Consider the following 144179-nt stretch of genomic DNA (forward strand, 5'->3'; position numbering starts at 1 on the left):
AACCTCTGCCTACACTGGGCCCGCTCCAACCTCCGCTCGTTAAAACGGAGGTCGATGCGGGTAGATATAGAAATAAGCTCCTCCAGTGTGGCGGGAATCTCCCTGGTGGCCAAGGCGTCCTTCACATGGTCTGCCAGTCCTCTCCAGAACACCGGAATAAGGACTTTATCCGGCCATTCCAGCTCAGAGACCAGAGTCCGGAATTGCACGGCGAACTGGCTGACCATGGACGAACTCTGTGTTGTTGCCAACAATTGGAGCGCGGTATCGTGGGTGACACGAGGTCCCAAAAAGACCTGTTTCAGAGCGTCCAGGAAGAGAGGAACACTCTGCGCCACACGATCATTGCGCTCCCATAGCGGCGTTGCCCACTCCAACGCCTTGCCCGACAAAAGGGATAAAATAAATCCCACTTTCGCCCGTTCCGTAGGAAAACGTGCAGCCAGAAGCTCAAGATGTATGGAGCACTGACTCACGAATCCCCGACATTGCTTACTGTCACCAGCAAACTTGTCTGGAAGCGGGAGACGGGATAAAGTCGGAGCAGGGGTGGCAGAGGACAAACTGGCTGCAGCTACACTTGCAGCCTGAACAGCGACTGCGGTAACATCCACAGCTGAGGTTGTGCGCTCGAGAGCCGTCAACCTACCCTCCAGCTGCTGGATGTACCGCTGTAAACGCTGATCGTCCGCCATTTACCAGCCAGACCCTGGCGCTAGTATACTGTTAGGGCTGGCGGAATGCACCGAGTAAATATAGAGATGTTATTTGGTGCGTTCGCAGCCCGGGGTCCACCGTGCAGGAAAAGAACCTGCTGCTGGCAAACAGCGGCACAATATGGTGGTAGAAGCGAACTCTGTTGCTTCACAGAGTCGCTATAAGGAAAGGACTGTGTCCTGTTAAACTCCACTGGAATACATAGTAACTGCTGAGCAGATAGCAGCTTGTGGTCACGCAGTCCAGGAGGCAAACATACAATCTCCTCACCGGAGGAGCTGGTATTCTGGTGGCTTATTTCAGCCGGGTCCCTGAATACACACAAGCGTGACCACACTGGCGCAAAACTCATGTCGTGCATTGATACTAGCGCATGGCCATGCGGCCATGCGAGCCTTATATAGCTGCAGCAAGTAAAAGACCTTCCTAGAAGGACCAATGAGAGACTGCCATACCTGAGCATGTGACCCTAGATCTCCACTGAGAGATCTTACCCTGGGCATGCTCAGTGTGTGAAAAGCAGGAGTTAGTCCTAGCAGCTATAGGACCTTCCTACCATGTGACCCTCGATCTCCACTGAGAGATCTTACTCAGGGCATGCTCAGAATGAGAAAAGCAGAACTTAGTCGCAGAAGCGTCTGCTCGCCGCTGCCCAGCACTGACTTCAATGGCAGAAGCAGGAAAGGCAGCAGTAACTCTTTGTACAGAGTGGGACTGAGCAAGACGCTTGGACTGACGTCTCCGCTGAGCAGGCTCAACTGCGGCAGGAGAGGAATGGGAGACCGCAGCGGAGATGGCCCGAGATCCCCCTGTGCAGAGGCGGGAACTCGACCCCTAACACCTGTGGCCGTGGGATTTTTTTTTGTCAAAAAGATGGTGGTTTACGTCCATGCCTCGATTTCCGGAAATTTAAATAATATTACGGTGACAAATACCTACCCTCTCCCACTCATTCCTGATCTCTATAACCAATTGTCTGGGGCTAAGTGGTTTTCCAAACTCGATCTTAGAGGAGCATATAACCTTATTCGCATTCAGAAAGGGGATGAGTGGAAAACGGCATTTCTCACCTCCGAGGGCCGGTTTGAAAATTTGGTCATGCCCTTTGGTCTCAAGAACACGCCCACGGTGTTTCAGAACTTCATAAACAATGTTTTTTCTGATTTTATCAGGCGCTTTATGGTTGTATACCTGGATGATATCCTTGTTTACTCGCCTAACAAGGAATCTCACATTAGTCATTTACGTGCTGTTCTTCACAGGTTATGGGGAAATTCTTTGTTCGCTAAATCAGATAAATGTTTGTTTTGTGTCCAGGAGCTTTCTTTTCTGGAAATCATCCTTTCTGCAAATGGGTTTGTGATGGATCCTGGAAAGGTACAGGCCATTGTTGACTGGCTGCAACCCAGAGACCTCAAGGGGTTGCAGCGTTTTTTGGGTTTTGCCAATTAAAATTCATCAAGGGGTTTTCTCAGGTAGTCATAGTAACATAGTAACATAGAAACATAGTTAGTAAGGCCGAAAAAAGACATTTGTCCATCCAGTTCAGCCTATATTCCATCATAATAAATCCCCAGATCTACGTCCTTCTACAGAACCTAATTGTATGATACAATATTGTTCTGCTCCAGGAAGACATCCAGGCCTCTCTTGAACCCCTGAGTTCGCCATCACCACCTCCTCAGGCAAGCAATTCCAGATTCTCACTGCCCTAACAGTAAAGAATCCTCTTCTATGTTGGTGGATAAACCTTCTCTCCTCCAGACGCAAAGAATGCGCCCTTGTGCCCGTCACCTTCCTTGGTATAAACAGATCCTCAGCGAGATATTTGTATTGTCCCCTTATATACTTATACATGGTTATTAGATCGCCCCTCAGTCGTCTTTTTTCTAGACTAAATAATCCTAATTTCGCTAATCTATCTGGGTATTGTAGTTCTCCCATCCCCTTTATTAATTTTGTTGCCCTCCTTTGTACTCTCTCTAGTTCCATTATATCCTTCCTGAGCACCGGTGCCCAAAGCTGGACACAGTACTCCATGTGCGGTCTAACTAGAGATTTGTACAGAGGCAGTATAATGCTCTCATCATGTGTATCCAGACCTCTTTTAATGCACCCCATGATCCTGTTTGCCTTGGCAGCTGCTGCCTGGCACTGGCTGCTCCAGGTAAGTTTATCATTAACTAGGATCCCCAAGTCCTTCTCCCTGTCAGATTTACCCAGTGGTTTCCCATTCAGTGTGTAATGGTGACATTGATTCCTTCTTCCCATGTGTATAACCTTACATTTATCATTGTTAAACCTCATCTGCCACCTTTCAGCCCAAGTTTCCAACTTATCCAGATCCATCTGTAGCAGAATACTATCTTCTCTTGTATTAACTGCTTTACATAGTTTTGTATCATCTGCAAATATCGATATTTTACTGTGTAAACCTTCTACCAGATCATTAATGAATATGTTGAAGAGAACAGGTCCCAATACTGACCCCTGCGGTACCCCACTATTCACAGTGGGTACCCCACTAGTCAAACCACTCACCGATCTCACAGTGGGTACCCCACTAGTCAAACCACTCACCGATCTCACTCGCAAGGGGGCTGATCTCAAAGTCTGGTCATCCTTGGCAGTTGAAGCAATTATTACATTAAAAAAGTTTTTTATGCCTGCTCCTGTATTAGTTCAGCCCGATCCATCTAATCCATTCATTGTGGAGGTGGATGCATCAGAGGTGGGAGAAGGGGCGGTGTTGTCTCAGGGACCCATTACTTTGACCAACTTAAGACCATGTGCCTTTTTCTCCCAGAAGTTTTCTTCTGCTGAGAAGAACTATGATGTTGGGAACCGGGAGTTATTGGCTCTGAAATTGACTTTTGAAGAATGGAGGCATTTTTGGAGGGGGTGGCTCATCGGATCACAGTGATTACTGATCACAAGAACTTGTCTTATATTGAAACTGCCAAACGGTTAACTCCTAGACAGGCTAGGTGGTCGCTTTTTTTCTCTCGTTTTCATTTTTCAATCACTTTTTGGCCTGGTTCCAAGAATGTCAAGGCTGATGCCTTATCTCGCAGTTTTAATCCGATATAACCCCCCCCCCCCCCCCGAACCTCCTTCCTCCATTCTCCACGGGTAGAGCTAGGCCCCTAAATTAAGTGAGAGATAAAAAGATTTTTTATTAGGTATTTTTTTTTTTTAAAAACACAAAAAATTTAAATGTGCTTATATACGTAAAAACTTATGCTAGCAGACTTGTGCTAAACATTTTTCAATTGATTAAAAACTATGAGATCATAAAAAGAACTGTTATTTTGTTAAGTCCATGTGGTTTTAGAGGGTTTAATCTGTAAATCCAATAGATTTCTTTTCTGTCTTGTTTTTGTATCTGGTTCGACGTATTTACCGGGATGTGTTCAATGGGGCTGATTCTCAAGTTATCATACTCTTTATCAAGTATTAAGGTGCAGTGTTTAGAGAGGCCGTGCTGGAGAAAACCCTTACGAATATTATGCCTGTGTGAATTCAGTTTAAAGTGTATTGCTTGGGTCAATCTGCCCACATATTGTTTCTTACATATGCACTTTATAAAGTAAATTATGAATTCAGTGGTTGCAGTTGAAATGTTAAGTAGTAAATTTCTCAAGAGATAATAGAGTGGAGAAAAAGAAAGTTCCTAGTTGTTGCCATTTATGTAGTTAATGAAGGTTTCAATGTTATCTGTGTTGTCCCAGATGAAAAACAAATTATCGAGAAATCTTTTATACAGGATTATATATTTATTCCAGGTGCTGTTGATTATGAATAATTCCTCAAAGATGCCCATAATGAATGAATCTTAAAACTTTCAATAGGAAGGTTTTCTGGTTAGCAGACAGTCTAATGTCAGAGAAGAGGTAACTATTGACACAAAGTAAACCAATTTCATGTGAAATATTACAGTAGAATAAAGTGATGCAACATCCATTGTGAAAAAAATGTAATTATATTCCAAACTAGATGGTAGCCCGATTCTAATGCATCGGGTATTCTAGAATATGTATGTAGTTTATTTATCAAGATTTTAGAATAATATATTGAATACACAGGATTTGGCCGGCCGTGACCAATTAGTGAAGCGTGGTTCAAAACCTGTGCCAATTCGCGGCCGGACTGTGCCTGTTGCTGATAGTTCGCGGCTGGCCACGTAGTATATAGCACAGCCACATAGTATATAATAGCCCACATAGTAAATAGCACAGCTCACAGAGTATATAGCACAGCCCACAGAGTATATAGCACAGCCACGTAGTATATAACACAGCCCACACAGAATATAACACAGCCTCATAGCTTATAACAGCCCACATAGCATATAACACAGCTCACGTAGTATATAACAGCCCACGCACGTAGTATATAACACAGCCCACGTAGTGTATAACACAGCCGACGTAGTGTATAACACAGCCCACATAGTGTATAACACAAGCCACGTAGTATATAACACAGACCACGTAGTATATTGCACAGCCCACATAGTATATAGCACAGCCACGAGGTATATTGCACAGCCCACGTAGTATATTGCAAAGCCCACGTAGTATATTGCACAGCCCATGTAGTATATTGCACAGCCCATGTAGTATATTGCACAGCCCACGTAGTATATTGCACAGCCCACATAGTATATTGCACAGTCCACGTAGTATATAGCAATGTGGGCACCATATTCCTGTTAAAAAAAAGAATTAAAATAAAATATAGTTATATACTCACCTTCCGTTGGCCCCCGAATCCAGGCAAAGCGTTTACCGATGCTCCTCGTGCGCTCCGGTCCCAAAAGTGCATAGAGGTCTCGCGAGACTGCTGCGTCATCATCTCTCGAGATCCCAATGCATGGAGCAGTCACGCAGTAACACTGCCATTAACCCTGTGTGAGTGCTGACTGGAGGGGAGTATGGAGCGGGCACTGACTGTGGGGAGTAAGGAGCTGCCATTTTGCTGCCCATCACTAACTGGTCGTTGCTGTTTTGCTGCGACCAATCAGCGACTTGGGATTTCTGTTACAGCTAGAAAGACAGACAGACAGACAGAAAGACGGAAGTGACCCTTAGACAATTAGTAGATGGACCCACCGCAAAATTTAAATAAGATGCATGGAGTCTTTAACCCCTTTCTGACATTGGTCGTAATAGTAGGCCAATGTCGGACTCTCCCTTTTTGGTGTGGGCTCCGACACTGAGCAATGAGCAATTCTGCTACATACAGGCTATCTGATCATCGCCTGTATATAGCAGAGCCAATTGGATTATGACAGCTTCTAGTCTCCCATGGAGAGTATTGAAGCATGCAAAAAAAAGTTTTATAAAATATTAAAGAATTAAAAAAAATAAAAGATTAAATCACCCCCTATTGCCCCATTCAAAATTAAAAAAAATAAAAATCAAACATACACATATTTGGTATCGCCAACTTCAGAATCACCTGATCTATTAATATAAAAATAGAATTAACAAGATTGTTAAATGGCATAATGAGAAAAAATTAAAACGCCAGAATTAAGGTTTTTGGTCACCACAACATTGCATTAAAATGAAATAACGGGTGATCACATGATCGCATCTGCGCCAAAATGGTATCACTAAAAATGTCATCTTGGTACGTAAAAAATAAGCCCTCACTCAACCCAAGATCACGAAAAATGGAGATGCTGTTGGTATTGGAAAATGGCGCCTTTTTTTTTTTTTTACAAATTTTGGAATTTTTTTTTCACCACCTAAATAAAAAAGATCCTAGACATTTTTGGTGTTTTTGAACTCGTAAAGACTGGGAGAATCATAATGGCAGATCACTTTTACCATTTAGCGAATATGGTAAATAAAAACAAACAAAAACAACTGTGGGATTGCACTTTTTTTTGCAATGTCACCGCACTTGGAATTTTTTTCCCGTTTTCCAGTACACTATATGTTAAAACCAATGGTGTTGTTTAAAAAGTACAACTCAAAGAAAAAATCTGCCCAAGAAATCTCAGGTTGGTGCATGCCTCACCATTTCAAAATGACAGCAATTTCTCTAATGAATGAAATAATAATTTAAATAATTGCATGCACAATTTGTTGATTTGTTTGAACAAAAAATAACACAGCAAAGTGAATTAACAACTGAGAGAATTTTAAAGTCAGCTAATGATCTCCTCAGTTTTTCCAAGTATCCAGAATATAAAAAAATAATTCTAATTTCTTCACATCCCTAATGCAACTCGAAAGCCCGAAAGAGGGGACCCTCTCTATAACATCCACTCAGAGTAGCAAACCATCACTCACTCCCGTTGGGAATGAAAGCACTGTAAATATTATTACATTTCCAACAGTTCCCCCAGAAGAAAAGAAAATGACATCCAACACAGGTCTGACTGCTAGGGTTGAAGGAAATGGATCGGTCAATTTCATAAGTCGCCGACTCATGAAACCCGACCCGATCCCAGTGTGGGATCGGCCATGCGGTACGCGATCTTCATATGACGCGTTCAGCGCCATTTCTCAGCCAATGAAGGTGGACGCAGAGTGTGGGCAGCGTGATGACATAGGTCTCAGTCCCCACCATCTTAGAGAAGGGCATTACAGTGATTGGCTTGCTTTCAGTGGCATCACAGGGGCCATAAAGGGGCGTGCACGCCAACCGCCATCTTACTTCTGCCGATCTGAGCATAGGGAGAGGTTTCTGCAGCTTCGTCAGAAGCAGGGATATTGTTAGGGAGGGAATATTAACCCCCAAACCGCTTGTGCTGTAGCGATTTCCACTGTCCAACACCACCTTTTCTTTGCTGGGACAGTGGAGGCTAGATTTCTGTGCATCAGCTCTGTAGCCTATAAGGCTCCCCTATAGCTGCATTGCTGTTTGTACGCCGCTGTGCAAACCAACTGCCTTTTTCAAAGCAAAAATCCTGTTGCTTCTTTCTGCACAGTTTTCTTGTTTCTTTGTTTGTCCACACTTTTGTGTGCAGCAGTCCTTTTTACTGCTGGCTGCCATACTTGTCCTGAGATCATTGTAGGGAGATTGTTATTGTAGCACAGTCCATTTTTTATATATATATATACATATATATATATATATAATCTGCTAGCCACTGTCTGCCACTGAAGCTGTGTAGTGTAATACAGTGGGCCTGATTTTCCCAGCAGTCTCCCAAACCTAAAAAGGGAAATTTCTATTGCCACTAAGTGCATCTGCGTGAGTCCTGTTTGTGGCATATCTGTCGGCCACTTTCTGACACAGAAACTGTGTAGTGTAATACAGTGGGCCTAATTTTCCCAGCAGTCTCCCACACCTATTAAAGGACATTTCTATTGCCACTAAGTGCATCTGCATCAGTCCTGTTTGTGGCATATCTGTCGGTCACTTTCTGACACAGACTCTGTGTAGTGTAATACACTGGGCATGATTTTCCCAGCAGACTCCCACACCTATTAAGGGATATTTCTATTGCCACTAAGTGCATCTGCGGGAGTCCTGTTTGTGGCATATCTGTCAGCCACTTTCTGACACAGAAACTGTGTAGTGTAATACAGTGGGCCTGATTTTCCCAGTAGTCTCCCACACCTATAAAGAGAAATTTATATTGCCACTAAGTGCATCTGCGTGAGTCCTGTTTGTGGCATATCTGTCTGCCACTTTCTGACACAGAAACTGTGTAGTGTAATACAGTGGGCATGATTTTCCCAGCAGTCTCCCACAGCTATAAAAGGAAATTTCTGTTGCCAATAAGTGCATCTGCGTGAGTCCTGTTTGTGAAATATCTGTCGGCTACTTTCTGACACAGAAACTGTGTAGTGTAATACAGCGGCCCTAATTTTCCCAGCAGTCTCCCACACCTATTAAAGGACATTTCTATTGCCACTAAGTGCATCTGCATCAGTCCTGTTTGTGGCATATCTGTCGGTCACTTTCTGACACAGAATCTGTGTAGTGAAATGATGTTCGTCCTTCGTTTTCGAAGATGACCATGACTTCAGGGTTAGAAGAGAATTAATAGTTATGGGTCCGGAGGTGGCTGATGAGTCCAATCCGGGCCCTGAAGGTTCGCCCACATACTTGACATACGAAAGCAGATGTGGTCAGTACACCAGATTCTGCTTGTGCCTTGCGTACAGCACGCTTTCTTTTTGCGTCACAGATTTTCCTATCTTCAGCTGCACGTGCTCCTGAGGTGATCCTGCCCCGCCAACCTGGACGATCCAGGGCAAGCTCTTCCCATTCATTGGTGTTGACTTCCAGGTTTTTGAGAGACACCTTAAGGCAGTCTTTATAGCGCTTCTTCTGCCCCCCAACTGCTCGCTTTCCTTGGCACAGTTCTCCGTACAGCAGTTGTTTCGGTAGTCGGCTGTCCGGCATTCGGACCACGTGTCCAGCCCACCTGGCTTGGACTCTCAGCAGGAGAGTGTAAATGCTGCAGAGCCCAGTTTGTTCCAGAATTGCCGTGTCTGGGACATTGTCTTGCCACCTGATGTGGAGGAGTCTGCGGAGGCAACTCATGTGGAAATGATTGAGCTGTTTAGCATGCCGGCTGTACACTGTCCAGGTCTCGCTAGCATAGAGAAGTGTGGTGACGACCACCGCGCAGTAGACCTTCAGCTTGGTGGTAAGGCTGAGTCCCCTTCGTTCCCAGACGTTCTTACGCAGTCTCCCAAAGGCGGCACTGGCTTTGGCGATTCTGTTGTTAACCTCAGCATCTATGGTTACTTCACGGTAAAGTGTGCTGCCTAAGTAGGTGAAGTTATCGACTGCTTTGAGGTTTTGCTCCTTCACCATGATACGTGGCTCCTTGTACAGTTTTCCTGGAGCCGGTTGATACATAACTTCGGTTTTTCTAATGTTGATCTCGAGACCAAAACTGTCGCAGGCTTGCGAAAAACTGTCCATTTCATGCTGCATCTGCTGTTCCGTGCTAGCGTTAAGTGCACAGTCATCAGCAAATAGTAATTCACGGATAACAGTCTCATGCACTTTCGTAACCGCCTTCAGGCGTTTTGGGTTGAATAGCTTGCTATCAGTCCTGTACCTAACCTTGATTCCATCTTCACAGTTGTTAAAGGCATCACTTAACATTGCAGAGAACAGCATACTGAACAGGGTTGGAGCAAGCACACAGCCTTGTTTTACGCCGTTTGTTACTGGGAAAGCCTCAGATATGTCTCCATCATTCAGAACGTTCACCATCATGCCATTATGGAACTGCCGGATGACTGAGATGAACTTGCTCGGGCAGCCAAATTTTGCCATGATCTTCCACAGGCCATCTCTACTGACTGTGTCAAAAGCCTTGGTCAAATCAACAAAAGTTACATAAAGGTCACGGTGTTGCTCCTGGCACTTTTCCTGAAGTTGACGTGCTGAAAAGACCATATCTACTGTTCCACGTTTAGCACGGAAACCACACTGGCTTTCGGGTAATAGTCCTTGCTCAATGTGATGTAAAAGGCGGTTGAGCAAGACACGAGCCAATATCTTGCCTGCTGTGGACAGAAGGGAGATGCCTCGATGGTTGTCACAAGATTGGCGATTACCTTTCCTCTTGTATATGTGGATTATGCTGGCATCTTTCATCTGTTGTGGAACCTGTTCCTTTGTGCACATATATTGGAATAGTTTGGTCACCGTTTGCATCAGAACAGGGCCGCCAGATTTATATACCTCAGCAGGTATAGCATCATTTCCGGGTGCTTTTCCACAAGAAAGTTGTTTTACTGCTTTCCTGACTTCATCTCCACTTGGAAGAACATCAAGCTCCTTGTTGATTTCTACCTGGGGCAGGCGAGCAATAGCCTCATCATTGATATTGGCAGGGCGATTAAGAATATTATTAAAGTGCTCAGCCCACCGTTCCAGAATTTGTTTCCTTTCTGTCAGCAGCTTAGTTCCATCTGCGTTAAGCAGAGATGAAGAGCTTGATGACTGGGGTCCATATACAGCTTTGAGGGCATCGTAGAAGCGTTTCTGGTCATGGGTATCGGCATAGCCCTGAATTTCGTCGGCCTCCTTGCTAAACCAGATATCCTGCATCTCGCATAGCTTGATTTGTACCTTTCTTTTTATGTTGGTAAAGGCACCTTTCTTAGCTAACGACGTGGGGTCATTTTGGTACACCTTATACCGCTGATGTTTCTCTTCTAGGAGTGTCTTTATTTCCTCGTCGTTTTCATCGAACCAGTCTTGATTATTTCTGGTTGCTGATCCAAGATGCTCCAGAGCAGTATTATAAACAGCATCTCTCAGAATTGTCCACTGTTCCTCAACGCCAATCTCCTCTGCCTGTAGTATATTTAACAGTCTGCCATCAAGGTCATTGGCAAATTCCCTTGCAATTCTTTTATTTTGCATCTTATAGATATTCAGCCTCTTTGTCGTTTTCTGCCCTTGGGGTCTCCTCGCAGGCAGGATGCGGAGCCTGCACTTAGATACAATGAGGCGATGGTCAGTCCAGCAGTCTGCACCACACATGGCCTTCGTCACTCTAAAGTCCATCTCATCCCTTTTCCTGGCAATGATGTAATCAATGAGATGCCAATGCCTCGAGCGTGGGTGCATCTATGATGTCTTCTTGTGGGTGGGTAAGCGGAATAAAGTGTTGGTGATGACAAGGTCATGTGTGGCACACATCTTGAGGAGCAGCAGGCCATTACTGTTACACTTGCCAGTGCCGTGTCTCCCAATGACCCCTTCCCAGTTTTGATGGTCTGTTCCCACTCTGGCATTAAAGTGTCCAAGTATAATGAGCTTTTCCACATGAGCTTATCTGCCTGTGGGATTGCTGAAATAAGTGTGTCAAGTTCATAATAGAACTTATCTTTAATGTCATCCGGATTAGTCATCGTGGGAGCATAGACACTGATCAGAGTCGCGCGCTTCTTGTTTGTAAGTGGGAGCTGGAATGTCATCAGACGGTCGTTGATGCCCTCCGGAAGCCAGGTAAGTTTACGAGCAAGATGAGTTTTGATAGCAAATCCCACGCCTGCTTCTCGTTTTTCAGTGCTGCCTCGACCACTCCAGAAGAATGTATATCCACCACTATGCTCTGTCAATTGACCCTTGTCTGCCAGGCGTGTTTCGCTGAGAGCTGCTATATCAACCTTGTAACGAGCTAGCTCCCAAGCAACCAATGCCGTTCTTCTCTCTGGTCTGTCTGCCTTGGTATTATCCAGCAGAGTTCTCACATTCCATGTGCCAAGGTTGAGTCTTGAAGAAAAGGATCACAGTTCCAGCTCCTTAAAACGATTAGTTTATTAAGTTCAAAATATAAAATCCAAATATCCAAAGTGAGTAAACTCCCAACGGTTGGTGCTAAGATAGCGAAGACTGACTGGCAACGCGTTTCGATCACATTGATCTTTATCCGAGCCACATGTCAGTATGGTTGCGTCTTTCCTATATAGGGAGACTTGTCCAACCATGACACAGATTTAAGTCATATGACTACCTCGAAGGTCCTGTCTAAAACCAAATACTATTACAATAGAGATGCAATAAAACAGTAAAAATAATCATCTTTAGCAATAGTGTAGCATAATTTCGTTTCTCTTATTTAGTCCCATTGGAGCCCGGGTATTTAATTGTAGAATCCAATACGCTTCCCGTGTGAGAAGTCGGCGTCTGATATCACCGCCGCGGGGGGAGGGATTAACCCTTTCTATTCCCTGGACCTGAAGACAGCTTATGCTGCGTGCATGATGAATGACAAAGTGTTTTGATGCCGCTGACATGTTTCTATTTTGGTTATCCGTATTTTTTATGTCATATAGGTGTTCCCTAATGCGTATTTTTAATTTTCTGGATGTACATCCAACATACATTAGATTGCATTCTGTGCATCTGATGTTGTATACTACGTTGGACGAGTTGCAATTAATATATTGCTTTACATCAAATTCCATAGTTCTATCCGCATTATGGAAAGTTTTAGCAATGGCAGCCACTTTACATGTGCCACAATTTTGTATGCCGCATCTGAAAAATCCTGGATAATTCAACCAGGTTTTTTTATTTCTTTTCGAACTGAACATGCTAGGAGCTATTTTGCTGCCAATCGTTGGAGCCCTCCTGGACACAACATTAATACCCGAATTCAGAATTTCGTATAATTGATCATCCTCATACAATAATGGCAAGTATTTGTAAATGATATTTTTAATTTTAGGGAACTGGGGACTATATTGAAAACATATATATGGTTTCTTATTTATTTGTACATTATCTTTATTTTTTTGGGGTGCAATTAGCTCTTTTCGATTTTTTTCATTAACAATTCCCTTAGCCCGGGGGGCAGAAGAAGCGCTATAAAGACTGCCTTAAGGTGTCTCTCAAAAACCTGGAAGTCAACACCAATGAATGGGAAGAGCTTGCCCTGGATCGTCCAGGTTGGCGGGGCAGGATCACCTCAGGAGCACGTGCAGCTGAAGATAGGAAAATCTGTGACGCAAAAAGAAAGCGTGCTGTACGCAAGGCACAAGCAGAATCTGGTGTACTGACCACATCTGCTTTCGTATGTCAAGTATGTGGGCGAACCTTCAGGGCCCGGATTGGACTCATCAGCCACCTCCGGACCCATAACTATTAATTCTCTTCTAACCCTGAAGTCATGGTCATCTTCGAAAACGAAGGACGAACATCATTACACTACACAGATTCTGTGTCAGAAAGTGACCGACAGATATGCCACAAACAGGACTGATGCAGATGCACTTAGTGGCAATAGAAATGTCCTTTAATAGGTGTGGGAGACTGCTGGGAAAATCATGCCCACTGTATTACACTACACAGTTTCTGTGTCAGAAAGTGGCAGACAGATATGCCACAAACAGGACTCACGCAGATGCACTTTGTGGTAATATAAATTTCTCTTTATAGGTGTGGGAGACTGCTGGGAAAATCAGGCCCACTGTATTACACTACACAGTTTCTGTGTCAGAAAGTGGCTGACAGATATGCCACAAACAGGACTGATGCAGATGCACTTAGTGGCAATAGAAATGTCCTTTAATAGGTGTGGGAGACTGCTGGGAAAATCTACACAGATTTTTAATGAAAAAAAAAAAAAAAAAAGCAAATAGAATACCTTACAGTACGAAATCCGGTTATCCCCATTTATGGGGTACCAAAAATACAGAAAAAAGAAGGTATTCCCCCCATGCATCCCATTGTGTCCGGAATCGGATCATGTAACGAAAAACTTTGCCAGTGGGTCGATTCTCTCCTCCAACCACTGGTCAAACGTACTCCAGGACACATCAGGGATTCCAAAGAGGTCCTATGTATCTTTCAGAATAAAGTCTGGCAGTCTAATTACTCATGGCTTTGTTGCGATGTGATATCCTTATATACGTGCATTCCGCATGATCTGGAAATGAGGGCTATACAATATCATCTTGAGAAACATAGTAATTATTCTGTGGACCTGATTGAATATTTGCTTATGGTTATACATTTTCTGATGACTAATAATTATTTTTCATTTGATGGTCAGTTTTTTGTTCAGCAAGCAGGAGTGGCCATGGGTGCAAAATATTCACCCTCCCTCGCAAATTTAGTCATGGCCTTTTGGGAGATGGAGTGTGTGTTTTCTGTGGCTAATCCTTTTCTGGAACATCTGGTGTGGTATGGTAGATACATAGATGATACCCTCATAATTTGGGAGGGGGATGTATCTACCATACCACACTTTATGGAGTACTTGAATTGTAATATGTATAACATTAGATTTACGCACAAAGTGGATAAAAATAATATTTCTTTTTTAGATCTGGAACTTACAGGACATGTTGATCAGGGAATTGCAACTAAAACACATCATAAACCAGTTAGGGGAAACACAATTTTGCATGCCCATAGTAGCCATAGCAAGCACACAATTAAATCAATACCTGTGGGTGAATTCACCAGGATCAAGCGTAATTGTAGCTCATCAAAAGATCTAAATGGTGAATTCAATCAGATAACGAAAAAACTAAAAAGCCGTAAATATCCTCAATGGACAATTGATCGGGCTAAGGGAATTGTTAATGAAAAAAATCGAAAAGAGCTAATTGCACCCCAAAAAAATACAGATAATGTACAAATAAATAAGAAACCATATATATGTTTTCAATATAGTCCCCAGTTCCCTAAAATTAAAAATATCATTTACAAATACTTGCCATTATTGTATGAGGATGATCAATTATACGAAATTCTGAATTCGGGTATTAATGTTGTGTCCAGGAGGGCTCCAACGATTGGCAGCAAAATAGCTCCTAGCATGTTCAGTTCGAAAAGAAATAAAAAAACCTGGTTGAATTATCCAGGATTTTTCAGATGCGGCATACAAAATTGTGGCACATGTAAAGTGGCTGCCATTGCTAAAACTTTCCATAATGCGGATAGAACTATGGAATTTGATGTAAAGCAATATATTAATTGCAACTCGTCCAACGTAGTATACAACATCAGATGCACAGAATGCAATCTAATGTATGTTGGATGTACATCCAGAAAATTAAAAATACGCATTAGGGAACACCTGTATGACATAAAAAATACGGATAACCAAAATAGAAACATGTCAGCGGCATCAAAACACTTTGTCATTCATCATGCACGCAGCATAAGCTGTCTTCAGGTCCAGGGAATAGAAAGGGTTAATCCCTCCCCCCGTGGCGGTGATATCAGACGCCGACTTCTCACACGGGAAGCGTATTGGATTCTACAATTAAATACCCGGGCTCCAATGGGACTAAATAAGAGAAACGAAATTATGCTGCACTATTGCTAAAGATGATTATTTTTACTGTTTTATTGCATCTCTATTGTAATAGTATTTGGTTTTAGACAGGACCTTCGAGGTAGTCATATGACTTAAATCTGTGTCATGGTTGGACAAGTCTCCCTATATAGGAAAGACGCAACCATACTGACATGTGGCTCGGATAAAGATCAATGTGATCGAAACGCGTTGCCAGTCAGTCTTCGCTATCTTAGCACCAACCGTTGGGAGTTTACTCACTTTGGATATTTGGATTTTATATTTTGAACTTAATAAACTAATCGTTTTAAGGAGCTGGAACTGTGATCCTTTTCTTCAAGTATGAACATTTCGCCTGTCTACAGCGGAGTTCCGTGCACCTGCGGTGATTACTGGTGAGCTGGTTACATACCCCTTCTCTATGTTATATTTACTGCCAAGGTTGAGTACCATCATTTTCTTTTTCTTTATTGTGTGTCGACCGCTGTATGGGAAACCCGCCAGCTGCGGTAGGCTGGACAGGTGAAATGAAGCAGACTGTTTGAGGCACCTTTTCTAGCCCCTTCCTCGATTGAGGTGAGCAGAGTGATCCTGAACAGGACTGCTCAGACACCCAGGAGGCTGCCGAACTCCACTGCTGCTTCGGTCCAGTAGAGAGCGACCATATGGCCTGGTCCGCCTGTGTGCAGGTTCATGACTACAGCTTCCAATGACTCCACACCTGCTGCTTTGCCACTCTCCCATCGCCACAGGACTTTTTGTTACGCAGTGGTTGAAGTCATGACTTGCGCTTGACTTGGATTAAAGTGAGGAGGAGTTGCGCAGTCGTCAACCTCACTCTCTCGCCCGTACCTATCGAGTCCCAGTGGCAAGAGCTAAGCGAGACAACTGGAGATAGGTCAGGGTGCAGTGGATGGCCAGCAGTGTCCTATATGTGCCTTGCTGCGCCCTCTCAGTGCTCCACAACACTGTGCTGGAAATCGCTTGTCTGTCCGTTGAACCTTGGTTTCTTCCGCACAGTCTGCCATATCCAGTCTTCACATGCTGGGGTAGGCAAACCCTTGAAAATCACTGTAGGTCTCAAAGAAACCCAACAGCTACCCTCACCTGGTTTGGCCCGCCTGCCGAGGCGGTGTTCCATGGTGTACCCGCTGCCGCATGCTAGCAGCTACTTGGAGGTACAGGTGAGAGTTGAGCATCAGATGAGGACCAAAGATGGAAGAGCTGTCCAAAGAGGACACGGCAAGCACTCCACCAGAGGTGCTACCTCTATCTAGATACCCCAGTGTAGTGTAATACAGTGGGCATGATTTTCCCAGCAGACTCCCACACCTATTAAGGGACATTTCTATTGCCACTAAGTGCATCTGCGTGAGTCCTGTTTGTGGCATATCTGTCAGGCACTTTCTGACATAGAATCTGTGTAGTGTAATACAGTGGGCATGATTTTCCCAGCAGTCTCCCACACCTATTAAGGGACATTTCTATTGCCACTAAGTGCATCTGCGTCAGTAATGTTTGTGGCATATCTGTCGGCCACTTTCTGACACAGAAACTGTGTAGTGTAATACAGTGGGCCTGATTTTCCCAGCAGTCTCCCACACCTAATAAAGGGAAATTTCTATTGCCACTAAGTGCATCTGCGTGAGTCCTGTTTGTGGCATATCTGTCAGCCACTTTCTGACACAGAAACTGTGTAGTGTAATACAGTGGGCATGATTTTCCCAGCAGTCTCCCAAACCTAAAAAGGGAAATTTCTATTGCCACTAAGTGCATCTGCGTCAGGCCTGTTTGTGGCATATCTGTCGGCCACTTTCTGACACAGAAACTGTGTAGTGTAATACAGTGGGCATGATTTTCCCAGCAGACTCCCACAACTATAAAGGGAAATTTCTATTGCCACTAAGTGCATCTGCGTGAGTCCTGTTTGTGGCATATCTGTCAGCCACTTTCTGACACAGAAACTGTTTAGTGTAATACAGTGGGCCTGATTTTCCCAGCAGTCTCCCACAGCTATAAAGGGACATTTCTATTGCCACTAAGTGCATCTGCGTGAGTCCTGTTTGTGGCATATCTGTCAGCCACTTTCTGACACAGAAACTGTTTAGTGTAATACAGTGGGCCTGATTTTCCCAGCAGTCTCCCACAGCTATAAAGGGAAATTTCTGTAGCCAATAAGTGCATCTGCGTGAGTCCTGTTTGTGGCATATCTGTCGGCCACTTTCTGACACAGAAACTGTGGAGTGTAATACAGTGGGCATGATTTTCCCAGCAGACTCCCACAACTATAAAGGGAAATTTCTATTGCCACTAAGTGCATCTGCGTGAGTCCTGTTTGTGGCATATCTGTAAGCCACTTTCTGACACAGAAACTGTGTAGTGTAATACAGTGGGCCTGATTTTTTTCCCAGCAGTCTCCCACACCTATTAAAGGACATTTCTATTGCCACTAAGTGCATGTGCCTCAGTCCTGTTTGTGGCATATCTGTCGGCCACTTTCTGACACATAAACTGTGTAGTGTAATACAGTAGGCATGATTTTCCCAGCAGACTCCCACACATATTAAGGGACATTTCTATTGCCACTAAGTGCATCTGCGTGAGTCCTGTTTGTGGCATATCTGTCGTCCACTTTTTGGTACATAAACTGTGTAGTGTAATACAGTGGGCCTGATTTTCCCAGCAGTCTCCCACACCTAAAAAGGGAAATTTCTATTGCCACTAAGTGCATCTGCGTCAGTCCTGTTTGTGTGATATCTGTCGGCCACTTTCTGACACAGAAACTGTGTAGTGTACTACAGTGGGCCTGATTTTCCCAGGAGTCTCCCACACCTCTAAAGGAACATTTCTATTGCCACTAAGTGCATCTGCGTGAGTCCTGTTTGACATATCTGTCAGCCACTTTCTGACACAGAATCTGTGTAGTGTAATACAGTGGGCATGATTTTCCCAGCAGACTCCCATACCTATTAAGGGACATTTCTATTGCCACTAAGTGCATCTGCGTCAGTCCTGTTTGTGGCATATCTGTCGTCCAGTTTCTAATAAAGAAACTGTGGAGTGTAATACAGTGGGCCTTATTTTACCAGCAGTCTCCCACACCTATCAAGGGACATTTCTGTTGCCACTAAGTGCATCTGCGTCAGTCCTGTTTGTGGCATATCTGTCAGCCACTTTCTGACACTGAAACTTTGTAGTGTAATACAATGGGCCTGATTTTCCCAGTAGTCTCCCACACCTATAAAGGGAAATTTTTATTGCCACTAAGTGCATCTGCGTGAGTCCTGCTTGTGGCATATCTGTCAGCCACTTTCTGACACAAACTGTGTAGTGTAATACAGCGGGCCTGATTTTCCCAGCAGTCTCCTACACCTATTAAAGGACATTTCTATTGCCACTAAGTGCATCTGCATCAGTCCTGTTTGTGGCATATCTGTCAGCCACTTTCTGACACAGAATCTGTGTAGTGTAATACAGTGGGCATGATTTTCCCAGCAGACTCCCACACCTATTAAGGGACATTTCTATTGCCACTAAGTGCATCTGCGTCAGTCCTGTTTGTGGCATATCTGTCGGCCACTTTCTGGTACAGAAACTGTGTAGTGTAATACAGTGGGCCTGATTTTCCCAGCAGTCTCCCACACCTATTAAGGGACATTTCTATTGCCACTAAGTGCATCTGCGTGAGTCCTGTTTGTGGCATATCTGTCAGCCACTTTCTGACACAGAAACTGTGTAGTGTAATACAGTGGGCCTGATTTTCTCAGCAGTCTCCCACACCTATAAAGGGAAATTTCTATTGCCACTAAGTGCATCTGCATCAGTCCTGTTTGTGGCACATCTGTCGGCCACTTTCCGACACAGAAACTGTGTAGTGGGCCTGATTTTTTTCCAGCAGTCTCCCACACCCTTTAAAGGACATTTCTATTGCTACTAAGTGCATCTGCAAGACTCCTGTTTGTGGCATATCTGTCAGCCACCTTCTGACACAGAAACTGTGTAGTGTAATACAGTGGGCCTGATTTTCCCAGCAGACTCCCACATCAATAAAGGGAAATTTCTATTGCCACTAAGTGCATCTGCATGAGTCCTGTTTGTGGCATATCTGTCAGGCACTTTCTGACACAGAAAATGTGTAGTGTAATACAATGGGTCTGATTTTCCCAGCAGTCTCCCACACCTATAAAGGGAAATTTATATTGCCACTAAGTGCCTCTGCGTGAGTCTTGTTTGTGGCATATCTGTCAGCCACTTTCTTATACAGAAACTGTGGAGTGTAATACAGTGGGCCTGATTTTCCCAGCAGTCTCCCACACCTATTAAAGGACATTTCTATTGCCACAAAGTGCATCTGCCTCAGTCCTGTTTGTGGCATATCTGTCGTCCACTTTCTGATACAGAAACTGTGGAGTGTAATACAGTGGGCCTGATTTTTTTCCCGGCAGTCTCCCACACCTATAAAGGGAAATTTATATTGCCACTAAGTGCATCTGTGTGAGTCCTGTTTGTGGCATATCTGTCAGCCACTTTCTGACACAGAAACTGTGTAGTGTAATACAGTGGGTCTCATTTTCCCAGCAGATTCCCACAACTATTAATGGACATTTATATTGCCACTAAGTGCATCTGCGTCAGTCCTGTGTGTGACATATCTGTCGGCCACTTTCTGACACAGAAACTGTGTAGTGTAATACAGTGGGCCTGATTTTCCCAGCAGACTCCTAAATCAATAAAGGGAAATTTCTATTGCCACTAAGTGCATCTGCGGGAGTCCTGTTTGTGGCATATCTTTGAGCCACTTTCTGACACAGAATCTGTGTAGTGTAATACAGTGGGCATGATTTTCCCAGCAGTCTCCCACACCTATAAAGGGAAATTTCTATTGCCACTAAGTGCATCTGCGTGAGTCCTGTTTGTGGCATATCTGTCAGCCACTTTCTGACACAGAAACTGTGTAGTGTAATACAGTGGGCATGATTTTCTCAGCAGTCTCCCACACCTATAAAGGGACATTTCTATTGCCACTAAGTGCATCTGCATCAGTCCTGTTTGTGGCACATCTGTCGGCCACTTTCTGACACAGAAACTGTGTAGTGTAATACAGTGGGCCTGATTTTTTTCCAGCAGTCTCCCACACCCTTTAAAGGACATTTCTATTGCTACTAAGTGCATCTGCGTGACTCCTGTTTGTGGCATATCTGTCAGCCACCTTCTGACACAGAAAATGTGTAGTGTAATACAATGGGTCTGATTTTCCCAGCAGTCTCCCACACCTATAAAGGGAAATTTCTATTGCCACTAAGTGCATCTGCCTCAGTCCTGTTTGTGGCATATCTGTCGGCCACTTTCTTATACAGAAACTGTGGAGTGTAATACAGTGGGCCTGATTTTTTTCCCGGCAGTCTCCCACACCTATAAAGGGAAATTTATATTGCCACTAAGTGCATCTGTGTGAGTCCTGTTTGTGGCATATCTGTCAGCCACTTTCTGACACAGAAACTGTGTAGTGTAATACAGTGGGTCTCATTTTCCCAGCAGATTCCCACAACTATTAATGGACATTTATATTGCCACTAAGTGCATCTGCGTCAGTCCTGTGTGTGACATATCTGTCGGCCACTTTCTGACACAGAAACTGTGTAGTGTAATACAGTGGGCCTGATTTTCCCAGCAGTCTCCCACACCTATTAAAGGACATTTCTATTGCCACTAAGTGCATCTGTGTGAGTCCTGTTTGTGGCATATCTGTCAGCCACTTTCTGACACAGAAACTGTGTAGTGTAATACAGTGGGCCTGATTTTCCCAGCAGTGTCACACACCTATAAAGGGAAATTTCAATTGCCTCTAAGTGCTTCTGCCTGCGTCCTGTTTGTGGCATTTCTGTCAGCCACTTTCTGACACAGAATCTGTGTAGTGTAATACAGTGGGCCTGATTTTCCCAGCAGTCTCACACACCTATAAAGGGAGATTTAAATTCACAACAAGTTTACGTACACCTTCTAACTGGTTTTACCGTACCATATAACGTTTGTTAGTTTGGTTACATTTTTCCAAGAATGAGGAAGCCTGGTGGAAGAGGCCGTGGGCGGTCATTGCCAGCTGGTAGTGGTGGTGGAGCATCAGGTGGTCGTGGGAAAAGCAATATAGCACCTAAGACTCGAGTTGTTGAGCCAGCGTCATTGTCTGGCTACACAAGGCCTCGAACGCTCCCTTTTCTGGGAGTAGGAAAACCGCTTTTAAAGCCGGAGCAGCAGGAACAAGTTTTGGCTTTCCTTGCTGACTCTGCCTCTAGCTCTTTCGCCTCCTCTTCGGAAAATGCAAAATTTAAAAGCAGCGCATCGTCAGTAGATGCTCCCGGTCAGGAACAAGTCGCTTCCTTGTGTCCTACACCCAGAACAACAGAGAAGGAAGCGTCAGGTGACACAACAGGTTAGTCCATGGAGCTTTTTACACATACCGTGCCTGGGTTAGAAAGGGAAATTGTTAACAGACCATGCCCATTACAAGATGAATTGGACATGGAGTGCACAGATGCACAGCCACAGCTAGATTATTATGCTGTTCCATTGACTCAGATCACAACATTGCCCTCGCAGTGGACTGAACCAAAATCTGACCCTGATGAGACTATGGTGCCCCGTCCCAAATGCTATAGCACCGGCTTACACGGTGACACAGAGTAAGGTGCACAGGACATAGAAGAGGAGGTGATAGATGACCCAGTTGTTGACCCTGATTGGCAGCCATTGGGGGAACAGGGTGCCACTGGCAGTAGATCTGAAGCGGAGGAGGAGGAGCCGCAGCAGGCATCAACATCACAACAGCTTTCATCTGGCAGGCCCGTATCTGGCCAAAAACATGTGTCAAAACCAAAAACAGTTGTAGGACAGCGTGGCCATCCGGTTAAAGTAGCTCAGTGTGCAATGCCTGAAATGGTATTCGATAGTAGGAAGAGTGAAGTTTGGCAATTTTTTAACCAAGATCCGAATGATCGGTGTAAAGTGATCTGTAAGAAATGCTCAAGGACCTTTAGCAGAGGTCAGAATGTCAAAAATTTAAATACAAGTTGCATGCGTAGACATTTAACCACCATGCACTTGCAAGCCTGGACTAACTACCAAACGACCCGTAAAGTTGTTGCACCCGCTCACAATGAAGCTAATCAGCAATGCTACATTCCTTCCCTCACTGTAAGCCCACCGTTTACGACACCACCTGCAGCAAATGTGGAGGTATCGTCGCAAGGCCAAAGCAGTCAGGGAATCACCAGGTTCTTGGTAGGAAACACTGTATGTAGGCCAACAGCAAGAATACCATCACCAACCCTCTCTCAGTCTGCCATGTCCACCACCACCCCCGCTAGTTCCACCATATGCAGCTCTCCAGTCCAGCTCACCCTACAAGAGACACTCCTTAGGAAAAGGATGTACTCATCCTCTCATCCGCGTACACAGGGTTTGAACACCCACATTGCTAGACTAATCTCGTTAGAGATGATGCCCTAACGGTTGGTTGAAAGCAAGCTTTCAAAGCCCTGATGGCCTACACAGTACCACGCTATGACCTACCCAGTCGACACTTCTTTGCGAGAAAAGCCATCCCAGCCCTCCACCAGCATGTCAAAGACCGCATTGTCCATGCACTCAGGCAATCAGTCAGTAGAAAGGTGCACCTCACAACAGATGCATGGACCAGTAGGCATGGCCAGGGACGTTACAGGTCTATCACGGCGCACTGGGTTAATGTGGTGGATGCAGGGTACACAGGGGACAGCCATAGTGGCACAGTTCTGCCTAGCCCACGGTCTAGGAAATAGTTGGCTGTAGGAATTTACCCCTCCTCATCCTTCTCCTCCTCCAGAAGCGAAAGCTCGTCCAGAGCGCAGTTGCACGACCACTCCATCCGCAGCTGCCAGTGTTGCAACTGTGGTGTCCCATTATGGAACAGCTTGAGGGAAGCGTCAGGAGGCTGTGTTGGAATTGAAGTGTTTGGGAGACAACAAACACACCGCGGAAGTTCTGTCCGACTTCTTGCAGCAAGAAACTAAGTCATGGCTGGGCAGTGTACATCTTGAGGCAGGCAAGGTAGTCAGTGATAACGGAAGGAATTTTATGGCTGCCATAGTCCTTTCACAACTGAAACACATTCTTTGCCTGGCTCACACCTTGAAGCTGGTGGTGCAGTGCTTCCTGAAAAGTTATGCGTGGTTATCCGCCCTGCTTCTGCAAGTGGAAGGACTTTGCTCGCACATCCGCCGGTCGCCCGTACACTTCAGCCGTATGCAGAACCATCAGCGATCTTTGAAGCTTCCCCAGCACCGCCTAATAATCGACGTTGCAACAAGGTGGAACTCCACACTGCACATGCTTCAGAGGCTGTGCGAACAGAGGCATGCTGTTATGTATTTGTGGGAGGATACACATACACAGGCAGGCAGTTGGATGGCAGACATGGAGTTGTCATGTGTGCAGTGGTCGAAGCTACAAGATCTGTGTCAAGTCCTTCAGTGTTTTGAGGAATGCACACAGCAGATGACGCCATCATAAGCATTAGCATCTCCCTAATGCGTCTGCTGATGCAACGTTTGACGCACATAAAGGAGCAGGCGTCTGCAGCCGAGGACGAGGGTAGCCTTGATGACAGTCAGCCACTGTCTGCTCAGGGAAGTCTCCTGGATGAGGTGGCGGATGAAGAGGAGGATTACAAGGAGGATGATGGGGATGAATATTTATGGGAGGAGGAAGCTTCTCAGGGGACAATAGAAACTGGTGGCGTTGCAAGGTTAGGTACAGGGTTTTTGAGGGAGACAAGTGATGTTGAGTTGCCAGAAAGTGCTCATCAACCCAGCACAAACAGTGAATTGACACCTGGAACCTTGGCCCACATGGCGGATTATGCCTTGCGTATCCTAAAAAGGGACCCCCGCATTATCAAAATGATGACCTATGACGATTACTGGTTGGCCTGCCTCCTGGATCCACGCTATAAAGGGAAATTGCAAAATATCATGCCACATGAGAACCTTGAGCAAATATTGGCTACCAAACAAGCAACTCTTGTAGACCGTTTGGTTCAGGCATTCCCAGCACACAGCGGCGATGATGGTTTTCACACGAGCTGCAGGGGGCAACATGGCAGAGGTGTTAGAGGTGCACAAATCAGAAGTGGCGTTGGACAGAGGGGTTTTGTGACCAGGTTGTGGAGTGATTTCGCAATGACCGCAGACAGGACAGGTACTGCAGCATCAATTCAAAGTGACAGGAGACAACATTTGTCCAGTATGGTTACCAACTATTTTTCCTCCCTTATCGATGTTCTCCCTCAGAAGTCATTCCCATTTGATTACTGGGCATCCAAAATAGACACCTGGCCTGAATTGGCAGAATATGCATTGCAGGAGCTTGCTTGCCCAGCAGCTAGTGTGCTATCAGAAAGAGTATTCAGTGCTGCTGGTTCAATACTGACCGAAAAAATGAGTCATCTGGCTACCCAAAATGTTGATAATCTAACCTTCATTAAAATGAACCAATCATGGATTTCTCATTATTTTGCCCCACCTTTCCCTGCTGACACCAAGCTTTCCTGTAAAAAGGTTTTGCTTTTGGACTGGTCTTACTGACTGCTCCAATTTCTCCATTTGCAGCTGCTGTATGTCCAGCATATGCCATTTTTACACCTCCTTAATTGGGCTGATTCCCCCCACGGGGCCGTGGTCACCACTTGGCGCAAACACCCGTGCGAGTGCCATTTGGCTGAAGAGGTGGGTGTGCCCACTTTTGGGCGATGGCACTGGCACCGGGTCCCTCATAGTACAATGTAGTGTCTCTGGCGGTGGTGGTGCGCACCCAACGTCAGAGACACCGTCGTAACATGAGTTGCCCTGGGCCAGTACCGCCGCCCACTAGAGAGTGTTCCCCTTTAGCTCAAACAGTGCTCTACCACTTGCAAAATTATCTCTCACTGCTCCACCACTGTTTAGTCTGTGCGGTTAAATCCTTCAATGGCACTGCCAATACCAATTTGTTGACATGCATGATGCTAGTAAAAATATTCAGGAGCCCTGTTCTACATTTACACAAATTAATACTTTGCGCCAAATACCACTGTCTGCAAGTCAGCAGAGGAGCCCACCCCTGTACCTAGGTATGCCACCTATTTATTTGTGAAATTATTTGTAAGTCTGTCTGCGGCCCCTCCTTGTAATCGTCCTCCGCTGACCACACCAATGCTGCCTGTGAACCCCTGTAACCTATTTAAACCTGCATCAAGCCTACTTTTTTATTTTAGGCCTACTAAGTCTGTCTGCGGTCCCTCCTTGCAATCGTCCTCCGCTGACCATGTTGGCATATGCAACAGATTAGGACTTATCATAATTGAAAGGAGGACTTTATACTAACCAGACAGCAGATGGCGATAGTGTGTAAAGTTATATACTTGCTGTAATGTGGGGAGGGAAGCTGTGAATTGTTGTTTGTTTTCTTACTTCCTGTTTTTTTTTCTTCTTCTTGAATGTGTTATGTCTTCAGTGCTCGGACTGTGTGACACTGAATTGTATCTCATGTTTTATGAAGTAAATACTGTTTACTCAAGATATCTTGCTGATTGAAGCTCTGCTAAGCACAGCGGTGACTGCAAGAAGACACACTCTGCAACAGGTTATGGGTCCAGACACTACAGGTCTGCACTACAAGCCCAGGCAGCAGGATCCTGGTTTATAATCCCAGATAACGGAGCACACAGATAAGCTCTGTAAACAGAAGGAAATAAATCCAGATACAGAGTGACAGAGGAATTCATGATCCCAGGAGCTGAATATTATTACAGAGAATTCACAGGACATACAGGAGAATATCTTCAGTACAACTCTCTAAACAAGTAAGACTATATAAAGTTGATAAGTAACACAGAACTGAAATTTACAGTAGCTAAACTGAATAGTGAAAATTATCAGTTACGGAAATTCAAAGTAGAGATGTTGATATCTACTGATGATCTATGGGAAGTAATTGTTACAGCAAGACCAGATTAAGATAATCAGACATGGGATAAGAAGAATAGACAAGCTAAAGTGTTGTGAATTCAGTTGTCGAACTCCCTCCTGTGGTCGTGAATGGTACTTCGGCGAGTTCTGTCTAGGGGCTCCCTCTGGTGGCTTTGAGTGAAGCTGCTGCTTCTCAGGTTCCTTACACAGGTGATGTGGTTTATCCTTTGGTTGGCTGCTCTATTTATCTCCTCTCAGTTCGTTACTCTATGCCAGCTGTCAATGTTTTTGCATTCGTTCAGTTCGCTCCTGGATCTCTCTGGTGACCTGCCTTCTCCTTCAGAAGCTGAGTTCCTTATAGTCTTATTTTGTTCTCTGTTTTCTTGTCCAGCTGGTTTTCATGATTTTGTCTTGCTAGCTGGAAGCTCTGGGATGCAGAGTGGCCCCTCCGCACCATGAGTCAGTGCGGAGGTCGTTTTTGCACACTCTGCGTGGTCTTTTGTAGGTTTTTGTGCTGATCGCAAAGTTACCTTTCCTATCCTCTGTCTATTTAGTAAGTCTGGCCTCCCTTTGCTGAAACCTGTGTCATTTCTGCATTTGTGACTTTCATCTTACTCACAGTCAATATATGTGGGGGGCTTCCTTTACCTTTGGGGAATTTCTCTGAGGCAAGGTAGGCTTTATTTTCTATCTCTAGGGCTAGATAGTTCTTAGGCTGTGACGAGGCGCCTAGGTCTGGTCAGGAGCGCTCCACGGCTATTTCTAGTGTGTGTGATAGGATTAGGGCTTGCGGTCAGCAGAGCTCCCTCATCCCAGAGCTCGTCCTGTATGAGGTTTAATTATCAGGTCATTCCGGGTGCTCCTAACCACCAGGTCATAACACTAAAGCCACCATTAGCTTATTAGTGGATGATGCTCAATTAATACATATAAGAAATGAAGAAACAGCTAAGGGAATGTGGGAAGCATTAAGAAAACTGTATGAAAGACCTAGCTTGAATCACAAGTTATTTTTATTAAGAAAGCTGTACAGTATGAGATTGAGTGCAAATGACGATATGCAGAAGCACATATTCTCAATGATGGAAGTGATATCACAGCTAAGATCTATTGGTGAAGATGTTAAAGAAAGTCATGTAGCAGCTATATTGTTGTGCAGTTTACCAGCCTAGATAAATGCCCTTGAGACAAGACCAGAAACTGACATTACATTAGATTTTGTGAAAACAAGACTAATAGATGAATATCAGAGAAGAAAATAACAAAGAAATGATTCTTCTACTGAAAAGGACAGTGAAAACTTAAAGCTACAGAATTCAAAAACCCCTATAATAAAGAGACAAGAGAATGCTTCAGATGTAAGAAAAAAGGTCATTTAAAGAAAGACTGTACCATATGGAAAACAGAACAACAAAAATTACAACATAAAAAGCATACACAGAAAGTAAAAAACACAATTTACGATTCATGTGAGAATAATTGGAATGGCAGATTTAAAGTAACAGACAAGAAATCATCACTTGGTTGGTTTATTGATTCAGGAGCAACGAGTCAAATGACAAGTGACAAGAATTTCTTTACTGATCTTGATTTAGATAAGAAAGAAGCCATTTATCTTGCAGATGGAAGCAAAATAACCGCAGAAGGTATCAGACAAGGTATGCTAAATTGTTCAAACAAGTTCGGGCAACATTCAAAGATACTTGTACAGGATGTGTTGTATGTTCCAAAATTGGAAGGTGGATTATTATCTGTGAAACGTTTAACAGCAAAAGGACTTACAGTGAAATTCAAAGACAATGAGTGTGCAATTATTGCAGGAAACAAGGTGATAACCAAAGTCAAGGCAGATGAACAATTATATCATTTTGACACACCAAAGGAACAGATGAAGGTATGTACACATGATCACAAAAACTGTATTCACATGTGGCATAGACGTCTAGGACATAGACACCCTGACAGTATAAGGGAACTACAGAGAAAAGAATTGACAAAAGATTTAAAAATATCAGATTGCTCAATTACCATAAGATGTGAATGTTGTATAAAATCCAAAGCCACAAGGATATCTATTCCAAAAGAAAGTGAGATGAAAAGCGAAAGACCACTTGATTTGGTGCATACTACCGTATGTGGACCCATGAAAGTGACTACATCAGGAGGCAATAGATACATGTTGACTTTTATTGACGAATACTCAAGATACACAGTCACATTCTTAATTAAAAACAAAAGTGAAGTTTTTTATAAACTTGTAGACTATGTAACAAGATCAAGTAACAAATTTCAAAGGAAGCCAATTGTCATCAGAAGTGATAATGGAGGTGAATTTACAGGTCACAGAATAGAAGACTACTTAAGACAAAATGGAATAGAACACCAGAAAATGGTTCCATACACACCTGAAAAAAATGCAGTAGCAGAAAGAAAAAACAGAACTCTAACAGAAATGATAAGATGTATGCTGACAGATTCCAAACTACCAGAGAAATATTGGGGTGAGGCAGCAATGACAGCTACATATCTACAGAACCAACTTTTTTTTCCAGAAAGCTGACAAAAACTCCATATGAACTGTGGCAAGGTATGAAACCAAGTGTCAATCATTTAAAAGTTTTTGGATGTAAAGTTTTTATATTCATTCCAACAGAAAAACGTTCCAAACTTCAAAACAGATCCATGGAATGAATATTTGTTGACTATAGTGAAAATTGCAAAGGATACAGAATCCTAGATCCCAAAACAGACAGAGTTACGGTGAGTAACAGTGTGACATTCATTGAAGATTTAAATGAAGACATTATGATTTCAGTTGAAACAAAAAATGAGAAAACCAATAATGACACAACTGAAGAAATATCTGAGAAGAAGTAGAAATTAATGAAGAACAAAATACTGAAAGTGAAGAATCACAACTACAAGCAGACACAGAACCAAGACGTTCAATGAGAGAGAACAAAGGAAAACCACCAAAACGTCTCTCATACAAGACAAGCACAAGAAAAATCTATGAGTCTACCTTTTGTGAAGACATATCTAAACTTCCTGTAGAAGAAGCTAATAAATGGATAGAAGAAACAGAAATTAAATCCATGCAAGATTCAAATACATGGACACTAACAGATTTACCAGAAGGAAGAAAAACCATAGGATGTAAATGGATTTTTAAAGTTAAATACCAAACAGATGGCACAGCTGAAAGATACCGAGCAAGACTTGTAGCTAAAGGGTATTCTCAAAAATATGGAGAAGACTATGATGAGACATTTGCTCCAGTTGTCAAACACACTACAATAAGAACTTTACTTACAGTTGCAGCAATGAAACAGATGCAACTGAGACATCTGGATGTAAAGACAGCTTTTCTGAATGGAGATTTAACAGAAGACATTTATATGGAACAACCTCCAGGATTCAAAGATGAAAGAAATCCAAACAAAGTTTGTAAACTACAGAAAAGCATATATGGTTTAAAGCAGGGGTCCCCAACTCCAGTCCTCAAGGCCCACCAACATGTCATGTTTTCAGGATTTCCTTAATCTTGCCCAGGTAATAATTGCATCACCTGTGCAATGCAAAGGAAATCCTGAAAACATGACCTGTTGGTGGGCCTTGAGGACTGGAGTTGGGGACCCCTGGTTTAAAGCAAGCAGCTAAAGCGTGGAATGACAAAATAACGGAAGTACTTACAAATGAAAAATTTCAAAGAAGCAAAGCTGATCCATGCTTATACACAAAAAGGCTGATTAATAGATGGATTTACATACTCATATATGTAGAAGACATTTTGATTTGTTTTGAACAAGAAAGGGATCACGAAAACATTCTAAAAATCCTGAAGCAACATTTCAAAATCAAAGACTTGGGAAATGTAAAACAATATCTAGGAATACAGGTAGAAAGAGAAGAAGACGGAAGTTTCCTTCTGAATCAAAATCACATGATTCAAGACATAACAGAAACATTTGGATTAAAGGATGCAAAAACAGTAAAGTCTCCAATGGAAACTAATTATCTCAAAGAGATGAACAGTGAAAAAAATATGCTACCAAATAATGAAGAATACAGAACAGCAATAGGAAAACTACTGTATCTAGCGACTGTTACAAGACCAGATATCGCAGCAGCAGTAGGAATCCTGAGTAGAAAGGTATCAAAACCAAATAAAGCTGATTGGAATGCCATGAAGAGAGTAATGCATTATTTGAAAGGAACTAGCAATGTTAAGCTGAAATTACCCACAAGCGATGATTGCATTTTAACAGGATATGTTGATGCAGATTGGGCTGGAGATCCAACTGACAGAAAATCTACCAGTGGACATATTTTTTTCCTCTCAGGTGGACCAATAAGTTGGACAAGTAAGAAACAGTTAATTGTGACACTATCTTCAACAGAAGCAGAATATGTTGCCGCAGCACACGCGAGTCAAGAAGTACTGTGGTTAAGACAATTGTTGACAGAATTAGGACAACCACAGTTGGCACCAACAAAACTAAGAGGACAATCAAGGATGTCTTGTTCTTGCTCAGATGGGAAGAGTCAATCCAAGAACCAAGCATATTGATGTGAAATATTTCTTGAGAGATCATCAGGAACAAGGAATCTTGAAGTTAGAGTACTGTCCTACTGAAGAAAAGACAGCAGACATCTTCACGAAGGTGTTGAATGCTGATAAACATCAGAGACTAATAAAAAAGTTGGGTTTGATTGAATAAGTCCTTACTGTTGAGAAAGGGTGTTGGCATATGCAACAGATTAGGACTTATTATAATTGAACGGATGACTTTATACTAACCAGACAGCAGATGGCGATAGTGTGTAAAGTTAGACACTTGCTGTAATGTGGGGAGGGAAGCTGTCAATTGTTGGTTGTTTTCTTACTTCCTGTTTTTTTTCTTCTTCTTCTTGAATGTGTTATGTCTTCAGTGCACGGAGTGTGTGACACTGAATTGTATCTCATGTTTATCCAGTATGAAGTAAATACTGTTTACTCAAGATATCTTGCTGATTGAAGCTCTGGTAAGTACAGCGGTGACTGCAAGAAGACGCACTCTGCAATAGACAACACCAATGCTGCCTGTGTACCCCTGTAACCTATTTAAACCTGCATCGAGCCTACTTTTTTATTTTAGGCCTACTAAGTCTGTCTGCGGTCCCTCCTTGCAATCGTCCTCCACTGACCACACCAATGCTGCCTGTGTACCCCTGTAACCTATTTAAACCTGCATCGAGCCTACTTTTTTTATTTTAGGCCTATTAAGTCTGTCTGCGGTCCCTCCTTGCAATCGTCCTCCACTGACCACACCAATGCTGCCCGTGTACCTCTGTAACCTTTTTTAAACTGCATTGAGCCAACTTAGTGGTGTAAGGCCTACTACCTGTGTCTGTTTGCGCCACTGAATACAGCTGATATTTTTAATCTGAAACTGCATTTGGGCTACTTGTTTGGTTGGGGCCTACTAACGGTGTATGCCGCTCCTTGGTAATCTCCTGGTTTGTTTTCCTGAGCTTCGATCTTCAGGCTTTCGGTCTATGTTTTTAATAGGAATCTGCATTTGGGCTACTAGTTTGGTTGGGGCCTACTAACGGTTTCTGCCGCTCCTTGGTGTTCTCCTGGATTTTTGCCTTAGCTTCAATCTTCAGGCTTTCGGCCTATATTTTTAATATTAAACTGCATTTTGCCTACTAGTTTGGTTGGGCCCCACTAACGGTGTCTGCCGCTCCTAGATGTTCTCCTGGTTTACTTTCCTGAGCTTCAATGTTCAGGTTTTCGGCCTATATTTTTAATATTAAACTGCATTTGGCCTACTAGTTTGGTTGGGGCCTACTAATGGAGTCTGCCGCTCCTAGATGTTCTCCTGGTTTACTTTCCTGAGCTTCAATGTTCAGGTTTTCGGCCTATATTTTTAATATTAAACTGCATTTGGCCTACCAGTTTGGTTGGGCCCCACTAACAGTGTCTGCCGCTCCTTGGTGTTGTCCTACAAGGAAAAAAGCTGAGCTTCAATCTTCAGGCTTTCGGCCTATATCAGATATTTCACTGCATTTGGCCTACTAGTTTGGTTGGGGCCTACTAACGGTGTCTGCCGCTCCTAGGTGTTCTCCTGGTTTACTTTCCTGAGCTTCAATCTTCAGGCTTTCGGCCTATATTTTTAATATGAAACTGCATTTAGGCTACTAGTTTGGTTGAGCATACTAATGGTGTCTGCCGCTCTTTGCTGTTCTCCTCCACTGAACAAAGCAGTGTCGCCTGTTTACTACTGTTACCAATTTTGAACAGCATTTAGCCTACTTAATTATTTGGGCCTACTCACTGTGTCAGCCTCTCATTACAGTTGTCCTCCACTGAACAAAGCAATGCCGCCTGGTTAGTCCTGTTAACAATTTTGAACTGCATTTAGCCCACTTTATTATTTGGGCCTATATCTGTGTTTTCTCCTCATCCTGCCCATTTCCCAGCCAGTGCTAGATGAGTCTGCTGGTACATTGACCCAGACCACTACATTCCCCTTGAACGCTATACAGCCAGAATGTGACCCTGCTGAAAGTCAGATTCCCCTTCCCGCATACTATACCACCTTACACGGGGACAAAGAGGAACGTGCAGATGAAAGTACAAAGAGGTGCACACTGAGCCAATGTAATCAATATAAACAAATCTTTATTGAGACCAAAACTTCAGTGCTAAACTTTAAAAACATACATTAAAAACAGCATAAAACATATGCCTATACACGTTACTTTCAATGTCCTCTGTATGGGGACATGATAGAAACCAGACCCCCTAGGAAAAATAATCCTGTGGCGTAGCTCCGTGAGTTGCAAAATAGTATAAAGTCAGAGCAATGCAGATAAGTGTCCTGTGGTGCCGTCCTGACGTGGTTTAATAATGTCCAAAATAGATATCCGGCTCTTGTTATATATAATAATACTATGATATCCCAAGGTTTAGATGACTAATTAAGAACATGCAGATATCCATTTAATATGTCCACTAAGTACTAAACAATGAGCCCTTCATATATTGTGGGCATGGAAATGCACATAAACAATATTATGATACATTTAGAAAAAAAAAAAAAAAGACAGAAATGGAACCACAGGCATCACCCACTACATGTGAAGATAAATAAGTAATATACTCACTAGGAGACAGGGTCTGGAAGCTCCCTACGCGTATCGCCACTCCTGGTGGCTTCGTCAGGGGTAATGATGATATACAAGTCGTGTCCAGCATATATAGCGTAAGTGCACTTACTTATTGGTCAGCTAATGCCGACACCTGTGTTCGGCAGTCTCTGACCAATAGGAACCAGTCAGTAAGTCTTGAGTGGGGATAAGTAAAACCTGTCCTTATTTGTAGACGGTCTAATAATGTCGACTTTCTTTTTCTGCCTATGGTGTTTTCCCATTTGTTTGGGGTTCTGAGTGGTGGCACGCCCATATATGTGTATATATATAGAGAGCATTAAATAATAATTATCTTCACGTTTATTCATTAGCAGTCTACAATATGGCTTATGATCTCAACACCCGGGAGGCCTTATGGAACAGTCAGAGTGGGGATATTTTTCTTGATACACCAGTAAATGAAGGTTCGGATTTTAATAAACTTACCCGAGAACTCATGGACACACATAAAACCATCACAAAAATCTGGTGGAATGTTCGAACTTTAGAACAGTATCTAAAATTATCCATTTTTCCTCGAGGATTGAGGGTGCAAATTTTTCCGGCCTGGGAAGTCACTCCGGTTTTTAAAAGCATCTGGGAGGCAGGCCTGGCACAGTGCTCAAGAATCATGCTTAATCTGTTATTACAACATGATAATGAGACGTTATCAACACTTAAACAAAAAATAAAGAATCTGGAGGCACAACTGTCGACCTATGACCCTATAACACAAGTACAGCCTTTTCAAAAAAATCTAAAGGACACGATTACGAAATTTGAGCAGGAGATCATGACAGGAAAGAAAACTAAATTACAACGGGATAAACAGGATTATGAAAAGGGTACAGCCTACAGGTGGAAACATTCGGGTAATAAAAGACCATTTTTTGCAACAAATCAACAGGACATGGGGGCCACAGCTGAGAGCAGTCTGAGCGATTTTTTTTTTTTTTTAGCCTCAGACACAAGCGACACGGACGGAGGACAAGGCGGGGAAAGAGAAATAAGAAAAAACAGGCGACCACGCTATCAGCCCATGCTAGGGCAGAAGAAGAGCAGCAGGCGCCAGAAATAACTAATAACCAGCTCCAAATCATTAACCTATCCACATATACTTTGTCTGAGGCAGAGAGGTCAGTCCTTCAGAGGGGTCTCACTTTTTCTCCCATGCTAACTACGGATAAGTTTACCGTTATTAAAGATCTATATCTATTTTGCAGAAAAATTGTCTTGAAAGCATTACATCATAAACCAGAACTTTTTCCGGACTCCACAGCGACAGTAGATAGACGGGTTTTTCACGATCTCCTGGAACTCCTGAATGAAAACGATGACACTGCAGGTAGGAAAAGCTTTCCTCATAGACTACCCTCTACTACTACTCCTCCCTTGTCTCTCGTACCTTCGGTTAAAACCTTCTTTGAAGTGGTCAAGGCAGATATACATAATCTACCAATAATCAAAAATAAAGAACAAAATTTGTCAGTGACTGACAGGAAGGCCTTGGCTGGCTTAAAAACCAACAAGACATTCCTTATAAAGGAGGCAGACAAAGGGGGGAATGTAGTTCTGTGGCCAATAGAGATGTATTTGGAAGAGGTGTCTAAACAACTGACCAACATTAAAAACTATGTGAAATTGCCGTCGGATCCTACACTAGTATTTAATGGGAAGCTGGAAAGGCTACTGGATGCAGCACTGATGGAGGGAGTGATTAGAAAAAGAGAAAGAGACTATATATTTGTAAAAAAAACAGTGATTCCCACATTCTACTTGGTACCTAAAGTCCATAAAAATCTCACGTGCCCTCCTGGAAGACCTATCGTCTCGGGTATTGGAGGTATGGGGGAAAGAGCCTGTGAATACATAGACTTTTTTCTTCAGCCGTTGGTACAGGATTTGCCGTCCTATATCAGAGATTCAACACATCTCATAGAGAAATTGAAAGATGTGAGACTGCCAGAGCAGGCCTGGCTGGTGACAGCCGATGTTTCTGCTCTTTACACCAGCATTGCACATGATGACGGATTAAGGGCAGTAGATCATTTTCTAAGAAGAGTGCATCCTGGGGAGCTCCCACATAATTCCTTCCTTTTGAGCCTGCTCAGGTTTGTGTTAACACACAATTATTTTATATTTGATTTTTCTTTTTTCAAACAGTTATCGGGTACCGCGATGGGTGCCCGCTGTGCTCCTTCCTTTGCCAACCTTTTCATGGGTTGGTGGGAGGAGACCAGCGTGTACCCGTCGCGGGCCTTTAGAGAAAATGTTTTATATTGGTTTCGGTTTATCGATGACATTTTTTTTTATCTGGGCAGGCTCAAGGGAGGGATGTGAGGACTTCCTCCGGATGCTGAATGATAATGTATATAACATTCATTTAACCTTTGAAATATCCTTGTCTACAGTGGGATTTCTAGATCTAAGACTCATCCGTCAAAATGACATCATATATACAGACCTGTTCCGGAAAAACACGGCAGCTAATGGATTATTGGATTTTAAAAGTTTCCATCCTCATCATCTGAAGAAAAATTTACCTACTGGTCAATTTCACAGAATCCGGAGGAACTGTACCCTACAGAGTGATTTTTGCTCTCAAGCTAAGGCCCTCTCAACGCGTCTGCAGGCAAGAGGTTATCCGAGATCGATTATAAAAAATGCCCTACAGCAAACTAAATCTATCCCAAGGACACAACTGTTAAAACCGAGAAACAGGAAAGTGGATAACGAACTCAGGTATATAACTACATTCCACAATCATTGGAAGGAAGTCTCCGAATTATTCAGGAGACACTGGAACATCTTGAAAACAGACCCTAAGGTGACAGACCTTGTACCAGAGCGCCCTCTAATTACAGCTAGGAGGGCACCAAATTTACGAGACTCCCTCTCAAGGAGCCACTTTATTAAACCAACTTTGAAACTGGGCAGGGGATGTACCCTCAGAGGTATGTATCCATGCGGGGAATGCAATATTTGCTCGTTGGTAAGCAGGGGCTCCTGCTTTGCCAATCCCCTAGATGGGACTGAGTATAATCTAAAGGACTATATGAACTGTAAAACATCTAATGTGATCTATGCTTTGACATGCTCTTGCCCCAAGACCTATGTAGGACAGACTTCCCAGGAGCTTCGCAAAAGAGTACAACAGCATATCTCTAATATTAATTGCGCCAAACAAGATATATCCAAAGGCAAAATGGTTTCCACAGTAGCCATGCATTTTTTGCAGGTTCATTCTAGCAATACTCGGGATCTGCGGGTTACCGGCCTGCAGAAAATTCCACCAAATATCCGCAGAAGGGACAGACAGGGGGAATTGCTCAGACTAGAGGCCCGCTGGATATACCAGTTGGGATCAATATCACCAGGGGGCCTCAATGAGGATCTCCTCTATACAGGATTCCTTCTGCCCTAGATGGGTTCATCATCATTTTTTTTTTTTTTTTTTTTTCTCTTGGGATAACATGGTAAAATATTACTCACACTAGTGGACCAGAGTCCGTATTTTTGGACACTTGGTTAACAGCGTTCTGTATTGCATAGATGCACAAACAGTTTATCATCTAGTGGAAAACTGATGCCCGTAAGGCAATAGATAGGACTTTTCTGGATCTTAATAAACACTGTGTAGGAATAACAAGAGATTTACTATTACCTCATCAAAAATGGAGTTTTAAGAACGAATTATTATAGGAATGACTTCCCTGTAGATATTGCGTAGGCATACTTAGTAATGGTGGTTATAGGGCTGGCGATGGGCTCTAGCAACAGCGCGTCGTGCAGGCGCAATAAGCGAACCATATCGGTAGATCAGCGTCTGGTTTCTAGGACGCCTAGAAACTATGAAGTGATGTATTTTGGTCGCACTGCGCAGGCGCGACTAGCGGACGCTTACTATCGGAATATGGTGCAGGTGTAAAGTACATCTACATTAGTGGACCAGCGTCTGTATCTCCAGACGCCAGGCAATTAGGGGATTATATTGCATAGATGCACAATTAGTATATCTTGCAGCTGGTAACTCATGCCCGTATGGCTTTACAATAGACATGATTTTCCCAGATTTTGATAGCACTGCGCAGGTGCACAAAGGAGAAACTTTTTTTTTTTTTTTCCTAATTAACCTTGGAGTTTTCCATAAGAGAAAAATGTATTTTGTAGGTATGATTTGTCCGCAAGTACTGCGCAAACGCATTCAGTAAATAGTCATTATAGGGCTGGCGCCGGACTTTAGTAATAGCGTATCATGCAGGTGCAAAAGCGGCCTGCATTGAAAGACAAATGTCTGGTTCCAGGACGCTGTATAATTAAGATGCATTTTGTTCGCATTGCGCAGACGCGGAAAATGGAGGACACCTATTGGACTGACGTCAGGCCTCTAAAACGTTCGGTAACCAAGGGAACTTCTCACAAGTTTCACTTCACCAATCGGAGTCTACATTGCACAGCAGAGAAGGGAGGGGAACTGTGACATTATTAGACCGTCTACAAATAAGGACAGGTTTTACTTATCCCCACTCAAGACTTACTGACTGGTTCCTATTGGTCAGAGATTGCCGAACACAGGTGTCGGCATTAGCTGACCAATAAGTAAGTGCACTTACGCTATATATGCTGGACACGACTTGTATATCATCATTTCCCCTGACGAAGCCACCAGGAGTGGCGATACGCGTAGGGAGCTTCCAGACCCTGTCTCCTAGTGAGTATATTACTTATTTATCTTCACATGTAGTGGGTGATGCCTGTGGTTCCATTTCTGTCTTTTTTTTTTTCTAAATGTATCATAATATTGTTTATGTGCATTTCCATGCCCACAATATATGAAGGGCTCATTATTTAGTACTTAGTGGACATATTAAATGGATATCTGCATGTTCTTAATTAGTCATCTAAACCTTGGGATATCATAGTATTATTATATATAACAAGAGCCGGATATCTATTTTGGACATTATTAAACCACGTCAGGACGGCACCACAGGACACTTATCTGCATTGCTCTGACTTTATACTATTTTGCAACTCACGGAGCTACGCCACAGGATTATTTTTCCTAGGGGGTCTGGTTTCTATCATGTCCCCATACAGAGGACATTGAAAGTAACGTGTATAGGCATATGTTTTATGCTGTTTTTAATGTATGTTTTTAAAGTTTAGCACTGAAGTTTTGGTCTCAATAAAGATTTGTTTATATTGATTACATTGGCTCAGTGTGCACCTCTTTGCGCTTCTCTTTTCTTCTTTCTTTATAGTACTGTATTTATAAGCGCATTGGTAGCACCGGGCATATATGGTGAGAAATATTTAGGTGGTGCCCGCTCGACTTTCTTTTTCTGCAGATGAAAGTACGGTTCCTTCATCAGGTGGGGGGGCATACTCGTTGGCAACGTCACTGGCACAGGGCCCCTCATAGTACGCAAAAGTGTCGCTGCCGGTGGGAGGCGCCCCCGCCGTGCAAACACACCGCCGTACTTTGAGGGGCCCTGTGCCAGTGCCAATGCGAACGAGTGGGCCCCCCCTGCTTGCTCAGGATCACAGCACTTGCAAAGTTGAAATACTTACCTCTCCCTGCTCCACCGCCATGATGTAGTCCACGTTTCCTGGGCCCACTAAAAACTTGAACCAGCCCTACCCCCCACAACTTTAGCCAAATGACCCCCAATTTCCAATGCCTAACTATTATTATAAGGTAAATTAATATTGACAAGCTTCAGTAACAAGAATGGATGTTTTTGCCATTAAAATGGGCATTGTAGGTGTTTTCCTGGCCTCCACTCACTGCCGACTATGCTTCCCCATTGACTTGCATTGGGTTTTGTGTTTCGGTCGATCCCCGACTTTTCGCGATAATCGGCCGATTTAATTCGACTTGACTTTTGAGAAAGTCCGGTTTCGCGAAACCCGACTCGATCCTAAAAAAGTATAAGTCGCTCAACCCTACTGACTGCACTTACTTTCACATTATATCTTCATGCTAAAAAACATCTTGAAAATATTAGAGTTTAAATGAATTGAATTAATGAGGAAAGGGAGGAGGTATCTCTGTATAACAAATTGGTTAGGTCGAGTGCCAAGAAGATTGACACCACTTCTATACCTTCTGATGCCATTGAATCACCCTCCTTAATGGAGTTTCCTGACACCATCCCTACTACATTTTTGGATTTATCCATGTAAGACACCACCCCGAGTATGATCCTTCATATCTAAGAGATATAAACTGTTACAGTGGATAATACCAACATTGGCAATAAAGCTACGGTTCCATTTTTACCCCAGCTCTGTCCCCTAAAAAAATCACAAATAAACGAAATTTTCTCACCCAGACCTGGAGAACGAAAAAAATCAGCCAGAGAAAAAAAGGTACTTCATTTAACAACCCCAACCAACATATTTAATCTATCATATCATGTGTTAAGAGAGGATGAGAAATCGTTATTATCTAAAGGACCATCATTCTGTCCCACTAGCAAAACCAAAGCCTTCAAAATCTTCCTTTATTAACAAGTGTTCACCAGAAAAATGACACTGAAAAGACATTTTCTTTCGAAATGGAACAATATAGAATTTGATCACATTACCACATCATCAGATGAATGTGCATTAATAACTTCAACACCTGATGAATCATTTCATTTGGACGTATACACTAAATCAAACTTTTATCAGTTAGAGAGTAAGGGGCACCACAGTAATGTTTTTCTTGATGTGGTACTGGAACCACTAAAGGAACACACCACTACACCAATGACTGGTTCGAAATTCAACCCCTGGCAAAAATTATGGAATCACTGGCCTTGGAGGAGGTTCATTCAGTTATTTAATTTTATAGAAAAAAAGCAGATCACAGACATGGCACAAAACTAAAGTAATTTCAAATGGCAACTGTGTGGCTTTTAAAAACACTGAAAGAAATCAAGAAAAAAAATTTTGATAGTCAGTTATGGTTACTTTTTTTAACCAAGGGTAGGGAAAAATTATGGAATCACTCAATTCTGGAGAAAAAATTATGAAATCATGAAAAACAAACAAACAAAAAACACTCCAACACCTCACTACATCACTAGTATTTTGTTGCACCACATCTGCCTTTTATAACAGCTTGCAGTCTCTGAGGCATGGATTTAATGAGTGTCAAGCAGTACTCTTCATCAATCTGGCTCCAACTTTCTCTGACTGCTGTTGCCAGATCAGCTTTGCAGGTTGGAGCCTTGTCATGGACCATTTTCTTCAACTTCCACCAAAGATTTTCAATTGGATTATCATCCGGACTGTAAGCAGGCCATGACATTGACCTTATGTGTCTTTTTTCAAGGGATGTTTTCACAGTTTTTGCTCTATGGCAGGATGCATTATCATCTTGAAAAATGATTTCATCATCCCCAAACATCCTTTCAATTGATGGGATAAGAAAAGTGTCCAAAATATCAACATAAATTTGTGCATTTATTGAAGATGTAATGACAGCCATCTCCCCAGTGCCATTACCTGACATGCAGCCCCATATCATCAATGACTGAGGAAATTTGCATGTTCTCTTCAGGCAGTCATCTTTTTAATCTCATTGGAACATCACCAAACAAACGTTCCAGCATCATCGCCTTGCCCAATGCTGATTTGGGATTCATCACTGAATATGGCTTTCATCCAGTCATCCACAGTCCATGATTGCTTTTCGTTAGCCCATTGTAACCTTGTCTTTCTCTGTTTACGTGTTAATGATGTCTTTCGTTTATCTTTTCTGTATGTAAATCCCTTTTCCTTTAAGTGGTTTCTTACAGTTCGGTCACAGACGTTTACTCCAGTTTCCACCTATTTGCTCCTCATTTGTTTTGTTGTGCATTTCCTGTTTTGGAGACATATTGCTTTAAGTTTCCAGTCTTGACGCTTTGATGTCTTCCTTGGTCTACCAGGATGTTTGCCTTTAACAACCTTCCCATGTTGTTTGTAATTGGTACAGATTTTAGACACAGCTGACTGTGAACAACCAACATCTTTTGCAACATTGCATGTTGATTTCCCCTCTTTTAAGAGTTTGATAATCCTCTCCTTTGTTTCAATTGACATCTATCATGTTGGAGCCATGATTCATGTCAGTCCACTTGGTGCAACAGCTCTCAAAGGTGTGATCACTAGGGTTGAGCGAAACGGATCGGAAAATTTCAGAAATCGCCGACTTTTGGCAAAGTCGGGTTTCGTGAAACCTGACCCGGTCCCACTGTGGGATCGGCCATGAGGTCGGCGATCTGTGCGCCAAAGTCGCTTTTCGTATGATGCTTTAAGCGCCATTTCTCAGCCAATGAAGGTGCACGCAGAGTGTGGGCAGCGTGATGACATAGGTCTCGGTTCCCACCATCTTAGAGAAGGGCATTACAGTGATTGAAAACCAGAAAAAAACCAGATGCATAAAAAATAACTTTTAATGGTATATAATGCTAAAACTCTAATCATTAAAACATACACAACAAGGATGTGCCTGTATGATCCTAGAGCGACACTACACTTTATCCTACCTGGCAGCGGGAGTTGGCAACCTAAATAACGCTTGGCGCCCCCAGTCCTCGGCGGCTCGCCCTTGGAATCCCTAGAGATCCCTACAATACAGGGATTTTTGAGGGATCCTAGGGCTAGTCGACGTTGAGTGGGGGCGCCAACCGTTTCAAAGTAGGGTGCCAACATCCACTGCTAGGTAGGATTTGTCCGTTAGGCACATGTTAGGTCGCTCTAGATGTTGTGTATGTTTTAATGATTAGAGTTTTAGCATTATATACCATTAAAAGTTATTTTTTATGAATCCGTTTTTTTTCTGGTTTTTGAGCTTAAAAGGGTTCTTGAGTAAATATTTTTTGTTGTTTTTTTCATTACAGTGATTGGCTTGCTTTCTGTGGCGTCACAGGGGCTATAAAGGGTCGTGCACGCCGACCGCCATCTTACTTCTGCCGATCTGAGCATAGGGAGAGGTTGCTGCAGCTTTGTCAGAAGCAGGGATATAGTTAGGGAGGGAAGATTATCCCCCAAACCGCTAGTGCTGTAGCGATTTCCACTGTCCAACAGGACCTTTTCTTTGCAGGGACAGTAGACTTTTTTTTTGGGTGCATCAGCTCTGTAGCTTCTTAGGCTGCATTCTAAGGCTCCCTGATAGCTGCATTGCTGTGTGTACGCCGCTGTGCAAACCAACTGCTTTTTTCAAAGCAAAAATCCTGTTGTTTATTTCTGCACAGTTCTCTTGTTTCTTTGTCCACACTCTTTTGTGTGCACTGTGCAGCAGTCCTTTTTATTGCTGCCATACTTGTCCTTTGATCATTGTAGGGAGATTGAAATTCTTCTACAGCCCTTGTATTTTTTGATATATCTGCCAGCCACGTACTGCCCTGTCCATTGTGTGGTGTAATACACTGGGCCTGTTTTTTCCTGCAGTCTCCCCCCCCAAAAAAGGGAGCTTTAAATTGCCACTAGGTGGATCTACGTGAGTTCTGTTTGGTGTATATCTGCCAGCCACGATCTGCCTTGTCCATTGTGTGGTGTAATACACAGGGCCTGTTTTTTCCTGCAGTCTCCCCCCCAAAAAGGGAGCTTTAAAATGCCACTAAGTGGATCTACGTGAGTTTTGTTTGGCGTATATCTGCCAGCCACGTTCTGCCTTGTACATTGTGTGGTGTAATGCACAGGGCCTGTTATTTCCTGCAGTCTCCCCCACCTCAAAAAAAAAGGGAGCTTTAAATTGCCACTAAGTGGATCTACGTGATTTCTGTTTGGCATATATCTGCCAGCCACGTTCTGCCTTGTACATTGTGTTGTGTAATACACAGGGCCTGTTTTTTTCTGCAGTCTTCCCGCCAAAAAAAGGGAGATATAAATTCTCCAAAAGTTAATATACGCCTTCTACCTTGTATAACAGTAGCATATAACGGTTGTTATTTTGGTAACATTTCCCCAAAAATGAGGAAGTCTGGTGGAAGAGGCCGTGGGCGGTCGTTGCCAGCTGGTACTGATGGTGGTGGTGGTAGTGGAGCATCTGGTGGTAGTGGGAAAAGCAAGATAGCACCAAAGGCTCGAGGTATCGAGGCAGCGTCATCTTCTGGCTACACAAGGCCTCGAAGGCTCCCTTATCTGGGAGTAGGAAAACAGATTTTAAAGCCGGAGCAGCAGGAACAAGTTTTGGCTTTCCTTGCTGACTCAGCCTCTAGCTCTTTCATCTCCTCTTCAGAAGCTTCGAAATCTAAAACCAGAGAGTCGCAAGTGGCTGCTCCAGGTCTGGAAAAAGTTGCTTCTTTGTGTCCTTCACCCAAAACAAAAGTGAAGGATGCAGCAGGCAACACTACACTTTACTCCATTGAGCTCTTTACACACACCGTGCCTGGGTTAGAGGGAAATGGTTAAAAGCACATTACAGGATGACTCGGACATGGAGTGCACAGATGCACAGCCACAGCTTGATTATTATGCTGTTCCATTGACTCAGATCACTACTTTGCCCTTGCAGTGTACTGAGCCTGAATCTGACCCTGATGAGACTATGGTGCCCAGTCCCGAACGCTATAGCACCTTACACAGTGAGACAGAGGACCGTGCATATGACATTGAAGAGGAGGTGATAGATGACCCAGTTGTTGACCCAGATTAGCAGCCATTGGGGGAAGAGGGTGCCGCTGGCTGTAGCTCAGAAGCGGAGGAGGATGATCTGCAGCAGCCATTTACATCACAAAAGCTGTCATCTGACAGGCCCGCATCAGGCCCAAAACGTGTGTCAAAAACCACAACAGGTGTAGGACAGCATTGCAATCCGGTGACAGTAGCACCTCCTCACCCACCCCCTGCAGACTGTGAGCCCTCGCGGGCAGGGTCCTCCCTCCTTATGTACTCATGTGCCTTGTTATCTGCTCATGTTTAATGTATTTGTCTATATTTGCCCCGTATTCACATGTAAAGCGCCATGGAATAAATGGCGCTATAAAAATGTATAATAATAATAATAATAATAATAGTAGCACAGCGTGCAATGCCTGAAAAGGTCTCTCATTAGAGGATGAGTGCAGTGTGGCAATTTTTTAACCAAGATCCGAATGATCAGTCCAAAGTTATATGTAAGAAATGCTCCAAGACCTTTAGCAGAGGGAAGAATGTTCAAAATATAAAACGTGCATGCATAGACATCTAACCAGCAAGCACTAGGAAGCATGGACTAACTACCAAACGTCCCGTACTGTTGGTGCACCTGCTCATATTGAGGCTAGTCAGCAACGCAACATTGCTTCCCTCACTGGAAGCCCACCGGTTATGACACCACCAGTACCAAATGTGGTGGTATTGTCGCAAGGCCAAAGCAGTCAGGGAATCGCAAGGTTCTTGGTTGGAAACACTGTAGGTAGGCCCACATCAAGAATACCATCACCAAGCCTCTCTCAATCTGCCATGTCCACCACCACCCCCACTAGTTCCACCATATGCAGCTCTCCAGTCCAGCTCAGCCTAGAAGGGACTCTCGATAGGAAAAGAAAGTACTCTTCCTCTCATCCGCGTACACAGGAAGAAGGCACGTAGCCGAAACGCCCGTTGGGGTGGGTGGCATCGTGGTCCCCGCAGGTAAACCTCCTTTTACTACATCCAATGCTCATTTGTGCATGTCCTTTTTGGATATTGTTCCTTGTTGGTGCTCCATATACTTACTATTCATTTACGCACTCCCATAGACCCTGCACTGCTGCTTTCTATTGGGTATATATTAACAAGGTTTGTTATGGTCATTGTTTCTGAACTTTGGTTTGCCTGGTGGACACCACGTTGCCACTCTTTGTGGTGTGATCCCTGTGATCTGTCTTGTGCTCCTGTTGCGTAATGTTTTTAATCTTCTTTGTTAAATAAAATTACTACATATTTGAGATACTGGTCCTTTTGGTGTTTCCTTTCTTTTTTGTTTCTCTGTATTCATATGCACTGGACCCCCTTTACTTACATCCTGGGACCCTTCTATGTTAGTGTGGGTGCCCCATTTATTTAGGATTATCATTAGAGATGATGCCCTACCGTTTGGTTGAAAGCGAAGCTTTCAAAGCCCTGATGGCCTACGCAGTACCACGCTATGACCTACCCAATCGACACTTCTTTGCGAGAAAAGCCATCCCAGCACTCCACCAACATGTCAAAGAACGCATTGTCCATGCACTCACGCAATCGGTCAGTAGAAAGGCGCACCTCACAACAGATGCATGGACCAGTAGGCATGGCCAGGGACATTACTTGTCCATGATGGCGCACTGGGTTAATGTGGTGGATGCAGGGTACAAAGGGCACAGCCATAGTGTAGTGGCACAGTTCTGCCTAGCCCACGGTCTAGAAAACAGTTGGCTCTAGGTGTTTGCCCCTCCTCCTCCTCCAGAAGCGAAAGCACATCCACAGAGCGCAGTCGCACGACCACTCCATCCGCAGCTGCCAGTGTTCCACCTGTGGTGTCCCATTATTGAACATCTAGTGGGAAGCGTCAGCAGGCTGTGCTGCAAATGAAGTGTTTGGGCGACAACAGACACACCGCGGAAGTACTGGCCAAGTACTTGCAGCAAGTAACTCAGTCATCACTGGGCGGTGTACATCTTGAGGCAGGCAAGGTAGTCAGTGATAACAGAAGGAATTTTATGGCTGCCATAGCCCTTTCAGAACTGAAACACATACCTTGCCTGGCTCACACCTTGAACCTGGTGGTGCAGTGCTTCCTCAAGGATAACCATGATTTACCAGCACTGCTCCTGAAGGTGCACAGAGATGTGCTGTCATGTATTTGTGGGAGGATACACATACACGGGCAGGCAGTTGGATGGCAGACATGGAGTTGTCTGGTGTGGAGTGGTCGAAGCTCCAAGACCTCTGTCAAGTCCTTCAGTGTTTTGAGGAATGCACACAGCTGGTCAGTGCGGACGACGCCATCATAAGCATGAGCATCCCACTAATGCGTCTGCTGATGCAAAGTTTGATGCACATCAAGGAGCAGGCGTCTGCAGCCGAGGAGGAGGGAAGCCTTGATGACAGTCAACCATTGTCTGCTCAGGGAATTTTCCTGGATGAGGTGGTGGACGAAGAGGTGGAGGAGGATGATGGGGCTGAATATTTATGGGAGGAAGATGCTTCTCAGGGGGCAATTAAAACTGGTGGCATTGCAAGGTCAGGTACAGGTTTTTTGCGGGCCACAAGTGATGTAGATTTTCAAGAAAGTGCTCCTCAACCCAGCACAAGCAGTGAATTGACACCTGGAACTCTGGCCCACATGGCAGAATATGCGTGTCTTGCGTATCCTATAACGGTTCCCCCGCATTATAAAAATGATGACCGATGACGATTACTGGTTGGCCTGCCTCCTGGATCCACGAAATAAAGGAAAATTACAAAATATCATGCCACATGAGAACCTTGAGCAAATATTGGCTACCAAACAAGCAACTCTTGTAGACCTTTTGGTTCAGGCATTCCCAGCACACAGCGTCGCTGATGGTTCTCAAATGAGCTGTAGGGGGCAACATGGTAGAGGCATTAGAGGTGCACAAAGCTAAAGTGGCATTGGACAGAGGGGATTTATGACCAGGTTGTAGAGTGATTTTGCAATGACCGCAGACACAACAGGTACTGCTGCATCGATTCAAAGTGACAGGAGACAGCATTTGTCCAGTAAGGTTACCAACTATTTTTCCGCCATTATCGATGTTCTCCCTCACAGGTCATTCCCCTTTGATTACTGGGCATCTAAACTAGACACCTTGCCCGAATTGGCAGAATATGCATTACAGGAGCTCGCTTGCCTAGCTGCTAGTGTGCTCTCAGAAAGAGTCTTCAGTGCTGCTGGTTCAATACTGACTGAAAAAAGGACACGTCTGGCTCACCGAAATGTTGATGATCTAACCTTCATTAAAATGAACCAATCATGGATTTTGAATTATTTTGCCCCACCTTCCCCTGCTGACACGTAGTTTGCCAGAACAATTTCTTGTATTTGGCCTCCTCTTACTGACTGCTCCAATTCCGCCATTTGCAGGTGCCGAATGTCCACCATAGGCCATTTGTATACCTCCCTAAATGGGCTGACTCCCCCCACAGGGCCGTGGTCACAACTTGGCGCAAGCACCCGTGCGAGTGCAGTTTGCCTGGACAGGTGTGTGTGCCCACTCTTGGGCGACGGCACTGGCACAGGGTCCCACATAGTATAATGAAGTGTCTCTGACGGTGGTGGTGCACAACCAACATCAGACAAACCGTCGTAATATGAGGGGCCCTGTGCCAGTACCGCCGCCCACGAGAGAGTGTTCCCCCCCCCAGCTCGAACAGAGCTCTATCACTTGCAATACTTACCTCTCCCTGCTCCACCACTGTGTAGTCTGTGCTGTTAAATCCTTAAATGGCACTGCCATTACAAATTTGTTGCAATGATAGATAATAGTAAAATTATACAGGGGCCCTGGCATCCATTTAGACCCCTTAATACTTTGCGCCAAATACAACTGTCTGCAACTCTGCAGAGGCGCCCACACCTGTACTTCGCTTTGCCACCAGTTTATTTTTATTTTTTTAATTCAAATAAATTTTTATTAAGAATAACAAGATAAATGACATGTTACATTCTTATATTCAATACAAAGCTTTTCCCCCCCATCAAACATTCCCCTTCAATCCCACCACCCCCCAACCCCACCCAACAAAGCAGCTCACCTTGCTTAGCACTACCACCAGTTTATTTATGAACAATTCCTTGGCAGACATTTTGCCCAATTTAGTTTTTTGGCCTACTAACTGTGTCAGCCACTTATAACAGTTGTCCTCCGCTGAACAAAGTTATGCCACCTGAGTAATCCTGTTGCCAATTTTGAACTGCATGTAGCCTACTTACCGTATATACTCGAGTATAAGCCGACCCGAGTATAAGCCGACCCCCCTAATTTTGCCACAAAAAACTGGGAAAACTTATTGACTCGAGTATAAGCCTAGGGTGGAAATGCAGCATTTACCGGTGAATTTCAAAAATAAAAATAGATCATTATTTCCCCATAGCTGTGCCATATAGTGCTCTGCACCGTTCATATTTCCCCATAGGTGTGAACCATATAGTGCTCTGCACCGTTCATTGTGCCCCATAGATGTGCCATATACGGTGCTCTGCACCGTTCACTGTGCCCCATAGCTGTGCCATATACGGTGCTCTGCACCGTTCACTGTGCCCCATAGCTGTGCTGTGCCATATACGGTGCTCTGCACCGTTCACTGTGCCCCATACATAGCTGTGCTGTGCCATATACGGTGCTCTGCACCGTTCACTGTGCCCCATAGCTGTGCTGTGCCATATACGGTGCTCTGCACCGTTCACTGTGCCCCATACATAGCTGTGCTGTGCCATATACGGTGCTCTGCACCGTTCACTGTGCCCCATAGCTGTGCCATATACGGTGCTCTGCACCGTTCACTGTGCCCCATAGCTGTGCTGTGCCATATACGGTGCTCTGCACCGTTCACTGTGCCCCATAGCTGTGCTGTGCCATATACGGTGCTCTGCACCGTTCACTGTGCCCCATAGCTGTGCTGTGCCATATACGGTGCTCTGCACCGTTCATTGTGCCCCCTAGCTGTGCCATATACGGTGCTCTGCACCGTTCACTGTGCCCCATAGCTGTGCCATATACGGTGCTCTGCACCGTTCACTGTGCCCCATAGCTGTGCCATATACGGTGCTCTGCACCGTTCACTGTGCCCCATAGCTGTGCTGTGCCATATACGGTGCTCTGCACCGTTCACTGTGCCATATACGGTGCTCTGCACCGTTCACTGTGCCCCATAGCTGTGCTGTGCCATATACGGTGCTCTGCACCGTTCACTGTGCCCCATAGCTGTGCCATATACGGTGCTCTGCACCGTTCACTGTGCCCCATAGCTGTGCTGTGCCATATACGGTGCTCTGCACCGTTCACTGTGCCCCATAGATGTTCCACATAAATTTGTGCCGCCGCTGCCGCAATAAAGAAAAAAAAACACATACTCACCTCCCTTGATTGCAGCTCCCGGCGTCTCGTTCCGGCGCCTCCATCTTCCCGGCGTCTCTGCTCTGACTGATCAGGCAGAGGGCGCCGCGCACACTATATGCGTCATCGCGCCCTCTGCCTGAACAGTCAGAGAGCGCAGACGCCGGGAAGATGGAGGCGCCGGCCGGGAAGATGGATCGGCGCCCGGCGGCTGGAACGAGGACAGGTGAATATGCTATACTCACCTAGTCCTGGCGATCCTCGCGCTGTCCCCTCCTGTCTTCGGTGCCGCAGCTTCTTTCTCTATCAGCGGTCACCGGCACCGCTGATTAGAGAAATGAATAAGCGGCTCCGCCCCTATGGGAGGTGGAGCCGCTTATTCATTTCTGTAATGAGCGGTCCCACGTGACCGCTGAAGAGAGGAAGAAGCTGCAGCGCCGAAGCCCGTGGGACTGCAGGGACAGCGCGAGGATCGCTGGGACTAGGTAAGTATACCCCAGCGCCCTCACCCCCTCACCCGCCGACCCCACCGCTACCGTGACTCGAGTATAAGCCGAGGGGGGCACTTTCAGCCCAAAAATTTGGGCTGAAAATCTCGGCTTATACTCGAGTATATACGGTACTTATTTGTGCCTAGTAACTGTGTCAGCCTCTCATAACAGTTGTCCTCCCACGCAGAACCAAGCTGGGCCGCCTGGTTAGTCCTGGTAGCAGTTTTGAACTGCATGAAGCCACCTTTTTTATTTTAGGCTTCTGTCTGTCTGTCTGCACCACACATTACAACTGTCCCCCGCTGAAACAAGCTAGGCAGCCTGGTTAGTCCTGCTAGCAGTTTTCAACTGCATGAAGCTACCTTTTTTTATTTTAGGCCTGTGTCTGTCTGTCTGTCTGTGCCACACATTACAACTGTTCCTCCCTGAAACAAGCTGGGCCGCCTGGTTAGTCCTGATAGCAGTTTTGAACTGTATGAAGCCACCTTTTTTTAATTTAAAGGCATCTGTCTGTCTGTCTGTGCAACACATTACAACTGTCCCCCCCCCTGAAACAAGCTGGGCCGCCTGGTTAGTCCTGCTAGCAGTTTTGAACTGCATGAAGCCACCTTTTAAAATTTTAGGCCTCTGTCTGTCTGTCTGTGCCACACATTACACCTGTCCCCCCCCCCTTGAAACAAGCCAGCCGCCTGGTTATTCATGGTAGCAGTTTTGAACTGCATGAAGCCACCTTTTTTATTTTAGACCTCTGTCTGTCTGTCTGTCTGTCTGCGCCACACATTACAACTGTCCCCCCCTGAAACAAGCTAGCCCGCCTGGTTAGTCCTGCTAGCAGTTTTGAACTGCGTGAAGCCACCATTTTAATTTAGGCCTCTGTCTGTCTGTCTGCGCCACACATTACAACTGTCCCCCCCTGAAACAAGCTAGGCCGCCTGGTTAGTCATGGCAGCAGTTTTGAACTGCATGAAGCCACCTTTTTTATTTTATACCTCTGTCTGTCTGTCTGTCTGTCTGTCTGCGCCACACATTACAACTGTCCCCCCTGAAACAAGCTAGGCCACCTGGTTAGTCCTGCTAGCAGTTTTGAACTGCATGAAGCCACCTTTTTTTATTTTAGGTCTCTGTCTGTCTGCGCCACACATTACAACTGTCCCCCATGAAACAAGCTAGGCTGCCTGGTTAGTCCTGCTAGCAGTTTTGAACTGCATGAAGCTACCATTTTATTTTAGGCCTCTGTCTGTCTGTCTGCGCCACACATCACAACTGTCCCCCCCCTGAAACAAGCTAGGCCGCCCGGTTAGTCATGGCAGCAGTTTTGAACTGCATGAAGCCACCTTTTTTATTTTAGACCTCTGTCTGTCTGTCTGTCTGTCTGTCTGTCTGCGCCATACATTACAACTGTCCCCCCTGAAACAAGCTAGGCCACCTGGTTAGTCCTGCTAGCAGTTTTGAACTGCATGAAGCCACCTTTTTTTATTTTAGACTTCTGTCTGTCTGTCTGTCTGCGCCACACATTACAACTGTTCCCCATGAAACAAGCTAGGCTGCCTGGTTAGTCCTGCTAGCAGTTTTGAACTGCATGAAGCCACCTTTTTTAAATTTAAGGCCACTGTCTGTCTGTATGTCTGTCTGTCTGTGCCACACATTACAACTGTCCAGCCCCTGAAACAAGCTTGGCCGCCTGGTTTGTCCTGCTAGCAATTTTGAACTGCATGAAGCCACCTTTTTTTATTTTAGGCCTCTGTCTGTCTGTTTGTCTGTCTGCGCCACATATTACAACTGTCCCTCTTGAAACAAGCTAGGCTGCCTGGTTAGTCCTGCTAGCAGTTTTGAACTGCATTTAGCCACCTTTTTTTTTATTTTAGGCCTCTGTCTGTCTGTTTGTCTGTCTGTCTGCACCACACATTACAACTGTGCCTCCCCCCCTGAAACAAGCTAGGCCGCCTGGTTTGTCCTGCTAGCAGTTTTGAACTGCATGAAGCCACCTTTTTTTATTTCAGGCCTCTGTCTGTCTGTCTGTCTGTCTGTCTGTCCGTCTCTGCCACACATTACAACTGCCCCCCCCCCCCCCCCCCCCCCCCTGAAACAAGCTAGGCCGCCTGGTTAGTCCTGCTAGCAGTTTTGAACTGCATGAAGCCACCTTTTTTATTTTAGGCCTCTGTCTGCCTGTCTGTCTGCGCCACACATTACAACTTTCCCCCCAGAAACAAGCTAGGCCGCCTGGTTAGTCCTGCTAGCAGTTTTGAACTGCGTAAAGCCACCTTTTTTTATTTTAGGCCTCTGTCTGTCTGTCTGCACCACACATTACAACTGTCCCCCCCTGAAACAAGCTAGGCCGCCTGGTTAGTCATGGTAGCAGTTTTGAACTGCATGAAGCCACCTTTTTTAATTTTAGGCCTCTGTCTGTCTGTCTGTGCCACACATTACAACTGTGCTCCGCTGAACAAAGCTATGCCACCTGTGTACTACTCAAACACATTTTGAACAGACATTAGCCTAATAATAATAATAATAATATAATAATAATATTCTTTATGTATATAGTGCCAACATATTCCGCAGCGCTTTACAGTTTAACAGTTTCAAACACAAAAGTCATAAGTAACAACGTTAACAATACAATAATTAAAGCGAAATAAGACGACCCTGCTCGTGAGAGCTTACAATCTACAATGAGGTGGGGGAGATACAAAGTACAAGTGTGTATTTACAATGATGTATTTACAATGATGGTCCAGCAATCTTCAGGGGTTGGGTAATAGATAGGGATAGTGAATGGGCTACACACACACACAAACATAAAATGACTTTGATTAGTGAACGTGATAGGCCGCTCTGAACAAATGTGTTTTGAGCGAGCGCCTAAAACTATGCAAATTGTGGATGGTCCTAATATCTTGGGGTAGAGCATTCCAGAGGATTGGCGCAGCGCGGGAGAAGTCTTGGAGTCAGGAGTGGGAAGTACGGATTAGTGCAGAGGTTAGTTGAAAGTCATTTGCAGAGTGCAGTGGTCTGTTAGGCCGATAGACCGATAGACAGAAATGAGGGAGGAGATGTAAGGGGGTGCCACACTGTGGAGAGCTTTGTGGGGGAGAACAAGTACTTTGAATTGTATCCTGTAATGAATGGGCAGCCAGTGTAACGACTGGCGAAGAGCAAACGTGTCCGAGTAACGATTAGCCAGATGGATGACCCTGGCTGCTGCATTAAGGATGGACTGGAGAGGGGAAAGTCGAGTGAGGGGGAGGCCAATTAATAGAGCATTGCAGTAGTCCAGGCGGGAGTAGATCAGGGCGACAGTGAGGGGTTTAGTTGTCTCCGTGGTGAGAAAAGGGCGGATTCTAGAGATGTTCTTTAGGTGTAAGCGGCACGAGCGGGCAAGAGATTGTATATGGGAGGTGAAGGAGAGATCGGAGTCAAACATAACACCCAGACAGCGCGCCTGCTGCTGGGGTGTTATTATGGTGCCACCCACGGAGATGGAAATGTTAGATTTAGGGAGGTTAGTAGATGGCGGGAGCAGAAGAAGTTCAGTTTTGGAGAGGTTGAGTTTCAGATAGAGAGCAGACATGATGTTGGAGACTGCGGACAGACAGTCAGTGACGTTCTGTAGTACAGCAGGAGTAAGGTCAGGGGATGACGTGTATAGTTGTGTGTCATCAGCATAAAGATGGTACTGAAAGCCAAATCTGCTGATGGTCTGTCCAATTGGGGCCGTGTAGTGGGAGAAGAGAAGGGGGCCAAGGACTGAGCCCTCAGGTACCGCGACAGCGAGAGGAAGAGGAGATGAAGTGGAGCCAGAGAACAGAACACTGAAGGAGCGGTCAGAAAGGTAGGAGGAGAGCCATGAGAGAGCAGTGTCCTTAATGCCTAGTGACTGGAGCCTAGAGAGTAAGAGAGGGTGGTCAACAGTGTCAAAAGCCGCAGAAAGATTGAGAAGAATGAGCAGAGAGTGGTCACAATTACGTTTTGCTGTCAGAAAGTCATTGGTCACTTTGATGAGTGCAGTTTCTGTCGAATGTAGGGGGCGGAAACCGGACTGAGAAGGGTCTAGGAGGGAGTGAGTGGAGAGGTACCGGGTAAGGCGGGAGTATATCAGGTGCTCCAAGAGTTTAGAGATGAAGGGGAGATTGGAGACCAGTCGGTAGTTGTTTGTGCAGGATGGGTCGAGGCGAGGGTGGGTTTCTTTAGTTATGGAGTAATAATAGAGTGTTTGAAGGAGTAGGGGAAAATGCCAGAGGAGAAGGAGAGATTAAAGATTGTAGTTAGGTGAGTTGTGACGACTGGAGAGAGAGACTGGAGGAGATGTGAGGGAATGGGGTCGGTAGTGCATGTAGTCGGACGAGAAAAGGAGAGGAGCTTGGAGACTTCTTCTTCTGTGATGGGATCGAATGTGGAGAGTGAGCCAGGGGAAATGAGGGGAGGGATGGGAGTTACTGAACTTAGTGTTTGGGAGCGGATTTCCTGATGGATATTTTCTATTTTCTCTATAAAGTGGGAGGCCAGGTCATCAGCACAAATGTCTGTGATAGGAGCTTGTGCTTTTGGCCTGAGGAGTGAGTGAAAGGTGTCAAAAAGTTTATTGGGGTTGTTGGATAGTGAGGAGATCGGGGTGGTGAAGTAGGTCTGTTTGGCGAGGTGAAGGGCAGAGTTATAGGTCCTTAACATAAATTTACTAATGGAAAAATTCCGGCACACTGCTACTGAAGATAGTCTTTCATTTATTGGTAAATCTTTATAATTAATCAGTTTTTTCATAACAACGGTGAATTTTCAAACAACAGATTTTTATCTCTGCACTCTTTGATTCGGACAAATAATGTGAAAATCTTTATCTCAACGTTTCGGCTAAAGAGCCTTTCTCAATAGATTCAAATGTCACTAATGATCTCGTGTTGTATATAACGAAGAAGCATCGTGTAATATATTCAGAACTCATCCGTTGAATTGATGGCGACCTTGCGACTGCAAATAGGCAGGACAGGGAAATATGCTTAGTACGTAGTCACTCCTATGCGCCGTGCTGGGTGCTGAGACACCGGGAGGGAAAAAGTGACCTGTTTCCAGGAAGGCACAACTGATTAATTATAAAGATTGACCAATAAATGATAGACTATCTGTTAGGAGTCGAGTTTCCTCTGCTGCACAGGGGGAATCTCGATCCGTGTCTGCTGCGGTCTCCCATCCGGTATCGGCCGCAGTGGGCTCTGCTCAGCGGAGACGTCGCTCCCAGCGTCTCGCTGGGGCTGATTCGGTGCATAGGGTCACTACTGCCTTTTCTGGCTTTCCTATGGTACCCTGCACTGATCTGCGGCGAGCGAGCCTCTCTGGGACTAAGTCCTTGTTTACTCACACTGAGCATGCCCAGGGCAGGGTCTCCCATTGGAGGTCGAGGGCCACATGTTCGGTCACATGCTCAGGTGCTGCAGTACATTCTATTGGTCCTTCTGGAAGGTCTTGAAAGGGCAAAACATGCTCAGGTACTGCAGCACTTTCCATTGGTCCTTCTGGAAGGTCCTGAAAGGGCAAAAACTTCAGTAGCAGCTTCCTGTGCTGCAACTATATAAACTGCGCATGACCGCACAGCCATGCGCTAGTATCGTCTTATGCTATATGCTTTGCGCCAATGTGGTCATGTGTTTGAATGTGTTCAGGGACCCGGCTGAAATAAGCCCCTAGAATGCTGGCATCTCCGGCGAGGAGTTTTGTATGCATGCATGACCACTCACTGCTCACATCTGGGTAGTTGGCCTGTGCCTCTGTGAAAGTCTAACAGGGCACAGAGCTTTCCTTTCGCGGTTACTCTGTGAAGCTAACAGAGTTGGTATATACCGCCATATAGAGCCGCCATTATTTAGCAGCAGGTGCTTTCCTGCACGGTGGATCCCGGGTTGCGAACGCACCAATTCCATTTAATAAATTATATATTTGGTGCGTTCCGCCAACCCTAACACTATCTTGAGTAGCAGTGTGCCGGAATTTTTTCATTAGTATATATATTTTTTCCTGAGCACCTCCATTTAAGGCTACATTCACATTAGCGTCATGCGATGCTGCGTCGTCGACGCACGACAACGCATGCGCCCCTATCTTTATCATTGGGGACGCATGCGTTGCGTTGTCGTGTGTTTTCGGTAAAACGCACGACGCATGCATCGTTTCACCGCACCTGGGTGGCGTCGGAGACGCTACATGTTGCATTTTTGAAGCGTCAAAAAAACGCACGCGTCGCACTTGCGTCGCTCGTGCGTCGTCATTGCGTTACAATTTCCCATTGAAACCTATTGACAACGCACTTGCGTCGCGTGTGTGCGTCGTGCGTGCGTTGTGCGACGCATGCGTCGTTAGATAAAATTAAACCAAAAAGTGTCTAGACAGTGCAAACAGTGATAAAAACATCCCCCATATATAAAGAAAATGTTGGATTGTTTGTCACTTCTGCTGCAGCATCTAGAGGCAAGACATCACACCAGACGACTTCTACTTTTATTCATCCGCTGTCCAGAGATGTAAGTATAGAATGATTCTGTGCATTTTCTACATGTTTTTTAAAATTGTTTTTGCAAGTTGTGTATTATATTCTGCACTGTGGTTGTTTAAAGATATTTTTGTATTTTTAGTCTGGTTGTGATGTATGGCGTTGCATAGAATGGCGTTTCATTGTCTGCGGCCTTGATTATTGTTCTTTCCAGGATAGATTTTTCTTTTCCATTTTTTGGTTTGGTGGTGTTTTTTGTATTCAGTTGTGATGTTTTATTCTTGCGTTATATGATGGCGTTTAATAGTCTCCGGCCCTGTCGGTTTTATTGTAAAGTATGGTAGTATAGAATGATTCTGCGCCCTTTTATTAAATGTAATAATTTATATTGCAAGTTGTGTATTATGTTCTGCACTGTGGTTATGTAAAGACATTGTTGTATGTTTCTGGTTGTGATGTATGGCGTTGTATGGCCTTTTATTGTATCCGTCCCTGTCGGTTTTATTGTAAAGTATGGTGTGTTATTGCCGTTTCTGCCCTTAATTTTTGGGTGTTGTTAATTTTTTCCTTTCAAAAATCTATTGTGGTTTTTGGGTTGCTCCATGCATACTGTACTTTTAAAAAAAAAAAAAACTCTCTTTTGGGATTACTACATAGGGTCTGTTGTAGATTAGTTTTCTTATCTTTAAGGTACCTTCACACATAACGATATTGTTAACGATATCGTTGCTATTTGTGACGTAGCAACGATATCGTTAATGAAATCGTTATGTGTGACAGCGACCAACGATCAGGCCCCTGCTGGGAGATCGTTGGTCGCTGAATAAAGTCCAGAACTTTATTTCGTCGCTGGACTCCCTGGAGACATCGCTGGATCGGCGTGTGTGACACCGATCCAGCGATGTCTTCACTGGTAACCAGGGTAAACATCGGGTAACTAAGCACAGGGCCGCGCTTAGTAACCCGATGTTTACCCTGGTTACCATGCTAAAAGTTAAAAAAAACAAACACTACATACTTACCTACAGCCGTCTGTCCTCCAGCGCTGCGCTCTGCACTCCTCCTGTACTGGCTGTGAGCCGGAAAGCAGAGCGGTGACGTCACCGCACTGCTTTCCGGCTCCCAGACAGTACAGGAGGAGAGCAGAGAAGCAGAGCGCAGCGCTGGAGGACAGACGGCTGTAGGTAAGTATGTACTGTTTTTTTTTTTTTACTTTTAGCATGGTAACCAGGGTAAACATCGGGTTACTAAGCGCGGCCCTGCGCTTAGTTACCCGATGTTTACCCTGGTTACCGGCATCGTTGGTCGCTGGAGAGCGGTCTGTGTGACAGCTCTCCAGCGACCAAACAGCGACGCTGCAGCGATCCGGATCGTTGTCGGTATCGCTGCAGCGTCGCTAAATGTGAAGGGGCCTTTAGGCTTTTGTTTACTCTGGCATTGGGTTGTCTCTGCCATTGTTTCTTTTAATCAATGTGGCAGTGTTGTTTGCTCAGCGTTAGTTCAGTTGGAGTGCAATGTTCTTTGTGGTTGAAATGAAAATGTTTTTTTTCTTTTTATATATTGCTGGATTGTGCATAGGATCAATGTTATTTTGTTCTTTTTTTCAGAATTGCATTATGGCCAGCGATTCCAGCAACACCCCACCGCTGAGGAGTCCGGTGAGTACATGATCTACTATTGCTTACTATATTCGCTGTCATTTGTAGATGGGTCACTCAACTTTTTGGTGAACTATTTTGCAGGCTTCTTCAAGTGAGGAGGAGAACCAGGAGGAACAGAGGGAGCAGGAGCAGGGACCACGGGGCCAAGCTGTGGTTGCAGGACGGAGAGTAAGTTTTTATTTCAAACCTATTCCTTTTTTTTCGTTAATTTTTTTGTTTTTGCGGGTATGGGGGGTGGTGGGAGGGGGTGGTGTTGTGTGTGGTAGGTGGCGGTGGAGGAGGTAGGGACAACATTTTTTTATCTTGCAAACATTAATATTTTCCATTTATTCTAGGTTTCACAACGGGCCCATGATGACCCACTGGATATCGATATGATGGTGGCATTCATAGAAGAACGGGGCCCGTTGTGGGACAGCCGTGACCCCCGGCACGTGGACCAGGGCATATTGCGCCGTTTGTGGATAGAGGTGGCACAATCGCTGTGGGATGGCTTCGACAGCGCTTCCCCCAAGGGCAAAGCTAGTTTTCGTAAGTATTTCCAAAATGCTGCTGTGACCCATCATGCCAGGATTACACAACCGTCTGTGATGTCTTCTATTGGGATTGCACACGGTTGCGTAATCGTTTTCAATATATTCTCTAAAACCTTTTTTATTTTTTTAATTTATACACAGTTAAACAATTGAAGACCAGATGGCGCTCCATGAAGGACCGTTTCAGGAGGGGCCTGAAAAAGGAGGGACAGACCCGTAGTGGTGCTGCAGCTTCAAGGACCTCTGTGTACAAATACAACCGTATATTGCAGTTCTTGCGACCGGTCCTTGAAAGCAGAGAGTAAGTATAGTACCTATGCACACACCTAGTTTTTACAACATGCATATTCACCTACTATATTCCAGCCACATAGCTTATTGCCCAGCCATTTATTTTGGCAAGTACGAAGTATAGAAATGAAGAAAAAAATGCAAGCTCACCAAGGCGTGAAAAGTAAAAAATACATACTTTTATCCTCTTCAATCATAAGCAGAGGATGAAACATCAGCACAATACAATAGACACTATCTACGCGTTTCAGGTGACAGGGAACATCAGACCTGAAACGCGTAGATAGTGTTTTTATTGTATTGTGCAGATGTTTCATCCTCTGCTTCTGATTGAAGTGAATAAAGTATTTAGTTTTTACTTTTCACGCCTCGTTGACCTCGAATTTTTTATTCATTTCTGGTCTTCTCACACTTGACACAGCGGCTCCCTTCTGGGATTACTACAATGGTGAGCTTGACTTACTAGTTATTTCCCTGAAATCAGAGGTATACAGAACACAGAAAGATAGTAGATTGGCCATGCCCAGGCAATATTTCATAGTGGAGTAGTATAGTGCCCATCCAGGTGTATCCCAGTTTTTTTATACACAAAAAATTAAAATATAATAGACACGCCATACCTTCTACTGCAAGGCAGGTTATGTTCCCATGGTTGCTCAGCTCGCAGGACCTGTGATGACGTCTCGGTCACATGACCGTGACGTCATGGCAGTTCCAACGTAAGCATAATTGTCTGGCGTTACAAACCGCAACCATGGGTGACTATTTTGAATTAAATAAATGCATTTTTTTTAAATATTGATGGGGCATATGCAGTGTCAATATTAAAAATAGGTTAATATTAACGGCGGAAATGGATACCGGCGGTAAAGTTAATTAATGACGCATGTGAAATGTTATATTTAGTATACTAATGGTTTCCTTATGTTTTCACAGAACACACAGCAGCACCCGCGAGACTGTCCGACCCTCTGGAGCGGTCCTTTGTGAAGCGCCATCTGAACCGTCGCAGCCATCCCACAGCGAGAGCAGGTCTGCACCACCACAATCTGGCGAACCGGCAGCCGGTCCATCAGATGTTCCCCTGGCCGAGGCCTCTGGCGCTCCTTCCTTCGGGTCTTCCCGACAGCGTCAGCGGGCCTCGGACAGGGCGGTCATGCCCGAATTTTTACATTTGAGCACCGTATTTCAGAATGGTTTCAAGGCGCTGTGCGATAAAATGTCCAATATCGACCGGCGTCTTGAAAACATCGAATCGGAGCTCTCGAGGCTGGCCAAACATTTTTTTAGTGCCATTCACAAGGGCATGGTTGAACATCTTACGCCGGAACTCCAGATTTCGATCATGCAGGGCTGCAACAACGCATATGTCACTGCTCTGCAGCAGGCTTGGGTCATGCAGTCAGCGACAAATGTGCCCGCAGTACCATCGCTGGCTGCCATGACTCCGACTCCTGCTGCAGAGCACCACCACAGAGCTCTGCGTGCCGAGGGCCACCGCCACCGCCACCACAGAACAGAGCCCCAAAGTTCTGATCATGCCAGGCCTTCAAGGGCACACAGACGGGAAGCTGACCCACACCCAGAGGGAGAGAGGAGGAAAAAAAAGAAGAAGACGACGACGACGACAAGCACTACAACCTTGGCTATGGCTGCTCCCAAAACAACCACCACTACACAGCCTGGGTCGACCCGGAGCACTCCAAGTACCCAGCCTGGGTCTACACGGAGTACACCCAGTACCCAGCCTGGGTCTACAAGAAGTACACCGAGTACACAGCCTGGGTCTACCCGGAGCCGGAGTAGCCAGCCAAGGACACTGGTCGTCCCTCCTCCTCCCTCACCTCCTACTTTGGCAGGATCGCCACCGTCAACTGGCTGGATTGATGTCGGCATCCCGTCTAGTGTCATAGACTATGCTGCTTCCTCCCCCTCGTCCTCCTCCTCGGTCTCCTCAACACCCCCAAAAAGTGGGGGATATCAATCCCCCTTAATTGCTGATATCGATACCCCCTAACATTTCCCATTTCTTTTTTTTTGTGTCCCTAATAAAATTGTTAATTTAAAAAAAAAAAATATTTTTTATTGTCTCAAATAAAGTTTGCACCAAATCACACCGTGCGCCGTATACACAAATCTTGTCTTTGTAACAACTGATGTGCAATGTCTGACAATATTTTATACATTTTTTTTTTTCATTTTTTTATAGGGCTGTCGTTCATTGTACTATGAGATGTTACAAACACAAACAGCATTGCTCAATATGTCAAGTTTAAAATGTACCATCACACAACGATTTCAGTAACGATATAGCTGGTTTTTGTGTGTAACCAACGTTATCTTTTCTGAAATCGTACAACGATTAGGCCCCTGCTGTGAGATTTTTGGTGTCAGCGAATGATTAGGAATTTCTTGGGGTAACTGATCACACGCTGTCATTGTTGGATCGGCGTGTTTGACACCGATCCAGCAATGTCTTTGTTTTAAACTAGGGAATATTGGGTTACTAGCGCAGTGTTTTAAACACTCAAATAAGTGAACAATACCCCCCAAAAAAAATAAAGGTGTCAACCACGTCCCTCGCCGTCATCTTTCCGCAGTCACTGACACTGTTTCCCGCCCGTAAAGTAGAGCACACCATTGACTTAAACGCTGTGCTTTGCTTTAGGGCTGGCACAGTACGGAAAGCTGACGGCGATGGACGTGTCACACACCGGAATGAAAGGTTTTTTTTATTTTTTTATATTACATTTACAATGGTAAACAGGGAAAACATCGTGAGTGCGGCCATGCGCTTCATAACATTATCCAGATTACACGGGGACTTGCTCTTTTTTGGTCGCTGGAGAGCTGTCTGTGTGACAGCTCTCCAGCAACCACGCGACGACTAAACAACGGTCACGGTCCGGTCGTATCACTGGTCGGTATCGTTGGATAATAGTTTTATTAATGTACCTTAATATTATTGGTCAGGTGAGGTGGTAGCAATGTTCACAGTGTCGCCACTATTTGACTCTGGACGTATTCCAGCATCCTGAGTGCAATAGTGTTAACTCTGTAAAGTTTTGCAAACATGATCGTCTCCCTCCTTGTCAAGCCAGGTTCCATATGCAAATAGTCTGCAGGATTAAAAATGGTTGACAAGGTGGGAGCCGATTATGTTATACGTCAAAACTATGGAACACACGGCTGAAATATTTTTTTGTTTTGTCACAGTCCATTTGTGTACTGGTGCTCACATAAATTTTGTGGGACACACATTACTTTACATAACATTGGATTTTACAATTTGATTACTATGGAAAAACATATGGGAGATTTTTTTTGTGAAAACGGAAAGGCACAAGAACTTTATTTCAAAACACAACGCATTAGAAAATCAGGGGACATTATAACAATAACCTTACATAGGATGGTTAAATGACATGGACTCCACAGTGTTTACATGACATCATAATAACAAGATGAATTAAACCATTTGATCTTGCCATGAAACACGGCCAACATCTGAAACAAAGTATGCAGCAAATTGGTCCCTCATATGAGCAATCTCCACAGTTGTCCGCAGAGGATGATCTTGATAATCAGGCAATGGATTTGGTATGGGTTCATCGAGTTCCACGTTGACTCTCTCTTTATCAATAATAAAATTGTGGAGAACCACACACGCCTTCACCACCTCATCCACTGTCTCAATTTTCAAATTTATAGCGGATCCTAAGATACGCCATTTGGAGACAAGGATTCCAAAGGCGCACTCCACAGTTCTTCTGGCCCTGGACAGTCTATAATTAAATATACTTTTGGTGCGGTCCAACCCCCGACTGGAGTACGGTTTAAGTAGGTTGCCACTCATTTGAAAAGCCTCATCCCCAACAACAACAAATGGCAGGGCAGGGCCTTCGGTGTTGGGAAGAGGTCGTGGATGGGGGAAATTAAAATTATCATACAATCTTCGGCCCATATCAGACTCCTTAAATGTCCGTGAATCATTTGCACGGCCAAACGCTCCAATGTCCACTGCGAGAAACCTGCAGTCCGCACCTGCAATTGCCATCAGCACGGTGGAAAAGTATTTTTTATAATTAAAAAACAGAGATCCACTTCTTGAAGGCTTGGTAATCCTAATGTGCTTCCCATCCACGGCTCCAATACAGTTAGGGAAAGAACACACTTGTTCGAATTTTTGGGCATTGGCCTGCCATAATTCTGTTGTTGGGATAGGTAAAAATTCCTCCCGGAGGTTGTCCCACAATGCGCGGCATGTGTCGGCAATAATACCAGACAGTGTGGAGACTCCAATCCGAAACTGGAAATGCAGTGATCTCAAGGTCTCTCCAGTAGCAAGGAAACTGACAAGAAGAAAAATAAATAAATGAAATTAATTAAATTGTTATGAAATAATTTTTCATTCTTAATTACAATCCCCCACCCCACAAAACCAAAACACGTTAGTTACTTGAAAAAATGGCAAGAACATATAAATCCTTCACATTGCATTACGTACCGTAGAGTCACCAGCAGACGTTCCTCGGGGGAAATCGATTTACGGAGCTGCGTGTCCTGCCTGGCAATGGTTCCTTCCACCAGACGCAGCAGATATCGGAAGCTGTTTTGTGACATCCTGGTGTATTCAAAGTATTTCTCCTGGTTCTCATTTAATTCGCCAAACAGACAATGGTAGGCTCCACGACTCTCTCGGACTTCCACTATAGGGTCTAGCCAAAAACGCCGACGACTCCTTCTCCGTAGTTTGTCTCTTTTCCTCTGTTCATGACAGGCAATAGCATAAGCAATAGCAAGGGCTAATTCCAGCTCAAAATTGAGGTAGATACTCTCCATGGGACGATCCATCTTGATGCTGTATGGTTGGAAATAATCTATGCCGGGGTATATATACCACTATTACATTAATACCCACCCTCATCCACCCATTGGTGGCATTATCTATTGTCTAGACACTAGACCCACCCTCTTCTATTCATTGGTGGTGTTATCTAGTGTCTAGACACTAAATTGTGTGTAAAGATATAATCATTGTTTGACAACGCATGCGTCGTAAAACGCTGCGTTTTTTGTAAAAACGCAACAAAAACGCACAAAAAACGCTGCGTTTTACGACGCATCCGTCCGACGCTTGCGTCAAAAAAGGTGCGTTTTTGCATGCGTTTCCGATCCGTCGTGCGTTGCGTTGGCGACGCAGCGTCGCATGACGCTAATGTGAACGTAGCCTAAGTGAGCGCCTTCCTCATCGTTACTTAACATAAATTTGACGTGTATGAAGTCTTCTGGTGTGCGTGTTTTCCTCCATAAGCGTTCAGCAAACCTAGAGCATCGCTGGAGAAATCGAGTTTGCGATGTGAGCCAGGGCTGTTTCACTCTGTGTTTGGAGGTTCTGAGAGTGAGGGGAGCTACTTGGTCCAGGGTGATTCTAAGAGTGTCATTGAAGTGATGTACAGCCAGATTAGGACAGGAAAAAGAAGAGATTGGGGAAAATGATGAGCGTAGGGAGTCTGAAAGTGTATGAGGGTTAATGGCTTGTAGATTTCTGACTGAATGGTAGGTAGGAGGGTGCTGGGGTGAGCGAGGATTTGTGAGTGTGAAGGAGAGAATGTTGTGGTCAGAGAGGGGAAGCGGTGAGTTATCTAGGTAGGAGATTGAGCAGAGCCGGGCGAAAACCAGGTCCAGGGTGTTACCGTCTTTGTGTGTTTCAGAGGTTGAGAGCTGTGAGAGGCCGAGAGAAGTGGTTAGTAGGGTTGAGCGAAACGAATCGTTCATTTTCATAAGTCGCCGACATTTGGCAAAGTCGGGTTTCATGAAACCCGACCCGATCCCTGTGTGGGGTCGACCATGCGCGCGACTTTCGCGCCAAAGTCGCGTTTCAATGACGCGAAAAGCGCCATTTCTCAGCCAATGAAGATGGACGCAGAGTGTGGGCAGCGTGATGACATAGGTCTCAGTCCCCACCATCTTAGACAAGGGCATTACAGTGATTGGCTTGCTGTCTGCAGCATCACAGGGGCTATAAAGGGGCGTTCCCGCCGACCGCCATCTTACTGCTGCTGATCTGAGCATAGGGAGAGGTTGCTGCCGCTTCGTCAGAAGCAGGGATAGCGTTAGGCAGGGTACATTAACCCCGAAACGGCTTGTGCTGTAGCGATTTCCACTGTCCAACACCACCTTTGCTTGCAGGGACAGTGGAAGCAACATTTTTTTTTTCCTCAGTGCTGTAGCTCAATGGGCTGCCCTAGAAGGCTCCCTGATAGCTGCATTGCTGTGTGTATGCCGCTGTGCAAACCAACTGCTTTTTTCAAAACACAAATCCTGTTGTTCCTTCCTTTCTGCACAGCTATCTTGTTTGTTTGTCCACACTTTTGATTTAATTTGCGCAGCAGCCCACTCCTTGTTATTGATGCCTGCCATACCTTGCTGAGATTACTGTAGGGAGATAGTAATTGTAGGACAGTCCCTTTTTTTTTTTTTTTTTCGTTACATCTCTTCCAGGCACTTTCTGCCACAGAAAATATACTATAATACAGTGGCCCACATTTATTTACTAGTCTCCCTGAATAAAAAAAAAGGGTGCAGATTAAAATTGGCAAATCTGCATCAGTGGCAGTCCTGTGTGTGGCATCTGTGTCTCATTTTCTCGCACAGAAAACATATAGTCTAACAGTGGGCCTGATTTCTTGCCAATTCTCCCAGAAATAAAAAAAAAAATAGTGGGAGATTAATATTGGCATTTGTGCTTGAGTGCCAGTCGTGTGTGCCATCTCTCTCAAATTGTGGGGCACAGAAAGCCTAGTGTGTAATACTGTTTTTTTTTTTTTTTTTAATTCTCCCTGAAAAAAAATAAATAGTGGGAGATTAATATTGGCATTTGTGCTTGAGTGCCAGTCGTGTGTGCCATCTCTCTCAAATTGTGGGGCACAGAAAGCTTAGTGTCTATAATACTGTTTGTTTTTTTTTGTTTTTTAATTCTCCCTTAAAAAAAATAAATAGTGGGAGATTAATATTGGCATTTGTGCGTGAGTGCCAGTCGTGTGTGCCATCTCTCTCAAATTTTGGGGCACAGAAAGCCTAGTGTCTGATACTGTTTTTTTTTTTCTTTTAAATTCTCCCTGAAAAAAAAATAAATAGTGGGAGATTAATATTGGCATTTGTGCTTGAGTGCCAGTCGTGTGTGCCATCTCTCTCAAATTTTGGGGCACAGAAAGCCTAGTGTCTATAATACTGTTTTGTTTTTTTAATTCTCACTTAAAAAAAAAATAGTGGGAGATTAATATTGGCATTTGTGCTTGAGTGCCAGTCGTGTGCCATCTCTCTCAAATTTTGGTGCACAGAAAGCCTAGTGTCTAATACTGTTTTATTTTTTATTTTTTAAATTCTCCCTGAAAAAAAAATAAACAGTGGGAGATTAATATTGGCATTTGTGCTTGAGTGCCAGTTGTGTGTGCCATCTCTCTCAAATTGTGGGGCACAGAAAGGCTAGTGTCTAAAATACTGTTTTGTTTTTTTATTTTCTCCCTGAAAAAAAATAAATAGTGGGAGATTAATATTGGCATTTGTGCTTGAGTGCCAGTCGTGTGTGCCATCTCTCTCAAATTTTGGGGCACAGAAAGCCTAGTGTCTAATACTGTTTTTTTTTTTTTTTTTTTTTTTTTTAATTCTCCCTTAAAAAAAAAAAATAGTGGGAGATTAATATTGGCATTTGTGCTTGAGTGCCAGTCGTGTGTGCCATCTCTCTCAAATTGTGGGGCACAGAAAGCCTAGTGTGTAATACTGTTTTTTTTTTTTTTTTTTAATTCTCCCTGAAAAAAAATAAATAGTGGGAGATTAATATTGGCATTTGTGCTTGAGTGCCAGTCGTGTGTGCCATCTCTCTCAAATTGTGGGGCACAGAAAGCTTAGTGTCTATAATACTGTTTGTTTTTTTTTGTTTTTTAATTCTCCCTTAAAAAAAATAAATAGTGGGAGATTAATATTGGCATTTGTGCGTGAGTGCCAGTCGTGTGTGCCATCTCTCTCAAATTTTGGGGCACAGAAAGCCTAGTGTCTGATACTGTTTTTTTTTTTCTTTTAAATTCTCCCTGAAAAAAAAATAAATAGTGGGAGATTAATATTGGCATTTGTGCTTGAGTGCCAGTCGTGTGTGCCATCTCTCTCAAATTTTGGGGCACAGAAAGCCTAGTGTCTAATACTGTTGTTTTTTTGGTTTTTTAATTCTCCCTTAAAAAAAATAAATAGTGGGAGATTAATATTGGCATTTGTGCTTGAGTGCCAGTCGTGTGTGCCATCTCTCTCAAATTTTGGGGCACAGAAAGCCTAGTGTCTAATGTTAGGGCTAGCGGAACGCACCAAATAATAAGACAGATAGTGTATGGTGCGTTCGCAGCCCGGGGTCCACCGTGCAGAGATGGAACCTGCTGCCAATTAATGATGGACTATATGGCAGTACAAAGTGAATACACACATGGGCTAACCTCACCCTGTGTGAAGGAAGCGAACCCTGTTACGTCACAGGGCCGTGGTACCGCACCAAGAGCGCAAGCAACGAGTCTCAGAACTCAATCCCAAGACACAGGATTTGAGTACATAGACCTCATGCGCTCGACACCGCTACTGAGGTGTCATGGTGACAGCAATAGAAGCACGAGAGTGCATGCAGTGCCACACTGGCGAACGCCACTAACCACCCAGGCTTGGGTCAGGAAAGTGCTGTGAAAGCACAAGGCGCCGCACTGGCGGTCACAGCAATAAGACGCTGTATTGTGTGTTTACGTGCTGATGGCTAAGTCGGGCGCTAGATAGCAAACATACACCTTCCGCGAACAGTCATCCAATAGGGAGGGTTATTTAACCCCTTCCCGACCCATGACGCCACGTAGGCGTCATGAAAGTCGGTGCCAATCCGACCCATGACGCCTATGTGGCGTCATGGAAAGATCACGTCCCTGCAGATCGGGTGAAAGGGTTAACTCCCATTTCACCCGATCTGCAGGGACAGGGGGAGTGGTAGTTTAGCCCAGGGGGGGTGGCTTCACCCCCTCGTGGCTACGATCACTCTGATGGGCTGTTGAAAGTGAAACTGCCAATCAGAGCGATTTGTAATATTTCACCTATTATAACGGGTGAAATATTACAATCCAGCCATGGCCGATGCTGAAATACAATCGGCCATGGCTGGAAACACTAATGTGCCCCCACCCCACCCCACCGATCGCCCCCCCAGCCCTCCGATCTGGCCGGTACACTGCTCCGGCTCCCCTCCGTCCAGTGCTCCGCTCCCCCCGTGCTCTTGTCCGCTCCCCCCTGCACTCCGATCCACCCCCCCGTGCTCCGTTCCAGCCCCCCCGTGCTCCGTTCCACGCCCCCCGTGCTCCGTTCCACGCCTGCCGCGCTCCGATTCCCCCCCATGCTCCGATCCCCCCCCCCCGTGTTCCCCCTCCACCCTATCATACTTACCGATCCTGCCGGGGTCCGTCCGTCTTCTCCCCGGGCGCCGCCATCATCCAAAATGGCGGGCGCATGCGCAGTGCGCCCGCCGAATCTGCCGGCCGGCAGATTCGTTCCAAAGTGCATTTTGATCTAATCTAATCTAATCTATCTCAGTGATCAAAATAAAAAAAATAATAAATGACCCCCCCCCCTTTGTCACCCCCATAGGTAGGGACAATAAAAAAAAAAAGAATTTTTTTTTTTCCACTAATGTTAGAATAGGGTTAGGGTTAGGGTTAGGGGTAGGGGTAGGGTTAGGGCTAGGGTTAGGGGTAGGGCTAGGGTTAGGGGTAGGGTTAGGGGTAGGGTTAGGGTTTCGGTATGTGCACACGTATTCTGGTCCTCTGCGGATTTTTCCGCTGCGGATTTGATAAATCCGCAGTGCTAAACCGATGCGGATTTATGGCGGATTTACCGCGTTTTTTTCTGCGCATTTCACTGCGGTTTTACAATTGCGATTTTCTTTTGGAGCAGTTGTAAAACCGCTGCGGAATCCGCACAAAGAAGCGACATGCTGCGGAATGTAAACCGCTGCATTTCCGTGCAGTTTTTCTGCAGCATGTGTACAGCGTTTTTTGTTTCCCGTAGGTTTACATTGAACTGTAAACTCATGGGAAACTGCTGCGGATCCGCAGCGTGTGCACATACCTTTAGAATTAGGCCATGTGCACACGGTGCGGATTTGGCTGCGGATTCGCAGCAGTGTTCCATCAGGTTTACAGTACCATGTAAACATATGAAAAACCAAATCCGCTGTGCCCATGGTGCGGAAAATACCGCGCGGAAACGCTGCATTGTATTTTCCGCAGCATGTCAATTCTTTGTGCGGATTCCGCAGCATTTTACACCTGTTCCTCAATAGGAATCCGCAGGTGAAATCCGCACAAAAAACACTGGAAATCCGCGGAAAATCCGCAGGTAAAACGCAGTGCCTTTTACCCGCGGATTTTTCAAAAATGATGCTGAAAAATCTCACACGAATCCGCAACGTGGGCACATAGCCTTAGGGTTAGGGTTGTGGTTAGGGTTGTGGTTAGGGGTGTGATTAGGGTTATGGCTACAGTTGGGATTAGGGTTAGGGGTGTGTTGGGGTTAGGGTTGTGATTAGGGTTATGGCTACAGTTGGGATTAGGGTTAGGGGTGTGGGGGGTTAGTGTTGGAGGTAGAATTGAGGGATTTCCACTGTTTAGGCACATCAGGGGGTCTCCAAACGCAACATGGCGCCACCATTGATTCCAGCCAATCTCGTATTCAAAAAGTCAAATGGTGCTCCCTCAATTCCGAGCCCTGACGTGTGCCCAAACAATGGTTTACCCCCCACATATGGGGTACCAGCATACTCAGGATAAACTGCGCAACAATTACTGGGGTCCAGTTTCTCCTGTTACCCTTGTGAAAATAAAGAAATGCTTGCTAAAACATCATTTTTGAGGAAAGAAAAATGATTTTTTATTTTCACGGCTCTGCGTTGTAAACGTCTGTGAAGCACTTGGGGGTTCAAAGTGCTCACCACATATCTAGATAAGTTCCTTGGGGGGTCTAGTTTCTAAAATGTGGTCACTTGTGGGGGGTTTCTACTGTTTAGGCACACCAGGGGCTCTGCAAATGCAACGTGACACCCGCAGACCATTCCATCAAAGTCTGCATTTCAAAAGTCACTACTTCCCTTCTGAGCCCCGACGTGTGCCCAAACAGTGGTTTACCCCCACACATGGGGTATCAGCGTACTCAGGAGAAACTGGACAACAACTTTTGGGGTCCAATTTCTCCTGTAACCCTTGGGAAAATAAAAAATTCTGGGCTAAATAATTATTTTTGAGGAAAGAAAACGTATTTATTATTTTCACAGCTCTGCATTATAAACTTCTATGAAGCACTTGGGGGTTCAAAGTGCTCACCACACATCTAGATAAGTTCCTTTTGGGGTCTAGTTTCCAAAATGGGGTCACTTGTGGGGGGTTTCTACTGTTAAGCCACATCAGGGGCTCTGCAAACGCAACGTGACGCCCACAGAGCATTCCATCAAAGTCTGCATTTCAAAACGTCACTACATCACTTCCGAGCCTCGGCATGTGCCCAAACAGTGGTTTACCCCCACATATGGGGTATCAGCGTACTCAGGAGAAACTGGACAACAACTTTTGGGGTCAAATTTCTCCTGTTACCCTTTGGAAAATAAAAAATTGCAGGCTAAAAATCATTTTTGAGAAAATAATTTTTTTTTTAAATTTTCATGGCTCTGCGTTATAAATTTCTGTGAAGCACTTGGGGGTTCAAAGTCCTCACCACACATCTAGATTAGTTCCTTTGGGGGTCTAGTTTCCAAAATGGGGTCATTTCTGGGGGATCTCCAATGTTTAGGCACACAGGGGCTCTCCAAACGTGACATGGTGTCCGCTAATGATTGGAGCTAATTTTCCATTTAAAAAGCCAAATGGCGTGCCATCCCTTCCGAGCCCTGCCGTGCGCCCAAACAGTGGTTTACCCCCACATATGGGGTATCAGCGTACTCAGGACAAACTGGACAACAAAATTTGGGGTCCAATTTCTCCTATTATCCTTGGCAAAATAGGAAATTCCAGGCTAAAAAATCATTTTTGAGGAAAGAAAAATTATTTTTTATTTTCATGGCTCTGCGTTATAAACTTCTGTGAAGCACCTGGGGGTTTAAAGTGCTCAATATGCATCTAGATAAGTTCCTTGGGGGGTCTAGTTTCCAAATTGGGGTCACTTGTGGGGGAGCTCCAATGCATAGGCACACAGGGGCTCTCCAAACGCGACATGGTGTCCGCTAACAATTGGAGCTAATTTTCCATTCAAAAAGTCAAATGGCGCGCCTTCCCTTCCGAGCCCTGCCGTGTGCCCAAACAGTGGTTTACCCCCACATATGAGGTATCGGCGTACTCGGGAGAAATTGCCCAACAAACTTTATGATCCATTTTATCCTACTGCCCATGTGAAAATGAAAAAATTGAGGCGAAAAATTTTTTTTTGTGAAAAAAAAGTACTTTTTCATTTTTACAGATCAATTTGTGAAGCACCTGAGGGTTTAAAGTGCTCACTAGGCATCTAAATAAGTTCCTTGGGGGGTCTAGTTTCCAAAATGGGGTCACTTGTGGGGGAGCGCCAATGTTTAGGCACACAGGAGCTCTCCAAACGCGACATGGTGTCCGCTAACGATGGAAATAATTTTTCATTCAAAAAGTCAAATGGCGCTCCTTCCCTTCCGAGCCTTACCATGTGCCCAAACAGTGGTTTACCCCCACATATGAGGTATTGGCGTACTCAGGAGAAATTGCCCAACACATTTTAGGATCCATTTTATCCTGTTGCCCATGTGAAAATGAAAAAATTGAGGCGAAAATAATTTTTTTGTGAAAAAAAGTACTTTTTCATTTTTACGGATCAATTTGTGAAGCACCTGGGGGTTCAAAGTGCTCACTATGCATCTAGATAAGTTCCTTGGGGCGTCTAGTTTCCAAAATGGGGTCACTTGTGGGGGAGCTCCAATTTTTAGGCACACGGGGGCTCTCCAAACGTGACATGGTGTCCGCTAAAGAGTGGAGCCAATTTTTGATTCAAAAAGTCAAATGGCGCTCCTTCCCTTCCAAGCCCTGCCGTGCGCCCAAACAGTGGTTTACCCCCACATATGAGGTATCAGCGTACTCAGGACAAATTGGACAACAACTTTCATGGTTCAGTTTCTCCTTTTACCATTGGGAAAATAAAAAAATTGTTGCTAAAGATAATTTTAAAAAGTTAAACGTTCATTTTTTCCTTCCATGTTGCTTCTGCTGCTGTGAAGCACCTGAAGGGTTAATAAACTTCTTGAATGTGGTTTTGAGTACCTTGAGGGGTGCAGTTTTTAGAATGGTGTCACTTTTGGATATTTTCAGCCATATAGACCCCTCAAACTGACTTCAAATGTGAGGTGGTCCCTAAAAAAAATGGTTTTGTAAATTTCGTTGTAAAAATGACAAATCGCTGGTCAAATTGTAACCCTTATAACTTCCTAGCAAAAAAAAATTTTGTTTCCAAAATTGTGCTGATGTAAAGTAGACATGTGGGAAATGTTATTTATTAACTATTTTGTGTCACATATCTCTCTGGTTTAACAGAATAAAAATTAAAAATGTGAAAATTGCGAAATTTTCAAAATTTTCGCCAAATTTCCGTTTTTATCACAAATAAACGCAGAATTTATTGACCTAAATTTACCACTAACATGAAGCCCAATATGTCACGAAAAAACAATCTCAGAACCGGTAGGATCCGTTGAAGCGTTCCTGAGTTATTACCTCATAAAGGGACACTGGTCAGAATTGCAAAAAACGGCAAGGTCTTTAAGGTCAAAATAGGCTGGGTCATGAAGGGGTTAAAGAGCGACTTTCACTCACAACACACACACATTTACAAATGTACACTAGCGCATGGCCGTGCGGTCATGCGCAGCTTATATAGTTGCAGCACGTTCAGGACCTTCCAATAAAGGACCAATGGGAAGCTGCTACCAAAGTTTTGCCCTTTCAGGACCTTCCTGGAGGACCAATGGGATGTGCTGCAGTACCTGAGCATGTGACCCTCGATCTCCAATGGGAGATCTTGCCCTGGGCATGCTCAGAAAGAGAAAAGCAGGACTTAGCCCCAAAAGCATCTGCTCGCCGCTGCCCAACACTGACTTCAATGGCAGAAGCAGGAAAAGCAGCAGTAACTCTTTGTACAGAGTGAGACTGAGCAAGATGCTGGGACCGACGTCTCTGCTGAGCAGACTCCACTGCGGCTGGATAAGAATGGGAGACCGCAGCGGAGATGGCTCGAGATTCCCCTTGTGGAGAACCGGGAACTTGACACCTAACATCTAATACTGTTTTTTTTTGTTTTTTTAAATTCTCCCTGAAAAAAAATAAATAGTGGGAGATTAATATTGGCATTTGTGCTTGAGTGTCAGTCGTGTGTGCCATTTCTCTCAAATTGTGGGGCACAGAAAGCCTAGTGTCTATAATTCTGTTTTTTTTTTTTAATTCTAACTTAAAAAAAAATAGTGGGAGATTAATATTGGCATTTGTGCTTGAGTGCCAGTCGTGTGTGCCATCTCTCTCAAATTTTGGGGCACAGAAAGCCTAGTGTCTATAATACTGTTTTGTTTTTTTAATTCTCACTTAAAAAAAAAATAGTGGGAGATTAATATTGGCATTTGTGCTTGAGTGCCAGTCGTGTGTTCCATCTCTCTCAAATTTTGGTGCACAGAAAGCCTAGTGTCTAATACTGTTTTATTTTTTATTTTTTAAATTCTCCCTGAAAAAAAAATAAACAGTGGGAGATTAATATTGGCATTTGTGCTTGAGTGCCAGTTGTGTGTGCCATCTCTCTCAAATTGTGGGGCACAGAAAGGCTAGTGTCTAAAATACTGTTTTGTTTTTTTATTTTCTCCCTGAAAAAAAATAAATAGTGGGAGATTAATATTGGCATTTGTGCTTGAGTGCCAGTCGTGTGTGCCATCTCTCTCAAATTTTGGGGCACAGAAAGCCTAGTGTCTAATACTGTTTTTTTTTTTTTTTTTTTTTTTTTTAATTCTCCCTTAAAAAAAAAAAAATAGTGGGAGATTAATATTGGCATTTGTGCTTGAGTGCCAGTCGTGTGTGCCATCTCTCTCAAATTGTGGCGCACAGAAAGCCTAGTGTCTATAATACTGTTTTTTTTTTTTTTGTTTGTTTTTTAATTCTCCCTTTAAAAAAAAAATAGTGGGAGATTAATATTGGCATTTGTGCTTGAGTGACAGTCCTGCGAGTGTGGCATCTTTCTCATTTTGTGCTACAGAAAACCTAGTGTGTAACATTGTGCCTGAATTTCCTTGCAGTCTCACCCACCTATAAAGGGATATCTAAATCCTACAGAAGTTAGAGTTCACCTTGTAAGTTGTTTTACAGTAACAAATACCGTTACTTTGGTTATGTTTTGCAAACAATGAGGAAATCTGGTGTAAGAGGTCGTGGCCATGGGCTGTCATTGCCAGCTGGTAATGATGGTAGTGGTGGTGGAGCATCAGGTGGTCGTGGGAAAAGCAATATAGCACCTAAGTCTCGAGTTGTGGAGCCAGGTGTTAGGGGTCGAGGTCCTGCCTCTGCACAGGGTGAATCTCAATCCGTCTCCGCTGCGGTCTCCCATTCTTCTCCAGCCGCAGTGGAGTCTGCTCAGCAGGGACGTCGATCCCAGCGTCTCACTCAGTCTGACTCTGGGCGAAGAGTTACTGCTGCTTTTCCTGCTTCTGCCATTGAAGCCAGTGCTGGGCAGCAGCGAGTGGGCGTTTCTGGATCTAAGTCCTGCTTTTCTCTGTCTAAGCATGCCCAGGGCAGGATCTCCCGTTGGAGATTGAGGGTCACATGCTCAGGTATTGCAGCACATCCCATTGGTCCTCCAGGAAGGTCCTGAAAGGGCAAAACTTCGGTAGCAGCTTCCTGTGCTGCAACTATATAAGCTGCGCATGACCGCACGGCCATGCGCTAGTATTGTCTTTGATATTATGTGTGTGTGTAGATGGATGTATGTCGAAGGATGAAAGCTCCTAAATATCCCTCCCTAGTGTTGTTGACTGTTTGAGGATGATGGTAGCTATCTAGCGCCCGACTAGCCATCAGCACGAAACACACATAACAGCGTCTAGTTGCTGTGAACGCTTGTACGGCGCCCTGCGCTTACATGACCCAAGCCTGGGTGGTTAGTGGCGTCCGTCAGTGCGGCACCGCACGCACTCTTGTGCCTTCATATATTATTATTTATCTTTCTCTGACACCCCAGTTGCGGTGTCGAGCGCATGAGGTCTTCTGAACTCAAATCCTCAGTCTCGGGTTTGAGATTAGAGACTTCTTGCTTGCGCTCTATGTGCGGTACAGCGGTCCTGTGATGCAACAGGGTCGCTTCCTTCACAGAGGGTGAAGTTGACCCATGTGTGTATTCTTATAGTACCACCATATAGTCCGTCTTTACTAGCAGCAGGGTTTTTACCTGCACGGTGGACCTCGGACTGCGAACGCACCTAGTTTCATATCATCTTATACTTGGTGCGTTCCGCCAGTCCATAACACCAGGTTCGTAGTCTGGCTACACGAGGCCTCGAACGCTCCCTTTTCTGGGAGTAGGAAAACCGCTTTTAAAGCCGGAGCAGCAAGAGCAAGTTTTGGCTTTCCTTGCTGACTCAGCCTCTAGCTCTTTTGCCTCCTCTTCTGAAACTGGTAAATGTAAAAGCAGCGCGTCGTTAGTGGATGTTCACGGTCAGGGACAAGTCGCTTCCTTGTCCTCTTCAGCAAAAACAACAACAGAGAAGGATGCGTCAGGCAACACAACGGGTTACTCCATGGAGCTCTTTACACATACCGTTCCTGGGTTAGAAAGTGAAACAGTTAACAGGCCATGCCCATTACGAGTTGAATCGGACATGGATTGCACAGATGCACAGCCACAGCCAGATTACTATGCTGTTCCTTTGACTCAGACCACAACATTGCCCTCGCAGTGTACTGATCCAGAATCAGACCCTGATGAGACCATGGTGCCCCGTCACGGACGCTATACCACCGGCTTACACGGTGACGCAGACGAAGTTGCACACGAGATAGAAGAGGAGGTCATAGATGACCCAGTTGTTGACCCTGATTGGCAGCCATTGGGGGAACAGGGTGCAGGCGGCAGTAGTTCTGAAGCGGAGGAGGAGGGGCCGCAGCAGGCATCAACATCGCAACAGGTTCCATCTGCCGGGCCCGTATCTGGCCCAAAACGCGTGGTAAAGCCAAAACTGTCATGATCCCAATGGCAGGGGATCACTAAAGGACAAGCACAGATACAAACAAGCTCTAGGGCGATGGAACCTGAGCTGACCGCGACCCTGAACCTAACACACAAATAAAAGTAGCCGGGGAACGTGCCTACGATGATCCTAGACGTCTCGCTCCAGCCGAAGATCTAACTTCCCCTATTAGAAGAAACACAGACCTCTCTTGCCTCCAGAGAAATACCCCACAGAAATAGCAGCCCCCCACATATAATGACGGTGAAATGAGAGGAAAGCACATACGCAGTATGAAAACAGTTTCAGCAAAATGAGGCCCGCTAAAGCTAGATAGCAGAGGATACAAAAGTGAACTGCGCGGTCAGCGAAAAACCCTTCAAAAAACCATCCTGAAATTACTTGAACTCATGTGCCAACTCATGGTACATGAGGAGCAATTTCAGCCCACTAGAGCAACCAGCAGCAATAATCACATATCTGCAGGCTGGACTAAAAAACCAAATAAAGCAAAACACCAAAACAGGAAAATCCAAACTTAGCTTGACCAGAAGGTTCTAGGAGCAGGGAGCAGAGGTAACGAGACACACTGGATACATTGATAACCGGCGAGGAAATGCCAGCAAAGCCAGGTTAAATAGGAAACTCCCATATCCTGATGGAACAGGTGGAACCCAGAGACCCAGGAAAGACAAGTCACCCAGTACCATCAGTAACCACCAGAGGGAGCCCAAAAACAGAACTCACAACACAAAACCAGTTGGAGGACAGCGTGGCCATCCGGTTAAAGAAGCTCAGTCTGCAATGCCTGAAAAGGTATCCAATGGTAGAAAGAGTGCAGTCTGGCATTTCTTTAAACAACATCCAAATAATCAGCGCAAAGTCATCTGTCAAAAATGTTCAACTACCTTAAGCAGAGGTCAGAATCTAAAAAGTCTAAATACAAGTTGCATGCATAGACATTTAACCACCATGCATTTGCAAGCCTGGACTAACTACCAAACGTCCCTTAAGGTTGTAGCACCCTCAGCCAATGAAGCTAGTCAGCAACGCTACATCCCTTCCGTCACTGTAAGCCCACAATTTCCCGCACAACCTGCAGTATCTGTGCAGGTTTCGTTGCCAGGCCAAAGCAGTCAGGGTCAGGAAATCACCAGTTTTGTAGTAGGAAACACTGCATGTAGGGCACTGGCAAGAATACCGTCTCCAACCGTCTCTCAGTCTGCCATGTCCCCCGGCACCCCCGCTAGTTCCACAATCTCCAGCTCTCCAGTCCAGCTCACCCTACATGAGACTCTCGTTAGAAAAAGGAAGTACTCATCCTCGCAACCGCGTACACAGGGTTTGAACGCCCAATTTGCTAGACTAATCTCGTTAGAGATGATGCCCTACCAGTTAGTTGAAAGCGAAACTTTCAAAGCCCTGATGGACTACTTTGTACCACGCTATGAGCTACCCAGTCTACACTTCTTTTCGAGAAAAGCCATCCCAGCCCTCCACCAGCATGTTAAAGAGCGCATCGTCCATGCACTCAGGCAATCTGTGAGTACACAGGTGCACCTAACAGATGCATGGACCAGTAGGCATGACCAGGGACGTTAAATGTCCATCACGGCACACTGGGTGAATGTGGTGGATGCAGGGTCCACAGGGGACAGAAATATTGGGACAGTTCTGCCTAGCCCACGGTCTAGGAAACAGTTGGCTGCATCCGTTCACCCACCCTCCTCCTCCTCCTCGTCCTCCTGCAGAAGCAAGAGCTCGTCCACAGACCACAGTCGCACAACCACTCCATCCGCAGCTGCCACTGTTGCACACAAGGTGTCCCATTATGGGGCAGCTACTGGCAAGCGTCAGCAGGCTGTATTGGCAATGAAGTGTTTGGGCGACAACAGACACACTGCGGAAGTTCTGTCCGAGTTCTTGCAGAAAGAAACGCAGTCGTGGCTGGGCACAGTAGATCTTGAGGCAGGCAAGGTAGTATGAGTGATAACGGAAGGAATTTCATGGCTGCCATAGCCCTTTCCCAATTGAAACACATTCCTTGCCTGGCTCACACCTTAAATCTGGTGGTGCAGTGCTTCTTGAAAAGTTATCCGGGGTTACCCGACCTGCTCCTCAAAGTGCGCAGACTTTGCACGCATATCCGCCGTTCGCCCGTACACTCCAGCCGTATACAGAAACATCAGCGGTCTTTGAACCTTCCCCAGCATCGCCTAATCATCGACGTTGCAACAAGGTGGAACTCCACACTGCACATGCTTCAGAGACTGTGCGAACAGAGGCGTGCTGTTATGTATTTGTGGGAGGATACACATACACGGGCAGGCAGTTGGATGGCAGACATGAAGTTGTCAAGTGTGCAGTGGTCGAAGGTACAAGACATGTGTCAAGTCCTTCAGTGTTTTGAGGAATGCAGACGGCTGGTTAGTGCAGACAACGCCATAATAAGCATGAGCATCCCTCCTAATGCGTCTGCTGATGCAAAGTTTGACGCACATAAAGGAGCAGGCGTCTGCAGCAGAGGAAGAGGAAAGCCTTGATGACAGTCAGCCATTGTCTGGTCAGGGCAGTGTACAGGACGAGGTAGCGGGCGAATAGGAGGAGGAGGACGAGGAGGATGATGGGGATGAGTATTTTTTTAATGAGGAAGCTTCTCCGGGGCCAATGGAAATTGGTGGCATGGCAAGGCCGGGTTCTGGTTTTTTGAGGGACATAAGTGACGTAGATTTGCCTGTAACTGCCCCTCAACCCAGCACAACCGCAGATTTGACAACTGGAACTTTGGCCCACATGGCGGATTATGCCTTACGTATCCTCAAAAGGGACCCACACATTATTAAAATAATGACCGATGATGATTACTGGTTGGCCTGCCTCCTTGATCCTCGCTATAAAGGCAAATTGCAAAATATTATGCCACATGAGAACCTAGAACAAATATTAGCAACCAAACAATCAACTCTTGTTGACCGTTTGATTCAGACATTCCCAGCACACAGCGCCGGTGATCGTTCTCACACGAGCTGCAGGGGGCAGCAGACCAGAGGTGTTAGAGGTGCACAAATCAGAAGTGGCGTTGGACAGAGGGGTTTTCTGACCAGGTTGTGGAGTGATTTTGCTATGAACGCAGACAGGACAGGTACTGCAGCATCAATTCAAAGTGACAGGAGACAACATTTGTCCAGTATGGTTACAAACTATTTTTCATCCCTTATCGATGTTCTCCCTCAACCGTCATTCCCATTTGATTACTGGGCATTCAAATTAGACACCTGGCCAGAATTGGCAGAATATGCATTGCAGGAGCTTGCTTGCCCAGCAGCTAGTGTGCTATCAGAAAGAGTATTCAGTGCTGCTGGTTCAATATTAACCGAAAAAAGGACTCGTCTGGCTACCCAAAATGTTGATGATCTAACCTTCATTAAAATGAACCACTCCTGGATTTCGAATTATTTTGCCCCACCTTTCCCAGCTGACACCTAGCTTTCCTATGAAAAGGTCTTGCTTGTGGACTGGTCTGACTGAGTTTTCCAATCTCGTAATTTGCAGCAGCTGTTTGTCCAGCATACGACATATTTACACCTCCCTAAATGGGCAAACTCCCCCCACGGGGCCGTGGTCTCGCCACTTGGTGCAAGCACCCGTGTGAGTGCCGTTTGTCTGAAGAGGTTGGTGTGCACGCTTTTGGTCGACGGCACTGCCACTGGGTCCCTCATAGTACAATAAAGTGTCTCTGGCGGTGGTGGCAAGCAACCAACGTCAGACACACCGTTGTAACATGAGGGGCCCTGGGCCTGTACCGCCGGCCACAAGACAGTCCCCCCCCAGCTCAAACAGTGCTCTACCACTTGCAAAATTATCTCTCACAGCTCCACCAATGTTTAGTCTATGCGCTGACATCCTTCAATGCCTGGCACTGACAATACCAATGTGTTGACATGTATAATGCTACTTAAAATAGTCAGGGGCAGTGTTCTATATTTACACTAGTAAATACTTAGCACCAAATTACTAGGTCTGAAACTCAGAAGAGGAGCCCACCCCTGTACCTAAGTATGTCACCCTTTTGTTTTTTGGTTTTGTTGTATTGCGAGACATTAACATCTATTTATTTTTTGGGAGTACTAACTGTCAGACACTCCTTACAATCGGCCTCCGCTGACAACACCAATGCTGTCTGTGTACCCCTGCAAGATTATTCCAAGTGCATAGAGCCTACTTTTGTTATGTTAGGCCTACTAAGTCTGTCTGCGGTCCATAATAGAAATTGTCCTTCACTGACCACACCACTGCTGCCCGTGTATCCCTGGAACCTATTTTAAAGTGCCAACAGCCTACTTTTCTTATGTTAGGCCTAGTAAGCCTGTCTGCGGTCCCTCCTTCCAATATTCCTCCACTGACCAGACCAATGCTGGCCGTTTACCCCTGGAACCTGTTTTAAATTGCATAGAGCATCCTTTTTTTAATTGTAGGCGTACTAAGTCTGTCTGCGGTCCATAATAGAAATTGTCCTTCACTGACCACACCACTGCTGCCCGTGTACCCCTGGAACCTATTTTAAAGTGCCTACAGCCTACTTTTCTTATGTTAGGCCTACTAAGCCTGTCTGCGGTCCCTCCTTCCAATAGTCCTCTACTGACCAGACCAATGCTGGCCGTGTACCCCTGGAACCTATTTTAAATTGCATAGAGCATCCTTTTTTTAATTGTAGGCGTACTAAGTCTGTCTACGGTCCATAATTGAAATTGTCCTCCACTGACCAGATCAATGCTGGCCGTGTACCCCTGGAACCTAGTTGAAAGTGCATAGAGCCTACTTTTTTTCTTTATTTTATATTTGTAAAGCCCAGATGAACTACGCTGTACCACGGTATGAGCTACCCAGTCGACACTTCTTTTGCGAGAAAAGCCATCCCAGCCCTCCACCAGCATGTAAAAGTCCGCATTGTCCATGCACTCAGGCAATCTAAGAGTAGAAAGGTGCACCTGACAACAGACGCATGGACCAGTAGGCATGTCCACGGAAGGTTACGTGTCCATTACACTGGGTTAATGTGGTGGATGCATGGTCCACAGGGGACAGCCTACTAAGTCTGTCTGCAGTCCCTAATTCAAATTGTCCTCCTCTGACCACACCAATGCTGCCTGTGTACCCCTGTAACCTTTTTTAAACTGCATTGAGCCAAATTTTTTGTTTAAGGCCTACTACCTGTGTCTGTCTGCGCCACTCAATACAGCTGTCCTCCTCTGAAAAAAGCTGAGCGTCAATTGTCTGGTTTTCAGCCTATAGGAATTTGAAAACTGCATTGGGGCTACTACTTCGGTAGGGCCTGCTAACGGTGTCTGCCGCTCCAAGGTGTTCTCCTGGTAGCATTTCCTGAGCTTCAATTTTCATGCTCACGTTGAAGAGTTTTTTAATTTAAAAACTGCAGTGGGCCTACTTGTTTGGTTGGGTTCTAGAAACGGTGTCTGCTGCTCCAAGGTGATCTCCAGGTTGCCTTTCCTTAGCTTCAATTTTGAGGCTCTCGTTAAATTTTGTAATATAACAATGCATTTGGCCTACTTGTTTTGTTGGCCCTACTAACGGTGTCTGCCGCTCCTTGCTGTTCTCCACTGAACAAGCCAGTGCCGCCTGTTTACTTCTGTTTCCAATTTTGAACTGCACTTAGCCTACTTACTGATTTGGGCCTACTCACTGTGTCAGCCTCTCATTACATTTGTCCTTCACTGAACAAAGCAATGCCCCCTGGTTAGTCCTGTTACCAATTTTGAACTGCATTTAGCCCACTTTATTCTTTGGGCCTATATCTTTGTTTCCTCCTCATCCTGCCCATTGCCCAGCCAGTGATAGATGAGTCTGCTGGTACATTGACCCATAACGCTACATTCCCCGTGCACGCTACACAGCCAGAATGTGACCCTGCTGAAAGTCAGGTTCCCCTTCCCGCATACCATACCACCTTACACGGGGACAAAGAGGAAGGTGCAGATGAAAGTGCAGGTTCCTTCATCAGGTGGGGGGGGGGGAATACTCATTGGCGATGTCACTGGCACAGGGCCCCTCATAGTACGCAAAAGTGTCGCTGCCGGTGGGAGGCGCCCCCACCGTGCAAACACACTGCCGTACTTTGAGGGGCCCTGTGCCAGTGCCAATGCCAACGAGTGGGCCCCCCCTGCTTGCTCAGGATCACAGCACTTGCAAAGTTTAAATACTTACCTCGCCCTGCTCCATTGCCATGACGTGGTCCAGATTTCCTGGGCCCACAAAATACTTGAACCAGCCCTACCCCCAACAACTTTAGCCAAATGACCCCCAATTTCCAATGCCTAACTATTATTATGAGGGAAATTAAGATTGACAAGCTTCATTAAAAAGAATGGATGGTTTTGCCATTAAAATGGGCACTCTAGGTGTTTTCCTGGCCCCCACTCACTGCCGACTATGCTGCCCCATTCACTTGCATTGGGTTTCGTGTTTCGGTCGATCCCGACTTTATGACATAATCGGCCGATTTCACTCGACCTGACTTTTTAGATAGTCGGGTTTTGCGAAACCCGACTCGACTCTAAAAAAGTCAAGGTCGCTCAACCCTAGTGGTTAGTGATAGAAGCTGGGATACAGATGTTGAAGTGGGGTTGTTAATGGGAATATTGAAGTTTCCCAGGATAAGGGTTGGAAGTTCTGAGGACATGAAGTGCGGCAGCCAGGCAGAGAAATGGTCCAGGAAGTGGGTGGGTGAGCCTGGGGGCCGGTATATGACCGCTACTCTGAGGGAGAGGGGACAAAAGAGCCTGATGGTGTGGACCTCAAAAGAAGGGAATGAGAGTGATGGAACAGCCTACTTTTTATATTTTAGGCCTACTCTGTCTGTCTGTGCCACTTATTACAGTTGTCCTCCGCTGAACCAAGCTATGCCGCCTGTGTACTCCTGTTACCTATTTGGAACTGCATTCAGCCAACTGTTTTATTTTAGGACTACTCAGTCTGTCTGAGCCACTAATTACACTTGTCCTCCTCCGCTTAACCACGCTATGCCACCTGTGTACTCCTCTTACCAACTTTGAACTGCAATTAGCCACCTTTTTTAATTGTGGGCCTACTCTGTCTGTCTGAGCCACTTATTACAGTTGTCCTCCGCTGAACAAAGCTATGCCTCCTGTGTACTCCACTTACCAATTTTGAACTGCATTTTACCAACTTACTTATTAAGGCCTACTAACTGTGTCTGCCTCCCATTACAGTTGTCCCCCACTTTACAAAGCTGAGCCTCAATTTTCATCCGATGTCAGATATTAAACTTCATTTGGCCTATTTCTTTGGTTGGGCCTACAAATGGTGTGTGCCGCAGCTTGGTGTTCTCCACTGAATAAAGCTGAGCTTCAATTTTCAGGCTTTCGGCCTATATCAGATATTAAACCGCATTTGGGCTACTGGTTAGGTTGGGCGTAGTAACGGTGTCTGCAGCTGCTTGGTGTTCTCCTCCACTTTACAAAGCTGAGCTTCAATCTTCAGGCTTTCGGCCTATATCAGATATTACACTGCATTAGAGCTACTGGTTTGGTTGGGCGCACTAATGATGTCTGTGGCTGTTTGTTGTTCTCCACTTTACAAAGCTGAGCTTCAATCTTCAGGCTTTCGGCTTATATCAGATATTACACTGCATTTGGGCTACTGGTTTGGTTGGGCATAGTAACGGTGTCTGCCGCTGCTTGGTGTTCTCCTCCACTTTACAAAGCTGAGCTTCAGGCTTTTGGCCTATATCAGATATTACACTGCATTTGGGCTACTGGTTTGGATGGGCATAGTAACGGTGTCTGCCGCTGCTTGGTGTTCTCCTTCAACTGTACAAAGCTGAGCTTCAATCTTCAGGCTTTCGGCCTATATCAGACATTACACTGCATTTGGCTTCTGGTTTGGTTGGGCGTACTAATGGTGTCAGCGGCTGCTTGCTTTTCTCAACTTTACAAAGCTGAGCTTCAATCTTCAGGCTTTCGGCCTATATCAGATATTACACTGCATTTGGGCTACTGGTTTGGTTGGGCGTAGTAACGGTGTCTGCCGCTGCTTGGTGTTCTCCTTCAACTGTACAAAGCTGAGCTTCAATCTTCAGGCTTTTGGCCTATATCAGATATTAAACTGCATTTGGGCTACTGGTTTGGTTGGGCGTACTAATGGTGTCTGCGGCTGCTTGCTTTTCTCCACTTTACAAAGCTGAGCTTCAATCTTCAGGCTTTCGGCCTATATCAGATATTACACTGCATTTGGGCTACTGGTTTGGTCGGGCGTAGTAACGGTGTCTGCCGCTGCTTGGTGTTCTCCTCCACTTAACAAAGCTGAGCTTCAATCTTCAGATTTTCGGCCTACATCAGATATTACACTGCATTTGGGCTACTGGTTTGGTTGGGCGTACTAATGGTGTCTGCGGCTGTTTGGTGTTCTCCTCCACTTTACAAAGCTGAGCTTCAGGCTTTTGGCCTATATCAGATATTACACTGCATTTGGGCTACTGGCTTTGTTGGGCGTACTAATGGTGTCTGCGGCTGCTTGCTTTTCTCAACTGTACAACGCTGAGCATCAATCTTCAGGCTTTCGGCCTATATCAGATATTAAACTGCATCTGGGCTACTTGTTTGGTTGGGCGTAGTAATGGTGTCTGCTGCTGCTTAATGTTCTCCTCCACTTTACAAAGCTGAGCTTCAATCTTCAGGCTTTCGGCCTATATCAGATATTACACTGCTTTTGGCCTACTGGTTTGGTTGGGCGTACTAACGGTGTCTGCGGCTGCTTGCTTTTCTTAACAGTACAAAGCTGAGCTTCAATTTTCAGGCTTTCGGCCTATATCAGATATTACACTGCATTTGGGCTACTGGTTTGGTTGGGCATAGTAACGGTGTCTGCCGCTGCTTGGTGTTCTCCTTCAACTGTACAAAGCTGAGCTTCAATCTTCAGGCTTTCGGCCTATATCAGACATTACACTGCATTTGGCTTCTGGTTTGGTTGGGCGTACTAATGGTGTCAGCGGCTGCTTGCTTTTCTCAACTTTACAAAGCTGAGCTTCAATCTTCAGGCTTTCGGCCTATATCAGATATTACACTGCATTTGGGCTACTGGTTTGGTTGGGCGTAGTAACGGTGTCTGCCGCTGCTTGGTGTTCTCCTTCAACTGTACAAAGCTGAGCTTCAATCTTCAGGCTTTCGGCCTATATCAGATATTAAACTGCATTTGGGCTACTGGTTTGGTTGGGCGTACTAATGGTGTCTGCGGCTGTTTGGTGTTCTTCTCCACTTTACAAAGCTGAGCTTCAGGCTTTTGGCCTATATCAGATATTACACTGCATTTGGGCTACTGGCTTTGTTGGGTGTACTAATGGTGTCTGCGGCTGCTTGCTTTTCTCAACTGTACAACGCTGAGCATCAATCTTCAGGCTTTCGGCCTATATCAGATATTAAACTGCATTTGGGCTACTTGTTTGGTTGGGTGTAGTAACGGTGTCTGCTGCTGCTTAATGTTCTCCTCCACTTTACAAAGCTGAGCTTCAATCTTCAGGCTTTCGGCCTATATCAGATATTACACTGCATTTTGGGCTACTGGTTTGGTTGAGCGTACTAATGGTGTCTGCGGCTGCTTGTTTTTCTCAACTGTACAAAGCTGAGCTTCAATCTTCAGGCTTTCGGCCTACATCAGATATTACACTGCTTTTGGCCTACTGGTTTGGTTGGGCGTACTATTGGTGTCTGCGGCTGCTTGCTTTTCTTAACTGTACAAAGCTGAGCTTCAATTTTCAGGCTTTCGGCCTATATCAGATATTAAACTGCATTTGGGCTACTGGTTTGGTTGGGCGTACTAATGGTGTCTGCGGCTGCTTGCTTTTCTGCACTTTACAAAGCTGAGCTTCAATCTTCAGGCTTTCGGCCTATATCAGATATTACACTGCATTTGGGCTACTGGTTTGGTTGGGTGTAGTAACGGTGTCTGCCGCTGCTTGGTGTTCTCCTCCACTTAACAAAGCTGAGCTTCAATCTTCAGGTTTTCGGCCTACATCAGATATTACACTGCATTTGGGCTACTGGTTTGGTTGGGCGTACTAATGGTGTCTGCGGCTGTTTGGTGTTCTCCTCCACTTTACAAAGCTGAGCTTCAGGCTTTTGGCCTATATCAGATATTACAATGCATTTGGGCTACTGGTTTGGTTGGGCATAGTAACGGTGTCTGCCGCTGCTTGGTGTTCTCCTTCAACTGTACAAAGCTGAGCTTCAATCTTCAGGCTTTCGGCCTATATCAGACATTACACTGCATTTGGCTTCTGGTTTGGTTGGGCGTACTAATGGTGTCAGCGGCTGCTTGCTTTTCTCAACTTTACAAAGCTGAGCTTCAATCTTCAGGCTTTCGGCCTATATCAGATATTACACTGCATTTGGGCTACTGGTTTGGTTGGGCGTACTAATGGTGTCTGCGGCTGTTTGGTGTTCTCCTCCACTTTACAAAGCTGAGCTTCAGGCTTTTGGCCTATATCAGATATTACACTGCATTTGGGCTACTGGTTTGGTTGGGCATAGTAACGGTGTCTGCCGCTGCTTGGTGTTCTCCTTCAACTGTACAAAGCTGAGCTTCAATCTTCAGGCTTTCGGCCTATATCAGATATTAAACTGCATTTGGGCTACTGGTTTGGTTGGGCGTACTAATGGTGTCTGCGGCTGCTTGCTTTTCTCCCCTTTACAAAGCTGAGCTTCAATCTTCAGGCTTTCGGCCTATATCAGATATTACACTGCATTTGGGCTACTGGTTTGGTTGGGCGTAGTAACGGTGTCTGCCGCTGCTTGGTGTTCTCCTCCACTTAACAAAGCTGAGCTTCAATCTTCAGGTTTTCGGCCTATATCAGATATTACACTGCATTTGGGCTACTGGTTTGGTTGAGCGTACTAATGGTGTCTGCGGCTGCTTGCTTTTCTCAACTGTACAAAGCTGAGCTTCAATCTTCAGGCTTTCGGCCTATATCAGATATTATACTGCTTTTGGCCTACTGGTTTGGTTGGGCGTACTAACGGTGTCTGCGGCTGCTTGCTTTTCTTAACTGTACAAAGCTGAGCTTCAATCTTCAGGCTTTCGGCCTATTTCAGATATTAAACTGCATTTGGGCTACTGATTTGGTTGTTCTTAGTAACGGTGTCGGCCGCTGCTTGGTGTTCTCCTTCAACTGTACAAAGCTGAGCTTCAATCTTCAGGCTTTCGGCCTATATCAGATATTACTCTGCATTTGGGCTACTGGTTTGGTTGGGCGTACTAATGGTGTCTGCGGCTGCTTGCTTTTCTCAACTGCACAAAGCTGAGCTTTAATCTTCAGGCTTTCGGCCTATATCAGATATTAAACTGCTTTTGGGCTACTGGTTTGGTTGGGCGTACTAATGGTGTCTGCGGCTGCTTGCTTTTCTCCACTTTACAAAGCTGAGCTTCAATCTTCAGGCTTTCAGCCTATATCAGATATTTCATTGCATTTGGGCTACTGGTTTGGTTGGGCGTACTAATGGTGTCTGCGGCTGCTTGCTTTTCTCAAATGTACAAAGCTGAGCTTCAATATTCAGGCATTTGGCCTTTATCAGATATTACACTGCATTTGGCCTACTGGGTTGGTTGGGCGTGCTAACGGTGTCTGTGGCTGCTTGCTTTTCTCAACTGTACAAAGCTGAGCTTCAATCTTCAGGCTTTCGGCCTATATCAGATATTAAACTGCATTTGGGCTACTTGTTTGGTTGGGCGTAGTAACGGTGTCTGTTGCTGCTTAATGTTCTCCTCCACTTTACAAAGCTGAGCTTCAATCTTCAGGCTTTCGGCCTATATCAGATATTACAGTGCATTTGGGCTACTGGTTTGGTTGGGCGTACTAATGGTGTCTGCGGCTGCTTGCTTTTCTCAACTGTACGAAGCTGAGCTTCAATCTTCAGGCTTTTGGCCTATATCAGATATTACACTGCTTTTGGCCTACTGGTTTGGTTGGGCGTACTAACGGTGTCTGCGGCTGCTTGCTTTTCTCAACTGTACAAAGCTGAGCTTCAATCTTCAGGCTTTCGGCCTATTTCAGATATTAAACTGCATTTGGGCTACTGATTTGGTTGTTCGTAGTAACGGTGTCTGCCGCTGCTTGGTGTTCTCCTTCAACTGTACAAAGCTGAGCTTCAATCTTCAGGCTTTTGGCCTATATCAGACATTACACTGCATTTGGGCTACTGGTTTGGTTGGGCGTAGTAACGGTGTCTGTTGCTGCTTAATGTTCTCCTCCACTTTACAAAGCTGAGCTTCAATCTTCAGGCTTTCGGCCTATTTCAGATATTAAACTGCATTTGGGCTACTGATTTGGTTGTTCGTAGTAACGGTGTCTGCCGCTGCTTGGTGTTCTCCTTCAACTGTACAAAGCTGAGCTTCAATCTTCAGGCTTTTGGCCTATATCAGATATTACACTGCTTTTGGCCTACTGGTTTGGTTGGGCGTACTAACGGTGTCTGCGGCTGCTTGCTTTTCTCAACTGTACAAAGCTGAGCTTCAATCTTCAGGCTTTCGGCCTATTTCAGATATTAAACTGCATTTGGGCTACTGATTTGGTTGTTCGTAGTAACGGTGTCTGCCGCTGCTTGGTGTTCTCCTTCAACTGTACAAAGCTGAGCTTCAATCTTCAGGCTTTTGGCCTGTATCAGATATTACACTGCATTTGGGCTACTGGTTTGGTTGGGCGTACTAATGGTGTCTGCGGCTGCTTGCTTTTCTCAACTGTACAAAGCTGAGCTTCAATCTCCAGGCTTTCGGCCTATATCAGATATTAAACTGCATTTGGGCTACTGGTTTGGTTGGGCGTAATAATGGTGTCTGCGGCTGCTTGCTTTTCTCCACTTTACAAAGCTGAGCTTCAATCTTCACGCTTTCAGCCTATATCAGATATAACACTGCATTTGGGCTACTGGGTTGGTTGGGCGTACTAATGGTGTCTGCAGCTGCTTGCTTTTCTCAACTGTACAAAGCTATGCTCAATCTTCAGGCTTTCGGCCTATATCAGATATTACACTGCATTTGGCCTACTAATTTGGTTGGGCGTACTAACGGTGTCTGCGGCTGCTTGCTTTTCTCAACTGTACAAAGCTGAGTTTCAATCTTCAGGCTTTCGGCCTATATCAGATATTAAACTGCATTTTGGCTACTGGTTTGGTTGGGCATACTATCGGTGTCTGCCGCTGCTTGGTGTTCTCCTCCACTTTACAAAGTTGAGCTTCAATCTTCAGGCTTTCGGCCTATATCAGATATTAAACTGCATTTGGGCTACTGGTTTGGGTGGGCATACTAACGGTGTCTGCCGCTGCTTGGTGTTCTCCTCCATTTTACAAAGCTGAGCTTCAATCTTCAGGCTTTCGGCCTATATCAGATATTAAACTGCATTTGGCCGACTTGTTTGGTTGGGCCTACTAACGGTGTCTGCCGCTGCTTGTTGTTCTCCTCCATTGAACAAAGCAGTGCCGCCTGTTTACTCCTGTTACCAATTTTGAACTTCATTTGGCCCATTTTATTACATGGGCCTACTAATTGTGTCTGCCACTCATTACAGTTTTTCGCCACTAAACAAAGCTATGCCGCCTGTTTAGTCCTTTTACCAATTTTGAACTGCATTTAGCCTACTTTATTCTTTGGGACTATATCTGTGTTTCCTCCTCATCCAGCCCATTGGCCAGCCACTGCTACATGAGTCTGCTGGTACATTGACCCAGACCACTACATTCCCATTGCACTCTACACAGCCAGAATCTGACCCTGCTGAAAGTCAGGTTCCCCTTCCCGCATACTATACCACCTTACATGGGGACAAAAAGGAAGGTGCAGATGAAAGTGCAGGTTCCTTCATCAGGTGGGGGGCATACTCGTTGGCGACATCACTGGCACAGGGCCCCTCATAGTACGCAAAAGTGTCTCTGCCGGTGGGAGGCGCCCCCGACATCAAACACACCGCCGTACTTTGAGGGGCCCTGTGCCAGTGCCAATGCGAACAAGTGGGCCCCCCCTGCTTGCTCGGGATCACAGCACTTGCAAAGTTTTAATACTTACCTCTCCATGCTCCACCGCCATGACGTAGTCCGTGTTTCCTGGGCCCACGAAAAACTTGAACAAGCCCTACCCACCACAACTTTAGCCAAATAACCCCCAATTTTCAATGCCTAACTATTATTATAAGGTACATTAAGATTTACAAACTTAAGTGACAAGAATTGATGTTTTTGACATTACAATGGGCACTGTAGGTGTTTTCCTGTCCTCCACTCACTGCCGACTTTGATTCCCCATTGACTTACATTGGGTTTCGTGTTTCGGTCGATCCACGACTTTTCGTAATAATCGGCAGATTTCACCCGACCCAACTTTTGACAAAGTCAGGTTTCGCGAAACCCGACTTGATCCTAAAAAAGTAAAAGTCACTCAACTCTAGTGATCACTCCTTTTTAGATGCAGACTAACAATCAGATCTAATTTGATGTAGGAGTTAGTTTTGGGGTATGAAAATTTACAGGGTGATTCCATAATTTTTTCCTCAGAATTGAATGATTCCACAATTTTCCCCCTATGCTTGGTTAAAAAAAAAGTAACCATTACTGACTACCACATTTTTTGTTCTTAATTTCTTTTAGTGTTCCTTAAAGCCAGAGAGTTGCCATTTGAAATGACTTTAGTTTTGTGCCATGTCTGTGATCTGCTTTTTTTAAGCAAAATTAAACAACTGAATGAACATCCTCCAAGGCCGATGATTCCATAATTTTTGCCGGGGTTTGTATTAGGCTATGAGCCCACGTTGCAGAAATGCTGCGAAAATGTCCGCAGCATTTCCGCAACTCCCTGCCTCAGGTAAAACTCATGCGGAATGCGCATTCGTTTTCCCGCAAAGCACAAGCATTTTGCAAGCCTTTTTAGCTTGCAGAATGCTTTCGCTTTTCCAAGCGATTTGAACCATCAATCGGAAAAGTGATGGACAGGTTGGTCACACTTGTCAAGCATAGTGCTTGAAAAGTGCGACCAACTTTTTACCATTGATGCAGCCTATCCAGATTCAATAGTAAAAGATAGAATGTTAAAAACTATAAAAAAAAATGAAAAATATGGTTATTCTCACCTTCCTCAGCAGTGCTCCCGGTAAGTTCCGTTCCCAGGGATGCTTTGCGAGAAGGATCTTTGTGACGTCACAGTTGAGTGACCACGACGTCATCTGTTATGACCTGGTGGTCAGGACTATAATGGACCTGGTGGTTAAGAGCACACAGAATGACCTGATAGTCACTGATAATTAAGGACGAGCTCTGGGACGTGGGAACTCTGCTGACCGCAATCCCTAATCCTATAACACACACTAGAAATAGCCGTGGATTGCGCCTAACGCTCCCTATGCAACTCGGCACAGCCTAAGGAACTAGCTAGCCCTGAAGATAGAAAAATAAAGCCTACCTTGCCTCAGAGAAATTCCCCAAAGGAAAAGGCAGCCCCCCACATATAATGACTGTGAGTAAAGATGAAAATACAAACACAGAGATGAAATAGATTTAGCAAAGCGAGGCCCGACTTACTGAACAGACTGAGGATAGGAAAGGTTGCTTTGCGGTCAGCACAAAATCCTACAAAAAGACCACGCAGAGGGCGCAAAAAAACCCTCCGCACCGACTCACGGTGCGGAGGCGCTCCCTCTGTGTCCCAGAGCTTCCAGCTAGCAAGGCAATAATAAAAATAGCAAGCTGGACAGAAAAATAGCAAACCAAAGAAAAACAAACAGGAACTTAGCTTCTGATGGGAAGACAGGTCACAAGAACGATCCAGGAGTGAACTAGACCAATACTGGAACATTGACAGGTGGCATGGAGCAAAGATCTAAGTGGAGTTAAATAGAGCAGCCCACTAATGACTTAGCCTCGTCACCTGTGGAAGGAAACTCAGAAACACCCAGAGGAAGTCCATGGACAGAACCAGCCGAAGTACCATTAATGACCACAGGAGGGAGCCCGACAACAGAATTCACAACAGTCATCTCAGGTTATTCGCGCAATGCATCCCTGGGAACGGAAGCCGCCGTGTGCACCGCTGAGAGCCGGGAGGACTCCGGGGACCAACAGAAGGTAAATATATCCCTATTTTTTATTTTAACTCTTTTTTTTGTTACAGGAATATGGTACCCAGGGCCTGGAGGAGACTCTCCTCTCCTCCAGACCCTGGGTACTCTCTGCACATGAAGTGCTCACTTTACTCATGGTGGGCAAAGCCACATGCGTAACGTGAGCATTTCAATGCAATCCTATGGTGGCGAAATTGCAGTAATTCCGCAGAAATAATGAACATGCTGAGGATTTTACCGCTATGCGATTCCGCAGCGGGAAAATCCGCAGCGTGGGCACAGCAACTGCGGAATCCCATAGGGTTGCATGGGAATGCGTTTTTAAGCGTTTCCCCTGCTACAAAAATGCGGCGAAAATGTATAAAAAAAGCAAAGTGGGCACACAGCCAAAGAATAATTGGACAAATAGGAATAAAATGAAAATAATTTAGCACCAGGAGAAAACACAGCTCTAAATTATTTAGCAAAAAATACTGAGATTATCATCAGGGCTGCAAACAAATTAGGAGGTATTGTCATATAGAATCATTGTAACTATTGCAGGAAGGCACTTAGGGATCAACTCTCACCAGCAATCTTTTGAAATATATTGATAAACCATGCAGTTTCATATCTCTCAGCTAACAAGCAATCTTTAAGACTCCACACATCTTATTCAACTTTTGCGGATTGTCCGTTGAGAATCTAATTTCATGATTATTCCCTTCAGATGGAACAGTTCACTGGCTAGGGACAATATCTAGACACTTGGTCAATCCTAATATTTATTAGCATGGGTTCCCCTTTTGTCTTTTCCCCTTGCAGGCACATCGTTCTTCTTTTTTATTTTCTCTTTTCAACCCCTTAACGACTGCCGATACACCTTTTAATGGCGGCAGTTAAGGGTACTTATGCCTCAGTGCTGCTTTTTAACTGAGCCGAGAAATAAGGGTATAGCGCCCCCAAAAGTGGGAATTTCTCCAGAGTCTCAGCTACCAAGGGTAGCTGAGGCCCCAGAGAACATGATTCGAGTAAGTTTTACAGGCCCCAGTGTTGTGATCGCCATTATAAATGGAATAACGGTGACCGCAAAAAAAAGCCGGATTTCCCATTTAATTTCTCTCTCCTCTGATGTGATTGCACATCAGAGGAGAGCGAAATGGGGTCCCCCAATCCAGCACGGTACCTCCGATGTCCATGTAACTCCCTGTGAAGTCCCTGGAGTCGACGGTGTCTTCTTACGGGATGAAAATGGCGGGCGCATGTGCAGTGCGCACAACAAGATCTGCAGGCTGGCACCTGGCAACAATAGGACATTTTTCCTATTGGTTTATTTTGATCACTGTGATAGACCCTAAAAAAATTGTAAACAAAACCCCCTTTTATCATGCATTTAGTTAGGTAAAAATTCTGAAATGAAAAATATATATTTGTTTCCATTTTTCTATTAGGGTTAGGCCGCCGTCACACATGCGAGTTTTACGGACGTAAGAGCGCAGAATCTACGTCCGTAAAACTCGCAAAAAATACGGCACAATTATTCTCTATGCCCCTGCTCCTATTTGCCGTATTTTACTGATCAGTATTATACGGCTTTCTACGGCCGTACAAAATCGCAGCATGCTGCGTTTGTCACCGTACTGCGCAAGAAATACGCCAATGAAAGTCTATGGAAGCGTGAAAAATACGGATTACACACGGACAAGCAGTGTGACTTGCGAGAAATACGCAGCGCTGTTAGAGAGAAAAGCCGGTAATTCAGTGCGGTGTACAGTAAAATCACACTGACAGCTTACAGTAGAATAGGTAGAATAAATGTGTACACATAGAATAGGTATATATATATATGTCAGTGAGACACATATATGTATATATATTAATATTTATTCCAGCGCTAGACAGCTTGAAAGCCGGTAATTCAATTACCGGCTTTTTCCTTCTCCTTCCTAAAACCCGACATGATTTGAGACATGGTTTACATACAGTAAACCATGTCTTCTCTCCATTTTTTTTGCAGATTCCACACTACTAATGTCAGTAGTGTGTATCTGCAAAATTTGGCCGTTCTAGCTCTTAAAATAAAGGGTTAAATGGCGGAAAAAATTGGCGTGGGCTCCCGCGCAATTTTCTCCGCCAGAGTAGTAAAGCCAGTGACTGAGGGCAGATATTAATAGCCTGGAGAGGGTCCACGGTTATTGCCCCCCCCCTGGCTAAAAATATCTGCCCCCAGCCACCCCAGAAAAGGCACATCTGGAAGATGCGCCTATTCTGGCACTTGGCCACTCTCTTCCCATTCCCGTGTAGCGGTGGGATATGGGGTAATGAAGGGTTAATGCCACCTTGCTATTGTAAGGTGACATTAAGCCTAATTAATAATGGAGAGGCGTCAATTATGACACCTATCCATTATTAATCCAATACTAGTAAAGGGTTAAATAAAACACAAACACATTTTTTAAAATTATTTTAATGAAATAAAAACAATGGTTGTTGCAGTATTTTATTCAACGCCCAATCCAGTCACTGAAGACCCTCGTTCTGTGAGTAAAAAAACATAATAAACCAACAATATACTTACCCTCCGCAGATCTGTAACGTCCAACGATGTAAATCCTTCTGAAGGGGTTAAAACATTTTGCAGCAAGGAGCTGTGCTAATGCAGGCTGCTCCTCGCTGCAAAACCCCAGGGAATGAGGCTAAAAATAGATCAATGATCTATATTTAGCTTCATTTGCGGTGAGGCGCCCTCTGCTGGCTGTTCATAGATCGTGGGAAATTACCTAGAAAGCCAGGGAGCTTTCTAGGTAATTTCCCACGATCTATGAACAGCCAGCAGAGGGCGCCTCACCGCAAATGAAGCTAAATATAGATCATTGATCTATTTTTAGCCTCATTCCCTGGGGTTTTGCAGCGAGGAGCAGCCTGCATTAGCACAGCTCCTTGCTGCAAAATGTTTTAACCCCTTCAGAAGGATTTACATCGTTGGACGTTACAGATCTGCGGAGGGTAAGTATATTGTTGGTTTATTATGTTTTTTTACTCACAGAACGAGGGTCTTCAGTGACTGGATTGGGCGTTGAATAAAATACTGCAACAACCATTGTTTTTATTTCATTAAAATAATTTTAAAAAATGTGTTTGTGTTTTATTTAACCCTTTACTAGTATTGGATTAATAATGGATAGGTGTCATAATTGACGCCTCTCCATTATTAATTAGGCTTAATGTCACCTTACAATAGCAAGGTGGCATTAACCCTTCATTACCCCATATCCCACCGCTACACGGGAATGGGAAGAGAGTGGCCAAGTGCCAGAATAGGCGCATCTTCCAGATGTGCCTTTTCTGGGGTGGCTGGGGGCAGATATTTTTAGCCAGGGGGGGGGGCCAATAACCGTGGACCCTCTCCAGGCTATTAATATCTGCCCTCAGTCACTGGCTTTACTACTCTGGCGGAGAAAATTGCGCGGGAGCCCACGCCAATTTTTTCCGCCATTTAACCCTTTATTTTAAGAGCTAGAACGGCCAAATTTTGCAGATACACACTACTGACATTAGTAGTGTGGAATCTGCAAAAAAAATGGAGAGAAGACATGGTTTACTGTATGTAAACCATGTCTCAAATCATGTCGGGTTTTAGGAAGGAGAAGGAAAAAGCCGGTAATTGAATTACCGGCTTTCAAGCTGTATAGCGCTGGAATAAATATTAATATATATACATATATGTGTCTCACTGACATATATATATATACCTATTCTATGTGTACACATTCATTCTACCTATTCTACTGTAAGCTGTCAGTGTGATTTTACTGTACACCGCACTGAATTACCGGCTTTTCTCTCTAATATATGTGTCTACTGACACATATATATATATATATATATATATATTTATATATATAGACAGTATATATATATTTTCTTTTCTTTTTGGGACACATGGATCACTTCTATAGCGGTATGTTGGTTTTGCTAGCCTGCGAGAAAACCACGCAGTACGGATGCCATACGGATTACATACGGAGGATGCCATGCGCAAAAAACGCTGACACACCCTGCCTACGGAGGAGCTACGGACCACTTTTTTCGGGACTTTTCAGCGTATTACGGCCGTATTATACGGACCGTATTGTTTTACGCTGTGTGTGACGCCGGCCTTAGAGTTGGGCTAAAGTGAGTTGGGCTGAAACTAGGGAAAGGGTTGGGCTAAAGCTTGGGTTAAGGCTATGCTAAAGCTAGGGTTAGGGTTGGACTAGGGTTAGGGTTGGGACTAGGGTTATGGTTAGGGCTAACGTTAAGGTTAGGCTAAAGTTGCGGTTGGGCTAAAGTTAGGGTTGGGCTATGGTTGTGGTTATAGTTGGGTTTATGGTTAGGGTTGGGATTAGGGTTAGGAGTATGTTAGGGTTAGCTTTATGGTTAGGTTTATGGTTAGGGTTGGGATTAGAGTTAGTGATGTGTTGGGGTTAGGGTTATGGTTAGGGCTGGAGTTAGAATTGAGAGGGTTCCACTGTTTAGGTACATCAGGGGGTCTCAAAATGTGACATGGTGCCACCATTGATTCCAGCCACTTTTGCGTTCACAAAGTCAAGTGATGCTCTTTCTCTTCTGAGCTTGTCATGCGCCAAAACAGTGGCGTTCCCCTACATACGAGGTATGGGCCTACTCATGAGAAATTGCACAATAAATTTTGTGGTTCATTATCACCTGATACTCTTGTGAAAATAAAAAAAATAGGTTTCAAAGTAATTTTTTTGTGAAAAAAGTGAAATGTCCATTTTTTCCTCCCGCATTGCTTTAGTTGTCATGAAGCACCTGAAGGGTTAATAAACTTCTTGAATGTGGTTTTGAGCACCCTGAGGGGTGCAGTTTTTAGAATGTTGTCACTTATGGGTATTTTCTGTTATATTGACCCCACAAACTCACTCCAAATGTGAGGTGGTCCCTAAAAAAATGGTTTTGTAAATATTGTTGGAAAATTTATGTTTCCGAAATTGTGCTGACGTAAAGTAGACATGTGGGAAATGTTACTTATTAACCATTTTGTGTGACACCACTCTCTGATTTAAGGGTAAAAAAAAATTAAAAGTTTGAAAATTGCAAAAATTTTCAACATTTTTGCCAAATTTCCATTTTTTTCATAAAGAAACCCAAGTAATATTGAAGAAATCTTAACTACCAACATGAAATAAAATATGCCATGAAAAACAATATCATAATTAATGGGATAAGTTGAAGCATTCCAGAGCTATAACCTCATAAAGTGACAGTGGTCAGAATTGTAAAAATTGGCTTGGTCATGAAGTACCAAATTGGCTCCGTCACAAAGGGGTTAATGTTCTTGCTGGGAATCCTATTATAAAACAAACAATTGTATTGGGCATATAAAAATAAAATGTGTGTATATTCATAAAGTTTTTTCTACTTATGCATATCATGTGTTGCATCATGTGGTACCCGACTGAACTCTGACATTCTGTAATGTGGTTCAATTTGGCACCCATATTCAAAAAATCAACTTATTTAAAGATATCACTGCAGTCTCATGTGGTCATTCCTTTGGAATAAGTAATTCTGTACTTCCAAACGGGTCGAAAAAGCCACCACCTATTCATCCTTTTTACTGGGATATATGTTTCAGGTCTTTCAGCAGCGTGAAAACCATTCACAAAACCTCTTTTTTTGATTAGTGGATTTTATTTGAGAGAGTGTTGGAAAGCTGTCTCTTTTCCAGATTTGTTATTCTATTAGTAATGTTGAAATCCATATATTTCCAATAAGCACATATGTCAGGGTTTGTGTGTAAATACACAAAAATGTGATTCAGATCCCCAATGGAACCACTCACCAAAATGAGGTGAATTCAGACAATTTGCAATTTATTCGGCATTTATTTCAGTGGTATCCATCTTTTAGGCGTTCATAGGGCTGTGGTAAACTAGACTTCTGCTCTAAAAAACATGTCTAAAAGGATGGAACACCCCTGACCAGAGACTAGACAGAGTCAAAAGGGACTCCATTTACATCATAAGTGAGGGGTTCCAATGAAGATTTTCCCTGAATTGTGGTTTTCAGGATTTGTGCAGAAACACCGACATAAGTGCTCAGAGGAGAGCATAAAATATATGTGACCCGATCCTTGTTCTGATTTTTTGGAGACACAATGAACAAATAGACAACAGTACAAAAATAGTTCTTATTTTTGCACAGTTTATTGTACGGAATAAGTGAAAAAACTATTTTATTCTTCAGGTCGGTGTGATTACATCGATTCCAGATTTATTATTTTTGGGGGTTTTGCTAATGACTAGTGTTGAGCATTCCGATACTGCAAATATCGGATATCGGTCGCTATTCGCTGTATCGGAGTTCCGATACTGAGTTCTGATACATTTCCTATATCGAATACCAGAATCGGAAGTTCCCAAAGTGCAATAACGCACTATAATGGAGTGTGGGTGGTGCGTGGGCGGAGACTGCGTGTCTGTGTATGCGGGTGGGATATAAAGAACCCGGCACTCAACTTAAGTCCAACTGAAGGTTTTTTATTCCGTAGTACGAAAAACGTCCCGCCTCCCACCTCTAGAGTCCCACCATTGGCCGGCTCACTCCTGTCAGTCTCAGGCAACAACATGCGGTCACTTCTGGTACGTCACTTCCGGTCCGGCCGGTGCGCACATAAGGAACGCCGTTCTGGTGTCCCTTCACCCGGGAATCCTCTCCGACAGCGGTGGACACCGCGTCCTGACCCGGTCTCCTACAGGTAACACCCCCACCTTGCTTTTAGCCCCCACTTAAAGGGGCCATGACGCCACCGACCCTGCAACGCAGCGGGGATATGACACCACTTACCTGGTATCAGCCCTGACATGAGCCCTCCTCCCTCCACAGCCTACAGCCGTGCTATTCACCAAAGGCGGACATCTCCTAAGGTACAGACATTCACCTGGTGACTTTCACACTACGGGCACTGGTGCATCCCAGTATATTGATGGGAGCTCATGTTGCGGGGTCTTCTCTCCCTCACTTTAGGGACGACCCATGGATCTACCACGCTCCCAGAGCGCATTCTCAGACACTTCTCAGTACGGTACGAACAGCGACACTTTTTTCCTGTACTCTATTCACCACCAGGGGGGCTGGGGCAGACTAGGCGGCTCCTCATATTGTTTTTCTACTACTGATATATCATGACCATATGACACACTGTATATACCTTTGTTTTTCTGTTTTTCTTTTTCTGTTATTGATTTGTTCCACACCGTATGTATTTACGGATGTATTTACAGATGTATTTACTATTTATTTACCGTTTTTGCAATATTGTAGTAACTGACGAAGGCCAGACCAGGCCGAAACGTTTTTCGTACTACGGAATAAAAAACCTTCAGTTGGACTTAAGTTGAGTGCCGGGTTCTTTATATCTACATGTATACGGCTTGGGAACCTACTTGTGCACCTAAGTAGCTGTGCTCACGTCTTTTGATTCACTGTGTATGCGAGTGGGGTCTGTGCGTGACCATGGCGGGTCTGTGCGGGCCTGCCGGGGGTTTGTACGGGCCCGGGGGTCTGTGCGGCCTGCCGGGGGTCTGTGCGGGCCTGCCGGGGGTCTGTGCGGCCTGCCGGGGGTCTGTACGGGCCTGCCGGGGGTCTGTGCGGGCCTGCCGGGGGTCTGTACGGGCCTGCCGGGGGTCTGTGCGGGCCTCTTGGCGGTTGTGTGTGTGTGCAGGCATCGTCAGATGGGACTACAAGTCCCATGGGGCTATGCCTGCTACAATGACAGTGATTGACACATTAGCCAATGATGATACAGTAGTAGTCCCATCATCCGGCTAATAAAAAAAAAACCACAAACATACATACAACATACTACATACATACAACATACATACTACATACTACATACATACTACATACATACATACATACATACTACATATATACTACATACATACTACATACATACTACATACTACATACATACTACATACATACAACATAGATACATACTGTAACGGGGTCTACCAAGCTGAGGTACCTCTTTCAATACCATCCCGTGTTTCAGGAGGTCCACTCTTCTTTGGCTGGAGTCTGAATGAAGGACGCTGGCTGGAATTCCTTGATTACATGGGCGCATATAAAATCTCACTCGTTCTCCACGTATTTCCAGTCTGACAACACTTTATTCACAGGACACAGAATATATCACACAGTTACAGAGGGCGGGCCAATTGAAAAGCGGCAGGCCATACATACATTACAATAGCCGCAGGGGGTCAGAGCCTGTCGATATTTACTGTGGGAATTACAAAGGTGGGGGGAGGACAGAAGGGTAATATCTTGTCCCCTCTGCCCAGGGGCGCAGCCTGTGGGCTGATGCATCTCACATGGAACCTATTATACATACATACGAGGGGCGATCCAAAAGTAATGATAAACACAATGAATATAGTCAAAAATGTTTTTTATTTTTTTACATAGTCTCCTAACAAGTCTATACATTTAGTCCATCTCTTTTCTAAACTTAGAATTCCCTTAGAAAAAAAATCTTGATCTTGACCCTCAAAAAAATCCCCAACAGCGGTTATCACGTCGCTATTGTCATCAAATTTCTTGCCCCGGAGGTGTTCCTTGAGTCGAGGAAAGAGAAAGAAGTCACTGGGGGCTAGATCTGGCGAATAGGGCGGCGTTCCACCAGTTCAAGGCCCGCTTCTTGAATGGTAGCCATGGCAACAGCAGCTTTGTGAGCCGGCGCGTTATCTTGGTGAAACAGCACTCCAGCCTGCAGTTTGCCGCGCCTTTTCTCCTTGATAGCCTCCCACAATCTTCTTATTTGTTCTGCGTAGTAGGAGCCCGTAATAGTGGCTCCCTTCTCCAAATAGTCCACCATAATAATTCCTTCATCGTCCCAAAAAACGGACGCCACAACCTTCCCTGCTGAGCTTGACACTTTGAATTTCTTCGGCGTCGGTTCGTCGGCTCGTTTCCACGTCATCGATTGTTGTTTACTTTCGGGATCAAAGTGGTGGATCCAGGTCTTGTCCATGGTCAAAAAACGTGACAAAAAATTTTCCTTGTCTGCTTGGAACTTTTCGAGATTTGCTATTGAAATTTCAACTCGTTTCTTCTTTTGCTCGTCGGTTAACATTTTTGGCACCCAACGCGCGGAGACCTTTCTCATATGCAATTCTTTTGCAAGGATTCTTTGAATACTGCCATATGAGATCCCTGGGACCTCAGCTACATGCCTGATAGTCACTTTTCGATCTGCCATTACAACTTCTTCAACTTTTTTCACGCTTTCTTCATTGAGGGACGTGGATGGGCGTCCTTCACGATGTTCATTTTCCGTCGATGTTCTTCCCATCTTAAATTCCTTAGCCCAGCATGCAACTGTGGAATATGGAGGAGAAGAGTCCCCCAATGTTTCCACCAAGTCGCTGTGTATGTCTTTGGTAGTCATTTTTTTCAAGCAGAGGTATTTGATGACAGCTCTGAGCTCGTTTTTTTCCATTTTGATGTTCACTCCTCGGCAGTTCATATTCAAATGAATGTAGCTCCCGGGAATCGTGGTCTATTTAAGTGATTTTTTTTTCCTGGACTAGTGGGTACCTAAGAGAGAAGAAAACATTTTATTTTAATTTCTGTGTGCAATAGAAATAACCGATTATCATTATTTTTGGATCGCCCCTCGTATAACTGCACAGCATATTCTGGGTGGTGAGTGGTTCCGTAACACGTAACACATACATACATACTACATACATACATACAATATACGACATACATACTACATACATACATACATACATACATACTGCATACATACAACATACATACTACATACATACTACATATGGAGCGCCCCGAGATGCAGGGCCGCGGGTTAAGCGGTACCGGTCCTCTGCTGGATCAGTTCTGGGGATGTCACGGTGGCTGGACCCGGTCCGTGACTGTGCTAAGGGGCGTCCAATGAAAGGTGATGCGAGTCTGTCAAGGTTTAGTGATGCCACCTGTGGTATTCGGTCAGGGTGACCAACGCTGCTCGGGGTCCACTGGGGTGATGTGATGGCAGCTAGATGGTGTAACTTCCCACAGGTGAAGTATGTCCCCAGGGTTTCCAAGTAAAGTGGATGGTGATGGTGTGAGGTGCAGACAATAACGAGGACACAGGGTTGCAGTCTCTTTACCTCTTTACTGAAGACTTCAGGATCCGCAATCCAGAGCACAGTTAACAGGGCTGTCTGAGACCGGCCGGTCCGAAGGCACATCCAGAGTTCCCTTTGCAGGTGGAAATCGTTGCCTACCAATAGCGCCTGTGTGTTGTAGTGCTACCCTGCTGAGCATTCGGAATAGTCCTCACAACTACTATTCTCGTTCTTTCTAATTCGTTCTAGATCTTTCTAGTTCTCCATCCCCCAGGTATGTTATGGCTAGGACGCACCCGTTTGACGGGTAGGCTCGGAGCTCTTCCGGGACCCTAGAGATGCCCTTCTCCACGCGTTGCCCCCTATGTCTGCGTAGGTAATGTAAGGTAGACAGCCAACCTATAATTAACTGTCCTGCGGAGTTTGAAGTAAGGCATAGAGTCAGTTACTTCCTCGGTGTTCCGGCCACCGGCTACGCGCCTCAGTAGGATGTTTCCGTTCTTGGGGCACAACTCCTACTGGCTCTCCTTTGTGCTTGATTTAGTTTCTCACTGTTCTACAATATCCTTCGCTTCGTGTCTCTTTCTTAGGATACCGCCGCAAAGTAGTGCAGGCGCGGTTCCGTAACGTTCTATTCTGGTCGCTAGGTACCTGCCAGGTTCCCACGCCTGACAGGGACCCCCCTGAATCTTCTCCCTGCAACACCCCCTGCCACGGGATGTTTCCTGAATCCAACCCAGTCAGCTTCTGACTAACTTCCTATCCAACCCCTAGTTTAACCAGTGTGAGGAGTGGCCCAATAAATAAAGCCTTTTTCTCCCCCTAGTGGCCGGAGTGTGAAGTGTAATGTGTGCTGGTGATACCTGGTCAGAAGAACTCCTTTAGTGCCATCAGACATACCATCACTCCCCATAGTGGCAGAGCGACGTTACTGCAACGACCAGATCTCTGGGGCGCTGCACATACTTACAACATACTACATACATACTACATACAGTACATACTACTTACATACTACACACATAATACATACATACATACATACTACATACATACTGCAAACATACAACATACTACATACAATACGTTCAAACATAGCATACAATACATACATATAGAAATACAGTACATATAACATAGAGTAAATACTCACCATCACTTGTCCCTTTGCTCCCCGAAGCCAGTGTCATCTGTAAAAAATATGAAAATAACAAACAGACAATAGACTCCCTGATCCGCAGAAATCCACGAGTGCCCCACGGCGATTTCCCATGGAGAACGGCAGCATCAGCTGATGCGACCACTCTCTAGGGGCTCCAGGAATACAATGACGGGAGGAAGGTATCCTTCTGCACTGTATTCCTCTGCCGCTGTAAAAAAATAGTCCCTAGTCTCACTTTTGGCATTGCTGTGTGTTAGAAATTTCCCACGCAGCAAATGCCATAAAGTGAGACTCTGAACTATAGTAACCTCTCAGTGATGCATGGGAGATTGTTGTGGGACTCTCGTGGATTTCTGCGGATCAGGGAGTATATTGTGTTTGTTATTTTCATATTTTTTACAGATGATACTGGCTTCGGGGAACAAAGTGACAAGTGGTGGTGAGTATGTACTCTATCTTATATGTACTGTATGTCTATATGTATGTATTGTATGTAATGTATGAATGTATTGTATGTACAGTATGTATGTAGTATGTATGTAGCATGTATGTAGTATGTTGTATGTATGTATGTATGAAGTATGTATGTAGTATGTATGTATGTTGCGTGTATGTTGTATGTATGTATGTATGTATGTAGTATGTTGTATGTATGTTGTGTTAGGAGTTGAGTTCCCATCGCTGCACAGGGGGAATCTCGAGCCGTGTCGGCTGTGGTCTCCCATTCTGCATCGGCTGCAGTGGAGACTGCTCAGCGGAGACGTCGGTCCCAGCGTCTCATTGAATCTGATACTGTGCAAAGGGTTACTGCTGCCTCTCCAGGCTCTGCTATTGTACCCTGCACTGGTCTGCGATGAGTAGGCTTTTCTGCTTTGCACACACTGAGCATGCCCAGGGTAAGATCTCTCAGTGGAGGTCTAGGGTCACATGCTCAGGTACTGCAGCAACTTCCATTGGTCCTCCAGGTATGCCATGTACCTGATCAAGTTCTGTGGCAGCCTTCCATTGGTCCTTCTGGGAAGGTCCTGAAGTTGCTGCAGCTATAAAAGGTTCTGATGACCACACAGCCATGCGCTAGTATCAAATATGTACGAGCTTAGCGCCAGTGTGGTCGTGTGTGTGGTCAGGGACTCAGCTGAAATAAGCCCCTAGAATGCTGGCACCTCTGGCAAGGAGTTTCTTATGAGTGAATTCAGGGCTGGCTAATAGGGCTGGCTAATAGCCATTAGAATTCTGGCTCCAACGGAGAGGAGCAGCGGGTTTGGTTTAGACTGCATGACCATTGCTGGCTCTACTTAGTAGAGGTGTTCCCTGTGAGCTAAACAGGGCACAGCGTTCTCATTACTATGGGCTCTGTGAAGTAACAGAGTTCGTTTATACTAATTTACTTCACCGCCTTACTTAGCAGCAGGTTCTTTCCTGCATGCTGGATCCCGGCACATATCTCACCTAATAAATATATTCGGTGCATTCCGCCAACCCTAACATATTGTATGTATATTGTATGCATGTATGTATGTAGTATGTATGTTGTATGTAGTATGTATGTAGTATATAGTATGTTGTATGTATGTAGTATGTAGTATGTATGTTTGTGTTTTTATTTTTTACATTCAACACATTAGCCGGATGATGGGACTACTACTGTCCCATCATTGGCTAATGTGTCAATCACTGTCATTGTAGCAGGCATAGCCTGATGGGACTTGTAGTACAGACCCCCGGAAGCCCGCACAGACCCCCGAGAGGCACGTATAGACCCCCGGCAGGCCCGCACAGACCCCCCACGGTCCCACACAGACCCCGCCAGCACTCAGACATGCAATCCGCCCACACTCTTCCCCCCTCTGGAACTGGATGTGCAAATGAAAGAAAGGGCTTATTTTCATTCCGATATTTGTGTCCCATTGACTTGCATTGGTTTTCGGTATCGGCGATACCCGATATTTTTTGGGTATCGGTCCGATCCAATCCGATCCGATATTTCCCGATATCGGAAGGTATCGCTCAACACTACTAATGACACACACTAAAAATGTTTTTTTATTAAAAAAAAATAGTTATTTCAATCCCTTATTCTGAGTACTGCACCTTTTTATTTTTTGACAAACAGAGCTGTATGAGGGCTTATTTTTTGCATGACCAGTTTGATATTTTTTTGTTACCATTTTAGAGTGCATAATGTTTTTGATCATTTTTTATTCACATTTTTCAGACACAGAATGAACAAAATATAACAATTTAGAAATAAAGTGATAAAACCGATTTGTTTGTCGGGTCAGTACAATTACAGTGATACCAGATTTATATAGTTTTTTTAGGATTTGCTGCTTTAATAGACTAAAAACAATATTTAACAAAAATGAATTTGTTTTTGCATTATCATATTCTGAGAGCTGTACCGTTTTTATTTTTTGCATAATGAGCCATACTGGGGCTTTTTGTTTGTCAGATGATTTGCATTTTTGTTAATACTTTTTTTTTTTTACATATGACTTTTTATTTAATTTTTTATCAGTATGATGAAAAAGCAACATTTTTCGTTTATATTTTTTATTATTTTGTTAACGGTATTTGCAATATGGAATAAAGAATGTGACAATTTTATAGATCGTGTCATTCCAGACACGATGATTCCAAATATGTATACTTTTTTGTTTGTCTTTGTTGTGTCACAAAGGCTGTGGTTTTAGTTTTGAAATGAGTGTTCAACTGTTCATGTTTTTTTTGTTTTTGTGATTTTTTACGTTGATCTTTGGTGTCTTGCACGCAGTACTTCTTTACTGCAGTGCAAGGGACCTGTCAGTGAGTCTCTGACACAGTTTGTGGAACACTGCTTACAGTTGGATCTCACAGGCCACGGTACACTGGGATCATCCGATCAACTCAGGGTACCATGGCAATGATCGGCACCCGCAATTACGATCATTGGGAGAAGATCCAGCCATATGGGTTCTTTTAACACCTTTTTAACCACTTAGAGACTGTAGTTGTGATTACCAGCAGTATTTATGGGTTTAATTGGCCTCGATAAGCTCCAAGACAGGGGCCGATACTGCAGGGTGTCATGTACAGCTGTCACTTGCAGCAATTTTGGTCGGCCGGATGGCACTATTCTAAGGGGTTAATATTTTGTTCTGATGCTTTGTCTAATAAAGATTTAAGAATTTTTACTTCAGTGCATATGAACCTTATTTATATATCTTTGTTATCTTGTAACCAGGATAAAACTTCTTCATTTAGCTGATCGGTGCAGGTCTCAGTGGTTGGACAACCATTGATCAATAAGTTACCACATTTCTTCTGAATAGGTGATAATTTGCTTTCACCGGACAGCCCCTTCAAAAGTTTCTTTTAGAATCCAGTGACAGAGGGATCTACAATGTTACCACACACTGTTTCTGCATCCATACATTAACCCCTTAGTGACAGAGCCAATTTGGCACTTAATGACCGAGCCAATTTTTACAATTCTTACCACTGTCACTTTATGAGGTTATAACTCTGGAACGCTTCAACGGATCCCATTGATTCTGAGAAAATTTTTTCGTAACATATTGTACTTCATGTCAGTGGTAACATTTCTTCGATATTACTTGCAATTATTTATGAAAAAAACGGAAATATGGCGAAAATTTTTAAAATTTAGCAATTTTCAAATTTTGTATTTTTATGCCCTTAAATCAGAGAGATATGTCACGAAAAATAGTTAATAAATAACATTTCCCACATGTCTACTTTACATCAGCACAATTTTGGAAACAAATTTTTTTTTTTGTTAGGGAGTTATAAGGGTTAAAAGTTGACCAGCAATTTCTTATTTTTACAACACCATTTTTTTTTAGGGACCACATCACATTTGAAGTCATTTTGAGGGGTCTATATGATAGAAAATAATGAAGTGTGACACCATTCTAAAAACTATACCCCTCAAGGTTCTCAAAACCACATTCAAGAAGTTTATTAACCCTTTACGTGCTTCACAGGAACTGAAACAATGTGGAAGGAAAAAATGAACATTTAACTTTTTTTTGCAAACATTTTAATTCAGAACCATTTCTTTTTTACTTTCACATGTGTAAAAACAGAAATCTAACCATTAATTTTGTTATGCAATTTCTCCTGAATACGCCAATACCCCATATGTGGGGGTAAACCACTTTTTGGGCGCACAGCAGAACTTGGAAGTGAAGGAGCGCCGTTTGACTTTTTCAATGCAGAATTGGCTGGAATTGAGATTGGACGCCATGTCACGTTTAGAGAGCCCCTGATGTGCCTAAACAGTGGAAACCCCCCCCAAGTGACACCATTTTGGAAACTAGACCCCTTAAGGAACTTATCTAGATGTGTGGTGAGCACATTGAACCCCCCAAGAGCTTCACAGAAGTTTATAACGTAGAGCCGTGAAAATAAAAAATCGCATTTTTTCTACAAAAATGATCTTTTTGCCCCCAAATTTTTATTTTCACAAGGGTAACAGGAGAAATTAGACCACAAAAGTTGTAGTGCAATTTCTCCTGAGTACGTCGATACCCAATATGTGAGGGTAAACCACTGTTTGGGCGCACCGCAGAACTTGGAAGAGAAGGAGTGCCGTTTTACTTTTTTCAATGTAGAATTGGCTGGAATTGAGATCGGACGCCATGTCGCGTTTGGAGAGCCCCTGATGTGCCTAAACAGTGGAAACCCCCCACAAGTGACCCCATTTTGGAAATTAGACCACTTAAGGAACTTATCTAAATGTGTGGTGAGCACTTTGAACCCCCATGTGCTTCACAGAAGTTTATAACGTTGAGCCGTGAAAATAAAAAATCGCATTTTTTCTACAAAAATGATCTTTTTGCCCCAAAATTTTTATTTTCACAAGGGTAACAGGAGAAATTAGACCACAAAAGTTGTAGTGCAATTTCTCCTGAGTACGTCGATACCCAATATGTTGGGGTTAACCACTGTCTGGGCGCACCGCAAAGCTTGGAAGAGAAGGAGTGCCGTTTTACTTTTTCAATGTAGAATTGGCTGGAATTGAGATCGCATGCCATGTCGTGTTTGGAGAGCCCCTGATGTGTCTAAACAGTGGAAACCCCCACAAGTGACCCCATTTTGGAAACTAGACCCCTTAAGGAACTTATTTAGATGTGTGATGAGCACTTTAAACCCCCAGGTGCTTCACAGAAGATTATAACGTAGAGCCGTGAAAATAAAAAATCACATTTTTTCTACAAAAATGATCTTTTTGCCCCCAAATTTTTATTTTCACGAGGGTAACAGGAGAAATTAGACCACAAAAGTTGTTGTGCAATTTCTCCTGAGTACGCCAATACCCCATATATGGGGGTATACCACTGTTTGGGCGCACCGCAGACCTTGGAAGAGAAGGAGTGCCGTTTTACTTTTTCAATGTAGAATTGGCTGGAATTGAGATCAGAGGCCATGTCGCGTTTGGAGAGCCCCTGATGTGCCTAAACAGTGGAAACCCCCCACAAGTGACCCCATTTTGGAAATTAGACCACTTAAGGAACTTATCTAAATGTGTGGTGAGCACTTTGAACCCCCATGTGCTTCACAGAAGTTTATAACGTAGAGCCGTGAAAATAAAAAATCGCATTTTTTCTACAAAAATGATCTTTTTGCCCCCAAATTTTTATTTTCACAAGGGTAACAGGAGAAATTAGACCACAAAAGTTGTAGTGCAATTTCTCCTGAGTACGTCGATACCCAATATGTGAGGGTAAACCACTGTTTGGGCGCACCGCAGAACTTGGAAGAGAAGGAGTGCCGTTTTACTTTTTTCAATGTAGAATTAGCTGGAATTGAGATCGGACGCCATGTCGCGTTTGGAGAGCCCCTGATGTGCCTAAACAGTGGAAACCCCCCACAAGAGACCCCATTTTGGAAATTAGACCACTTAAGGAACTTATCTAAATGTGTGGTGAGCACTTTGAACCCCCATGTGCTTCACAGAAGTTTATAACGTTGAGCCGTGAAAATAAAAAATCGCATTTTTTCTACAAAAATTATTTTTTGCCCCCAAATTTTTATTTTCACAAGGGTAACAGGAGAAATTAGACCACAAAAGTTGTAGTGCAATTTCTCCTGAGTACGTCGATACCCAATATGTGAGGGTAAACCACTGTTTGGGCGCACCGCAGAACTTGGAAGAGAAGGAGTGCCGTTTTACTTTTTTCAATGTAGAATTGGCTGGAATTGAGATCGGACGCCATGTCGCGTTTGGAGAGCCCCTGATGTGCCTAAACAGTGGAAACCCCCCACAAGTGACCCCATTTTGGAAATTAGACCACTTAAGGAACTTATCTAAATGTGTGGTGAGCACTTTGAACCCCCATGTGCTTCACAGAAGTTTATAACGTTGAGCCGTGAAAATAAAAAATCGCATTTTTTCTACAAAAATGATCTTTTTGCCCCAAAATTTTTATTTTCACAAGGGTAACAGGAGAAATTAGACCACAAAAGTTGTAGTGCAATTTCTCCTGAGTACGTCGATACCCAATATGTTGGGGTTAACCACTGTCTGGGCGCACCGCAAAGCTTGGAAGAGAAGGAGTGCCGTTTTACTTTTTCAATGTAGAATTGGCTGGAATTGAGATCGGATGCCATGTCGTGTTTGGAGAGCCCCTGATGTGTCTAAACAGTGGAAACCCCCACAAGTGACCCCATTTTGGAAACTAGACCCCTTAAGGAACTTATTTAGATGTGTGATGAGCACTTTAAACCCCCAGGTGCTTCACAGAAGATTATAACGTAGAGCCGTGAAAATAAAAAATCACATTTTTTCTACAAAAATGATCTTTTTGCCCCCAAATTTTTATTTTCACGAGGGTAACAGGAGAAATTAGACCACAAAAGTTGTTGTGCAATTTCTCCTGAGTACGCCAATACCCCATATATGGGGGTATACCACTGTTTGGGCGCACCGCAGACCTTGGAAGAGAAGGAGTGCCGTTTTACTTTTTCAATGTAGAATTGGCTGGAATTGAGATCAGAGGCCATGTCGCGTTTGGAGAGCCCCTGATGTGCCAAAACAGTATAAACCCCCACAAGTGACCCCATTTTGGAAACTAGACCCCCCATGGAACTTATCTAGATGTGTGGTGAGAACTTTGAATGCCCAAGTGCTTCACAGAAGTTTAGAATGCAGAGTCGTGAAAATAAAAATAAAAAAATTCCACAAAAAAGATTTTTAGCCCCTAATTTTTTATTTTCACAAGGGTAACAAGATAAATTGGACCCCAACAGTTGTTGTCCTGAGCATGCTGGTACCCCATATGTGAGGGTAAACCACTGTTTGGGCACACGGCAGAGCTCGGAAGGAAGGAGCACCGTTTTGGAATGCAGACTTTGATAGAATGGTCTGCGGGCTTTATGTTGCGTTTGCAGAGCCCCTGATGTACCTAAACAGTAGAAACCCTCCACAAGTGACTGCATTATGGAAACTAGACCCCCCAAGGAACTTATCTAGATGTATGGTGAGAACTTTGAATGCCCAAGTGCTTCACAGAAGTTTAGAATGCAGAGTCGTGAAAATAAAAAATATTATTTTTTCCACAAAAAAGATATTGTAGCCCCCAAGTTTTTATTTTCACAAGGGTAACAGGAGAAATTGGACCACAATAGTTGTTGTCCAATTTATCCCGAGTACACTGATGTGCTATATGTGGGGGTAAACCACTGTTTGGGCGCACGGCAGAGCTCGGAAGGGAAGGAGTGCCGTTTTGGAATGCAGACTTTGATAGAATGGTCTGTGGGCATTATGTTGCGTTTTCAGAGCCCCTGATGTACCTAAACAGTAGTAACCCCCACAAGTGACCTCATTTTGGAAACTAGACCCCCCAAGGAACTTATCGAGATGTGTGGTGAGAACTTTGAATGCCCAAGTGCTTCACAGAAGTTTATAATGCAGAGTCATGAAAATAAAAAATATTTTTTTTTCCACAAAAAAGATTTTGTAGCCCCCAAGATTTTATTTTCACAAGAGTAACAGAAGAAATTGGACCCCAACAATTGTTGTCCAATTTATCCCGAGTACGCTGATGCCCCATATGTGGGGGTAACCCACTGTTTGGGCGCACGGCAGAGCTCAGAAGGGAGGGAGCACCATTTGACTTTTTGAGCGCAAAATTGGCTGTCGTGTTTGGAGACACCCTGATGTACCTAAAAAATGGAAACCTCCCAATTCTAGCTCCAACCCTAACCCCAACACACCCCTAACCCTAATTCCAACCCGATCCATAATCCTAATCACTAACCCTAACAATAATCACAACCCTTACCCCAAAACAACCCTAATGTCAACCCTAACCATAGCCCTAATCAAAACCCTAAAACCAACACACCCCTAATCCTAATCTCAACCGAAACCTCAAACCTAACCCTAATCCCAATACACCCCTAATCACAACCCTAACCTTAACCCTAATCCCAAACCTAACCCTAATCTCAAGCGTAACCCTAATGCCAACCCTAACCCTAATACCAACCCTAATCCAAACCCTAACCCTAATCCCAACTCTAACCCTAAATTTAGCCCCAACCCTAACCCTAGACCTAATTTTAGCCCCAACCCTAACCCTGGCCCTAAGGCTACTTTCACACTTGCGTTTGGCATCCGTCGCTATCTGTCGTTTTGGACAAAAAACGGATCCTGCAAATGTGCCCGCAGGATGCGTTTTTTGCCCATAGACTTGTATTGCCGATGGATCGCGACGGATGGCCACCTGTCGCGTCCGTCGTGCACTGGATCAGTTGTGTTTTGGCGGACCGTCGGCACAAAAAAATGTTCAATGTAACGTTTTTTTGTATGTCGCGTCCGCCATTTCTGACCGCGCATGCGTGGTCGTAACTCCACCCCCTCCTCCCCAGGACATAGATTGGGCAGCGGATGCGTTGAAAAACTACATCCGCTGCCACGTTGTGCACAATTTACACAACGTGCGTCGGTATGTCAGGCTGACGCATTGCGACGGCCCCGTACCGACGTAAGTGTGAAAGAACCCTAACCCTAAATTTAACACCAACCCTAACCCTAACCCTAGCCCTAGCCCTAGCCCTAGCCCTAAACCTAGCCCTAAAGCTAACCCTAGCCCTAACCCTAACCCTAGCCCTAACCCTAATTTTAGCCCCAACTGCTCTTCTCCTGCCGGCCGGCAGATGGCGATAGATGGCGGGCGCACTGTGCATGCGCCCGCCATTTTCTTTTCCCCGGCGGCCAGGAGGAGCAGCAGGAGGACCCAGGGACACCGGTGAGTATGATAGGGTCCCCGAATCCCCCTATTTCTCTGTCCTCTGATGTGCGATCACATCAGAGGACAGAGAATTAGGCCGGCGTCACACTTGCGAGTTTTACGGACGTAAGAGCGCAGAAACTACGTCCGTAAAACTCGCATAACATACGGCACAATGATTCTCAATGGGTCTAGTCCTATCAGGCCGCAGCATGCTGCGTTTGTCAGCGTATCGCACAAAAAATACGCCAATGCAAGTCTATGGGAGAGCGTATAATACGGAATGCATACGGACCATGCGTGTGCCTTGCGAGAAATACGCAACTTACTGGCAGATGTCCGGAAATGTCCAAAGGACTCAATCAGGCAGGTGAGACATGCTAATTAGCTGAAAAAGCCAGACAGTGAACCCGGAAGTCTGCTGCACGCCTCCACGGAGTGATATTCAGCATGGCAAACATTGTCAATACGGACATGCTGATAATTTTGGTCCAAGAGAGGCCTGTCATCTGGGACCAAAGAGACCCAAATTATGCCAACAGGGCACAAAAAGAGGCAGCATGGAGGAGCGTGTGTGGGTCCCTCTTTCCACATTATGACCAGCAGCCACGTATGGCACAGCGACAGATAAGTAAGTACACCCATGTTTGAAATGTAATGTTCTTGTGAAACAGCAGGCCTTTACTACTTTGAATTTCTCATCAAGAATGTCTTAAATATTCATGAAAGAACTAGAAAGCACACCAGTAGATACATGGTGTTGTATATGATAAAAGTATTTCAGTAATGTTTTGAATAGGTGTCCCTTACTAACAGTGTTTCCCATTAATTGTCCTTTCTGTGATAGAGGTTAGGGGACTCTGTCCTTGTGGCCTTGCTTGATAATTGTGTGTGTTGTTTTTAAATTTAATATTAAATGTGCTCCACAAATGCCTATTTGTATGCTACCCTTAAATCTGTGTATTCAATTTCACCTTGTGTGAGCACTCTGCATAATGGTCTAATCAATGTGTTTAATTTTTGTTGTTTTAGTGGGTGATGTTACAACAAGGTGGCGGAGTATCCGTGACCAGTATAGAAGGGAGAGGCAGCAGCGGGAGAAAAGTGGAGCCAGGGCACCTCCCAAAAAGCGTAAATACCTCTACTTTGACCGCCTAACCTTCCTTAACCCCAGCATGGACCTCAGGCCGTAAGTACAAACATCACTCTTTTTTTTTATTATTTGATTTTGATACAATTTTTCATTAAAAATTTGAAAAAATATAAATTTTTCTTTTTCAGAACTCAGTCTAACCTCACTGACAGGGAGACAGGGTCTGACTCAGAACTGGTCATTGACCCAGTTGGGGAAGGTGAAGAGGTGGCTGGTCCATCTGCTGCTCCCTCAGGCTCCATCCCTCCTGGATCCTCCACATCTGGCCATGCAGCTCCATCTGCATCCGAACCACACCAAGAGGCCCCACAGTTTGCATCTGCCGCCGCAGCATCATCAGCAGCAGCAGCACCACCACCTAGCCAGGATGACCCTGGAAATAGCAGCAGCCCAACTGTTGCCCTGGATCCATCCCCACAGGCTGCAGTCAGACCACAGCGTTCACGCCGCAGGAGAGAGCTGATCCAAAGCAGGCGAAACGTTGATGCTGGGGTCATGAACTATTTGGCACGGGTTCGAGAGGATGATGGGGAGGAGGGCTTTACAAGGAGCCTTGCCCAGTACTTAAGGTCCATAGAGTGGGAGTTGAGGCTGCGTTTGAGAGGGTGTTTTCAGATCCTTATTGACGCATGCACCCCCCCAAATAACCCATACAATCTCTTGCAGATGATTGAACAGTGGCTGATGTCACCTGAAAATATTCTGCGGCCTCAGAGATTACAAGGCCAGGCTGGTCAACAAGGATCTGAAGCACCCCCTCAACGTTAGCCAACACCTCAACCCCAAACAACAACGAACCCACAATGGCAACCTCAGCAACATATGGCAGGATATCATCAACCATCCCAATATGGCCACTTGTCCTCACCCAGTGCTGGAGGCTGGTCCCAACCTGGGTATGGACAATATGGTCATTTTGGGTTGGGGTATGATTCCCGGACATATGGTCAGCAACAGCAGGGGTATGTCCCAAATCCTCGCCCCACTCTTCAAAGTTTCCAGCATCATAGCTGGGCTAATGTCCCTCAGGCCACTACAACATCTGCACAGGGTGCTGGACAATTGGGCCTACAAAGGCCACCTGATGCTGACCCTGAGCAAGCTACATCTCCTGCACCAACCTACCAGGACTTGTAATTTTTTTTTTTTAGGTTTTGTTTGGTTTTTTTTATTTTCCCTTTTTATTTGTTTTTTGGTATATTATTTTATCCACAATATTCGTTTAGATTGTGCCTACATAGCAGTCTTTATTGTGGATGTTGTTAATAATGTTTTGGGCCACAAAAAAAAAGGCCATTTAGATGACAAAATCTGGTTATGGCCAAAAAAAAAAACAAGACCATAACAAATGTTCGACAGTAAAAAGTTATCTTACTAACAATCAAAGTCTGGATGCGCTCTATTCATTCTTCCATCACACACACATGATATGCTGACACCCATATGTGAAATAATTAAAAACAACAGACAAAGTTTATAAATTGGTTAACACATACTTTATAGATCAAAATAATTACACATGCAAAAATGCATAGTCTTGCCAGGGAGTAGCACCTTGAGGAGTCAAAAAATAATTTGTAAAGACATCACGAACTTTAAGACCAGAAAGTGGACGGCGCGGAGGAGGGACATATGGGGTAGGCCTACTAACACTGTTCATGAGGTGATCTTCCAAATTTGGAGAGGAACAATCATATATTCTTGTGAAATTATGTAGAATTACACAGGCTTTGATCACTTCATTGATTGTAGCCTCACTCAGCTGGATGGCAGACTGAAGAACACACCATTTGGCAACAAGAATCCCAAAGGCGCACTCAACCAGTCTCCGTGCCCTTGCAAGTCTCAAATTAAACACCCTCCGCCGGTGGTCAAGGTTGCGCCTGGGGTAAGGCCTCATGACGTGCCTCGTCAGTTGGAAGGCCTCATCTCCAACCAAAACAAAAGGCACTGCTTCCGCATTGGAGCCTGGGAGTTGTTGTGGTGGTGGGAGGTTCAACTGGTTGTCACGTAGCCGCCGACCCATTATGGACGAATTGAAGACCCTAGAGTCTCCAGTTCGCCCATAGGCCCCAATGTCTACAATTATAAACCTGTAGTTACTGTCAGCAACTGCTAACAGAACTACAGAGAAAAACTGCTTGTAATTGTAGAATTGGGAACCAGAGTTCGGCGGCTTACGCACCCTGATATGTTTCCCATCCACAGCTCCAATGCAGTTAGGGAAGTCACAATTATTTTTGAAACCAGTGGCGATTTGGAGCCAATCGTCCTGTTTTGGCTCAGGCAACACAACTTCATGAAGTTTCTGCCAGATTTGTGAACAGGTTGTCCTAACAATGGCTGAAATTGTCGAACGCCCAATCAGAAACTCCAGGTGTAGACCCGCATAGGACAAGCCTGTGGACAGGAAGCTGCAATACAAGAAAAAGTAAAAAAAAACATTAACATGATGACTACGAAAACAGGAATAAGCACAAGTGTATATTTTATTTACTAGGACATTATTTACAATAGAAAAAGGTTAATTTTACAATCTTAATATAATAGAATATTTACACCATTCTTTTATATGTGCTTGTGGCTTCATGTCCAAGTTAAGTTACTGAAACATAGTAGGACAACACACAGTTTTGAAAAAAACAAACAAAAAACAGTATGTGCGAATGTGGAATACATACTGTAAGGTTAGGAGCAGACGCTCCTCAGCAGAGATGGCTTTTCTCATCCAGGTGTCCTGATAGGTGATCCCAGGACGTAAGATCTCCAACAACATGTCAAAAATCCTGATGGACATGCGACTATACAGGTAAAACTTGTCAGGATGTGCCCTCAAAGCTGAATATAGTCTCTGGAAATGTCCTTTACTCTGGCGTTGGGTCAATAGATGATGCACCCACAATCTTCGTCTCCTCCTTCGCGGATCAACATTGACCTGATATGGCTGGCCAAAGCGACGAGACAACACCCAGTGAAGCAACACCCGCTGAGTTGTGCTTAAATACACATGGTCAGACATGTTTGTAAGGTCAAAGCAACACAGGTAAAATATGCTAGAGAACATATAGGGCAGATGGTAGGGGTCCACCTGTTGTAGAGGGCTTAAATAGTGTGGTTAATGATGGTTTAAATGATTTGCAGGCCTGAAAACCGTTAGATGTCCATTTTGTGAGGGTGCGTGAAAAATACGCCATACGGATCACATACGGATTACACACGCACAAGCACATGCGCAAAATACGCGACCACACCTAAGAAACGCATTAACTACGGAAGTCGATTACGGAGACATTTTGGCGTATTGAACGCGTAGTACGGACGTATAATACGTTCCGTATTGTCTTACGCCAAGTGTGACGCCGGCCTTACACTTTGCTTTTTTTTTACGGTCGCCGGTAAACAGTTAATTACCGGCGATCGCAAAACAGGGGTCAATAAAACCGACCCCGATCATGTTCTTTGGGGTCTCGGCTTCCCTCAGCAGCCGAGACCCCAAAGACCCTCCCGGTGCCGGCCGGCGGGCGGGCGCACTGCGCATGTGCACGCCATTTTTTTGCCGGAAGAAGATGGTGGCGCCCATCGGGAGCCATGAGGAGCACCGGGGGAGATAGGTGAGTATCGGGGGGCTATTGGGGACCCTATTTCTCTGTCCTCTGATGTGCGATCACATCAGAGGACAGAGAATTAAAAGGGAAATTGCGTTTTTTGTTTTTTTTTTGCGATCGCCGGTAAACGGTTAATTTCCGGCGATCGCAAAAGCGGGGTCGGTAAAACCCCCCCCGAATCATGTTCTCTGGGGGAAAATCCGACTCTGGGGGGGCGCTATTTACTTTTTCCACAGCGCCGTTAATTAACGGCGTTGTGGTTTAAGTACCCTTAGCGGCCGCCGTTAAAAGGCGTATCGGCGGTCGTTAAGGGGTTAAATGTAGGCTTTCAGGTTCCCTCTAGGGTGTCACAAGGGAGTCACATCCCCCTGGGAGACCTGGATTTAGAAGGTCAGGTCAGGTAATGAATCACAGGTCCTCTTTAGAGACTGTGTTATTAATGTACTATTTTTACTGGATTTCCTTTCCTTCAGTGCTAAAAGGTTTAAGGTCTCTTTCCATGCTGACTGAGACCATACAGCATGGTTTTTCTCAGCGGCAACTGCTTATGATTTACTCCCTCTATATATACTGCCTCTTGTCGGGTAGTCCATGCCGGTGAAAGATTAGTCTTCTTGTGCTGAGTGCTAAAAGCTAAGTTTTGGGAGTGGAGTTATTGTAGTAGTGATCTGTAGTTTGCTGTTTTGTGTTTATCTCCTGGTCCCTATTCCCATTTAATTTATTCCTCCCTCTCAGAATCCTACTACCTATTGTTGGTTTGTGCTTTTGTATGATAGAGGTTTTCTGTTATCCCTGTTTTGTCTTTTGTGTCTTCTTTACCTTACATTTCTGTCCCATGCCTAATGGGATGAAGGAAAGGGGATAACAGGAGGGTTAGGGTTTAACAGGAGGGTTAGGGTTTAACAGGAGCATAGTCAAGTCGGAGAAACGCATCTCTCTCTACTTTCAAGAGTAACCCTGGGTTAAGGTCCCAGTTTAAGCGACAGTTTGAGGCCCCTCTCCCTTACTTAAGACCATCACAGTGTGATATAGAGGTGGCGGCAGGCAGTATGCTTTCTACTAAATAAATGTACATAGTATATATTTTTAGATTAAAAATGGGCAATTGAAAACACTCTATAGAAATGCATGAATGTGCACATGTATGACATCTCGCAAATGCTGATGTGGAAACAAATTCTGCTACAAATTGGTTATTGTTTCATAACTGTGGCTCAACCCTATCAAAATATAGAGCTTGAATTTTCCATGAAATTCAGTCATTAAAGCAGTTTCTTGCTCCCAAACCTATATGTTACTATAAATTTCCCATTTATTGTCATCTGATCATTTTTTGTGTCATTCTTGTTCCTACCTACCTCTGTCAGATCACTAGGACATTCTCCAAAGTGCGCTTGGAAGCATGGAGAGCCCTGTGGAAAGTCTGAATGGCATCTCCCTTCCTTTTCTCTTCTGCAAGATATAAAGCACCTCTCTATATCTACATCAGTCCATTCCACAGAAAAGAAAAGTCACAGCTCCGTATTGTTTGGTATTGTGTCTCTGTCTACTACTGCAGTATTTAGTCCCAAGTGACTCAGTCTCAGCTGTAATACTGGAGAACACAACACTTCTTTAATCAGTTGATGGACTGGAGTACCAAGAGTTTGGTTCACGGGCCAAGATCACTCTCAGTCCTTCCTTTAATGTCCAATATACAGCACAGACCAAAAGTTTGGACACACCTTCTCATTTCAAGATTTTTCAGTATTTTCATGAGTATGGAAATTGTAGATTCACACTAATGGCATCAAAACTATGAAATAGCACATGTGGAATTTTATACATAGCAAAAAAGTGTGAAACAACTGAAATTATGTCCTATATTCTAGGTTCTTCAAAGTAGCCACCTTTTGCTTTGATGACTGCTTTGCACACTCTTGGCATTCTCTTGATGAGCTTCAAGAGGTAGTCACCGGAAATGGTCTTCTAACAATCTTGAAGGAGTTCCCAGAGATGATTAGCACTTGTTGGTGCTTTTGCCTTCACTCTGCGGTCCAGCTCACCCCAAACCATCTTGATTGGGTTCAGGTCTGGTGACTGTGGAGGCCAGGTCATCTGGCGTAGCACCCCTTCACTCTCCTTCTTGGTCAACTAGCCCTTACACAGCCTGGAGGTGTGTTTGGGGTCATTGTCCTGTTGAAAAATAAAGGATGGTCCAACTAAACGCAAACCAGATGGAATAGCATGCCGCTGCAAGATGCTGTGCTAGCCATGCTGGTTCAGTATGCCATCAATTTTGAATAAATCCCCAAAGGTGTCACCAGCAAAGCTCCTCCTCCTCCATGCTTCACGGTGGGAACCAGGCATGTAGAGTCCATCCGTTCACCTTTTCTGTGTCACACAAAGACAAGGTGGTTGGGACCAAAGATCTCAAATTTGGACTCATCAGACCAAAGCACAGATTTCCACTGGTCTAATGTCCATTCCTTGTGTTCTTTAGCCCAAACAAGTCTTTTCGGCTTGTTGCCTGTCCTTAGCAGTGATTTCTTAGCAGCTATTTTACCATGAAGGCCTGCTGCACAAAGTCTCCTCTTAACAGTTGTTGTAGGTATGTGCCTGCTGCTAGAACTCTGTGTGACATTGACCACGTCTCTAATCTCAGCTGCGATTTCTGAGGCTGGTGACTCAGATAAACTTATCCTCAGAAGCAGAGTTGACTTTTGGTCTTCCTTTCCTGGGGCAGACCTCATGTGAGCCAGTTTCTTTGTAGCGCTTGATGGTTTTTGCCACTGCACTTGGGGACACTTTCAAAGTTTTCCCAATTTTTCGGCATGACTGACCTTCATTTCTTCAAGTAATGATGGCCACTCGTTTTTCTTCACTTAGCTGCTTTTTTCTTGCCATAATACAAATTCTAACAGTCTATTCAGTAGGACTATCAGCTGTGTATCCACCAGACTTCTGCACAACACAACTGATGGTCCCAACACCATTTATAAGGCAAGATATCCCACTTATTAAACCTTGCAGGGCACACCTGTGAAGTGAAAACCATTCCCGGTGACTACCTCTTGAAGCTCATCAAGAGAATGCCAAAAGTGTGCAAAGCAGTCATCAAAGCAGAAGGTGGCTACTTTTATGAGCCTAGAATATAAGACATAATTTCAGTTGTTTCACACTTTTTTGTTAAGTACATATAATTCCACATGTGTTAATTCATAGTTTTGATGCCTTCAGTGTGAATGTACAATTTTCAAAGTCATGAAAATACAGAAGAATCTTTAAATGAGAAGGTGTGTCCAAACTTTTGGTCTATACTGTAAGTATCACTAACTTTTACTTTCTATACAGCCTCACCACAAGATAGCAAAGTTTACGCTTCTCTAGTGGTTATTGTTACCTTTATTCTTTTCTTTCTTGGTTTCTTAAGCTTGATAAACAGATTGTGTATGAGTTTCCAATTGGTTCTATACAAAAACATCAGATTTCGAACAAATGGTAAAAAACTCATTCAGAGGCGGTAAGTAACATAGTAACATAGTTAGTAAGGCCGAAAAAAGACATTTGTCCATCCAGTTCAGCCTATATTCCATCATAATAAATACCCAGATCTACGTCCTTCTACAGAACCTAATAATTGTATGATACAATATTGTTCTGCTCCAGGAAGACATCCAGGCCTCTCTTGAACCCCTCGACTGAGTTCGCCATCACCACCTCCTCAGGCAAGCAATTCCAGATTCTCACTGCCCTAACAGTAAAGAATCCTCTTCTATGTTGGTGGAAAAACCTTCTCTCCTCCAGACGCAAAGAATGCCCCCTTGTGCCCGTCACCTTCCTTGGTATAAACAGATCCTCAGCGAGATATTTGTATTGTCCCCTTATATACTTATACATGGTTATTAGATCGCCCCTCAGTCGTCTTTTTTCTAGACTAAATAATCCTAATTTCGCTAATCTATCTGGGTATTGTAGTTCTCCCATCCCCTTTATTAATTTTGTTGCCCTCCTTTGTACTCTCTCTAGTTCCATTATATCCTTCCTGAGCACCGGTGCCCAAAACTGGACACAGTACTCCATGTGCGGTCTAACTAGGGATTTGTACAGAGGCAGTATAATGCTCTCATCATGTGTATCCAGACCTCTTTTAATGCACCCCATGATCCTGTTTGCCTTGGCAGCTGCTGCCTGGCACTGGCTGCTCCAGGTAAGTTTATCATTAACTAGGATCCCCAAGTCCTTCTCCCTGTCAGATTTACCCAGTGGTTTCCCGTTCAGTGTGTAATGGTGATATTGATTCCCTCTTCCCATGTGTATAACCTTACATTTATCATTGTTAAACCTCATCTGCCACCTTTCAGCCCAAGTTTCCAACTTATCCAGATCCATCTGTAGCAGAATACTATCTTCTCTTGTATTAACTGCTTTACATAGTTTTGTATCATCTGCAAATATCGATATTTTACTGTGTAAACCTTCTACCAGATCATTAATGAATATGTTGAAGAGAACAGGTCCCAATACTGACCCCTGCGGTACCCCACTGGTCACAGCGACCCAGTTAGAGACTATACCATTTATAACCACCCTCTGCTTTCTATCACTAAGCCAGTTACTAACCCATTTACACACATTTTCCCCCAGACCAAGCATTCTCATTTTGTGTACCAACCTCTTGTGCGGCACGGTATCAAACGCTTTGGAAAAATCGAGATATACCACTTCCAATGACTCACCGTGGTCCAGTCTATAGCTTACCTCTTCATAAAAACTGATTAGATTGGTTTGACAGGAGCGATTTCTCATAAACCCATGCTGATATGGAGTTAAACAGTTATTCTCATTGAGATAATCCAGAATAACATCCCTCAGAAACCCTTCAAATATTTTACCAACAATAGAGGTTAGACTTACTGGCCTATAATTTCCAGGTTCACTTTTAGAGCCCTTTTTGAATATTGGCACCACATTTGCTATGCGCCAGTCCTGCGGAACAGACCCTGTCGCTATAGAGTCACTAAAAATAAGAAATAATGGTTTATCTATTACATTACTTAGTTCTCTTAGTACTCGTGGGTGTATGCCATCCGGACCCGGAGATTTATCTATTTTAATCTTATTTAGCCGGTTTCGCACCTCTTTTTGGGTTAGATTGGTGACCCTTAATATAGGGTTTTCATTGTTTCTTGGGATTTCACCTAGCATTTCATTTTCCACCGTGAATACCGTGGAGAAGAAGGTGTTTAATATGTTAGCTTTTTCCTCGTCATCTACAACCATTCTTTCCTCACTATTTTTTAAGGGGCCTACATTTTCAGTTTTTATTCTTTTACTATTGATATAGTTGAAGAACAGTTTGGGATTAGTTTTACTCTCCTTAGCAATGTGCTTCTCTGTTTCCTTTTTGGCAGCTTTAATTAGTTTTTTAGATAAAGTATTTTTCTCCCTATAGTTTTTTAGAGCTTCAATGGTGCCATCCTGCTTTAGTAGTGCAAATGCTTTCTTTTTACTGTTAATTGCCTGTCTTACTTCTTTGTTTAGCCACATTGGGTTTTTCCTATTTCTAGTCCTTTTATTCCCACAAGGTATAAACCGCTTACACTGCCTATTTAGGATGTTCTTAAACATTTCCCATTTATTATCTGTATTCTCATTTCTGAGGATATTGTCCCAGTCTACCAGATTAAGGGCATCTCTAAGCTGTTCAAACTTTGCCTTCCTAAAGTTCAATGTTTTTGTGACTCCCTGACAAGTCCCCCTAGTGAAAGACAGGTGAAACTGCACAATATTGTGGTCGCTATTTCCTAAATGCCCAATCACCTGCAGATTTGTTATTCTGTCAGGTCTATTAGATAGTATTAGGTCTAAAAGTGCTGCTCCTCTGGTTGGATTCTGCACCAATTGTGAAAGATAATTTTTCTTGGTTATTAGCAGAAACCTGTTGCCTTTATGGGTTTCACAGGTTTCTGTTTCCCAGTTAATATCCGGGTAGTTAAAGTCCCCCATAACCAGGACCTCATTATGGGTTGCAGCTTCATCTATCTGCTTTAGAAGTAGACTTTCCATGCTTTCTGTTATATTTGGGGGTTTGTAACAGACCCCAATGAGAATTTTGTTACCATTTTTCCCTCCATGAATTTCAACCCATATGGACTCAACATCCTCATTCCCTTCGCTAATATCCTCCCTTAAAGTGGACTTTAGACAAGACTTTACATAGAGACAAACCCCTCCTCCTCTCCGATTTTTACGATCCTTTCTAAACAGACTGTAACCCTGTAAGTTAACTGCCCAGTCAAAGCTTTCATCTAACCATGTCTCGGTTATTCCCACTATGTCAAAGTTACCTGTAGATATTTCTGCTTCTAGTTCTTCCATCTTGTTTGTCAGGCTTCTGGCGTTTGCGAGCATGCAGTTTAGAGGATTTTGTTTTGTTCCAATCTCCTCACTGTGGATTGTTTTAGAAATGTTCTTACCTCCCTTCTGAGTATGTTTTCCTGGGTCGTCTTTGTTCGAGTCTAATGTTTTTCTTCCCGTCCCCTCTTCTTCTAGTTTAACGTTTAAGTAAAGTAAGACTCATTTGACAACCCAGTCGCACAATGCAATGCTTATTTACATTTGCATGCTGAAAGTTTCTGTAATTACCACTGTCTATTCCCATTACAGCGGCCGCTGCCTCTGAAAGTGACTGAGAGACAATTGTAGAAGAGCAAATTACAGCATGCCTTTCTCCCTGCACTGGTAGTGATTCTATCACAGTCACTTGATGTAAATGGGTAAAAGAGGAGGCTTGTTAGAACACACGGATAGTCTTTTAATCCGGGCCCAGGATACACATTACTTCATTGGATTGTTTGCCTGTACCTCCAGCTAAGATCGTTAGTTTTAACCCTGCAGTACATTACTTCTGAATAATGTTAATGACTAGGTTACATTTGAAAACTTTTTATTCTGGCTGTGAAGATGTGAAAGTGTAAAAATAAGAAAAACAATTATTCAAGTTATAAGAAAGGCATTTTACTGTAAGAATTACAGGGTTGTATGCTGCAGATAAAATACTCTTTAAAAGGCGACGTTTACACGTTCAGTATCTGGTCAGTATTTTACATCAGTATTTGTAGCCAAAACAGCAGTGGAACAATCAGAGGAAATGTGTAATAGAAACCTATGCACCACTTCTGTATTTATCACCCACTCCTGGTTTAGGCTCATAAATACTGATGTAAAATACTGAGCAAATATTCAAAGGGTGAATGTGGCTGAACTATGAAATAGCTTCCCCCATCATAATAGATATTCATGATATTCTACTTGTAAACTCTTACGCTCCATCGCTGTCACAACATCCTACCCTATTAGCTAGAAGCCAAAAGGAATGAAGTGGAATATTGGTTGTTATGCATGCAGTGTGTAGGCACACTTTTACACTGGCCACTAAACAGACAAAGCCCAGGGACACAAACAACCACCCTGCAGTAAATATATGAATAAATAGCAAAAGTGCATGAAAATAATATGGGGTGCTTGATTAACATAATTTTTAACAAAAAACATAAAAGCCATCCCACCATGTCACAGTGACCCTATTCGGGACAGTCCTAACCTCTTGTATTATATCGTTACCATGTGGCTAGTGGACACCCAGCAGTTTGGAGCTTTTTAAATGTAATGTACAGCACAAAGAAAAGCTGAAATAGACAAAACCTAAGACAAAAACAAAATGAGCAAATAGCAATAGTGCATGTCTTGGGTTATGTCTGTTTAGTGGCCAATGCGAACACGCACGTACACACTGCATACACGCCAACTTATGCTCATTCAATTTGGTTTATCTTTCAATTTTTGCACCCTGTGCAAATAAGGTTGTATCCTTCATTTTCTCCACTAGTACTGTCCCAAATAGGGTCACTGTGACGTGGTGGGATGGCTTTTACATTTTTTCTTAACCCAGCACCATATATTATTTTCCTGCACTATAGCTAATTATTTATTTACTACAGGTTTTTTGCTCATTTTGTTTTTGTCTTCGGTTTCCCCTCACATTATCCAGTGTCTTCCTTTATCCCAAATAGTGACATGGCCTATACAATGCTTTAATATTATATTAAACACTTAAATTGCAATGTGTAAATAAAATAATATATATTTTTTTTAGAAATACTAGTGTGGAAAGCCCTACCCAACCAAGCATAGGTGCTCAATAAACTCTTGGCATGGCCAAGCCATTCAGTAAACTTTCCTTTCTACTTTTTTGCACTTACCATGGCCTCCCGTTACTGACAGCTCAGGCTTTACACCAGCAAGAGACTGGTAAAGATAGATGGAAAACAAGTAGGTGGCATATGCACTGGACTGTTTGGCAATGCCAGGATTTCATCGAGCTCCTGTGCTTGGTTTGAACAGTCATTCCTTGCGGACAGACTGCAAACGGCTGGATGATTATTAAGTTGAATTTAATGAACCTGTATCTTTTTTCAGCCTATGTAACTACAGCATGTGCTATTTTGGCTTTCTGGCAGTTTACTGACACATCTTTATTGCATATTGATTTCACACCATACCAAACAAGAAGCCAAGATAAGTAGGTGAGAGCATGGCAAAGAAAGGTGAGCCAACGCCTTTATAGTACAAGCAGTGACGTGATAAGGAAGGCACTTGGAGGGGCCCATACAAAAGCACTGGATGGGGCCATTAGGGGGCACTTGTGGAACAGAGTGCTGGAACATCGCATTTTAACAAGCATGGAACATGGTCAAGTGTGGAAATTCATTGGTGTGCAGATGAGATCAGGAACCCTACTACCTATCGAATAGAGAGAAAAGTTCTGCAATAGACGGGCAGCACAATGAGAGGGACTACAGCAAACAGGCAGCTGTGATGTTGGCAGAGTGGAAGGATCGAGAGGATCCCTCGCGTCCAGTGTGTCTGGGGTCCAGATGAGCCCCCTACGCATAAAAACAACCCATATCCATATTTTGATTTCAGAATATAGATGTCAAATATGGTACGATCCCTGCTAGGAGATAGAAAGGGGAGCCACTCTCACTAGGTGGTCTTGTAAGGAGTTGTTTCTTGCCTTAATAAAAAAGATTAAGATCTTATATCCACCCTAAAGACTAGAGACAAGAGATGCTTGTAGCAAACATTTTTACTGATAATTATGGTGCCCAGTATTTTCGGCCTGCTAGGATGCTTGGTTATCCTAATCAGTATATGCCAAGTCCAAAGGCTATGTACTTTATGAGGGTTATGATATTGTTATATTGTATTGCTTGTCTTTGTCATGTGTGTTGGAAAGTGATTTCTATTGGTGATTGATGAATAAATAGAATTTGTAATAATTTGCTCATCTCTCAGGTGAGTGTTTCTGCGCAGGGGCGTGATATGTGGCCCTCGGGTGTCTATGAACAACTAATGAGTGGAAATATGTTCTTACAGTCAGACACTACTAGCATTCTTTTACTCTCTGGCTATGAAGTGAAGTAAAATCTCACAAACATATGATCTGTGCCCTTCATGCCATCATTAGATGATCTGACATTGCCGATCCCATCGCTGATTAACTAAGGATGAAGAAGAAAACTACATGACCCTTTGTGCTCCCTCACATCCTAATTAACACCAATCCCTCTACCTAAAATGCACAAACCATAAAGATTTATGATGGATTAAATTATGAACAGTTTTACTGAATTGTCAAAATGTTTTACACCAACTTAGTCTCTGAGCTCATGAATTTTTACAGCATATGTCTTCCTTCCAAGATCTCCCTCTCAGCTTCCAGCATTAGGGCGCGACCTGTAGAATGGTTAATGAGGCACGCTACTGCAGTATGGGACTGGCACACATTTGCATGAGATTGTTCTTTTCTTCGCAGGAAAGTACTAGCTGCCTGCAAATGACTCAGGAGCCAAAGCCATCAAGATCATTACATTTTACATAATAGAACCTGACATTTCTTAAGACCTCACTCACATTGGCGTATATTGATTCTTGGGAGAGAATTGGGACATTGTGCTTATGACACTCAAATAAAACTGCTAGAGTTTGTTTGATCCAAGTGTCATCTGAGTGTGATTCCCATGAGAGAATCCCAGTATGGGAGCAGAGAAGATGTAGAACTTAGTTTCTCCATCTTCTCCATTGACACTGTGTGTGTGAGTACGTATGACTGCACTCAGATGGTATCCAAGTGCAGTCCAACGTTTAACACCCATAGACTTGATTAGGTGAGTGCGATCCAATTATTTTCTTCTGCCAATTTTCTGAACTGCACTGCATTTGCCGAGTGACATCAGAAAAAAACATAGGATAACACTTGACTGTGTTATGATGCCAGTGTGAGCATATCCTCATGGTGATTTCTTAAAATAAATAATAACTCCCAACTTTGTGCTTGAAAATGAATTAGACAATTAGAGTATTGGTTCAAATGTAACGATCCTCATGTAGTTACCAACAATAGGATCAAGAAGTGTTTCTAAGCACAATTTGTTTTCAAAACAATTCAATTTATTTATTAAACATCAAAAAATAGCAAGATACGGTAATAAAAAAACAGATAGTGCCTCAGACCAAACAAAACAAAGGCCAAGCATAAAGTGGAACTCCGCAAAAATACTGGGTAAAAAAGATTTTTTTCAACCACAAAGTTTGAGATCTTCTAATAATAGAGGTATGTATATATGTATAGTCAGTGACACGTTGCAATACTCAATTAAACACTATGATGTAATATTAGCAACTAGCAACTTTCCATGTTGTTAGTGGACAGAAGGGAAAAAAGACTAAAGTCATATCCACAATTTCAGAGCAGGTACTGATTGTGCAATTCACCCATACAAAGGGACACCCATGACCAAATACTATTGCATCATCCCTTCAAGAATAAACAAAGACATAAATTGCACAATATCAGTTCCTAAACGTATTACCTCTAAGCGTCTCCCACAAAAAAATCCACTGCCGAGTGACAGGCTGTGCCTTCGGACGCCAACGCGCGTTTCGCGGTTGCTTCTTCCTGGGGATGTGTCTATAGACAGGCGTCATAAGACTTATACCATCACGCAACCAATCGGCGTAAAGTGGGAGGAGTTACTCCATCGAGAGACCAGTAAGTGTACAAGGGCATGTCTATAAACAGAGTCATATGACTCGCGCCGTCAAAGGACCAATCAGGTTCAGATTGGAGGAGCTTTCCGATCAAACCACCAGTACGTGTAAGCACGGATAATCATACGTAAATAGCAGATAGAAATATAAATAACACATGTTTCACAACAGTTGCAGGAAGGAACAAGAGACTCCAATAAAACTATCCGGACAAACAATAGAAAAACCGGAGGAGGAATTGCATGTTTTCACATTCCTGCTAATAGGTGGTGTAACAGGGTCTGATGTGCTGGAGTACCTCTGTCAGTACCACCCCGTGTTTCAGGAGGTCCACTCTGCTTTGGCTGGAGTCTGAATGAAGGACGCTGGCTGGAATTCCTTGATTACAAGGGCGCATATAAAAGATCACTGCGTCTCCACATATTTCCAGTATAACACATTTTACTCACAGGACACAGAATATATATCACACAGATACAGAGGGCAGGCCAATTGAAAAGCGGCAGGCCAGACATACATTACCATAACCGCAGGTGGCCGAAGCCTGCCGATATTTACTGTGGGAATTACAAAGTTGGGGAAGGTCAAAAGGGGAATATCTTGTCCTCTCTGCCCAGGGGCGTAGGGACATGCATCTCACCTGGACCCTATTATACATACATATAACTGCACAACATATTCTTGGTGCAGTGGGGTTCCGTAACAGGTGGTACTTCACAAAGGTTATGGGAGGGAACAAAAATCTTCAAAGACAGCCATCCGGGCAGCCACCAGGAAAATAGAAACGGAGCCATACAAACTCATACCACAAATATCACTACCAAGAAGTGATTGTGCCCTGGTATACTAAATATATCAAAGCGCAAGACCTATATTGCGTGATCGCATGAAGTAATAGCGTAAGGTGACCCAATGTTTATAAATATTAAAACACAGATAATTAAAGTAAAACACCAAAATATCCCATAATAATAACTAGCTTTGACACGCATCTATCAAGCTTAAAATTCAATTTAACAGATGAGATAGACTAATGCCGTCATATCACCAATCAGACTAAAGTGGGAGGATTTATATCATCATCCAATCAATGATTATGAGAGGATGTGTCAGAGAATATGAGTCAAATGACTCATGCCATCAGGCGGCCAATTAGATTCAAGTGGGAGGAGTTGCTCAACCATACCAACAATGAATACACACAAAAAGGACCATAGATACAAGCTACTTCATAGAGATTTATGAAAAAGACATGAATACACCCATCCAGCAGCCAATAAGAAGCCTAAGGAGACATTGTACATACTAAGGCTGCAAATATAAAAGATATAATACAACACATGAAGTACTAAAGTGGATTGAAGATATGCTAAAGTGCAAGTGGCTGAATGCCATTACCGTGACAGATACGTAGAAATACTTATAACGTGCTTACAATGTGCATAATATATTATGCTAAAATTCAAGTAGCTAGTGCCATTAAAGTGACAAATGCATGGAAATGCATATGTTGAGTCCTCTTCCGTCCCTGGCTTCCTGGATTGAGGAATCCAAGTAAATGACACGCAGCACAAAGGTTGTGTGTTCATAAACAGGGGTAGCCCCGGAGCACGCCTGCCTCACTGGGCGCTGCCCCTTCTTTATATAGTAAGAAGTTAGGCATTTACAGACATGCGCACAAGCGCTCATATTTCATAATCACTTACAAAGCAAATCTATACTAGTGAAAAGTTACAATATCTGGTATGTGGGTGAAAGGCTACAATATCAAGGAGAAATGCGCGCGTGATTACTTCTATAAAAGGAAATGTCAAGTTTGCTGTGCAGAAGCAGATTTCATCTGGGAGACAAAATGGATCCTTTGGTTCAGTCTGGTCTCCACAATTCCCCCCTTTGACATATTCTTTTATAATTTGTCATAAATTTTTGCATGAAGCTTGTGCATTTTCTTCTTTATGCGGCAGTATACTAAAATATAAAAGAAAATTAGTACGGCAATAATAAACTTTATACTCTTACACAAAATTTATTTGTGCATACTGAGATACCCTTGAGTACAATCTTGAATAACACATATATGATTACAATAATCATAACTATATGTATTATGCTCTGCATAATCCCGGCAACCCACCCACCGATCCCTCTGAACCAGTTGGCTGGGTTAAGAAAAGAAAAGGTATCTGACCACCAGCTATCCTTATTCTGGTCATTGTCTTTGTCATACTGATCTCTGAGTCGTTGTACGTCTTTTAATTTAAATCTCATACTCATAGTACTATTCGGGTCTATATAATGACAGCAGGTGGGTCCGATGATTTGACACATACCCCCTTGTGAGGCAGTTAGGTAATCCAATACCAGGGTATGTTGGTTGACGACTATTATAAGCTGATTCTGTACAGCTACACTAGTGTTTAGTATATCTAATACATCCCAGATCTGATCATCTAGATAATCCGTGGCTCTAACTAATTTATCCCACATTTGTGTTAACATAGGATAAATAAAAATGGTACTAGCAATTTTGTTGGGAATTCCCATTTGTACTATATGCGGCCTCCCCGAGGGACGTGGTGAGTTATCTGCAGCTCTTTTATACAGTGTGTGCTTGGGCACGGCTTGCATATTCACTTGTTTATTTGAAATTATGAAAGTAGCTGGGGTTAGGCGTCCTAATGTACAAGTACCCTTTATACCTACGGGAAGCCATTTATATGCTCCTTCTCCGCATATCCAAAATGTACCTTCAGGCAGATCCCATAGAGCTGAGTGCTGCAATACCAATCTGTGAGCCAAATCCACAAAACTAGATACATTTTGAAGCATACACCAAGAGGGTTTTTGTCCCAAGGGGCTACAGTACCCGGCTGCGGGATTCCCACACACATGCATTCCGTTGACATACTCATTGGATTCATTACAAACCAGGTTCCCCGGCTTACTTGTACAACTGTTATCATCACCTTGGGGGAACAACTCAGAATGTTCCCATTTTCTATTATGTATGTATCTTTCCAATACTACAGGTTTGAAAGCATCAGAGGGAGGGGCGGTTGTACTGAAACTGAGCTGTAGATTTTCTGTGGGGACCTGTCCTAAATTAGTTAATCCAGTCTTATTCCTAGGGACCCAGGCTCCACCCTTATAGGCCAAATATTGTAGATGTGTACTACTCCCTGAGAGATTACCCTGCCACCAAGGAAATTCTACCCATCCCACAATTGGTATGGCGATTGTAGTATTCCATAGCCTAGTATTACCAGTTTGGTTGTTGGCCAGGTTGTCTGAACAATTAGGCCAAGCGAATATTTCTTCTGCTGATACGGGAACTGCTAGAAAAGGTATACTTGTGGCTGATACCGGCGAATGGGTACAGATCCAACAATCTGTCAGGGTTTGTGTATTGTTTAACAAGTCGTGCACTAATTTTCTATGATGTTGTACGAATCTATTGTTCAAAGGGGCTAAAGAATTTAGTCTTTCCCATGCCTTCGTTGTGGTTAACATTATTAACATCAATATCATGAGTTTTATACTGCTTTTTTGCAATGGCTTGCATGTATCCATAATGCCTTTCCTTCAAGCTTGACTGATGTAGGTGTTGTCAACAGGACTTGGAAGGGTCCGTCAAATCTTGGTTCAAGAGCCTTTCTGGTGTGTCTTTTTATATAGACTTGATCACCTGGTTCCAACTTGTGACTTCCTTCAGTGTTGTCAGGATCTGGAAGGGAAGCAAAAACTTGTGCATGCACCTTAGTTAATTGTTTCTGAAGATTTTGCACATAGGAAGTCAGTGATTCAATATTTAACACAAGTTGCTGTGGAAAATAACATCCTAAATTGGCAGTCCTGCCAAACAAAATTTCATATGGAGACAGTTTAGTCTTACCCCTTGGGGTATTGCGTATTGAGTAAAGGGCCAGTGGAAGGCATTCTGTCCAAGGCTTTCCTGTTTCAGCCATGGCTTTCTGTATTTTTAATTTTAAAGTTCCATTCATGCGTTCCACCTTACCAGAACTTTGAGGATGATACGGAGTGTGTAACTGACTTTCAACACCCAACATTTTCAGTACATTTTGAAATATTTCTCCAGTGAAATGAGTACCCCTATCTGACTCGGTCACTTCAGGGAGACCATAACGGGGCACCAGTTCGGTAACTAGCTTTACAGCAGTGTTTTTAGCTGAAGCCTTCCGAACTGGATAGGCCTCTGGCCACCCCGAGAACATGTCCACACACACCAACACATACTCATACCCATTACTCTTTGGCAGCTGGATAAAGTCTATCTGCAACCGTTGAAACGGGTAGAGAGGTCGGACGTGGTGCTTCATAGGGGTCTTTGCTGTCTGTCCGGGATTATGTGTCAGGCATATAGCGCATGCAGCACAATAGTCTCTTGCGTAGTTGCCAAAACCTGGAGCCAACCAGACTTGCTTTGCCAGTAGTGTCATTGCATTTGCAGACACATGCGTAGGGTGGTGCAATCCACCAACTACAATCGGGTACCAGGCTCTAGGTAGACATATTAGTCCATCTTTCTTCCAAATTCCCTCTTGTTCTTCTGCCCCTTCCTTTTTCCACCTGTCCCTCTCCTCTTCTCCTGCATATTCCTGTGCTTGTCTCAGTCTATCTTCAGTATTTTCTGTGAGGTTTACAGTATGGACCTGTTGTAAGGGTTTGACTGCTGCTGCTTTGGCTGCTTTATCAGCCCTATCATTTCCCCTAGATTCCCTAGTGTCGAGTCTCACATGTGCAGCTACCTTGATTACTGCTACTTCTTTTGTTTCTTGTGCAGCCTCTAAGATCTGTTTGATCAGAGAAGCATGTTTTACAGGTTGTCCTGACGCTGTCATGTAACCTCTAGCTCTCCAGATTACTCCAAAATCAAACACAATACCATGTGCATACCTAGAATCAGTGTATATATTAGCTGTCTGATTCTCAGCTATTTTTAGAGCTTCAATCAATGCTGTTAGTTCTGCTTCTTGTGCAGATTGTTTCGGTGGAAGCGGTTCTGCTTTGAGAGTTTCAGATTCTGACACAACTGCATACCCTGTATGGAAGTTACCTGTGTCATCTGCAAACCTACTACCATCTATAAACAGCTCTAAATCTGGATTTTGAAGTGGTGTTTCGGATACATTGGGTAAGCCTACCGTTTCTTGTAAAATGAGCTCTGTACAATCATGTGTATCTGTAGGGAAAAAATTTGCGTGTGGATCAGTGTCCTTATTCCCCCCTTTAGACTCGAGAGGTAGCAGTGTAGCTAAATTGAGAGTCTGAAGCCTTGCAAATGTGATAGTAGAGGGGAGCAGCAAAGAACACTGCAGCCGCAAATGTCTGGCCATGGAAATGTGTTTTGGTTGGACCTGGTTTAATATCCCATAAACATCATGTGTAGTTTGAACTGTGAGTGGATGCTCTAGGACAATTTCTGATGCTTTGTCCAACAATAGTGAGACAGCAACAACTACACGTACACAGGTTGGCGCTGCTCTAGCTACGGGATCTAACCTGGCTTAAAGATATGCAATTGGTCTTTGTTTCCCTGCATGCTTCTGAGTAAGAACTCCTGTAGCATGGGAATCAACTTCTGCAGCCATAAGCTGAAATGGTTTGGTGTAGTCTGGTAGCCCTAACGCTGGAGCTGAAACAAGGGCATCTTTTAATTGTTGGAACGAAATCTGACCGTCTTTTGTCAACAAATAAGGTTCACTTTTTACACAGTCATACAGTGGTTGCATTAGTTGACTGGCATGTATAATCCATTGTCTACAATGAGACACTATTCCTAAAAATGCTCGTAGCTGTTTATGATTTCTAGGCTCATTCATCTGTCTTATTGCTTCAGTTCTTTGAGGTGTAAGATGCTTTTTACCTTGAGAAATGCAATGACCTAGAAAGACCACTTTGGTCTGACAAACTTGTAGCTTTTGTCTATTCACTTTACACCCTTCTTTTTCTAGGAAACATAGTAAACTCACAGTGGACCTTTCTGCAGTTTCTAGATCTGGGCAGCAAAGTAGTAGGTCATCCACATACTGCAAAATTACTACCTGTGGTTCGGGTTCAAACCTCTGAAGGACTGTTTGTAGGGCATTTGAATAAAGAGTAGGGGAGTGTATCATTCCCTGTGGAAGGCGTGTCCACGCCAACTGTTTGCCCTTAAATGTAAATGCTAACAAATGCCAACTGTCTTGGTGTAAAGGAACCGAGAAAAATGCATTTGAAAGATCTATTACAGTAAACACTTGAGAACTGGCTGGTATCTGTGATAGTAACGTATGAGGATTGGGTACAACTGGGGTGATTGGATCTAGAACTTTGTTTATTTCTCTTAGATCATGTACCATACGATATTTGGGCATAGAACCCTTATCAAGAGTTCTCTTCTTGACTGGATACAGAGGAGTGTTAGCAGGTGATTGTATCTCTACCAAAACCCCTTTCTCTCTATATCCCTCTATCTGTTTTGTAATCGCTAGTTCCTGCTGGGCACTCACAGGGTATTGTCTGAGCTGTGGGAGAACAGTTCCTGGTTGCACAGATAGTTTTACAGGAGAGATATGCAATAATCCCACATCAGTGTCACCCTGTGCCCACAGTGTTTCTGGGACCGTTGAGAGGTCTAGATCTGTGGTGTACTCTTTTTCTTCAGTATAATCCTCAAAAGCCTGAATTCTGACATATTGTTCTAATGTTTCCGCATCATCAGGGATAGTCAGCATGACTGTGCCATCTTCCCTAAAATTGATGTTAGCTTCTAATTTCTTCAAGACATCAGTTCCCAACAAACATGTTGGGGCACCTCTGGCATACAAAAATCTGGATGCAAAACATTTAGGTCCTAATGAGACCTCTAGGGGCACAGTGTATGGTAGTGTTCGAATTACCCCATCATAACCCTCAGCAAAAGTTGTTTGTTGTGAAATATCTTCTGGGTTCGGAAGAAAATCTTGATTCAAAATTGAGGAAGTTGCACCTGTATCTATCAAGAATGGAATCTCTCTCCCCCCTACATTCACCTGTATTATAGGTCTTCTAGCTGGTAGGGAAGTTTGTAACACATTGAGTCAATCTGAATCTGGTATGGGACCATCCACTATGGATGTCTGTTGGATGTCTGAGGGCTTATTCTTTGGTACAAATTTTCCTGATTTTATGTCTGCCTGCTTCTTTCTACATTCTCTCTGGAAATGTCCTGGTTTCTTGCAGTAATGACAGGGAAAATTATGTCTTGCCCTTCCACCTGTTGTGTTTGCTTGCGCTATTCTGACAGGCTTATGATTTTCTCTTAAATCCAACTCTATCCCTACGGCTTTTTGCCTGGCCAAGTGTGGGTCTTCCAAGGTTCTCCAATCAGGAGTTGCAGCCTTAAGTTTTTCCTTTACTTTTGGAGACAATCCATCTATAAAGGTTTTTGTAATTAACCTCATCATTCCTGGAGCGGTTAGATCTATTCCTTCATCTCTAAAATTATTCTCTACCCCTAGATAATATTCATCTACCAATTGTCCAGGTCTCTGAGCCACCACTCCCGTTGTTCCTCTCTGCCTCTGTTTCTGCCTCATGAAAACTATTAAATGGTCTACAAATTGTGTTCCTGATTCTATCGTTTGTAAGGCACCTTGTCCCGCTTGTCCCTCTTGTAGCTCCTGTCCCACCTGTGGCCTGTGTCCCTGTAGATGTGTTAGCAGTTCCTGGAAGAGACCAGGAGTCATTTTCATTCTACATAATTCCTCTCCATCTGCCCAGACTCCTGCATGAGTCTGCATAATTTGCTGTATATACTGTGCGAATCTAACTGGGTACTGGGTAGGATCTGGTGCATTATGTAGAAGAGACATTCCTTCAGCGGGGGACCAAGGGAAGTATTGTCGGGTTTGGTGATATCTAGTTGCCATTGCTCCATCTACACCAGTTTCTCTGAAGGGTTTCGGTACTATCCTAACAGGAGCTAACAATTGATGACCTCTGGGGGCCCCACAGGCAGAACATTCAGTTCTCCAGTCTGGATTCTGCTGGCCACAATTTTTGCACACCCATCCTTCCACCCCATTTAACCCAGGATATAAATTTGGTTTGGTTTGTCCTCCTTCAGAAGGTACAAATGGTTGAACATTCGGATCTAGGTAAGGAGGAGGAACTGAATGAGTCGTGGCACAACATTTTCTCGTACCCATACTCCATTTGGAAGTGTCTGGATCATACTTCCAATTCTCCTCTTTAGCTGTTTTTGAGACCTTTATCATACAGTGTATGATTTCTTCCCACCCATTGTCTTTGATAATTCCACCTCGTTCTTTACTCAGTCTTTCCCATTCAGTGCTAAACATAAGTGCTTCTGAAATTCCCAATTTTTCTCTTACCCTTCTGATCTGCCTTCTGACTGTCTTTCCACATCTTTCCTGTATGATATATTTTGCTTCTACTTGTCCTAAGACGGATTTTGTCTGTTTATTTCCCATTTTTCTTTTCAATAATAGCTGTATCTACCCTAGGTGACGTTTGGACAACCACCTCTCTGGAGTGATGTCTCGTTGCCTTCTCTCCTAGGGAGCTAAGATATTGAAGGGCTGATCTGCTCCGTTCTTTCTAATGTGCAGAATAAACTTGATTCCTACAATGCACGCAAACAGGATCAGCAACACCAAACAGATCACCAAACTCTCCGTCTCTGTTATCATACTTGTCCCAGGCTCATGGACTCGTGTCCTGGGCTCATTCTATCAAACTCTTATCCAAAAATGAAGGAACAAGTTTCTCAAAGAGAGTCAAGCATGGGCGGAGGTCTCCCCGAAAGGACGCAACCACATGACCCAGTTAGGCTGACTTCACTAATAAGACTTGTCCTAACAATTTCGGCTTATTGTTCTACGTACTTTTATCCTTCTTTCATAACATGCCACAACCTTCACACTTGTTCACACACTGCCAGGGACAGGACTCATAAATCTATACAATATGGTAACCCGAGTTTTATAGGTATCTACTCACTACTAGACTAACCCAGCGTGACACGGCTCGTAGAGATCTTTCGGATAATACAGGGCAGATAAAAGAGAACTAATAATGTCTCTTACCTGGCCAGGTTTTTCAATTCATTTGCCGTCCATTATCCCAGATCTCCGTTGTCCGTATCCGTAGGTGAATCTCGAGTAGACACTCTCGCCTCGGGTCCCTGTTCGGGCGCCAAGAAATGTTGAGTCCTCTTCCGTCCCTGGCTTCCTGGATTGAGGAATCCAAGTAAATGACACGCAGCACAAAGGTTGTGTGTTCATAAACAGGGGTAGCCCCGGAGCACGCCTGCCTCACTGGGCGCTGCCCCTTCTTTATATAGTAAGAAGTTAGGCATTTACAGACATGCGCACAAGCGCTCATATTTCATAATCACTTACAAAGCAAATCTATACTAGTGAAAAGTTACAATATCTGGTATGTGGGTGAAAGGCTACAATATCAAGGAGAAATGCGCGCGTGATTACTTCTATAAAAAGAAATGTCAAGTTTGCTGTGCAGAAGCAGATTTCATCTGGGAGACAAAATGGATCCTTTGGTTCAGTCTGGTCTCCACACATATAAAGTGCATGCAAGTAAAAAAGGAAGACAACAGACTGTGTGTAGAAACAGTGAATAGTGAACCTGTACCAAAATCAAGCCAAAAACGAGAACAGTCAGCCGTCCTGCCCTGCAGGATAGGAAATAACCGTACAAGAACATCACCTGGCAGGATTCAGTAAAGGAAGAAACCACCAAATAATAAACCTAGACACAGGACATAAGAGGAAAATTTAATAGAGAAGAATTTTTCTGGATGAGCATAAAGTTTATAATATAAATTTAAAAAAGACTTGTATCTAAAGTCCTATATAAATTTATATAGATATAAATATATATTCTGTATATATATATATATATATATATATATATATATATATATATATACTAGCTATTGAACCCGTTCTATGCCCGGGTGGCGAGCATTTATATTGGTATATGGTCTCCATCCTGTCATGTGCTGCTTCATCCTGTGTCCCCATCCTGTTATGTGCTGCACCCATCCTGCGTCCCCATCCTGTCATGTGCTGCTCCATCCTGCGTCCCCATCCTGTCATGTGCTGCACCCATCCTGCGTCCCAATCCTGTCATGTGCTGCACCCATCCTGCGTCCCCATCCTGTCATGTGCTGCTCCATCCTGCGTCCCCATCCTGTCATGTGCTGCACCCATCCTGCGTCCCCATCCTGTCATGTGCTGCACCCATCCTGCGTCCCCATCCTGTCATGTGCTGCTCCATCCTGCGTCCCCATCCTGTCATGTGCTGCACCCATCCTGCGTCCCAATCCTGTCATGTGCTGCACCCATCCTGCGTCCCCATCCTGTCATGTGCTGCACCCATCCTGCGCCCCCATCCTGTCATGTGCTGCACTCATCCTGTGTCCCCATCCTGTCATGTGCTGCACCCATCCTGCGTCCCCATCCTGTCATGTGCTGCACCCATCCTGCGCCCCCATCCTGTCATGTGCTGCACCCATCCTGCGTCCCCATCCTGGTATGTGCTGCACCCATCCTGCGTCCCCATCCTGCGTCCCCATCCTGTCATGTGCTGCACCCATCCTGCGTCCCCATCCTGGTATGTGCTGCACCCATCCTGCGTCCCCATCCTGTCATGTGCTGCACCCATCCTGCGTCCCCATCCTGTCATGTGCTGCACCCATCCTGCGTCCCCATCCTGTCATGTGCTGCACCCATCCTGCGCCCCCATCCTGTCATGTGCTGCACCCATCCTGCGTCCCCATCCTGGTATGCGCTGCACCCATCCTGCATCCCCATCCTGCGTCCCCATCCTGTCATGTGCTGCACCCATCCTGCGTCCCCATCCTGTCATGTGCTGCTCCATCCTGCGCCCCCATCCTGTCATGTGCTGCACCCATCCTGCGTCCCCATCCTGGTATGTGCTGCACCCATCCTGCGTCCCCATCCTGTCATGTGCTGCACCCATCCTGCGTCCCCATCCTGTCATGTGCTGCACCCATCCTGTGTCCCCATCCTGTCATGTGCTGCACCCATCCTGCGTCCCCATCCTGCGTCCCCATCCTGTCATGTGCTGCACCCATCCTGCGTCCCCATCCTGTCATGTGCTGCACCCATCCTGCGTCCCCATCCTGTCATGTGCTGCACCCATCCTGCGCCCCCATCCTGTCATGTGCTGCACCCATCCTGCGTCCCCATCCTGTCATGTGCTGCACCCATCCTGCGTCCCCATCCTGTCATGTGCTGCACCCATCCTGCGTCCCCATCCTGTCATGTGCTGCACCCATCCTGCGTCCCCATCCTGGTATGTGCTGCTCCCATCCTGCGTCCCCATCCTGTCATGTGCTGCACCCATCCTGCGTCCCCATCCTGGTATGTGCTGCACCCATCCTACGTCCCCATCCTGTCATGTGCTGCACCCATCCGGGGGTCTGAGCAGGCGGGGACACCGCCGTGCTGTGGGGGTCAGGTGCCGGTATCGCCGTCAGCTCAGGCCCCCCAGCACTTACTATATTCACCTGTCCTGCATTCCACCGCTGGGCGACGCCATCTTCCCGGTCTCCTCGCTGTGACTGTTCAGTCAGAGGACGGCGCCGGCGCGCATTAAGCGCGTCATCGCGCCCTCTGAACTGAAGGTCACAGGCCGGTGGAACGCAGGACAGGTGAATATGGCCGATACTCACCCTCCTGGCGGTCCCTGCTTCTCTGTTGGAGATCGCGGTGTGCGTTCAGTGTGAACGCATACCTCGATCTCCCGGGAGCGTCACTCTGTGAGGCCCAGACTGCGCCGGCGCTTGCGCCAGCGCAGTCTATAAAGGCTTCGGACAGAGTGACGCTCCCAGCATTATATTATAGATATATATATAAATATAAATGTAAAAGAAACTTGTATCTTAAGTCCTAGGTCACTCAACAAGATCATTGACCACAAAAGCCATAGGCCCACAAGCTGCTAAGTTGATTTGTGTCCCATAATACCTGAAAATACACCCAAGCCTATACAAATGATAAAATGTACCCTCCCGCAATAGATCGAGAATATATCCAACCAAAAGGGCCTAGATCCTATGTTAATATTATTCAAGGCCATGTATATTGGATGAGATAAAACTCAAAACCCAAACGTCAATCCATGTAATCTTCCAAAGCAAATGCTTAATATTAGTCCACAAATTAGGTTACGATGCTTCTTTTTATCTTCCTTTTCTCTCTTTTTCTTTTTTTCATTTCGTTTTTCAACAGCTGGAGGGCCAGTCCAAGGTGAAAACATGTCCATACGGTGAAGTCATTAAAATTCATGCTTCATGATAACAGATTAGACCAATTTCAACTCCAAACAGCCACACACACATAATGGCTCGATAGTGTAAATTTCAACAACCTAAACAATTCCAACAATTAAAACAAAAAGGCAAAGTAACCAAACCCTACCATAAACACAAACTTAAAACAGAGAGAGAGAGGTACAAGTATTTATAAGAATGCACTAAACCCAAGGTTTTCATTGAGACCATTGAGGGCCAAAGTGTCCAAACTGTATATCCATCGACTCTCAACCTGGGCAAGATTTCTTCCCAAATCTCCCCCCCTAGGACCCAGAAAAACTGATCAATCCCCTTTACCTACATAAGATACGGATCGAAGTTATGAAATTTCTTGTAATGTCTCGGAATTGTCTTTAAACTGGAAAGGTCATCCACATTTTTCGCTTTTTCAATGTCCAAGTGATGCTCGTGAATTCAGACTTTCAATTCCCTTGTGGTAACGCCTATATAGACCTTACCACGTGGGCAGTTACCATGGTAGATGACTCCTTTTGACATACAAGTAATGAATCTTCTTATTTCATATCTTTTGGACCCGTCAAAATTTAGGAAAAATTTAGCTTTAACACAATTGGCACAAGCCTTACATCTGCCGCACAGATAAAATCCAACTGATTCCTGATGCAAGGCGTTATCTTTTTTGGTGGGCTCATAATGACTATGTACCAATATGTCTTGGAGATTTCTAGATCTCTTGCCTACTATAGATGGAGTAGGGGGCAAGATTTGTCTCAAAATTGGGTCCGTAAATAGAATAGGCCAATGTTTATTCACAATTTGTTTTAGTTGGTACCCTTTATTGTGAAAACCGGTAACAAATTGGACTTGGTTGTTACTGGCATCCTTGGCAGTACCTTTTTTAATTTGATTGTCATAAAGTAACCCGTTTCTGGGAGAATGTTTGGCCCATAGATAGCTCCTCCGTATCACCCTCGGGTTATATCCCCGTTCCAGGAATCTCCCTGCCAATTCCTCTGATTGTACCTCAAAATCGTGGTTGTCGGAGCAAATGCGCCTAACTCTTAGAAATTGCCCCAATGGGATTCCATTAATCGTGGTTTTTGGATGTGCAGATTGTGCATGGAGAACTGAGTTTGTTGCTGTCTTCCTACGAAAAACTTTGGTGGTAATACTCCCATCGGGCACGGCACACACCCGCAGATCCAGGAAGTCAACACATCTACCATGGGCACAAGTAAACTTGATGTTAAGATTATTATGATTACGCGTATTCATCATTTGGTCCAAGTCTTCAAGCCCTCCCTCCCATACAAACCAAATATCATCTATATATCTCATCCACTCCTGGATGAGATGACTCTGGTGGGTGGGATTGCAGATGAAAATTTCTCTCTCCCATGCCCCCAGAAACAGGTTTGCATAGGAGGGAGCACAGCAAGCCCCCATGGCAGTCCCCTGTAACTGCAGGTACATGTCCCGCCCGAATAGGAATACATTGTGAGTAAGTATGAACTCCAGCAATTCCAATAACAGGGTACACAAATCTTTTTCCAAATTACTTGATTCAAGGTACCACGACATAGCCCTGATACCATCCACATGCCTAATAGATATATAACGACTCAACATCGGCCGTAACCATAACACTATTTGGATTTAAGACAAGATTATCCAATCTCCGCAATGCTTCAGTGGCGTCTTTTATGTAAGATGGAAGTTCCCTAACCAACGGTTTCAAGTAAAAGTCCAAAACCTGAGTTACAATCTCGCATAGGCTGCCATTGCCCTAGACGATTGGTCTCCCGGGAGGATCCAACGGATCCTTATGTACCTTCGGTAAGAGATATATTGTTGACATCCTGGGGTGCAAATTTTTGATTGAATCCAATAGCCTCTTAGGAATAATACCAGCCACATAAGCCTTCTCCAAAATAGAAACCAGATCATCTTGATTTGATCTCAGGGGATTAATATGTATTCTCTTATAGCAATCTTTATTATCTAAGAGTCTATGTGCCTGTTTCTCATATAAAGTATGAGGCAATATCACCAAGTTCCCACCTTTATCGGCGGATTTGAACACTACATCATCCCATTTCTTTAAGATGTCTAACGCTTGTCTATCCTGTTGGCACAAGTTGGAAGTTCCAAAGCCATTTTTGGAAAGTTCTTCAATATCCCTAGATACCAACTTTGTGAACACATCAACCGCCGGGCATATATTGAGTGATGGAAAATTTTTTGCCTTTCTGATTAAATGCTCAGGAAAGTTACTCACCACTCCAGAACTACTTTCCAATGCCAGAGCCTCCAAATTGGCTAGTGCCTCTCTGTCTTCTTCAGTGTCGAGAGTGTCATCCCCCTGTCCCTTGTTGTGAAGCTTTTTTAATATCAGTTTTCGAGAAAAAATATGTAAATCCTTTACGGATGTGAATGCATCTGGGGAGTAGGAGGGACAAAAATTAAGGCCTTTTTCAAGAATTTCAATTTGTTTCTCAGATAGAATATGTGTTGATAAATTAATCACCTTTATTTTGGCATCTCTCTTATGCGTTTTCTTGTTGAAAAATTCATGTGTTCTAACTAGTGTTGAGCGATACCTTCCGATTTTCAAAGGTATCGGTATCGGATGGTATCGGCCGATATCCAAAAAATATCGGCTATCGCCGATACCGATACCCGATACCAATGCAAGTCAATGGGACACAAATATCGGAAGTGATCCTGGATGGTTCCCAGGGTCTGAAGGAGAGGAAACTCTCCTTCAGGCCCTGGGATCCATATTCATGTAAAAAATAAAGAATAAAAATAAAAAATATGGACATACTCACCCCTCCACTAGCCCCTGGATCTCAGCGCTGCAAGCGTCTGCCTCCGTTCCTAAGAATGCAGTGAGTGAAGGACCTTCGATGACGTCGCGGTCAGGTGACCGCTCACCTGACCGCTCACACGACCGCGACGTCATCGAAGGTCCTTTACTCATTG

The 144179-nt window shown here is 44.2% G+C and overlaps 1 protein-coding gene across 1 annotated transcript; it reads left to right on the forward strand.

Moving 5' to 3' along the window:
- The first annotated feature begins 33970 nt into the window (after window positions 1-33970).
- LOC138671612 (uncharacterized) lies at window positions 33971-37051 on the forward strand. Its single transcript, XM_069759787.1, has 4 exons — window positions 33971-34472; window positions 34556-34763; window positions 34851-34972; window positions 36039-37051. Exons 1-4 carry the CDS (start codon window positions 33971-33973, stop codon window positions 37049-37051), a joined length of 1845 nt encoding a protein of 614 aa, XP_069615888.1.
- The last annotated feature ends 107128 nt before the right edge of the window (window positions 37052-144179 follow it).

This window comes from Ranitomeya imitator, chromosome 3 (assembly GCF_032444005.1).
Source record: "Ranitomeya imitator isolate aRanImi1 chromosome 3, aRanImi1.pri, whole genome shotgun sequence".
Classification (NCBI taxonomy): domain Eukaryota; kingdom Metazoa; phylum Chordata; class Amphibia; order Anura; family Dendrobatidae; genus Ranitomeya; species Ranitomeya imitator.

What these genes read in the sequence shown, in the direction of transcription:
- LOC138671612 (XM_069759787.1), top strand. Translation starts at nt 33,971, where the DNA reads ATGGCTTATGATCTCAACACCCGGGAGGCCTTATGGAACAGTCAGAGT. An exon ending in TAAACAGGATTATGAAAAGG is followed by an intron (nt 34,473 to 34,555) that starts GTACAGCCTACA and finishes GCCACAGCTGAG; the next exon opens with AGCAGTCTGAGCGATTTTTT. An exon ending in ACTTTGTCTGAGGCAGAGAG is followed by an intron (nt 34,764 to 34,850) that starts GTCAGTCCTTCA and finishes TCTATTTTGCAG; the next exon opens with AAAAATTGTCTTGAAAGCAT.